The sequence below is a fragment of the Phoxinus phoxinus genome (genome assembly GCF_949152265.1).
Source record: "Phoxinus phoxinus genome assembly, chromosome: 20".
In the NCBI taxonomy this organism is placed as follows: Eukaryota; Metazoa; Chordata; class Actinopteri; order Cypriniformes; family Leuciscidae; genus Phoxinus; species Phoxinus phoxinus.
The window spans coordinates 4669580-4784969 of record NC_136895.1 but is presented as its reverse complement, the minus strand read 5'-3'; the positions used below and the strand labels follow the sequence as shown (position 1 = coordinate 4784969).

At 39.5% G+C, this 115390-nt stretch overlaps 3 protein-coding genes across 9 annotated transcripts; 1 reads left to right on the top strand and 2 right to left on the bottom strand.

The window, feature by feature from the left end:
- Window positions 1–2564: 2564 nt before the first annotated feature.
- On the bottom strand, window positions 2565–53399 carry rcor3 (REST corepressor 3). Of its 6 annotated transcripts, none has more exons than XM_079594070.1 (21): window positions 48581–48815; window positions 48424–48480; window positions 47487–47564; window positions 47310–47362; window positions 44696–44857; window positions 43461–43585; window positions 43297–43375; window positions 39401–39619; window positions 37945–38022; window positions 33396–33453; window positions 33073–33314; window positions 21915–22132; window positions 19897–19954; window positions 19703–19804; window positions 18495–18659; window positions 18337–18414; window positions 13855–13929; window positions 13520–13612; window positions 13131–13250; window positions 12595–12763; window positions 2565–2712 (listed from the first exon to the last, which is right to left on the bottom strand). In XM_079594070.1, exons 1-21 carry the CDS (start codon window positions 48702–48704, stop codon window positions 2696–2698), a joined length of 2370 nt encoding a protein of 789 aa, XP_079450196.1. In that variant the 5' UTR covers window positions 48705–48815; the 3' UTR covers window positions 2565–2695. The 6 variants fall into 6 exon arrangements, with proteins under 6 accessions (XP_079450196.1, XP_079450195.1, XP_079450197.1 ...); XM_079594069.1 differs by lacking the exon at window positions 2565–2712 and adding an exon at window positions 8469–10256; XM_079594071.1 differs by lacking the exons at window positions 2565–2712; window positions 47310–47362; window positions 47487–47564; window positions 48424–48480; window positions 48581–48815 and adding an exon at window positions 8469–10256 and having other exon boundaries at window positions 43461–43605; window positions 44696–44817.
- LOC306988748 (uncharacterized protein) lies at window positions 26168–28708 on the bottom strand (the record flags this gene model as incomplete). Its single annotated transcript, XM_079593897.1, has 3 exons — window positions 26168–27083; window positions 27523–28558; window positions 28688–28708. 3 exons carry the CDS (start codon window positions 28706–28708, stop codon window positions 27073–27075), a joined length of 1068 nt encoding a protein of 355 aa, XP_079450023.1. The 3' UTR covers window positions 26168–27072.
- On the top strand, window positions 51851–109284 carry elavl2 (ELAV like neuron-specific RNA binding protein 2). Of its 2 annotated transcripts, none has more exons than XM_079594077.1 (8): window positions 51851–52154; window positions 80364–80453; window positions 83891–84134; window positions 87019–87122; window positions 87224–87377; window positions 95626–95851; window positions 95939–95977; window positions 108259–109284. In XM_079594077.1, exons 2-8 carry the CDS (start codon window positions 80382–80384, stop codon window positions 108587–108589), a joined length of 1170 nt encoding a protein of 389 aa, XP_079450203.1. In that variant the 5' UTR covers window positions 51851–52154; window positions 80364–80381; the 3' UTR covers window positions 108590–109284. The 2 variants fall into 2 exon arrangements, with proteins under 2 accessions (XP_079450203.1, XP_079450204.1); XM_079594078.1 differs by having other exon boundaries at window positions 52004–52154; window positions 108262–109179.
- Window positions 109285–115390: the final 6106 nt, after the last annotated feature.

Sequence of the window (115390 nt, the reverse complement as noted above, 5' to 3'; positions counted from 1 at the left end):
TTAAACTGTTTTAAAAGCGTACCCGTTTGTTATCTTATAATCCAACAGTGTACAAAACAATATTCACAAAATGGCAGCAGCTGCGTTTGTGTAAAAGAGAGAGTGAGTCCACGATACTGGATGGCATAATTAAATAAATGTGCATGAACGTATTAACTAATTGTTCCGCATTTGTAATTTAGATATATATTTTTAAGATAGAAAAATGCGGGTTTACAGATACTAGACACACGTGACTTTCAAATGAAAGATTGGTATCAAAGAGCACACCCAGGTTCCTAACCGACGACGTAGACTTAACAGAGCAGCCATCAAGTGTTAGACAGTACTCTAGGTTATTACGTGGACGTTTTTTGTCCAATAATTAGAATCTCTGTTTTTTCTGAATTTAGTAGTAGGAAATTACTAGTCATCCAGTTTTTTTATATTAGCTATGCATTCTGTGAATTTTGTGAATTGGTAAGTTTTGTCAGGGCGTGAAAAAATATAGAGCTGAGTATGATCAGCATAACAGTGAAAACTAATGCCATGCTTCCTAATGATATCTCCTAATGGTAGCATGTACAGAGTGAACAGCAGCGGTCCTAGTACTGAGCCTTGTGGTACGCCATACTGAACTTTTGATTGATAAGATCAATTATTTACTGCTACAGTAACCCGGATGAGCCTGTGTTATCAGTTTTTAGCGGTTATTATCTAGGAATAACACACCACTGGATGGCGCGATTGATCAATCAGAATCAAGCATTCCACAGAGCTGTGTAATAAATTAGCATAAAGCATATCTAAGTTAGGGGTGTCCGAACCTGCTCCTGAGGGCCACTGTCCTGCAGTTTAGCTCCAACTTGCCTCAACACACCTGCCCGGGAGTATCTAGTATGCCGAGTAAGACTTTGATTAGCTGCTTCAGGTGTGTTTGATTGGGAATAGAGCTAAACTCTGCAGGACAGTGACCCTCCAGGAGCAGGATTGGACACACCCAGTAGACCCATGATCATGTTTTAAACGGCAGTACCTGTTTTGGCCAGTGTGAGGAGCTGTCTGCGCTCGCCTCTGCTACAGTGTGTAGGGAAGGAGTAATCCTCTATGCTGCGACTCACAGTCACCTCACAACTCAAAGCATATGCCTGGTCAAAGTCATCACCTCCCTACACACATAAACACAGACTTTACTCTTCCACAGCATGCGGACTCTACAGATTCAGCGCTATCTCTCATATATAAGTATAATCACAAAATATACCCTGAGAGGAAAGATTCTTAATGGAGAAGCTTTTCCTAAAACTATGTAAAATGTAAGCAAGATTACTGGCACAGCTAGTATGGAGCATAGCAGAGTTTATATCTGACTTATCATTGCACTTTGACATGGTTGAGATCTCTGAAAATCTTTTTCTCAGGTAAAACATCAGGATCCTTTAGCAAAAGTGTCCATTTGGTCTCCATTTAATCTCACTGTTGAGACATTAAAGAGATGTTACTAGATATTCTTTTCTTCGTACCTTCAGGTTGTCATAATTGAAGTCGCTCTCTTGCACAGTGTCGGTGGTGACCTTGTAGCCGTGGTAAGACTCAATAATACGGTCAAAAAAGTCACAGAACAGGATATATGATTGAGCATCTCCAGCTAAACAGCCGACTGCTTTTGGTCCTATGGACTGCCCTGTCAGACAAAGTCACACAAGATCTAAAATATAACATAAAAGGACAGGGTATACAAATGCAAAGCATGATTCATATTTGTCAATTATTCTTATTCGATTTTTTATTCAGAGAGAAAGGTGTGACTCTAGACTAAAGGTTCAGGTAACCATCGAAAAGTGAATTCACGACTGTGTTTTGCGTTCTCAGTGGTAGGACATGTATGGCATGACTTAAAAATATTGTCAACCTTTTCCCTCACAGGGACCCCAAACAATAATAATATTTTTTAAAAGTCCACATAATTTAAACACCAAACAATGAAGTACCTTCATGAAACCACAGGGGTCCACAGATATATGTACCAGGACCTGATATTCACTCGACTCGCTTCAGTACTTATTACTCTTTCTGTAATAAGTAATCTTTTTAAAAGTATTCTTAAGTGTACTTCTTTTTCACAAGGGTTCCCATGAGAAAAAGGTCTAAATAAATATATTAATGATGCCTTCAGATGTAAAAGTACTAAAAGAAAAACGTTTCTGTGAGGATAATGGCAAACATGTAATGTAAACACAATAGAAATCAATGGAAAAATAAATAATGCATTATTACATGTTTAAAGTCTTAACCACGTGATTTAGTGGATCATGTGTCATCTGTGTATTTGCACATCTGTTTTATTCTCATAGCTCGAATCATTCATTCAGAGAAGTGTTTGTTGAGCTTCTGGTTTCGTTTGTCTGCAGTCTGCAAGCCTGCTAACCGTACAGTGGAGATCATGACTCATTATATGAATTGACGGTTTGTGTGAAATGTGCAAAAACTGTATTTCTGAAAATACATCCAGTAAATGTCAGAGAATAACTCACCCGAATCCTCGAGTCCAGGGCGTATGATATCATCAAAAATGACCCCGCTTTCCGTTGCCCGGTTGAACTGTCGCGTGTACATGTGCAGGTCGAGGATCCGGCCCATGAGGGTGCAGTTTCTGTCCAGGTTTGGGAACTCATCTTTAGGGGAACTTCTCTTCAGATTGAACTTGCTCATAGGGTCACGGGGGAGTAAACTCTGGGCAAAACACAACATCAGATATTGCAATTAACATATTTTCATTTATTCATGCATGCACTGATATAATTTCTACTGAAGCAGGATGGGTGACACTTAATTTTCTGTTTTCTGCATTTTTAATCTGTAAACCGCATTCTTCCATCTTAAAAATATATCTAAATTCCGCCATATGCTCTCAATGACAAATGCGGAACAATTAGTTAATGCGTTCATGACCTCAAGGCTAGATTATTGTAATGCTCTACTGGGTGGTTGCCCTGCACGCTTAATAAACAAACTACAGCTAGTTCAAAACACAGCAGCTCGAGTTCTTACCAGAACCAGGAAGTATGACCATATTAGCCCCGTTCTGTCAACACTGCATTGGCTGCTTATTAAACATCGTATACATTTTTAAATATTGCTGATTACTTATAAAGCACTAAATGGTTTAGCTCCGCAGTACTTGAGCGAGCTCTTAACGCATTATAGTCCTTCACGTCTATTGCGATCTCAAAATTCCGGCCAGTTAATAATACCTAGAATATCAAAATCGACTGCCGGCGGTAGATCCTTTTCCTATTTAGCACCAAAACTCTGGAACAGTCTTCCTACCATTGTCCGGGAAGCAGACACACTCTGTCAGTTCAAATCTAGACTAAAAACACATCTCTTTAACCTGGCATACACAAGTATACATTCCTATTATATAAATCAGTTAAATGATTATTAGGCTGCATAAATTAGGTCAGCCATAACCGGGAACACTTCCTATAACACCCGATGTACTCGTAACATCATAAGTCAAGTCAAGTCACCTTCATTTATACAGCGCTTTTAACAATATAGACTGTTTCAAAGCAGCTTTACAGTGATAATAGGAAATTAAAGTTACAGAGATTGTTTTGGCTTTACAGCAGTTCTAGAATAAAGATATTTTCCAGCTAAAGATTCCAGCTATTGATTCACTTCCGTCGCAAAGATCATTAGTTATTAACTTAGGGGCCGCTAACACGACACCGGTCGAACAGAAAACCCTTAATGCGATCCGGCCACTCATTTGCACAAAACAGTGCCTGGTGTCTCGAGAACGCAAACCTAAGTTGTTAAACCTGAAATAAGTTCCAAGGTACAAGCCTTGAAAAATGTATAATACAGAAGAAAAAAAATTTGCTTCCGCATAGCCACGTGAACCGGAATTATCCCGAAGCGGCGCTAAAACGTTTAGTGCTTTGTAGGTAATCAGCAATATTTTAAATTTTGTATGATATTTAATAGGGAGCCAATGCAGTGTTGACAGAACCGGGCTAATATAGTTATAACGGGCTATAAGAAGAATGGCATCTATGATAATAATAATCTTTTCGTTTATTCTGAAGTTTACTGTAGTCAGTCGGATCCGGGCCGTATCCAGATCAGATGGAGGACCTGCGCCTGGACACGTCCACAACACATCCCTGAATTGTCAACAGAGACTGTATCAACTAGACTCTCCCCCGTGAAAGCCTCTTCAGCCTCCTCCCCTTCCCTTTCCCTCTGAAACATTATCCAAATTGTTCCCATTCATATGGATCTGTGGAAACTTGTAATTTGGCAATGTCACGTTATAAAGAAACTATGCGCCTGCGCACATACGCATTCAAAAGTGCATACCTATAGACTAAACACTTAATACGCATATGCATGCCGTCACTGTTCTCACAGATTCACGTTTTTGAAGTTTACACGGAGATGATAATGGTATCGGTTTCAAACCTTGTTTCAAAGTTATTTAAAAAAACCTATTGCAAAGTTTGTGTTTTCAGGCCACTAAACATCATTGATGTGTAAATGAACGGCCAGAATGCATTAAAAGTTTTCTGTTTTCAGTTGAAAACGGTGTTGTCTAAGCGGCCCCTGAGTGAATAACTAATGATTTTCTACACAGAAATGAATCAATCAAAAACGTACTTAAGCTGGACTATAGCTTTCTTCTAGAGCTGCTGTAAAGCCAAAACAATCTCCATTTCATTCATTTCCTATCATCACTGTATAAAGATGCTTTGAAACAATCTATATTGTAAAAAGCGCTGTATAAATGAAGGTGACTTGACTTGACTATAAGTATCTTTGCAACTACATGTCAACTAACTATCATTAGAGTATGAGACTGTCTGCTTAATGTCTGCTAACTCTTTACTTTGATGCTTTATATGGTTTCTTAATTTTATTTCAGCTTTAGTTATTGTACTATCAAGATATAACTACTACTATAAATACTAACTAAATGAAAATGACAAATGTTGCCTTGACAACTAGAGTCATAAAAATATATATTTTATTTTACTTCAGTTAACAGTTGTTTTATTTCACGTAACACATTTTTTTGGGTAACAATCTACTTAAAGCCTTTATTCATAATGCATTATTTAAGTATTTATTTTTAATGCATTAATTACGCCTTGTAATGCACCTTTTAATGCATTGTATTATTTAATTAATAATTGTAGCTAAAACATTATAATACTTGTCTATTCATTATTACGCTTTTAGAAAGTTTAATGCATTAAAAAAACACGGGAAACAACCAATTTTAGACGCAACAAGGAATCTGCATATATTATAATGCATTTCAACTTTGGTTACAATTTTTCATGTACAGATATATTGTATTATAACATTCTTTATGAATTCCATTATAATGCATTATACATAAAGGCTTTAAGTAAAGTGTTACTGTTTTTTTAATGATTGTATTTTGAGTTCTAAACGCTGAAATAACGCTGATAGCAACAGTTCACAGTGCATTAGAAATGAACATTGCTTTGTTGTGAACTAAACTGCATCCCAAACCTGCCAAAAATGGTCAAGGTTGTGCAGAGAGAGGACGTGGTTGTGGCGATCCATTCAAGATCACTGAACAATGCAACTCCCTGGCAGCACTGTTTTTTTTTTTCTCATCCGCAAACAGACAAGAGTACGGGACTTTCCACGAGCTGGGTGTAAATGGGTTTGGTGTGTTTGTGAAGGGGAATACCTCCAGCACAGGCCTGTATTTCGACTCCTTTGGGTGCTCAGTAGGTGCTGAAACACAAATCACACATGAAACATCAAGTCTCAAATACCTCCACACAACGATTCTGTTTGTGTCTCTTTTTTTAAAATCTAAAATTAGTGGTTAAGGACTAATGTTCACTTTATCTCCACCACAAGCTATGGCACTCCATGCATCCAAAATGTGACACTTACGCTTAATCATCCACATTTTTTCTCTGAAAACGCTTGCACACGTACAGATAGACTCCAGCCGACAACAGCTAGACGTAGCTGTAGACAATATCTATGAATAGCTAGCTCATCGTCATATGAGCGGCTATTGTCCCGTCACCACCACACAAAGCACGAGCACCCGTGCCAGTGTCATGTTGCCTGCCTGTAATAATGTACCTATTTATATGCTTGTGTCAGTATCATACTTCACATTGAAGCTTGAGGGTTGGGTACAAACACTTTCAATGTATTTCTGTACATTATGGGGACAAGTGGAGAAGAAATGTGTGTGATATAACAGATATGAAGATTGCATGCTCTGAGAACAGATACACACAATATGTGCACATGTGATCTAGGTGTGAATTCTGGACTTTCAAAATGCGCTTGCTCTTTATTACAAAATATATTTCGTAATTTGATCACAACAACTGCAACATATAACAGGGATTACTTTACTAATAAACATAAATGTAAGGCTACACTTTATTTCAGTAGTTTACTTTAGACATTCTTCTAACTATACGTAACTTTGTGACTTAATGTCAACAAACTCATTAATATGCAACTAGGGGTTGGGTTAGTAGAGTATTAGTAGACTGTTAGGTTAGGGGTTGGGTTAGTAGAGTATTAGTAGACTGTTAGGTTAGGGGTTGGGTTAGTAGAGTATTAGTAGACTGTTAGGTTAGGGGTTGGGTTAGTAGAGTATTAGTAGACTGTTAGGTTAGGGGTTGGGTTAGTAGAGTATTAGTAGACTGTTAGGTTAGGGGTTGGGTTAGTAGAGTATTAGTAGACTGTTAGGTTAGGGGTTGGGTTAGTAGAGTATTAGTAGACTGTTAGGTTAGGGGTTGGGTTGGGTTAGTAGAGTATTAGTAGACTCTGTTAGGTTAGGGGTTGGGTTAGTAGAGTATTAGTAGACTGTTAGGTTAGGGATTGGGTTAGTAGAGTATTAGTAGACTGTTAGGTTAGGGGTTGGGTTAGTAGAGTATTCGTAGACTGTTAGGTTAGGGGTTGGGTTGGGTTAGTAGAGTATTAGTAGACTGTTAGGTTAGGGGTTGGGTTAGTAGAGTATTAGTAGACTGTTAGGTTAGGGGTTGGGTTAGTAGAGTATTAGTAGACAGTTAGGTTAGGGGTTGGGTTAGTAGAGTATTAGTAGACTCTGTTAGGTTAGGGGTTGGGTTAGTAGAGTATTAGTAGACTGTTAGGTTAGGGGTTGGGTTAGTAGAGAATTCGTAGACTGTTAGGTTAGGGGTTGGGTTGGGTTAGTAGAGTATTAGTAGACTGTTAGGTTAGGGGTTGGGTTAGTAGAGTATTAGTAGACTGTTAGGTTAGGGGTTGGGTTAGTAGAGTATTAGTAGACAGTTAGGTTAGGGGTTGGGTTAGTAGAGTATTAGTAGACTCTGTTAGGTTAGGGGTTGGGTTAGTAGAGTATTAGTAGACTGTTAGGTTAGGGGTTGGGTTAGTAGAGAATTCGTAGACTGTTAGGTTAGGGGTTGGGTTGGGTTAGTAGAGTATTAGTAGACTGTTAGGTTAGGGGTTGGGTTGGGTTAGTAGAGTATTAGTAGACTGTTAGGTTAGGGGTTGGATTAGTAGAGTATTAGTAGACTGTTAGGTTAGGGGTTGGGTTAGTAGAGTATTAGTAGACTATGTTAGGTTAGGGGTTGGGTTAGTAGAATAAGTTGACATGTAGTTGCAAAGTTACTAATATAGTTAGTTGAATGTCTGTTTAAGGAGAATCAAAATAAAGAGTTAGCAGATATTAGCAGTCTACTAATACTCTAATGAGTTAGTGACACACAGTTTCAAAGTTACTTATAGAATGTGACCATCAAAATAAAGTGTTAACGAATGCAAAATAAAATAAAAATATATAAAAAAATATATATATATAAAAAAAGAAGTGCACAACAACAACAACCATCATCCATCTTGGAATCAAAATAGTGAAGAGGTCCATGTTTTTGTCCACTAGAGGTAAAGTAACACTTGTTTGCAAATAGACGTTTATATGAAGTGTTCTTACAAAAGTCATTGCATGATGTCAGTTGTCCAACGATTACCAAAAGTCAATTGTCTAATGATTTGAATGAAAGATCTATCCATTAAGTTGAAAAATAGTTGCCATGAAAACTTATTTCTTAATTTGATTCAAAATGACCTTGCATATGTGTTTAGTGCACAGGCCCACACAGCACATTTACAATTAACATGGCAAAGTGAGTCAGGGACTGGTTGGTAGAAAGGACTACCTATTTGGCAAGAAATGCTCCATAAGAATTCACTTCGCTTCTGATTCTTGTCTCCTTTGTAAAGTTAAGCAAATGTTTTTAGCTATGTTATACACTGGGATGCCTTATTAAACCAGCAAGCAATTCAGACAGCTAGCTATAAATATTGTCAGCTGAACTAACTTTAACTTGAAAACAATAACAGCCATGACCAGAAGCTTAAAACTGCTGTCCCTTTTCCACAACAAATGCTGTAAGGATAGCATCCAGCAGGCATCAAGAACCAATGTTTGAAGAGTCCAGATTTTCTTTATTAACTCAAGTGGTAAGTCAAAAACAATAATTTACAGCACTGCTGTCTTCAGGACACAAAATAGGGGAGAAAAAATGCAAGTAAAAAAGATGCAAATTCAACCTGTGTTATTGACCTTATTGAATGATTCATCAATGTATGTTGTAGAGACAGAGAAACAGGGGAGAGAGATTGGGATAGGAGATCAAGACATGACCCAGGTATGAATCAAACCCGGGTCTCCAAACGTGTTGCGGGCCAGTGCGCTACGATCTGCACCAATCACTATGACAAGATGACCAGTAACCGTCATAACTCCATAAACAATTATACTTTGGGTCTTTTGGAAACACTTCATACTCTTCTCATGTGCAGAATTTCATTCATGCACATGCAAACTGATATTTTTATAAATATGGCACATATGAGCAGTACATTCAGAACCTTCAGTTGATTTGAAATGATTCAGACATTCAGATTCAAATCTGTGCATGTAAACATGACCAGTGTTACTACAACAAATGTCTTCACCCGAATATTATGTGACACTATAGGGAATCCTCAAATCCGGTCCTGGAGGGCCACTGTCCTGCAGAGTTTAGATCCAACCCTAATCAAAAGCCACGTTTCCACCAAAATTACCCGGAACGATTTGTCCAAGGAACTTTTTTCACAGTAACTTTTTCCCCCAGACCTGTTGCTGTTGCGTTTCCATCGCGGTCTAAAGTACCGTGAAGATTAGGAAAATTGATCTGGTGACATAGGACTGCGTGCGACTGCTCATCCCAGTCGTGTTTTTTAAGCTCCCTTGTTTTGATTCCAATAGCAAACAACTCTCACTGAACGCACCGCAACAGACTTTTAAAAATGGTGGTTGATATAAAATGCTGCGTGGACTCAACCAATCAGCATGTTCAGCACCCAATCCCACCCCCGAAAGTTGCTGAACTTTGAAAAAGTACTACCTCGTGAGCAGGGACTTTCTGAGGGGGAAATATTTACCCGGATCATCATTTAGATCCTGGTTCCTGCGGTCGAAACACACAGAGTCCCACCACAAAGTCCCTAGTTCCTGAGGGAAGCTCCTGCAGTGGAAACACAGTTAAAGACACCTGAACAAGCTCTTCAGAGTTACAGGTGAGTGAGTTTTATCCGGGTTTGAGCTGAACTCAGCAGGGCAGGATTTGAGGAATCCTGCTATAGTGACTCCAGGACACTGTTTTGGGAGCGCTACAAGTCCTCTAATCCAGTTGTGTCCACTTTCACTTTGATGAACAGTGTGTCGTCTCTCACATAAACAGCGTTGCGAGCGACTTCCAGATCACTGTGGGATATGAATCGTGGGAATCCTGTGGCCACATTAGCATCAGATGTTGGCCGACGAAAGCTATCGCTGGAATCAGGGGTGAAAGTACTGCTCAAGTGGTTCCTAGTGCCGCTTTGATCCAGCAATGTTAACGTTGTCTTCTGACGAAACGGCCATGGTAAGAGGGAGTCGAAGTCTCCGCGCATTATTGTGACATAGAGCGACATGTGTGTGCCTCTCCCTGAGTTGTCCCCGCCAAGGTAAGCCCGCAGGCTAAGCTTGTAGCCGCTACGACTGGTGTAGAAGGGGGTCGAGTTGAGGGCGATGCCAGCTTCTTTCCGGTGCCAGTAGTCACGCACTTTCCAGATGAGCTTCCCATCAAAGGAGGTGGACTCAAGCTGGCGGAAACGCTGCTCGTTACACTGCAGCTGTTCCACGTGGATGTCTAACAAACGTGTGTGACGCTGACACGCCTGCTCTAACGCACCTGAGGGACACAAACACATACACAGCTACTGTTACAGCTCTATAAAGAGGATACATCTGGATATTATTGTTTTGTGTGAGGCTGGTAATAAGTCTATAGCCCTATTCGGACGGGATTAGTTTAGCATGGAGAGGTGGGGTAAAGTTATTATTACGAGTGATTTTAGTCATGTTCAAATGTGCCATCTCAGTAATCATTACAAACAATGTCAGTAAAGATTAAGGCGACTTTTACCTTCTGTAAAAAGGTCCGGAAAAAGGATCTCATGTAATGCTAATCCCGTGCGAATAGACCCGCTGTAAATATGTACGTAAATATTCCGTCATTTCATGTTTAAAAGTAGTTTTCTGCGGGTTTTTTTTAGTATGGATGTGCTTGAAGAAGCATTCAGTTGCGTTCTAGACGCTGGGACAAATCTGTGCCAATACTCAAGTGCTTTCCACATACCATTCAGATCAAAGAGAAGGTCGAAAGCACTTGTTAGAGGCACGACACTTTTAGCGTTAGCTAAATGTTAGCTATGTTAGCCTATTACCAATATAAACCAGTCTAAATTTAATTAATACATCGTTTGACTGGACCTAACTGTTTTATTTATATAAGGTTGTTTGCGCACATGATATCAGTAAGCAACGTAATACGCACATAACGACAGTAGGGTGGCGGTGGTGTGCAAATTGAGTAACCCATTACGCTACTTTTACTGAGATTTCTTATCCCGTGCAAATTGGCCATTAATATTACAGACGTCCTGTGGTAAAATTGTATTATTCCATCTACCCTTGTTAAACTAATCCCGTCCGAATAGGGCTTCAGACTAGAAACAAACTCTGTAATTTACTCATCTTATTGTTCTGAATCTGTATATGCTGTGACACACCAAGCCAATGGTTGGCTGTTGGACAGCTGTCATTAAAGGTTTAGTTTTTGTTCTGCACCGTTAACACTAGTTGGACACTCAATAGTGGCTTTTCGGCCAATTAAGATCATTCTGATTAGCTGTTTGGCATAGTGAACCAGTGCAAAAGCAAGTAAATGTTGAAGTCATGAGGGCACACAGATTTTTCATCTTCATATCATCTTTGATTATTTCCGCCTGTGGTGAGTGAGATTGGTGTAAAAATTATTTGTATATCCGAAGTCCTAGCTTTCCAGTTCCCTTTTTTGATGGGTGAATACAGACTACCGGTTTGGAGAGTTTATTTAGAGCATACAGGCTAGTTGGACATTGAATGTAGTTTTTGCTGGTTTCAAGCGCAAACTTTTGGTCCAGACTCAGGTGACATGAGGCAACACGAGTCAGCTTTCAAAACCACTGGTTCTTTGATGTTGGTTTGGTGTGTCAGTGTTTCATGTAAACTTTATATTCGGATTCATCAATTCAGTCCAATTGAAACAAAAGGTGTGCTTGTAAACATAGCCAGTGTCACAAGATCAATTGAATGGATTAGCCAAAATATCAATTGAGCACCAAATCTGTCGCAAATTGGATTACTCCAAGATAATTGAAGAGTTTGCAGCAGCTAAAGCAAGAAACGTCGTCTTTTAAATGGTGAGTCAACTGTATTAATTCATTACACGTGTCTTAAGTCAACAGTAGGGGTCAATATGTGATTAATTGGCCTTTTTTCTCTTAAAAATTTGAACGTAGAGGGCGGCATATTCCTATTTTGCCCAGAGCGCCAGATTATCTTCCCCCAGCCATGACTGTGACAACAGCAAACCTCAAAAGGGCAAAATAGTAGCCTTCAAATGTCTAAACCAGGAAAAACTACATGAGCTGACCTTTGGCCTAAAGGTAAAGCTGGCTATAGTGGACAATTTGTGCTACCAACCTGCAGAACTTACTTCCAACCCTAATCAAACAAAAAAGTGTTCAGTATTGCTTGGTAACAACAGCCAGGTGTTTTGGAACTAAAGTCTGCAGGAAGGTAGTCCTCTATGAGCTGGGTTAGCCATCCCTGGTTTACTCTAATGCCCACTATATCTCTCCTCGTATCCATTTCCCAAACTGCTTGTCCTATGTTGAGTCATGGGGTTGTTGGATCCTGTTCTAACATCACAGGGGTTACTCACATCTATGGGCAATTTAGAGTCAGGAACAGCCTTCTTAGTGTTCGGGAGCCAGACACAATCTCTTAGTCAAGTCCCATCTCTTTGAACCACCGTGAAGGTCATGCACATTTTGAACACAATGTGTGAAACTGAACTTGTGAAGCCAAAAACCTTTGCATTCACAAACGTAGAAGAGTGCGTTTCAAGTTTCACCCATCTTGTTCAGTAGCTCTCTACAAGTAAACAGTGTCAGCATTCATTTGGCCAATCAGACTTGACTCACCCAGATGTTCCCTGAGGCTTTCTGTGACGGCCACCTGCTGTCTGAGCGAGTCCAGTGATGCCCGAAGGCTCGGGAGCTCTTCGCTTAATTCAGACCCCAGAACGCCCCGCAAATCCCGCAGTTCACGCTGCACACTGCAGATCCGCAGCCTCTGCTCCTCCACAGACCTCTGCCACACACACACAGATCATACAGCAAACTCTGACCATATGCCAAAATATCTCCCTCCACAGGTATGCATGTTCAGCATTTGAATTTAAATATTGGAGCTAGTCAAGCTCTTAATCACCACTATGACCAAATACAGTAAATAGTGGCAATAATGAATTAACGTATGGTGAATGGTGATTACTTGATTTCCTAAATAACAACCATAATTTACACTTTTACACAAAATTATTGTTGCTATATGTTTAGATAACAGGTCAACTTGGGGAGTGGGGTTGGTCGGTGAGCTGTTCCTTTAACTTGCTTGATTCTAAAATTACAGGACAATCAGCTGTTTTTCTACTTAGTAGCTTGACTGAACTCTTTACCTGTAAGGTAGTAAGTGTGCTGTCACACATGGTGACATCCCTGTCCAGACTGCTGACCACAAGACTTTTGTCCTTCAGCGCCCCCTGTTGGACTATCATATCCTGCTGCAACTGTTCCACCTACAACCAGGACCATTGTTATATTATATTGAAGATTTGTAATTAAGCAATAAGCTACAAGAGACAAACTTGAAGTAATTCTTTGCATTCTCGATGTGTTTCAGCATCTCTTAAGTAATGAAATTACAAAGAACACACATTTTCATTCATTTGTTTCTATCCCTTTTATAATGACATTTGATGAGATGTACTTAGAGATAATGTTTGATAAACCAGAATTTCTCTTTTTCATTTTGTATTTTGCATTGACATGCATTGAGCTTTCATACCTGTTTCTCAAGTTTGGTGTTACTTTCCAGGACAAGCCGAACATGAGAACTGAACTCTGTGTTTTCATGAATTTGCACTTTCCCTCTTTTATCCTGGAGGAAAGACAGAGTTCAAAGGCTGAGATCTCCAAAGCCTATGTATTTAACCACCAGGGCAGCATTTCCCAAAAGCATCGTAAGCCTAAGTAGATCGTAAAACCACTGCCACCAATGGACTCTACAATCAACTTAGCTCATGATGCTTTTGAGAAATGCAGCCTAGTTCATTAAACAGGACAACACTGATAAAAAGACACTTTCACTTGTTTGAGTGTTGAATTTGAATGTGTTCTTACTCTGACTGTGCAGCCATAGTTTTTATAAATGCAGTCCGTCTCCACTTCAGGACACTCATCAGCATGCGCTTGCAGCTGCGATGGGATCAAAAAGCAGGAATGAGCAAATTAAAAAATATCTAAAGTCTGATAATCAGCTTTATACACAGCCCCAAAGGGGACATGGTGATGGAAAAATATGAGTTGGGAGGAAATATAACATTCACGAGTTCACATTGAAATCAGATAATAGTATAAAATATGCATATTTGGTGTGCTATCCGAGGAAAGGGCTCTGAGCTCTGAATTTGGCCCGAACACAGATAACTCCTAGTATAGGAATAGTTGAGACTGAGGAGTTGTGCTGGAGAAACTGTTGTGGAACAGAGGTAAGTCGGCTCTATCCACCTTATTTTGCAACGCGGAAGTAAATATGATTATGTATTTCCTTTTAATGTGTTAGACTTCCTTTTTCGCTAGCCGGTAGGTAAGAAGCCATGTTAAGGGAGCACGCCCAAAACACTATTAAACACCGTAATGGTTAATATTTATCACACCCGGTGGGGGGATGAAATGAAGAAGTGCCCTGACATTATATGAGAACATTTTCAGTAGATGAGAAAAGTAGAACAGTAGATGGGTCTTCGATGCAGCTCGTTTAACAAATGCTATCTCCGCTTATGCTGAGAGTTTGGGTTGCTTATGACGTTCATATGGGAACGCAATCTGCGCCATTTCACCAGATTGGTAACATACATAATATATAAACCCACGCCAACACAGAAGAATATATCAATGTGTTTCTAAATATGTGTACAATGTGTTTCTAAATATGCAAACTGTACATTCATCGCGACTTCAAAATAAAAGTTTAAACCCTCATGAGTGTGCGTCCGTCCACATGTTATTGTTCAAGAAATTAGCTTAACTTTGTAAGCAATGATTCTCGGGGGAACGCAAAGGTTTGGTGAGGGAACGCAAAGGTTCTCGGGGGAACACAAAGGTTCTCGGGGGAACGCAAAGGTTTGGTGAGGGAACACAAAGGTTCTCGGGGGAATGCAAAGGTTTGGTGAGGGAACACAAAGGTTCTCGGGGGAATGCAAAGGTTTGGTGAGGGAACACAAAGGTTCTCGGGGGAATGCAATAGTTTGGTGAGGGAACACAAAGGTTCTCGGGGGAATGCAAAGGTTTGGTGAGGGAACACAAAGGTTCTCGGGGGAATGCAATAGTTTGGTGAGGGAACACAAAGGTTCTCGGGGGAATGCAATAGTTTGGTGAGGGAACACAAAGGTTCTCGGGGGAATGCAATGGTTTGGCGAGGGAACACAAAGGTTCTCGGGGGAATGCAATAGTTTGGCGAGGGAACACAAAGGTTCTCGGGGGAATGCAAAGGTTTGGTGAGGGAACACAAAGGTTCTCGGGGGAATGCAAAGGTTTGGTGAGGGAACACAAAGGTTCTCGGGGGAATGCAAAGGTTTGGTGAGGGAACACAAAGGTTCTCGGGGGAATGCAATAGTTTGGTGAGGGAACACAAAGGTTCTCGGGGGAATGCAATGGTTTGGTGAGGGAACACAAAGGTTCTCGGGGGAATGCAATGGTTTGGTGAGGGAATGCAAAGGTTCTCGGGGGAACGCAATAGTTTGGCGAGGGAACGCAAAGGTTCTCGGGGGAACGCAATAGTTTGGTGAGGGAACGCAAAGGTTCTCGGGGGAACGCAATAGTTTGGCGAGGGAACACAAAGGTTCTCGGGGGAATGCAATGGTTTGGTGAGGGAACGCAAAGGTTCTCGGGGGAATGCAATAGTTTGGCGAGGGAACACAAAGGTTCTCGGGGGAATGCAATGGTTTGGCGAGGGAACGCAAAGGTTCTCGGGGGAACGCAATAGTTTGGCGAGGGAACACAAAGGTTCTCGGGGGAATGCAATGGTTTGGTGAGGGAACACAAAGGTTCTCGGGGGAATGCAATGGTTTGGCGAGGGAACGCAAAGGTTCTCGGGGGAACGCAAAGGTTTGGTGAGGGAACACAAAGGTTCTCGGGGGAACGCAAAGGTTTGGTGAGGGAACACAAAGGTTCTCGGGGGAACGCAATAGTTTGGTGAGGGAACACAAAGGTTCTCGGGGGAACACAAAGGTTCTCGGGGGAACGCAAAAGTTTGGTGAGGGAACACAAAGGTTCTCGGGGGAACGCAAAGGGAACACAAAGGTTCTCGGGGGAACGCAAATGTTTGGTGAGGGAACACAAAGGTTCTCGGGGAACGCAATAGTTTGGTGAGGGAACGCAAAGGTTCTCGGGGGAACGCAATGGTTTGGTGAGGGAACACAAAGGTTCTCGGGGAACGCAATAGTTTGGTTAGGGAACGCAAAGGTTCTCGGGGGAACGCAATAGTTTGGTGAGGGAACGCAAAGGTTCTCGGGGGAACACAAAGGTTCTCGGGGGATCGCAAAGGTTTGGTGAGGGAACACAAAGGTTCTCGGGGGAACGCAAAGGTTTGGTGAGGGAACACAAAGGTTCTCGGGGGAACGCAATGGTTTGGTGAGGGAACACAAAGGTTCTCGGGGAACGCAATAGTTTGGTGAGGGAACGCAAAGGTTCTCAGGGGAACGCAATGGTTTGGTGAGGGAACACAAAGGTTCTCGGGGGAACGCAAAGGTTCTCGGGGGAACGCAATAGTTTGGTGAGGGAACGCAAAGGTTCTCGGGGGAATGCAATGGTTTGGTGAGGGAACACAAAGTTCTCGGGGGAACACAAAGGTTCTCGGGGGAACGCAATGGTTTGGCGAGGGAACGCAAAGGTTCTCGGGGGAACGCAATAGTTTGGCGAGGGAACACAAAGGTTCTCGGGGGAACGCAATAGTTTGGTGAGGGAACGCAAAGGTTCTCGGGGGAACGCAATGGTTTGGTGAGGGAACGCAAAGGTTCTCGGGGGAATGCAATGGTTTGGTGAGGGAACACAAAGGTTCTCGGGGGAATGCAATGGTTTGGTGAGGGAACACAAAGGTTCTCGGGGGAACGCAATAGTTTGGTGAGGGAACACAAAGGTTCTCGGGGGAACGCAATAGTTTGGTGAGGGAACGCAAAGGTTCTCGGGGGAACGCAATAGTTTGGTGAGGGAAGACAAAGGTTCTCGGGGGAACGCAAAGGTTCTCGGGGGAACGCAATAGTTTGGTGAGGGAATGCAAAGGTTCTCGGGGGAACGCAATAGTTTGGTGAGGGAACACAAAGGTTCTCGGGGGAATGCAATAGTTTGGTGAGGGAACACAAAGGTTCTCGGGGGAATGCAATGGTTTGGTGAGGGAACACAAAGTTCTCGGGGGAACACAAAGGTTCTTGGGGGAATGCAATGGTTTGGCGAGGGAACACAAAGGTTCTCGGGGGAATGCAATAGTTTGGCGAGGGAACACAAAGGTTCTCGGGGGAATGCAAAGGTTTGGTGAGGGAACACAAAGGTTCTCGGGGGAATGCAATAGTTTGGCGAGGGAACACAAAGGTTCTCGGGGGAACGCAAAGGTTTGGCGAGGGAACACAAAGGTTCTCGGGGGAACGCAATAGTTTGGTGAGGGAACGCAAAGGTTCTCGGGGGAATGCAAAGGTTTGGCGAGGGAACACAAAGGTTCTCGGGGGAACGCAATAGTTTGGTGAGGGAACGCAAAGGTTCTCGGGGGAACGCAATGGTTTGGTGAGGGAACACAAAGGTTCTCGGGGAACGCAAAGGTTCTCGGGGGAACGCAATAGTTTGGTGAGGGAATGCAAAGGTTCTCGGGGGAACGCAATGGTTTGGTGAGGGAACACAAAGGTTCTCGGGGAACGCAAAGGTTCTCGGGGGAACGCAATAGTTTGGTGAGGGAACACAAAGGTTCTCGGGGAATGCAATAGTTTGGTGAGGGAACACAAAGGTTCTCGGGGAACGCAAAGGTTCTCGGGGGAACGCAATAGTTTGGTGAGGGAATGCAAAGGTTCTCGGGGGAACGCAATAGTTTGGTGAGGGAACACAAAGGTTCTCGGGGGAACGCAATAGTTTGGTGAGGGAACACAAAGGTTCTCGGGGGAACGCAATGGTTTGGTGAGGGAACACAAAGGTTCTCGGGGAACGCAATAGTTTGGTGAGGGAATGCAAAGGTTCTCGGGGGAACGCAATAGTTTGGTGAGGGAACGCAAAGGTTCTCGGGGGAATGCAATAGTTTGGTGAGGGAACGCAAAGGTTTCTCTAGGAGGTTGTCTTGGAAAAACATGCAAAGATAGGAACTGGTATTCCGTAGAATATAATAGAAATGTAAGCTACACTCAGATAAGTGCAGATAAATATGTATTTAAAGCCACTGAGCCCCTAAGGGAACATGTTAATGGAAAAAATACGAGATCACTGTGTCCCCTTAGAGGCTCCATATTAATCTGAAGAGAGCAATAAAAATGTTTTTTGCAAAAGGGCACTATGTGCACGTTCATCACAATAAGAACTTTCTAAAAGTGGTGCTCTCGTGGAGTAAAGTATCTGACTGAGTCACACCTTATGTCTTTTGATCATCTGCAGACACTTGTTGGAACAGGCGACTTCAACTTCCGGGCATGAAGTCTTCTGATGGGCCTGGCATAGTTTAGAGGCAAGATTAGAAACAAACACACCTAAGATGACTATGCACTTGTGAGACGCGGAAACATTCTGACCAGCAGTTGGGATACGGGAAAAGACTGCCTGCAGTGGTGGCAGGAATCCAGGCGGAAGGAACAGACGTTCTTCTGATGGTCCATTAGGTGTTTGCGTAACACAGTGTCGGTGCACCCTGAGTGGGAACATCTTATGCGCTCATACTGGCAAGCTTTTAGATGATCCTGAGAAAGAGAGGTAGCACTGATATCACTCAGCTCTGAATGATGGAAACAAAAAATGTACAGCATATTAAAGGAGAACTCCGGGCAATTTTTAAGTTAATCTTGATCGTTATACCTTTGTGAGTTCTGTCTATAGAAAAAAAAACTAACCGGATTGGTGCTTGCAACACGGAGCTGCTATCGCTAATGCCCAGAGCTCACTCAGCTAACGGCAGTTATGGGGCATATTCATAAAGAGTGTTTTTGTGCCTCTTAACAGACACAACATGCAATTAAAATGTCTGTCCAACATGAACAGGGTCCTTACATCACAACAAGATGCGTTTAGCAACTTAGCCATTGTTTAAATTCACCTAAATAGTGTTTGAGACGGCTAGCTGTAGTCTCGCGCTGAAGTCCCGTGGGAACTCCCGTTGTAGCCGGGAAAAGTTAAATAGAAGTGTGTGCAGGAGGAGGAGCGTCGTGTGTGTGAAGAGTGATGATCGGAGTTGTTTACAAATGAAGAAGAAATGGTTCGTAACGTAACTATGGAGAATATAGAAGATTTTGAACACATGGAAGAGGCTTTTGAGTTTGATGGTCGTCCTTATTCATTCGAACCCGAGTATACAGTCGAAGAACTAGCCTCACACTCTTCACACACACGACGCTCCTCCACCTGCACACTTCTATTTACTTTTTTCCGGCTACAACTTCAGCGCGAGACTACAGCTAGCCTTCTAAAGCACTACTTAGGTGAATTTAAACAATGGCTAAGTTGCTAAACGCATCTTGTTGTCATGTAAGGACCCTGTTCATGTTGGACAGACATTTTAATTGCATGTTGTGTCTGTTAAGAGGCACAAAAACACTCTTTATGAATATGCCTCATAACTGCCGTTTAGCTGAGTGAGCTCTGGGCATTAGCGGTAGCAGCTCCGTGTTGCAAGCACCAATCCGGTTCGTTTTTTTTTTTCTATAGACAGTTCTCACAAAGGTGTAACGATCAAGATTAACTTAAAAATTGCCCGGAGTTCTCCTTTAAGTTGCGGTTTGCCCTTTACCTGCAGGTTACATAAAGTAACCCTCTGCTTACAGTCTGGGGCATTGGTGCAGTAGACGTCTAAGTTGAGCAGTTCCCTTTTACAGCAGTTGTCTTGAAAAACCTGCAAGTATTCAGTAGAAAGTAACGGAAAATTAAGCTGCACTCATGATACGTGCGGATAAATACTTATTTAAAAAAGTTATATTATCTCACCTCCTCAGGTTTTATAGGACTGCTGTCTAAAGGACATTTCGAACTTCCCCCATTTTCACTGGAAAGAAGAAAGTTTACACATTCCCAAATCATTTTGGATGCTGAAAGTAATGTCGGCTCAAAGTTAGGGCTGGGCAAAAAAAAATTTTTTTTCGATTAATCGATTTTTTAAATGTGGTCGATTCAAAATCGATTCTCAAAGGCCAAAAATCAATTTTTTCCCATATTTATTTATAGCTATCACCCAAAAGCCAGTATTAGTTTTCCTACAGTGTTCATAGGGTTGCAGCCTCCATGTTACAGATAATGCTGTGAGATTTTAAGTTAGTTTTCTCTTAAATATAAAATAACCTGATCGGTCAAGGCATGCGACTGTTCTGACTCGTCTAAGTTTCAGCATCAATTTTTCATCTTGCATTAAAATCCTGTCTATTCATTGTATGCATTTGAAGGTGGGTTTTATTGTACCCAAGAGTACCTAAAATAAAAAGAGTTTAAAGGGGTCATGACATGTTTTTTTTTATTTTATTATTATGTTTCCTTAGGTGCAATTATAGTATTACTATAGTTTTTTTTACAAAAAACTTTTAAAATGTAGTGATTTATGACCTTTTCCCACCCTGTTTCTCATCCTCTGATTCAAACAGTCTGTTTTGGGGGTGTTTCCCCTTTAAGAGTTCAGTGTTAACGCCCACTGTTATGATTGGCTAACGTCAGTGCCTGTGCATCAATTATTAACGCCCCCAGCCAGAACGTTTGGGGATTCGGCGCAACTGTTTAATAGCGGGTGATGCATGCGAAGCGATGGCTCTTGCAATGATAAAACCTTATTATGTTTGAGCCAGAATCAGAGGAAAATGAACCATCACCACAACAACGAAGACTGGATCAGCCCGTGTCCACATGGAAAGTGAAACTATTTTGAATTAATAAAAAAAAAATTAACCCGAGACACTTGAAAACGGATTATTGTTGCATAATTATCCTATAGCTTAATTTGCTAACAGTTTAACATTATTTAACTAATCACATGTAGGCCTACTAGAAAGGCGACATATTTTCAAGATTCTCTTATACAAATGTGTTTATATTAGCCATGGTAAAAAGTAAGTTTGCGTCGTCGTTGTTGAGCCCAGAATAGTCGGCACGGACTTACCTTTGAGCAACAGTTTTCTGGCAAAGCCAAGCATCATATTGGGATTTTTTCCTCAAAACAGTCATCCTTAAATGTATAGAACAAACGCTTAAACTAACACTGCCGTGACTGAGACGTCCGCAAAAAATAAAGTGCATCCATTTTTCCTTGACGACTGGATCTTTCGCAGTGTATTCACAGATGTTGTTTGTCCACAGCCAGGAACAGCACATCTGCGGCATCGTAATTTCCCTGTACACAGACCCACTCGCTGTCCGTCGACTGAACACTTGTGAGGCGCGGGCGCGACGATGATACGAAATGAGCGTAGTTGCCTTGCGCTTAAAGCGTAGTTGTCTTTTGCCGGAGGCGGTCTATATGCAAACGCTGGTACGTCACTTCGTACCGTGACGTCACTTCTTACCATGGATCCAGAACGAGCTGTATTTAGAGCTTGATTAAATAAATGATTCGTTTATAATGGGGAGGACGTCTTAAGCTATGAAACTTGCAGGACGTTTTAATGGTACAAAGACCTCTTATATACCAAAAGATCAAGGCAAATTTGGTTTCTCATGTCATGACCCCTTTAATATACAGGTTTGTGGCTCTTTTTCTTTTGATTAATTAACCACTCGTAAACTTATGTTCACCGTTTAAAAAATAAATATAGGATTTGTATTAAATCTATATTCATTGAGTCGAATCGGGAATCGAAATCGAATTTAGAATAGAAATCGAATCGAATTAAGAGCTTGCGAATCGAAATCGAATCGAATTGGAACATCTGAATCGATACCCAGCCCTACTCAAAGTCATGTTTATCTTTGCTGATAATATACAACAAATTGTTGAATTAATTGAACTAAGTTATTGATCTTACATGTATGCCTTTACGCACTGAGCACAGAAAATGTGCCCACAGCCCGTCTGGTGAGGGTTCAGGACGATCCCACCGCAGGACGGGCACACGAACTGTTGCTCTAGCCTCAACACGAAGCGCAGCGTGCGATTGGTCAGAACGGATTCCAGCTCCCATGACCTCATGCACTCAGAGTTCGAGAACCCAGGAAGCTCGTTCTCCTCTGTGGCCATGGAAACCTGGTGACGTCACCAAAAGGTAACGTTAGGTCTGACACGACAGAAGAAGACTTAAAATCATTTATAATTGTTAAATACAATTCTGTTTAATGCTTCTTTTGTGTTTAGCAACTCTAAAGTTGATCTTTACATCAAAGTAATTTACAGGTTAAACTCGAAAAAAATTTATATCGTGCAAAAGTTCATTTATTTCAGTAATTCAACTTAAAAGGTGAAACTTAATATATTATAGACTCATTACATGCAAAGTGAGATATTTCAAGACTTTATTTGTTATAATTTTGATGATTATGGCTTACAGATTATGAAACCCCAAATTCAAAATTAGAATATTGTGAAAAAGTTTTCATAAGCTGTAAGCCATAATCATCAAAATCATAACAAATAAAGGCTTGAAATATCTCACTTTGCATGTAATGAGTCTGTATGTAAGGGATAATCCATGGCTAGCTGTGCATTAAATGAAAGAACAGCTAGCCATGGATTATGTGTGTGTGTGTGTGTGTGTGTGTGTGTGTGTGTGTGTGTGTGTGTGTGTGTGTGTGTGATTAATGTAGAATGCGGATTAAACTGACTTGGAATTACCTGTTCATGAATGGTTGTATTTTACACCTTCCAGCCAATCAGAATCAAGTATTCAGACACACATGGTATAAATATATTTTCACATTTCACAATTTAAAATATTTCTGGCTAGATGGATATAAATCTAACCGGGTACCAGAAAGTTCAGTTTTCTATCAAAATATTTAATATAATACTACTAAATTAATAATATATTACAATAATTGTTTTATTCACAGTGTCATCCTGTTAGTGTTTTATAATTTGCTTTAAAAAGAAAAGATGTTACATGCAAGATGATATATTTCATATAAAAGGTCCATATATGTTTTATAATTGTATTGGCTGTACAATTTAGTTTAACTTGAACTAAAGACTAACTTTCCTGTTTAGCTCTCACAGTAAAGGATTTTTATTATGTTTAGATTGTCACAAACATTCAACTCTTGTTTGAGTAAATTACAAATGACAAATTGTCGATCCTGTTCATTTTCTAGCCATTAAGCAATGAATTGATATATATATTTATATTAGGGCTGTCAAAAGATTAATCGCGATTAATCGCATCCAAAATAAAAGTTTGTGTTTGCATAATATATGTGTGTGTACTGTGTATAATTATTTATATATATAAAAACACACACAATCATGTATATTTAAGAAAAATTGGTTATATTTATATATAAAATATTTATATATAATATAAATTATATAAATGTATATACAATATATAAATGCAAATATTTCTTAAATATATACATGAATGTGTATAATAATTATACACAGTACAATAGACACATATATTATGTAAACACAAACTTTTATTTTGGATGCGATTAATCGCGATTAATCTTTTGACAGCCCTAATATATATATATATACATTTTTTTTTTTGTCACAATGAGATTTTAGCAATGCAATCTAATTTCTTAACTTGGGACATAATTAAGCAAGTGAGAAGTTTACAGCGTTTTTTTTTTTTTTTTTTTTACTTTTCTTATGTTGCTTCTTAGAAGTGCGAAGGTGCTACAAATATCAATTCACCACCTCACCCAAACATGAGATAAACTGATTAAAATCATTGCAGTGTTCACACAGGATGATGCCGTTTTTATGGCCAAGTTTTTTGAGCGTTCATTATTTTCAAAAGCGTTACTACTTTTACATAATGCAGCTTTTAAAGCAACGCAGTCCGTTCCTGAGAGAGAGAGAGAGAGAGAGAGAGAGAGAGAGAGAGAGAGAGAGAGAGAGAGAGAGAGAGAGAGAGAGAGAGAGAGAGAGAGAGAGAGAGAGACATATGGGGAATCCCCAGTGCAAGAACATGACACTATGTATCTATGTATGAATCTAAACTAAAGCAAAAAGCATTTGCTCTCACATGTCTTTATAAAGCGAGTGAATTGGTCCGGCTTCGCGTGGTTATCGTGTAAACACAACACAGTCAATAACTCAATGCATTTCACATTGAAACATTTACTTTCGCTTTACACTACCAGCAATATTATTCGCAGTATTTATTTTAAAATGCATGGGGATACATACCTGGGGGTTGACGGCTTTAATAGCTCATTTTGACTAATGTGGTTGAGCGTTCACTGGATATAATCCTGAGAAATACGGTTTGACAGTTACTCTGCTCAGCGCGCAGTGCCGATGCACCGGAGTGTACGTCACGCTTATTTCGGGCGCGCTGCCACGAGATTAAAAGGAACGGAAAACGCATTGACCAATCCTACTACGGCACAGGCCAGGCTCATGAATATTAATCAGGAACCGTCACAGGATGTTTACCTCGTAAGGTCACATAAATTAAGTCTTGGCGATAGTAGGTTTCGTAAATCTTTTTTTTTATTTTGTTTATTGTGACTTGTTATTTGTTTAAAGATACGTGATATCTGTCATCCTGAAGCAATATTGTTGTAAGATGATGATTAGGCTACTGTATAATTTGAATTCTTTGTTAAAAATAATACTAATAAATAAAAAAATAAAAAGATAGTAGATTTCGTAAATGTGTGGACGGAAAGTAAATTGCAGGAAGTTTCTATTAACGAAATTATTACAGAAATATATGCCGAGACGCATATTAACGCATCTTTAAACTGAAATATTAGAGAGACGTCATCATGGCACTGAATTAAACGAAAATGAAACTTGTCTGTTCAATGTTTTAATATTTCCATATGACAGATTATAACACTTCACATATGAACATGCGCTGGGCACACATTTAAGGGGACTTCTCGTTATTTTGCATATAATGCCACAACACTCTGAGCTGCCTAACCCGTTTTTAAATAATTTTTCAAAATGAAGGGTTTATAAAAGAAAAGCAGAGATACTAAGGAATATATCGACATTTGTCAATACGCAGCCAACTGCATACAGTATCAAACCAATACCAAAAAACAAACAAATATTTTAAAAACTTGATTTCCACACTCACAAATATCATAACTGATTCGTTTTTTTTTTTATAATAATAAAAAATCAGGTTATAACAGCACAAATATTTTTAGGAACTATTCAGAAAAGAGAAATTATGAACGATTTAATAACCAGGAGAAAATGGTACACAAGTGGAAAAAAGGTTTACACAGTGAGTGACTGCTTCCATGCACAAGAATATTCCCATATTAATTCTGATGATGTAAATGTCATCTTGAAGCGTTTACCTGACTGCCATTACCAGTTCAACATTTCAGTTTCTGAAAATCTGAACAAGACAGTTTCAAATCTGTTGCATGTCTCCTTTAACCCGTAATTTAATGCGGGTCACATAAATACATATTTTCAGAATATTTACCGTGACTTAATATCCGATTATCCAAACATCTGCAATACTGGGTTATACAGTCGTCGTGTAAAGTCAATCTATTTATTAGAATAAAATTACTGGAGCAAAAAATACTTTCTTCACTAATATTCTTCAAACATAATAATAAATAAAAAAACTCAACTTGTTTTTCTCATCACAATGAAAATTATTTGTTTAAAGTCCCCCTGTAGTCAATAATTGTATCCCTTAAAACTCATCTTTGATCACCAAAATTACACATTTAAATGTTTTTCCTGTAGGAAAAAAATCCCCATGCCTTAAAATAGCTCGAATGTAACTCGACACCCTTGCCTCATTTAGTATGCGCTGTTCTATGAATATGCAAATGAGCCACGCCTCCACTCGCTCACTCTGATCCACTGGTTGACGATCACACGTTGATCTGATTGGTTACAAGGTAGTGTGTGCCGTCAGAAACACCAGCGATTTTACACCGTGTTTTTGAGACCGTCTTTCTGCAGTTTTAAGCAGAAAATATGAATTATGTCGACTTATGAATTTACATATTATTTGCATATTAAAAACACCACATATAAACATTAAAAGCTGGATTTTCATCACAGGGGGACTTTAAATAGATCAAATAAATGGCAGGAGAATCACCATTGTTTCCAGAAGAGAATAAACAGGGAAAGAATGCACATTGGTTTATTCGGATAATGCTCATTACATGTACACACAGTAACATCTAGAGCCGTGGAGTGTGTGAACATCTTTTCAGAAGAAAGGTTTAACTTTAACCAGTATAAAGACCTTAATTTGAAAATGATGTGCACGTAACCACGGCCCACTGATCCACAATCCGAAGTTCATCCCAATCCCACAGGGAACACAGGGCAGCGCTACATGCTCTGGTCAACCAACAGCACACCACTAATGAAGCACAGCTTAACGTCTGCTGGGGAAGTGTGGATCCTTTACACAGTTATGCGAGTCAAACAGGTTTATAAAGAAACCTAAAGTAATGCTAATTACCAAAAATAAAGAGTTGATGTTGAAATTAAGTGTTTTATACTCAAGGGACTAAGAAAGTTTTTGGTCATCTATAAAATAAAATAAAAACTCATGAAAAAGTGACAGTAAGATTCTTCTATGATTTTCATTAGTGATTCATTATATTTTCTTACTTGTTAAGAGCACTTTGATGGCAAGAGAATCTGGAAAAGAATCAGGACAGGTGATCTTATGTCATCCTGTAGCACCAAATATTAAAATATGAAACAAGATGACATGACAATCACAAACACAGAAGAACAACAAGATGCCAAGCGGACCGCATGTTTAAAGAGGTTCGCCGGTACACCGTAGATACAACAAGGAGAAGTGCCGAGACAGAACACAATATCTTAAAGACTTGAGTTTCGATAGTTCACCCAAAAATAATGAAAATCCGCCCATGATTTACTCACCCTGAAGCCATCCTAGGTGCATATGACTTTCTTCCTTCAGACGAACACAATCAGTCATATTAACAAATGTCCTGGCTCTTCCAAGCTTTATAATGGGAGTGAATATGTATAAATATTTTATATGTCCATCAAAGTGCATCTATTCATGATAAAAGTGCTTCGCTTCAGAAGGCCTTTATTGTATAAGGAAAATATCTATATTTAAAACTTAATCGACTAAAATAACACACAGCGCTGGGCAACAAACTCAAGCTCCGCCCACATTTATCTTTAAAAATTGTTGTTAAATAACAGGCCTTTATTAATCCTGGAGTCATATGGAGCACTGTTATCATGAATAGATGCACTTTTATCATGGATAGATGCACTTTTATCATGAATAGATGCACTTTTATCATGGACAGATGCACTTTTATCATGGATAGACGCACTTTTATCATGAATAGATGCACTTTTATCATGGATAGATGCACTTTTATCATGGATAGATGCACTTTTATCATGGATAGATGCACTTTTATCATGGATAGATGCACTTTTATCATGGATAGATGCACTTTTATCATGAATAGATGCACTTTTATCATGGTTAGATGCACTTTTATCATGGATAGATGCACTTTTATGATGGACAGATGCACTTTTATGATGTATAGGTGCACTTTTATGATGGACAGATGCACTTTTATGATGAATAGATGCACTTTTATCATGAATAGATGCACTTTTATCATGGTTAGATGCACTTTTATCATGGATAGATGCACTTTTATCATGGACAGATGCACTTTTATCATGGACAGATGCACTTTTATCATGGACAGATGCACTTTTATCATGGATAGATGCACTTTTATCATGGATAGATGCACTTTTATCATGGATAGATGCACTTTTATCATGGACAGATGCACTTTTATCATGAATAGATGCACTTTTATCATGGATAGACGCACTTTTATCATGGATAGATGCACTTTTATCATGAATAGATGCACTTTTATCATGGATAGATGCACTTTTATCATGGACAGATGCACTTTTATCATGGACAGATGCACTTTTATCACGGACAGATGCACTTTTATCATGAATAGATGCACTTTTATCATGGATAGATGCACTTTTATCATGGATAGATGCACTTTTATCATGGATAGATGCACTTTTATCATGAATAGATGCACTTTTATCATGGATAGATGCACTTTTATCATGAATAGATGCACTTTTATCATGGATAGATGCACTTTTATCATGGATAGATGCACTTTTATCATGGATAGATGCACTTTTATCATGGATAGATGCACTTTTATCATGGACAGATGCACTTTTATCATGAATAGATGCACTTTTATGATGGATAGATGCACTTTTATCATGAATAGATGCACTTTTATCATGGACAGATGCACTTTTATCATGGACAGATGCACTTTTATCATGGACAGATGCACTTTTATCATGGATCGATACACTTTTATCATGGACAGATGCACTTTTATCATGGATAGATGCACTTTTATCATGGATAGACGCACTTTTATCAGGGATAGATGCACTTTGATGGACTTCCCAAAAAATATACAGCCGATCACTGCCATTATAAAGCTATGAAGAGCCAGGACATTTTTTAACATAACTCCGATTGTATTTGTCTGAAGGAAGAAAGTCATATACACCCAGGATGACTTCAGGGTGAGTAAATCATGGGCTAATTTTCATTATTTTTGGGTGAACTATCCCTTTAAAGTACAACATGATTACAAAACCTAAAATCAAAAAGAAAATCAGTTCAAATAAATAGACAGTTACATAACTAATATATACATTTTAAAACAATCCTCTTTTTCTAGTATTCACAATGAGCACGGCTAGCTAATGCTTAGCTTGCGCAGCACTGCCACAGGCGTGTGACCCGGTCAGTGCAGCGAGGAGGAGGGGGGCGTCTCCAGCAGAGAGGGCGGCGGCGGCACGGGCGGCGGGACGGACACGGGCGCGGCCGGCCGGGGGTTGAGACGGGGGGGCAGGGGCGCGGAGGGCCGGATGAGGGGCGGGGGCTGGTGCAGGGCGGGCCGGGGCTGCAGGAAGCGGGCCTGTTGCTGCAGGGGCGGAGGCTGGCGGTGTAGCGCCGGGGTGGCGGGGAGAGAGGGGCGCAGGAGAGGCGGAGGCTGGTGGAGCGAGGCCGGCAGAGATGAAGATGAAGATGATGATGCGGCTACAGGAGACGGGCCCGAGGCCGGGGTCACCTGACCCTAATCGTGAGAGAAGGTTGAAGAGAAGACAAGGTTTTACGTAGAGCACAACTACAAAAGAACAGTTTAAACAAAAACATCTCATCTTGGTTATTAAAGGAGTCGTTCAGGCAAACATGTGACATTCGGTAACACTCCACAATAAGGTTCATTAGTTAACATGAACTGCACTTGTACAGCACGTTGTTAATGTTAATTTCAACATTTACTAATACTCATTTAAGTAAGGGTTAATGCCCGACGAGGTGTCCATTGTCAGGTTTTAATGGACGACGGCGAGGGGTGAACCGGCCGACGCGCAGCGGAGGGCATTAACCCGCTTATACCATGGTCACTTGCCAAATAAAACATTTTTAAAACATTAGTTTATATTTTAATTAGGCTAAATCTAGTTTTTACAAATAATAACTTGCCTTACGGTTTATTTAGCAACCGGAGATATTGATAGTCCGCTCGGCTTGTAGAACCCTTCAGGTTCAAAAATGCATTTTTTTTCCCCATGAAACACAAAGGTAGGCATAGTTATTTTTTTATTACACATAAAACAATTACATCAGCGGTGTAATTTTCAAAGCTGGAGTCCATTTCTTTTTGAACAATAAAGTCTCTGAGTGTATTTAGCCTACTGCCCATTTCTTTTTTTTTTTTTTTCAATTCTCCCGGTGTTATCTCTTTGTGTCGTTTCTCCGTTTTATTTAAATTTTTTTCTTTCTTCAGCAGCATCCCAGTCATCAAAGTTGTCATATTCTCCATAAATGTTAAAGGAAATAACGAAGTCGCTCATTGTTGTAATAGTAGGCTATGTAATATCTAACTAACTTAGATATTACAAATTGTTAACGGATACTTTGACTGCCTGTTGCTATGGTTCCTCACAGCTGTTGTAGGCAGCGCATTTATTTATTAATTTCGAATGGTAAACAGGCAGTTTCACCAGAACTACTTTACTAGGTGTCCTACATCACTTTTTAACGGACACCCTGCAGCCAATCAGAATCGAGTATTCCCCCAGACCATGGTATAACATAAGTTAATGCACAGTGAACTAACATAATAAAAATACAGTCATTCATTGTTTGTTCACCTAACGTCAACAAAGATGAATAAATACTGTAACAAATGTAGTGCTCATTATTAGTTAATACATTAACTAATGTTAACTAATGAACCTTATTGTAAAGTGTTAACTGACATTTTAAAGCTCACTGTACATTTGATACACAATTTCTAAGGCTTCTAAAGCAAAATGATCAAAACTTTGCATGTAAAACCGGTCACACACAATCTCCTACGTGCCTCCTGTCCTCTGACAGATAGTTTAGACTTTTTAACAAGTGAAAGGCCTATTAGCATAAAGCCTTGTGCACATGGGACGATTATCACGCGCGCTTATTGCCAGCGTTTTTCGACACGTCTTCGTGTTCAAGCGATTTCCACTGGCGATGCGCAGAGTGAACGTGTGTGTGTGATTCTTAAAAGCCACGAATCAATTTTTTGCGTATTTATTTCCGTAAGCGTTGAACATAATATTTGATTGAAGTAATCTTTATTACTAGTCTTCTCCACTAGACGTCATGGATCCTCTTATTTACCTAGTGCTATGTTACAACAGGGACTTATGAAGTTATGGACCGGTGGAGGAGCTGTCAGTGTCCCGATCGGGCCATCGCTGCATGGTTACGAAAGTTTAGCATTTGCACATGTTTTAAGCATTGTAACTGAACTGACGCTTGACCTGACAAATTCACACAGATTTATCTCAAAATAGTATCCTAGTAAATATAGTCAGTTATAGCTTAAATGAACATAAACAGTAGAGAAAGATCCATGCGGCACTTAAAGTGACAGTCTGTGATTTTAATGTTAATTAAACCACAAAAGAAAGAAATCCCTCCCTGCTCTTCACTGAATAACTTTTTTGTAAGTTTAATAAGGCCTGTCAATAATCAATACTATATGTTGCGCAATATATTGTCCCTGAAATAATAGTGATAAACTATATTATTGTCAATAATCATTTTAATTCTTAAGAATATTTAGATACTGGAAATGCGGTCAAAAAAATGTATATCCTAAATAAATAAAAAAGCTTGAAAAAATAAAAATAAACGACCATTTAACAAAAAGTGCAGAGGTAGAAAAAAAACAGCTGCAAATGCACAGAAAGGACTTATATGGAGTTTTTCCTTCCACAGATTGTTCTTGTCTCTGTAAAGTAAGGGTGCACACTATTGCTGAAAAACACAAACCCTACTTAGTAGTCAGATGTTCATATGAGCAAGGTCACAGATGCCTCAACAGGCCACATAAAACTGCTGATAAAACTGTTTTTCTAGAGGCGTGTTTAAATTATTATGGTTTACTTCTAATAACTTGACACCGCATGATTACGACGCCGTTACGCACGAGATGCTGCAAAAGACGTCGGTCAAACATGTGCGTTTACATAGAACAACAATGGAAAAACCGCGCAGTGGAACGCAAAAAATCCGCAATATATCGCGTCAACAAAAAATATCTAGGTCACATTCATATATCGTGAGATCAGTTGATGTATTCGCGGCAGGTTTAAGTTGAATAAGGATGAACCTTTATTTAATTTGTACAGTGAAGATTATATGCAGCATTTTTGATTCCTTTATTCCATTTCTGTACCTGAAAAACCTTTAAAAGCGGTTTATTTCATTTCTATCTTTGCTCTATTGCATTTATTTATTACAATAAAGGACTCATGGGTCCAAAAAACAAACAAACACATTTTGTATTTATTTTAGGGCTGTTAAACGATTAAAATATTTAATCGCGATTACTCGCATTAATGTCAGTGTTAACTCGTGATTAATCGCACATTTTTATCTATTCTAAATGTCTCTTGATTTCTTTTTGTCCCATTATTTTTTTCTCATTTTAATGTTCTTATTAACATGGAAAAGTGGATCGTCTTGCTTAGTGCAAATGTTTTTTATTGAAAACAACATATACCGTGTTCAATTTCACACTAACATTCTCACTTGGAGTAAATAATCTCTCACACAATGTAACACTGTCCATCAATAAAAGGGTGAAAGAAATACTGACGAGGAAACGTTACTGATATTGACGAGTGGGCGTAGAAACGCATCATCTGTGTGTGTGTGTGTGTGTGTGTGCTTGACCATCGAGTGGTGTTTCAGACTGGACGATGATAGCTCAGTTCACAACGACACAACACACAGATCACTTTGGTCTTGTCAATTGAACCATTTGGCAACTTTTTAAAAGTAAACTTTCCATTCAGAATCCTATTGGCCTCCATTTCGGAGTCTCGCGCTCATTATTCATCCGCTCAAAACGTAACGTTAAAGGGGGTCGCAGTCGCACACCGGACGAGAAGTGCAGCGCCTCTTATTTAAAATTCGAACACATTATTCTCTCTGAGTGTACACACACACCGGCGTTTTTATTGCTGGCCATAAACTGAGAAAGCGCGCGTCCGATGTGCGATACGAGTTGTAGACGCGGTTCTGCGCTGCGCTTCTCGTCCACTCTTTGGCCGGTTCGCAAGCCAAACAAGTGTGTGCGGCGTGCTGTTGTTTTGTTTCTGCTCTAGCTAGATCCGGTGTGGTGTTGTAGTTTTAATAACGTTACTAGTTGTTGTAAAAGCATGTGAAAAAAATGGCAAAGTTTGCTAGGCGGTAATCTCGCGATAAAAATTTACGCCGTTAAAATGGGTTTGCGTTAACGCCGTTAATAACGCGTTTAACGGACAGCCCTAATTTATTTATAACTTTTTTTGTGGTGGGGCCAGTGACAGCTTAATCATTGAGTTAATTGAATACAAAACAAATAATAATCGAGAACCGAACCGGGACATGTGTATGAGTACCGTACCTCTTCCTCTTCCTCATCTGTGCTCTTCCCGGAGGAGGTGTTGCTGTGTTTCCCATCCTCAGCAGAAGTGGCTCCATCTCCGTTGGGCGTACGGGTTCCCTGCTCCGCCTCCCACTCCTGAAGCACCTCGTCCAAGTTAAACCGCCGCCGATAGTTCACAAAGAAATTCTTTACCTGTCCCACGGTTTTATTCCCAATGACGTCAGCAATAGCCTGGAAGTCCTTCCCATATTTGCGTACTCCTGGTTGAATGGTGCAAAAAAAGGATGTAGTGAATGACGTTCTGCATACGAACAGTTGTGAAACGGACACGGTTTATATACCTTGTACTGCCAAGAGCTGCTCGTCTGTGGTCCAGCGGGCGTTGATCTTTTGGGTGCACTGGAACAAAGACAATACTGTTGTTAAACCGTTAGGGACACTTAATATTCAACAATATTATTGATCCGCCTGCACTGACGCGGTTATACGAGAACTGAACTGAGCTGGACGACGCTTTATAGATTAAATGTGACCATATTAGCCCCGTTCTGTCAGCACTGCATTGGCTGCCTATTAAACATCGTATAAATTTTAAAATATTGCTGATCACTTACAAAGCACTAAATGGTTTAGCTCCGCAGTACTTGAGCGAGCTCTTAACGCATTATAGTCCTTCACGTCTACTGCGATCTCCAAATTCCAGCCAGTTAATAATACCTAGAATATCAAAATCGACTGCTGGCGGTAGATCCTTTTCCTATTTAGCACCAAAACTTTGGAACAGTCTTCCTACCATTGTCCGGGAAGCAGACACACTCTGTCAGTTCAAGTCTAGACTAAAAACACATCTCTTCGGCCTAGCATTCACATAACACATTATAGACTTCTATAACTCAATGTTAGGCTGCATAGATTAGGTCAGCCGGAACTGGGAACACTTCCCTTAAATCCTGATGTACTCGTTACATCATAAGAAGAATGGCATCTACGCTAATATTAGTGTCTTTGTTTATCCCGAGGTTTTCCCGCAGCCTGCCGGATCCAGATCTGAGGAAGGACCTTCGCCTGGACCCGACGACAACGCAGCGCTGAAGTGCCAACTAGCCTCTCCCTATGGAGGATCCCTGTACCACTCTACAGATGAAGCATTGTGGGAAATTCAGTTTGCGTATCTCCCCCGTAGTGATAAAATAAAATTCTGTATCAATATATATATACAAGTAGTTTGTATAGGCTTGGTTTGAAGGGAATTACAAACATGCGCACATATATTCAAACGCACATAACTATAGAATTAATTCTTGATGCGCTCGTGAACGCCATCAGCGTTTCTCACAGGTTCAGTTTAAAGTCTGTGTAGAGAGAACGGCGTCGTCTTAGCGGCCCCTAATTTAAAGGTCCCGTTCTTCGTGATCCCATTTTTTTAACTTAAGCTAGTGTGTAATGTTGCTGCTAGAGCATAAATAATACCTGTAAAATTATAAAGCTCAAAGTTCAATGCCAAGCGAGATATATAAGTCCCCTTTCGAAGCCTACAGCGAACGGCCGGTTCGGACTACATCCTCTACTTCCTGCTTTAATGACGTCGCTAGAACAGTTTTTTGACTAAGCTCCGCCCACAGAAATACACATAAAAGGGGGCGTGGTCTTGTTGCGCTCCTACAGAGAAGAGGAAGAGTTGCGTTTGTAGAGTGTGTGTCGCCATGTCGTCGAGACGCTGTTATTTTCATCCCGGAGTCAGATCACCTTTACAATAACACTGAGCGCATGCGTCTCCACGTTATGGTAAGAGGCGTGACCTTTCTGGGCAACGTGCGCTAATCTGCTGTCCAATCACAACACAGGAACCGCTGGCACAATCAGAACTCGTTACGTATTTCTGAAGGAGGGACTTCATAGAACAAGGAAGTCATCAGCCTGTTTTTAGCACAGTGAAAACAGCGGTGTACAGATAAGTACAGTTTGTGAAAAATACTGGGTTTTTTTTACACGCGAAACATGAACATGTTATATTGCACACTGTACACACAATCAACGCTTCAAAAACACAGGAAAAACGGGACCTTTAATAACTAATGATCGTTGCGACGGAAGTGAATCAATCAAAACTAACTTTAGCTGGAAAATATCTTTATTCAAGAACCGCTATAAAGCCAAAACAATCTCTTAATTCTCTTAAAGTCCTTAAATTAAACTTTACTACTGTAAAGCCGCTTTGAAAACAATCTACATTGTTAAAAGCGCTATATAAATGAAGATGAAAAAAATTATTAAAAAAATGAACCAATTTAATAATTTATGCTCTTTACAACTGAACCGAATCAACACTGAACTAACTTCAGCTGAAATACATCAGTTTCCTGTTATCACTGTAAAGCTGCTTTGAAAGTCAAGTCACCTTCATCTATACAACGCTTTCAACAATATAGAGTGTTTCAAAGCAGCTTTACAGTGATAATAGGAGATTACAGTAACAGGGATTGTTTTGGCTTTACAGCAGCTCTAGAATAAAGTTATTTTCCAGCTAAATTTAGTTTTGATTGATTCACTTCCGTTGCAAAGATCATTAGTTCATTAGTAAAACAATCTGTATTGTATAAAGCGCTATAGAAAATAAAGTTAACTCATCGTCACTTTAATGATATTAACATGCAAGTGAAGAATAATACATTTTAAGAATCTATTTCAGATTTGCTTCCTTACATAAACGTCACGATGAAGAATATTTTAGCAAGAGATTCCTGATTAAGTTTCCAGCAGTAGATTCCTGCAAGACCTGTAAATGAGTCAGATCATTGAGACTCTCACCTTTTGTTCTGCAAATGGCTTTCGAAGCCCTAGCTCAGACCATAGACTGTAAAAAAATATGGACGTAGTGTCCGTGACGTCACCCGTAGGTTTCTGAAGAGCATTTTTGAAGCCTAAAGTGGGCGGAGCCGGCCGTCGCCATCTTGGCCTCGCGTCACCGCTCGTCACTCCCGGATAACAGAATATGGGCAAAGAGGCGGAGCTGAGGAGCATGGCTATCTGAAGCCACGCCCACCTAGCGCGACGTTATGGAGTTAGCTCCATGGTTAGCGCAGGCTTGGGAGCTAATGCTATATGCTACTGACAGTACCAAGTCTGCGACTGCACAGGGGCTCGCGCTAAAGTGACAGTTGATGATTAAAATCAGAATGCCAATTAAAAGGTCCTGTTTTTGCCCTTCGAAATATTATAATAGTTAAAAGACATAGCTACAAGTGAGACTGTGTATCGTGATTCTGTACAGCTATTCAGCTAGTTGAAAATGTATTATGCAGTAACTTTACAATATTACTCTGAGAGTGTGTGTGTGTGTGTGTGTGTGTGTGTGTGTGTGACCGTGATTATGTGCATGTCAGTCACTCTTTTATTACAGTCTCTGGTCCGTCAGCGCGGCATTGCTCGTCAAGTTTGTAGAGAGCTTTATTATTCAGTTCATTTTAACTTCTGATTTTGGCCGCATCTCAATTCTCAAATGGGTCAAAACATAGATATATTACCTGTGAAGTTCAAGTAACGTCAAATGCGCTAGAAATCCGCGCTCATTCAAGGATGTGCATTTAGTGCATGGACGGAGAAACACAGACACCTGCAGGATTTCATCTGACGGTACATAAGCATGTTATAATCTGGTCCAGAGCAATGGCACCGCAGAACGAGTGTAGCCTTTACATCTATAGACGCTTTTAAATCTGAAAACTCCAAAAAGCAACGAAATTGTCAGACATCCATTAGTGCATGTTCACAGAGGAGAACAACTGGAATACAGCGCTGGTTGTTCTCTCGAACGACACTCGACGATAACGGCGGAATCCAAAGGCGTGGGCGAGGTAATGGGTGTATTAAATTAACGTTATATGAAATAATCCCGAATAAAAGCACAAACACGGCAGAGATGGCAAGAGTTCAGCAGCTGGAATTTGCTGAGGTGAAGTGACGGCTAACCGGCTAGCATTTACATCAGCGGGAATCCACCCGTCACTCAAAAGTGGACACACCCTTAATTTTGCAGAACTTTAAATATTAATCAACTAAACGGGTGAGTTATAAAAAAATGCACCCCCCTCACAGTTGTTATGAAGGGCAAAATTAGCTGTATAGACCAAAGCCACAGAGAGAACCAGGCTGTACACATGTTGTTCTGCTGTAAAGTTGGGGATTTTAACATGGGGGAGATACAGATTTGACTCGCTTCTGCAGCCAGCCTCAAGCGGCCAGTCGATGAATTGCCGTTTAATTCACTTCCGTGTTGGTTTCAAGAGAGAGACAGGGAGGTTGCCGCTTGGCTCAGACGTTGAAGCATTATGCTGATTAGATTAGCAATACAATAGAGTGAATATGCTGATTGGCTCTGTTTCTCTTGAGCAATCTAAATCAGTGGTTCTCAAACATGTCCTGAAGGACCCCCAACACTGCATGTTTTCTTTGTCTCCCTAATCAAACACACCTATCACATGGGTTAATGAGCTGATGAGTTGAATCAGGTGTGTTTGATTAGGGAGACAAAGAAAACAAGCAGTGTTGGGGGGTCCTTCAGGACAGGTTTGAGAACCACTGATCTAGATAACCTGCCAAACTGGTTTTTGCTTGATAGAATCAACTCCTCCCTACTTTCATATGATTTGTTTGAATTTGTCTCCACCCCCAGAAGTCCCTCCTCCTAAAATGCCTACAAAAATACCAGGTATATACTGTTTAGAGCAGACCGTTTGGACGAACCTGCCGCTACGCTCAATAAGGAATAACTTCTGCTTGAACGCGATTCCAACGTCCGCTGGTCTTTGCTTAGAAGAAGGAAAAGTTTACAACACAAGCAAAACCGGGCATATTTCAGATTGCGGTGCGCATAAGTAAAGGTCCGAGTACCTCAGGCAGTCTGAGCTCATCAATCCCCTCTTCAATCTTCTGCTTGAGTCCGCTGTTTAACTGCTTGGCATTCTGGACCTGAAGAAAACCAGGAGGCAAGAAGACATCAAAAAAATCTCTTTCAAAGGCTTTGACTGTCATTTACTAATTACAATAAGGTTCATTATATTAGTTAAACTAATAATGAACTGCACTAATACAGTATTTATTCATCTTTGTTAATGTTAATTTCAACATTTACTAATACTTTATTAAAATCTTGTTAAAGGGATAGTTCACTTTAAAATGAAAAAAAGCTGTTCATTGTTTGTTCATGTTAGTTGACAGTGCATTAACTAATTTTAAAGGGATAGTTCACTTTAAAATGAAAATTCTGTCATCATATACTCACCCTCAAGTTGTTTCAAACCTGTATGAATTTCTTTCTTCTGCTGAACACAAAGGAAGATATTTTGAAGAATGTCAGTAACCAGACAGTAGTCTGTACCCATTGACTTCCATAGTAGGAAAAAAAAAAATACTATGAAAGTCAATGGGTACAGACTACTGTTTGGTTACTGACATTCTTCAAAATATCTTCCTTTGTGTTCAGCAGAAGAAAGAAATTCATACAGGTTTGAAACAACTTGAGGGCGAGTAAATGATGACAGAATTTTCATTTTAAAGTGAACTATCCCTTTAAAATTAGTTAATGCACTGTCAACTAACATGAACAGCTTTATTTAACATTATCAAAGATTAACAAATGTTTAGCTCATGGTTAGTTCATACATTAACTACCGTATTTTCCAGACTATAAGTCACACTTTTTTTCATAGTTTGGCTGGTCCTGCCACTTATAGTCAGGTGCGACTTATACATCAAAATTCATACTGACTGAGATGAACCAAGAGGAAACATTACCGTCTACAGCCGCGAGAGGGCGCTCTAGTTAGCGGAGTTGTTCAGAAGCGACACCGAGGAAGAACTCAATGTATTCAGTGTTGAGGAGTGAGATCGGGAGCTTGGTGAACTTGCTGACCGGTAACTTGTTGGACTCGCTGGCTAATGTTAGTTTAGCCTATTCAGCCTCAGGTATATGTTCTGTGTGCTGTTGTGGAGCTGAATAACTGTTAATGTGTTACGCTAACACACCAGACACTATTCAGCTGTTGTTCTGTGTGCTGTTGTGCAGCTGAATAACTGTTAATGTGTTACGCTAACACACCAGACACTATTCAGCTGTTGTTCTGTGTGCTGTTGTGCAGCTGAATAACTTGCCTTTCCAGATTAAATGTCTGTTCTTGGTCTTGGATTTTGTGAAATAAATTTCTAAATAAGTGCGACTTATATATGTTTTTTCCTCTTCATGACGCATTTTTTGACTGATGCGACTTATACTCCGAAGCGACTTATACTCCGGAAAGTATGGTCATGAACCGTATTGTACAGTGTTAGCAGTAATTGTAAGATTTACCTGTCGTTTGAGGGACACGAGCTCGGTGTCGAGCTGCCGCAGGACGGAGCTGGCCGCGCTGGAGCTGCAGGAGATCGCCACCACGTCCTCCTGCGTCAGGAACATGCCTTTGGGCGGCCGGCACTTGGACCGCTGGCTGTGGTGCCGGTGCTGCAGCGTCTGGTGCTCTCGCCGGCCCAAACCCATTTTGGAGCTCAGTGTCTGAGGCTCTGGTTGACTCTATCAGGGGGGGGACATATTACTAGCGGTGTATCGGTGCCCTCATGTCATGATTCGATACTTATCACGATACTGAACTCACAATACGATATGAGTGCGATACTCCAGGACATCGGGTAAAAGGGTAACAAAAAATGTACTGTTGATTCAAATGCTAAATTTGGTATTACATAGTGTGTGTAAATGAATAGTGTTGGACTTGGTGCTGAAACCCAAAGCACAGGACAACAGAGACGCCAGAATAACAATATTCATGATTCTGGAGCTGAACATACAGGATTATTTTAGACGAATATATTTGCACTCCGTCACTGACTAGATATATTTAAAATAATGTAAGCTACTTTTTACTGGTAACATCAGACATTTGTCATTATCAGGCCCACAAATATTCCCGCATTGCATCATTATACATTATATTCAACATTATATAGTAGTTTAATGTAGTACTGACACTAAAACCCTAAAACGTGACTTTTTTTCCCCCTTACATGCAAAGTGAGGACTCCCTGACGAAGGCTTGAATGCCGAAACGCGTCGGAGTGTTTTAAAGGTTATAAATGACCAAGCCATAACAATAAAGGCTTTTTAATTTCTCTAAAGAGAGTGCCTTGGAGTTTCTTGAATTTTTGTTACATACGTGTATCCAATCCAAAGAGCACCTCAAGTAGGGCTGTAAACGATTAATCGCGACTAATCGAATCCAAAATAAAAGTTTGTGTTTACATAATATATGTGTGTGTATTGTGTATAATTATTTTGTATATATGAATACACACACACATGCATGTATATATATATTCGAGAAATATTTGCATTTATATACTGCATATATATTGTTATATGATTTATATTATATATAAATAACACATTTTTCTTATATATGTACATGTTATTATGATTAATCGTTTACAGCCCTAACCTCAAGCAAACATTTTGAGTCCTGGAAGTGCTCCTTTACAGACATTTGGTTAATCTGGTTCCGTGTTTGCTATGGGCCAGTCCTGCAGAGTTCCTCTGAACTCCTCCCCCTCCCCCTGCCTAGATCGGACACAGGATTTATGCATGTCTAGTAGGGGTGGAGCCGAACCCGAATACGGTATTCGGAAAGGCACAAATAATATGTTTTTTACAAATACTTATTTCGAACAAATACTTTAAAAAAATATTTGTATTCGGGAACTAGAAAAACTTTATATAAAAAAGCTGCATTTCCTCATGAGACCGCAGTGCGTGCCCGGATGAGTGAGAGAGTGACGGACACAGGCTGCTCCACAGCAACAGAGAGCGAAAAAACACTTAACTCATGCTCTCAAAGAGTCCAAATTACACAATTCCCCATCGTCCAAATTAAACAGTTCCCCATCGTAAGTACACACTGATGGCCTAAGACACGAAACGAGCGGTTTGTGTGAGAAAACGAACGGTATTTATATAGTTTTTACCTCTTGTAACACAGCCAGGTCCAAGTGATCTGAGGGCGCGGGCGCTTCCTTCTGTGACGTGTGCGCAGACTGGTGCATAGATGTATACACTAGATGTCGCCTTGGCTACGGCAGTTCATTGGAACGAATGTCTTTAATGCGACATCTAATGTGTATACATCTATGCACCAGTCTGCGCACACGTCACACAGAAGGAAGCGCCCGCGCCCTCAGATCACTTGGACCTGGCTGTGTTACAAGAAGTAAAAACGATATAAATACCGTTCGTTTTCTCACACAAACCGCTCGTTTCGTGTCTTAGGCCATCAGTGTGCACTTACGATGGGGGATTGTTGAATTTGGACGATGGGGAATTGTTTTAATTTGGACTCTCTGCATCCTCTTTGAGACAGTGACCATAGACCTGCATGATATGACTGTCAGACAAAAACGATTTGACCTAAAAAATATCAAAATTGAAACTACTGCGGAGACAAAGACACCTACATCTTGGATGCACTTCAGGTAAGATAAAACATACCAACATTTAATTTCAAAGTGAACTATCCCTTTAATAAATGGAACAATATTGTAAAGTGTTACCGATTTGTTATACACCGATTCAGGCGTCTCATGAGTTCAGCGTTGGAAAGATCAGTTGTTTTAACCATTCATTGAAGTGAATCGGTTCAAATGAGTCATTAGTTGGCGAATCGGACGTGTACGTGTGATTATCCCGGCAGTTAGGACTTAGACATCGCACAAAATTTGTCAACAAATAGTTTTTTTCGTTTACAGAAAGTGTGGTTTAGCTATGTCAGCTGAATGTGGGGAACGCTTTTCAGACAAGATAAGGCAACTTTTCACACCCAGCGGTAATTCAAGAAATAAATCTCCGAATGCGCCACGTGAAACTTCGGTCTTCCGACGTTTTACCATCAATTGATTTTGATTAATATGAGGGAGAGAGAGCAAGAGTGTCTTTGGGGCGGCCGGGGCTCTCTCTGCTCGTTCTCTCAGTTAACATGCATGCACCCTGTCACAAGCGCACAGCAGTCATCTACATTAGGCTACTCACCGATCAAATAAGGCTTTGGCGGGACAAAAATACCCTTTGGCGGCCGCCAAAAAAATTCAAAGCAGGAAAACCCTGATGTCTCTTAAGACGAGACACGGCAGGCAAAAACATCGTTTTTTTTTCACTGGTCAATTTTGAGATTTTGGGCTATTTGTCTTCAATAACATGTTTTCTTTCAGACGTGTGGTGAAAAAAAGTCCGAAATACACATTTAGGTCTTTATTTTACTACACTTTGTCTATTTGCGTCTGTAGATTTCTCCTAAATTCATCAAAAGTTGGCGTTATAAATCATCATGATCCGCGATCTCTGTCTGCACTGTCATCACACACATCGCTGGACATCTCTCTCTCTCTCCTGTACTATGCTGTCGATCCAAATATGGTTATTTCCTTTTTATCAGCAACCAATCGTGAAAGTACAATGGGCATTTAACTCTTAACTCTTGTGTCAGTAAATAGTTGTTTCCACTAAAAAAGTATGATTTTTTACATTACAAATCTTTAAATGCCTTTTTCTCAAAATGAGTTTGTCATTCTCCAGTAGAAACATCTCAGCCGATGTAGCGCCGATGTACACCAAACTCTCCAGTTATACACTTAGCAGTATTCTGAAGATATGTTCAGAGGGATTTGTTAATAAATCATTCCTAGCCTGATTTATGTAACATTTTAATCAACTAAAATATGTCGAAAATCTATTTTTTAAGGCTATGGACAGTATATTTAGATTTCCTAGGTCATGAAAGCATATATCCTGAAATCCCTCTGAACATCTTCTTTCATCTTGTGTGTAATCAAAATGAAAAAATAATTTTTGCACCTGGCTTTATCATATGTTCAGATCGATCTACCGAAAATATATGCAAAATTGCGCATATTTAATGAGATAATGCCTAATTTGCATAATTAAACATACAAATTAAAAAAACTTGTAATAATTTTTTTTTATAAACTTGTGCAAGTAATCAACTGAGGAAGTTTCATGGTGATATCTATTTTAAAATTGTACTCTAATGTGCCCTTAATTTAATTTACAACCTCTTACAACCTCGCGGACACCCTGATTTATGCAGCAGCATATCTTAGATCTAGTCCACCGAGACCAAATACATTAACATTAAAACTATTTCGAGTTGTCATGACTGAAATGTTGTTATTATATAAAGACATTACCTCCTTCTTTGCTTCTTTCGTGGGGTCATAATCACTGTCATTGGCTTCAATGGGGTTGGCCTCTTCCATCTCTTCCTCACTAATACATCAAATACAAAAATAAGTGAGTCCCTGAAACATTAGAAAGACTAAAAACTAATTACGGAGCTCGAAGAATGAATGACCTTTCATCTTGATTATTCCGGTTCGCCAGCTTTCGCGCTTGCCGGTCCATTAGACTTGTGCGGGACCGCGTTTTTTTCCACGAATAGTAGTACTTCACGAGACTGGATATGGATTTGTCCGGCAACTACAATCAAGTATCAAATTCTAGAATTAATGATAAAAAAAAAAAAAAGGCAAATAATGATGGTTGCCACTTCCTATGAAGTGACACATCTCATGACTTAAATAGGTAAATCTCACAAAAATGTTATCCCAAAATAAAACAAATCATAAAAATACATTTTATTTTGCAGTAATAAGTTATACATTTTCACAAGTATAAATTACATTAATAATTAAGCACATGACCTCTTGATGCAAAAATAAGACATTTTCGGTTTCAGCAAAAAATTCCATTTAAAAAAATCTGATTGCGAGATATTTAAACAATGGCAGTAATTATTGTATTGCCTTCTAAATTATGCTAATTTAAACTAAACGGTTAATGTATTTCAGTAACCTAATAAAATAAAATATTACTCTTTCAATATTAAAGGTTGGGTAGGTCAGAATTGTCTAAAAAGACTTTTATTCAAATTTGTTTAAACAGTCTTTATATATCAATACATAATTAAAATGCAAGTACTCTGAAATGGAGAGTATAAAAACTGAGTGACTCTAGTGTATTTAATCTTCAATAAACACAGCTCATTAATTCCATTCACTCACACCTAAAGACGGGTGCACGCACGTGGGCGGAGCCAGTAATAGTGGCGGTAGTCATGGCGACGGAGAGTGACAGTCGCGCAAGCCAATCACTTGTTTCGTCCCGAATGGAATTAATGAGTTGTGTTTTTTGAAGATTAAATACACTATAGAGTCACTCAATTTTTATACTCTCTTTTTCAAAGTACTTACATTTTAATTATGTATTGGTATATAAAGACAGTTTAAACAAATTTGGAAAAAAAGTTCTTTAGACAATTTTGACCTACCCAACCTTTAAGAACATAAGGAGAATAATTTAAACCTGGATGAATTTACATTTGATTTGAAAATTTGTTATAAAATATATCAATGCAAAAAGTCCAGCGATCCTAAAAAAGGTTTTGTTTTCTTTATCCAAATTGTAATTTATAATCTCTCTCTGTTTGCTTTTGAGATTAAATGTGGTCTAGACACGTTAGTAATGAGATTAACCCTCTTAGTTTGAAGACACGTCCCTGTTCCCGCAGGAACACGGGCAGAGACTCACCATCTGCTGGATCCGGTGGAAGCTCTTCCCGTGGAAACTGAACGCCTGTTCAAACAGCACCTTGTCCTCCACCGTCCACTCATCAGGGAAGGGGGTGAAGTTGGGGAGGTCAGCGAGAGATTTCTCAATGTTGTGTTTATGCCAGAAGAGCATGCCGAGAGCCTGCGGAGCACAGAAGAGGAGCATCCACACGTCAGCCATCCTGGACAACAGGAGCCGCGTTTCCATTACCCTTCAAATTGCGAGTTGAAAATACGGCCGATGGAAAAACGTCAATTTCGCTAAAACTCCCATTTATCGCAAAAAAGGTTTTACGCTGTAAACGATTAATCGAATCCAAAATAAAAGGTTGTGTTTACATAATATATGTGTGTGTATTGTGTATAATTATTTTGTATATATAAAATACACACACCTATATTTGAGAAATATTTGCATTTATATACTGCATATATATTTCTATATGATTTATATTATACATAAATATAACTTTTATTTATAAATAACAAATTTTTCTTAAATATATACATGCATGTGTCTGTATACATTAGATATACAAAATATTATACACACATATATTATGTAAACACAAACTTTTATTTTGGATTCGATCAGCCCTAGCTTGCATGACAAGGTTTTTAATGCAATTTGAAAAATAAATATTTCGAAAAACTGCAATGGAAACAGTTTTTGCGCATTTACAGGTCGCCTGACATAGATGACGTGGTGTGTTTGGACAGAATACGAGACAGATTTATTTATTAAATTCATAAAAGACCAAAGAATTACAGGAATACTGGATTCTGAACCTCAAAGAAATCCCACAATCAAGACCTCGAAGTAGAAATGAGGAAGAAACTCCTCATATGTGCCGCTCTCAGTATACGGGTCTTTCCTCTCCATTAATGATTGGATAACACACACACACACACACACACACTTCGAATCATAATAATAATGGCCAGTGCGGTGGCTGGGAGATACATAAACCTACCAACCAGTGGCGGCTTGTCCATAGGGGGCGCTGGGGCGCCGCCCCCATCAACATTTCAGAAATTAACATGTGTAAAAACATTATATTAAAATGTAATAATAAAAAATTAAAAAATAGTTTACTCATGTGCCGGCTGGTAGTAAGAGCCTCAGAATTGAATAAAAACTGTCTTTAATCGATTAACTATTTACTATTTTCAATACGTTTCATGGGCGAGGGACGCCGGACACATGGGTGTCTATGTGAGTACACAAATTCTCGGGCAGCATGTGACCTGAAGCTGGTCTCTGATTGGTTTCTTAAAGATCCTCCTCGGGGCGCAAGTCGTTGCGTCCCTGGCCAATCATAATTGGATACATGTTATTTTATTCAATCTGATTGGTTCTCGTCACCTGCCATTCAACTGTACGCGGCGAGAAATAACCTTGCTTGCTACTAGGCTGATCACTTTTTATTACGCAATGGCAGCAGTTAATCCAAATTCTGTTATTTATTTACAAAAAAAACCTTTCTCAAGACTTTCGCTTGAAGAAAAAAATAAAAAAGATTAAGGATCTCGGACCGGAACAACCAGATGTACACATCCAGCAGCAGGCAAGTGACAGAGGACGACAATATCATTACAAACGGAGCTTTACGCGCGCTTGTTACGAGAAACGGAGCTGGCTGACTGGATGTGATGTTAGCAATGGCCTGTTCTGTTTTCCCTGTCTTCTTTTTCAAAGTGTGATTGTGGCTTACAGCTTATGAAACCCACAAAATCTAAATGTCATAAACCTTTTCTGCTGAAGGAAGCATGAAGTGCTCTAATGTCCTGGAAGTCCAGTGTCAATGCAGCCGTCTACCAGGACATTTAGAGCACTTCATGCTTCCTTCAGCAGAAAAGCTTTATGAAGATGAAGATGATTTTCAGCAGGATTTTCACCTGCCCACACTGCCAAAATAACCAAAACCTGGTTCAATGACCACGTGATTACTGTGTCACTACTACAGTGTGATTTCATGTAATATTCTAATTAAATTTTTTTTATTTCGTGGGTTCCATAAGCTGTAAGTCATTATGTAAGCCATAATCATCAAAATTATAACAAATCAAGGCTTAAAATATCTCACTTTGCAAGCAATGAGCCTTTTTTTTAATAAAATTAGTTTCACATTTTAAGTTGAATTCCTAAAATAATTTAACTTTTCCATGATATTCTAATTTTTGGAAAGGGTCTGTGTATATAAAGGAGAGCAACATTATGTTCAAGTAGGAAACATGCTTTTTGTTACTACTTTGTTGGTCTGAAATAATAAAATAATAAAAAGAGATCAAAATAGCTTTTTTGTTTCTGCTTTGTATCCCCCCCCCCAATAAAAAATGCGCCCCCCCAAAAATAATTATCACCAGCCGCCACTGCTACCAACGTCCGTCGCCATGATGTTTGGAATGACTTATCGCCAGAGGAAAAAAATAACGTTTTAGTCACATAACATCGGTTAATGGAAGCGCCGCATTTCGCAATAGTTTTTTGTCAACATTTAGAAAAAGAAGAAAAAAAACGCAAACGTTTTGCACAAATCTGTAATGGAAACGCGCCTACAGATATCGGTGACCCCAGTGTTCTCGCAGCTCACCTGCTCAACGTTGTATCCATGCTTTTCTTTCGCGATTGCAATGTACTCGTCCACTGTGGGGGGATCAGTTTACAGTTATACACAATCTTATATACATTATACAAAATATAAACATGAAAGTCACAGTTTTTGTCATTGAAATACATTTTCAATGAGGAAAAAGTTGCAAAAACTTACATTTAGAGTCAACTATTGTGTGATATGGAGACCAAACCAACATGCCGCCATTGTCTTTATCACTGTATTTTGTGGAACCTACAAAATACCGACACAAAAAGTATGCATTACATGACAAAAATTATCATTCTAATATTATTAAATTATTATTTATTTATTTTTACTTCAAACTGAATGTACCATTAAAAACAACACATGCAATGTTTGCATTTGATTATTCATTAATAAAATGTTTGCATTTCATTATATATTCAGCATATTGTAGTAGTCATTTATAAACATCCTGGCAATTAAGAAACCAAGGACTACAACTAAGTCAATAAATGTATCACTAAAACAACAACAACTTTTTGTGTGTGAAATTCAGCTCGTGATTTCTGTCCTGTCAAAACTGCTAATGCGAGTTTAGTTTCACCAGTATTTTTTTTAAAAAGATAGTGTTGCGTGTTACTGCAAGTGTTTGAGAGTTAAATTCGCCCCCGTTTCCAATTCTGCGTCCTATTTGCTAGATTCAGGAATTAAATATAGCAATTTAATAGGATTCTCGTTCAGTTCTGAATGGCACACAACATTGCTACTTTACCAACTTTTATGTTATTGAACTTATTTCCCGATTTGGTTTTGATGTGGTTTATAAATTAACAAATAGCAACATAAACCCGTGACTAAAATTTAATCATATGTCAAAGTTACTGGGTATATTAGCTAATACGTGGCTAAGCGAGGAAGCTAACGTCATTTCACAAAAAGCTTTTCACGAGTACAAAATCATAGAATAACATCAAAAAACGATTTGAAAGATTATTATTGACCATTCGATGCTTAAAAACACCCTAAGCGACTTTTTGTACATTAATTATACCAAATTATTAAAGGTGTACCGAGGCTACCACAGTCCGTCAGGTTCTTAAAGGCGGAACGCAAAGTTTATTCCTACCTGGATCAAATTCAGGAATATTAGCTTGATAATCTGATCCCACACGCATGCCCACATCTGAAAACAAGAAGCATTGTGTGAGGTTTCGAATTCATCAAAGTGCTTGTATTATGTCAATATGCATAAACAACCTCCGCAGGGGTGTTTGAGGCTATACCGTGCTCGTCGTCGCTGCCGCTCTCGTCGGAAAAATGTCCGTTCGAGGCGTTAGACGGGCTTTTCGTCCCGTTCGAGCGACCCTTCCCCAGATACTCCGAGCCTTTGTCCATCATCCCCGGCATAGTCGCGATGCGTGAGATTATTTAGAGCAGAAATGAAATATGTCAACACTCCAGCATTTATTCTCGCTCTCCGTGTGTCCTGCGCGTCTCTGCGCAGCTGCGCCGCTGTGCGCGCCTCTATGTATCCCTCCGCTCGATCGCTCGCGTGTTCCCTCAGCTTCACTGCATATCGCTAAACCGCTAACAGCTCTTCTGGGGTTTCATCAAATGTTCAAAGTTAATGTACAGGCTTGCGTGATTTTAGTTCTTTGTTCATCGATAAATTAAGTGTCCGGGTCTAATTTTCCACGCGGAAGGAAGTGTTACGCATGTAAACAAAGGCGAAACGCGGCTCGTGTGCGCACCACTGTTGCATCAGTTATTTTTTTATTGTAAGCATGTTTCCATTTTCTTTTCAAATGTGTCCAAATATTTGTCTTTTTGCATTTCATTGATTTATACACGGCGTAGGAAATGTTTATATCTCGTAATGAATATTAGCCGTTTTTATTTGCAACGAAAATGAATGGCAATTCATGGTGTTCGCTATTAATAAACGCTTCTGTTTTAAAGTGTAAATCAATGTCTTCATGTTTTGTAGTTACACGAGACAATAGGCATGTACTCAACCGTTTGTAATTACGGATTAGGATTTAGTCCTACCTTTCATTTCAGAAGGTGATTTATAATCAGATGAGTACGAAAATTAACCATGGTTTTACTACAAAACATTGGATGTCGGATAGACAGACGTGCAGATCATGTCTATATTGGGTCCGTCGGTCCATGACCAATTCTGGACATCTATTCAACGTCCAAACTAGGTCCACATTTTGGACGTCCAACCATGACCCAACTTGGACGTCATATTGACATTCAACATTTGACCTGTGAAATGGGTCATTTTTTGGACGTCTATGACAGATGCAGGAAATTTACATGATTAATATATAATATTTTTTATTTACAAATATCAACATTGTTGTTATCAACATAATTAATACATATGAATACAGATTATTAATAATGATTAAACTGGAGACACAGTTTAATATAGTTTTCCTGCATCGGTGCTTGCAACGCAAGATCATGGGTTCGATTCCCAGGGAAAGCAAGAACTGATAGAAATATAAATGTGTAAAGCAATGTAAGTCACTTTGGATAAAAAGCATCTGCCAAATGCATAAATGTAAATACAATGGTACAGAAAACATGTCCTCCACCCTTTTGAAACATGGGACTGCAGTTATAGAAGTTGTATAAAAACAACGTAAAATTTGATGAATTTTGTAGTAACCCACATTGCGCTGTGGGTTACTACAAAAAAAAAAAAAAAAAAAAGGTTATTATAGTTAAACCATGGCAAACACAAATTAACCATGACATTATAGTTAAACTGTGGTTATACAAATGATAATCAATGCCAAAAAACATATTTACTTACTATAGCCTAATAAAACCATGGTTAATTTTCGTAATGATTGCCTAGATTAGTGGCATAACTAGACTACTCTGATTTAGTCCACTGTGAATTCATTTCAAACTGAGATGTTTTTAAAGTTTATAGGTATAAAAGCAAATGCAGCGTGTTTTATGCATATTAAAGGTGTTTTTTTATTTTTTAAAAACAAGCAAAATATTTCTGACATTTTTTTTTTTTTTTTTTTAGCCAAAACATTAAACATTAAATTCTCTCTGTCTGGTAATCATTGGGCTGGTCTTTGGAGGAAGGGTTTTTGGAGGCGAGATCCATAGAGCCGTACATGATAGCGAACTCAAACTGGAAATCGTGTTTGCGCACAACAACCAATCACACACGACTCTTGAGCTCATGAATGCAATGGCCAATCAGAGGTGTACGATCAGTAATCGCTGAAACGTTTTGTTCAGTGCGCAAACTGTGAACTCTCTCCTCATAAACATCAACAGATTTGGTGCTCTTGAGAGCGTCGAAAGTAATATAAATATGCGTTTCTATTTACAACTGATTTTAGCAGCCAATCACAAACATATCTGATGATTTCTTGGCCAATCAGACGTGTTTAAGTTAGACTCCCCTCAACAGTGCCGAGATCTGCACACTCAAATCCTCTCGGTATAATTTAACTTGTAACAAAAAAAAAGTGCGTAGACATTATGTTGGCTAAGTAAGATATACATTGCTTTGGAATATTCCTGATCAAAGTATAACAAAATAAAATATTGTGATATATGAATGAGGAGAATTTATTCATGTGTAATAACTGTCGCTTTTGCGTAGTTTGAGCTGTTTAATAATCATTTGTAACTTTGCAAACTGCCAGCTCCTGTAGTAATGAAAACATTTATCTTGTCATGAAACCTAATTAAACAATTTAATAACCAATTAAAAAGGATTTTATACCTGTATGATATTACGCTGTACCCACATTGGACCAGCGGTTTGTTTAAATGTATGGAGGATGGCGCCATCTTCTGGTCAGACGTGGGAATTCCTTCTGCACGCGACTCTCAAAGTGCATTATGGGTATTCTCTTAATTGGTAGTACACTCGTTATTGCGGTGCATTGTGGGATTTAATGAGTGAACTTTGATAATGGTTTCGGATAATAACACTACAAATGGCTGTTCCCTCAAATAGTGGTCACTATAGGGGACGATTTCAGACATAAATATTGCACATTGTGTAATAAAAAAAGTTAGTAAGTTAATTATCTGCTAACCAAGCCCTCCATAAATCTCACAAAACATGACATAATTAATAAAAGAAAACAATTAAATAAATAAATAAAGACATTGTACAGACAATTCATATTTAATGATGTATATTTGATGATTCGTAGATTAACCTATATTTAATAGATGGCACCTTTAAATAAAACATTTGCAATTGGTTTTAAAAAGAGACTATGCTGCATTTACAAATTTTTGACCTACAGGTCTTCGAAAACTAAATAATTCCGATTAGATTCGAGATTTAGAAGAAAACAAATCGTTTATTTGTTACAGCCATGTAAAGATCGCGCGCGCGCGCGCGCACACGAACACTGAACCATCTCGACAGCGTTTAACTTTTACTATCATGAAATAGGCTAATTGTTATGATTAATTATTAATGACAATGCTAAAAATGTAAATATTATACAAAAAAATACTGTACAAAAATACTTTGGTAGATTTTGGACAGAGGGGAGGCTGACTAGTATGCAGTGCGCGAGCTCTAGTACGCGAGCTCTAGTACGCTTCCCAGCACGTGCGCGCGCGCTCATCACTACACCTTGATCAGCAGCACCTGTGGGTGCACGAAGGTCCCGGTCCTTTTGTTTTACCCATCTCTCATTGTTCAATAGCGTTTGAGGGAATCGTCACGATGCTCCCTGATTGGATCATTCACATGGCAGTTTATTTAGAGTCGCCGTTTCCCGCCATCGCCCCCCTTAACGTGTGAACGCGCGCATCAGCATACGCCGCTAATTTATAAACCGAATTAAGGTAAGAAAGACGCTTTATTTCATTCCTTTTAATATGAAGCGGTTTCTTCTTCAGATGTTATGCGTTTGTTTTAGCGTTAAATGAATACGCGTGAGTTTTATGCTTTCATTAGATGCATTTTTGTAATATTTAAAGTGTTAATTTTCGTTAATGCTTCTGTTCTTTTGCTCTAAGGCCTAACGTTACGGGGTGTTGTTTCTGTGTTGTTGTATTAGTTTTGTCAGCAGATTAATTTAACGTCGATAATATGTTTATCCCTCATTTACCGACCTACACCTGAACCTTGTTGTATTTACAGTGTGTAGTGCTTTATATGCCTCGGTTTATTTACGTTTACTAGCTTTTACACGGAGTGTATTGCATTTACCCGAGTGTTTGTAACTGCTTAACTCCGTTTAGTTGTCTTTAATTAGTCTACGTTAACCTGGGATAAGTTTCCATTGATCTGTTTAACTTTTTTACCTGCTGATGCTTGTTTAGCTGATTGATTCGTACAGTGACCTTTGACCTCGCCGAACTGAATCTAGTGAGGATGGACGCTTTGAAACCTTTTTCTTGCTTCAAACTGCCAAAGTCACGTGATTTGATTAAACGAGGCTTTGTTGCCTCATTTCTGTGTACCCAATTATGATTTTACCTGGTCTCGGTTCAATTTTATGGATTTCTAGACATTTAATTAAACATTTAAAGGCAGTGTTATTGTTAAAACAACCCCTACAATTTAATAAAATAACTCGTAATTATGTTATACACCTCATATTTGAAGATATTCTATAATTTGTTAATTGTTTATAATAGATCACACTATAAATAAAATATTAGCAATTGGTTTGTAAAAGATATTTGTGTTTTTGCTGCATTACACGCTTCTGACCAGCAGGGGTCACCAGATCGTTTCGAGACTCGGGACACAGTGAAGCATTTTGCGGGTTCCGAAGAGCTTAGTTTCTCCCTCCATCACTAACTGAAGCAATCAGTCGTTTAAACAGACTAGGTGTTTAGTGTCCGTCAAAGTGAATGAGATTTGACACGTTTGTGTGCTAAAATGACCATTCACGATCTGAAAATGTAGCCTTTATCTGACTATCTGTGTTATGAGGACAGTGTGTTGTACATAATCAATCAAAGATCGATGTGTAAAATCAGTTTCACTTACCTTGGCCTTGTCTGAGGGACGGGGAACTATTCATCTGAATGCTTGCATGAGTGATTTAGTGTGTGTGTGCAGTCAGGTGTTCATGCGTCAAACCTCCTCCAAAACTTCAAATGTTTATAAATCTGGGGCCTGTACCATGAAGCCGGATTAGGGGGCTAGCCAGCTATGTTTTAGTTTAGTTTAGTTTGCGCCAACCCTGTGTTTTAGGCACCATGAAAGTGGTTTGGCTTTTAGCAGTGTTCATCGTAGGGCTGTAAACGATTAATCGCGATTAATCGAATCCAAAATAAAAGTTTGTTTACATAATATATGTGTGTGTGTATTGTGTATAATTATTTTGTATATATAAATACACACACATGCATGTATATATTCAAGAAAAATGTGTTATTTATATATAAAATGGTTCTATTTATATATAATATAAATCATATAAAAATATATGCAGTATATAAATGCAAATATTTCTCAAATATATACATGCATGTGTGTGGATTTATATATACAAAATAATTATACACAATACACACACATATATTATGTAAACAAACTTTTGTTTTGGATTCGATTAATCGCGATTAATCGTTTACAGCCCTAGTTCATCGACATAGTAACTTAAAGCTACACTGTGTGATTTTTACCCCCATCCAGCGAATATTAGTTTCTGTTCCTCTCAATTCCGATTTCGTTTTAACTCCTACGGTGGCCAATGTAGTCCAAGATTAAGATGGCTTCCAGTTCGACCTCGTCCATGAGTATTCCTTCAAATGATGAGGTTACTTTAGAAAACTATTATAATTTGCAGTAATTTAATTTGTCGGTTAACATATAGGTTATGACATCTATGTAAAATGAATAATAGTTTTATGTTTTCGTTATTTTTTTACCATTTCATTGCTAACATCAGCTATCAGTCCCAGACGAATGCAAGCTAATCTTAGTAATGTAACTTTTATCAGTGCTATCGTTACTCTGTATATTGTACGACATCACTAGCGTAAGGCAACGTTTACATTGTAGGCTATATCATTTTCTCCGTGAGCAGAGATCAGCTGATGTGACGGAGGGAGAGGGAGAGGGAGAGGGAGAGGGAGAGGGAGAGGTAGAGGTAGAGGGAGAGGGAGAGGGAGAGGGAGAGGGAGAGGGAGAGGGAGAGGGAGAGGGAGAGGGAGAGGGAGAGGGAGAGGTAGAGGTAGAGGGAGAGAGAGAGGGAGAGGGAGAGGGAAAGGAAAAAATAAAAACAGGGCCGGTGCCAGTGAATTGCGGAGACGCGAAAGGCGAAGCGTGAATTAACGGGTATGTCCCTCTTTGGCTAATGTACTTTCAAGATGGAGGGGCAACATGGCAACCGACATTCGAACCCCTCACCCGTATGTTTTTTCAATGGCATATACACTCACGAGAATACTTTATTACTTGAACGAAGTAAATATACATTAATGAGCAAATATATTTTTGAAAGAACTAAGTGTTTTTAGCTAAGAATAAACTAAAAAAGTTACACAGTGTAGCTTTAAGCTCCACGGCTAACCTGGTCCGGGTCAGGTCATGTTCCAGAGGGTTGTTCCATAAAAGCTGCTTAGAAAAGCGGGGATTAAAGTCCAAAACCCGACGTGAATGAACCTAACAAATAAGTTTGGGCTAAAGCGGTTTCATAAAAGGTCATTCAAGTTCACGCAATCCCACTAATTTGATCCAGGTTTATCTAGTCTAGATAACTGCGTGTGCACGCGTTTCTTAAGCAGCCCTGGAGGTCGATCATAGATCAAATCGATCAATCATCTAACTGCATATATTTTGTGCCGTTTTATGCGTTTGAGACATGGTGTTTGATAAACTTACATTTCACAGGAATATTCTCCATCTGTAAATCTTAGAAAGTCGAGCAAATATTTCCACTTTGCTGCTAAACTTCACATTGAACGAGCGCTGCTGCGCGCATGCGCGCCAAATAGGAGCGCAATAATTCTGACTAATATACATTTAGAAAAGAGAAAATCAAAGAATATTCCATAAAATAAAGGATCACATAGCCTACATTAACTGTAAATAACCTTCCCTCTCTTTCTAGTTGCAGATTAGTTTATTTATTTACTTATTTAATAGTGAATATTTAAAATGTAAATAATATTACTTGAATAACTTATTAGGAATAATGTGTCATTATAAGAGTTTGATAAAAAATATTTGAATGTTTAATTTTTTCCCTTTTTTTTTTGTAAGTGTCTAAGTATGTACTTATTGGTTATTGTTCTAATTATGTGTTTTTTAGGCTATGTGTTTGTTGGTGGGTATTATCACAAAAGAAAAAAAGTAGAAGGAAAAATAAATTGGGGGGTATTAAAATGTATTAAAGTTTATTAAAATTAACTGTCCATAATTGTGTTAAATATGTTTGAATTGAAAGACATAAGTACATTAAAAAAAAATATATATATGATACAATATTTGTTGTTGGATTATATATTTGCCTTATTTATAATTTTAAATTAAGTGTACTTTTATGATAGAAATAACTGTAAAGGGACTATTGTAATGGGGTAAATCGAGTAGTTCAATTACTAGCTCAGATTCATCTTACCAGTTAAAATGTATGTCTGTGCTTTTGTAATTATTTAATTTAAATTTTGGGATTTTAACTTCTGCTTTAATAAGCTTTTTTATATTATTTTAGATTGTAATGTTCTTCTAATAACCATACCGTACTACAGCTGCCAAACTAAATCAGAGAGAAATGTATTCGTAAATATTTAAAACTATCAAATTAAATCTTGGGCACAAAACATTCAGCCAGTAAGAAAAGAAAACATGTAGGATATATACATATTGTGTGTGTGTGTGTGTGTGTGTGTGTGTGTGTGTGTGTATATATATATATATACACACATATAGGCTACAATGATAAATGAGACACAATAGACCTACAAACATCTTAAATTATAATTTATACTATCAATAATTTATATATATATAGGCCTATACGTTAACATAAACATTTCATATACAATTTAACACGTTTGTTGGTCTATATTGTCTCATTTATCATTGTAACCTTATTTAAGTTGATTTTCTTTACTGTATATTTATTTTTGGACTGATAGTGGCTAGGGCTGTGCGATATTGAAGAAAAGTGCGATATGCGATAACTCCTTAAATAATGCGATATTCGATATGCGATACGATAATGCTTAAAGTGTGTAAAATAAACTTAAATTATCTTTAAAATATATTTAAAATGATATAACCTACATGTGTTTCACATTCTTTTTATGACAAGAAAACATCCTTATAACTTCTGAAAGTGAACATCAGTGTTTTACTGTAGCGTAAGAAGTGTTATTTTAACATCAGTGTAAACCTCAGGGCTTCAGGTTATCCTACATTAGGTTTATTTAATAAAAGATACTGAATCATAAAATATAAAAATAAAACATTGCTTAGTTTTCACTGTATGAATTAAATATATCCTGATACTTATTAAAGCTAAAAAAACCTGTCTTTTGTTCATGACCCCATTTATTGCAAGCTGTTGCGATATATACATTTGCGATATTTCGATAAATTTGATATATTGTGCAGCCCTAATAGTGGTTAATAAAGTAAAATAATGGTATGAGAGAGTGTCAGTCGTTGTGTTCCTATTGGTCAGTGTTAGAGGATCTGTGTAACTGAGGCTTAGCCTGACAGTTAGCCAGGCTAGTAGTTTCCCAGCATAAAGCATAATAATAGCCTAAATAAGCCTGGCTTGTATTCTAATCTTGATTTATGGAACAACCCCCTGGTAAGAGATCTCAAACTGAACTTGGACCAATCAGCTGTGAGCAAAAGATAAAGTCACTCCGCCTGTTTCTACTCCCAATTAAAGGTCTACAAATAGATTAGCAAATTACTTTTAACCCCTTATCAAGCGCCCCCTTTTTTTAATAGACATGAAAATGCACGTGCCGAACTTAATGGTTGTAATTCAAGAGTGCTTTGGAATATAGATGTAAGATTGGTTTGTAGAAGTGAAATAAATTAAGACAGTTAAACAGAAAAGTAAGAAGTTTGAGTTTATGAAAAGTTAAAATTTTACGTTAAAAATTTAATTATACATATTTTATATAAAATATATATTTTCAAAATCTGATGGACTCTAAAAATGCAAAAATCAAAAATCTGAGCAAGTTGTGTTTCAAATGTTAGGTTGATATCTCTTGAAATGAGCGTTCAGTGAGATTTAGTTTGGGCGCAGTACCACACTTCTCCACTAGTGGACATCACTGCCCATATAAGGGCGCCTCCATCTCCATATGTTGTTTGAGTCTGAACCATTATTTTTACAACTTTCATACAATTAATGAAGTAGACATCCTATTCAGAAGTAGTGTTGGAAGTTTAGCAGATTTAGAAATGAACTCATCCTCTAAGAAACACAGAAGATCACGCATGTGCATTATAGCTCGCTGCACATCACTAATGACGAATCTATTATTGTTTTCTTTATATTCAAAACATTTTCAGACCTTTTTTTCTAAAATAATTGAATGGATGCTATCTTCTGAACTCTTGGCATGAAAACAAACTGAGGTTTCTACCATTCTTTCATGATTTTTCATGTTCATCACTATTTCAAAATAAAGGTCTGAACACGCCTTAGGAGTATGAACATATTCTTGTTGCAAATTGATAAATTACGACTTCTCTGTAATGTATTTTGAAAATCAGTCACCAACATTTTTGATTGTAAGCTTTCAAATGCTATATAGTTTGTCAAGATTAGTTTAGGTTTAGTATCGGATATTACTGTTTTAAATATATAATGGCTGTGCCAATATAAGGGGTTAAAGACAAAATCGTCTGGCTTAATATTAGTAACACTTATTTAGAATAATAATTTTGTATGATTTAGATATGTAATTATTAATCGATCACATGTACAATTTTAGTTTATCAATTATTTTTACACAGTTTTAAATGAATATATAAAGGTAATATTAAAAATGCACTTAGAATCAACAGATAAAGCTATGAAATGACTACATGTGTGAGCTTAAAGGATTAGTTCACTTTAAAAACACTTTTGCTGATAATTTACTCACCCCGATGTCATCCAAGATGTCCGTGTCTTTCTTTCTTCAGTCGAAATGAAATGAAGGTTTTTGATGAACACATTTCTCCATATAATGGACGTCAATGGGCCCCAAACGGGTCAAGGTCCAGATGACAGTGTCAGTGCCGCTTCAAAGGGCTTTAAACGACACCAGACGATGAATACGGGTCTTATCTAGCGAAACCATCGTCATTTCACAAATAAATAAACAAGTGTAAGTTTTATAAGCACAAACGCTCGCCTTGCTCTGTTCTGTGATGCGCGTTCGTGACGTCACGTAATACGCAGTTACGTTGTAAAGGTCACGCTTCTGTGAAAAGTCAAACATTTCTGTCCTGACGAAAATGTTCTTTTAGGCTTTTAATATTACAACACCAGGATACGCACACGAGATGGGCATTTTAAACGATAAACTGACACAAAGACATTTGAATATGTGTGTATGGTCCTCCTTCCGCACATTTGTAAACACTGACTCGTCAAGCGTGACCTTTTCAACGTAACTGCGTATCACGTGACGTCACGAACGCGCGTCACAGAACAGAGCAAGGCGAGCGCTTGTGCTTATAAAACTTAAACTTTTTTATTTATTTTTGAAATGACGATGGTTTCGCTAGATAAGACCCGTATTCATCGTCTGGTGTCGTTTAAAGCCCGTTGAAGCGGCGCTGACACTGTCATCTGGACCTTGACCCGTTTGGGGCCCATTGACGTCCATTATATGGAGAAATGTGTTCATCAAAAACCTTAATTTCTTTTCCACTGAAGAAAGAAAGACATGGACATCTTGGATGACATCGGGGTGAGTAAATTATCAGCAAAAGTTTTTTTTAAAGTGAACTAATCCTTCTTTTTTTTTATCCTATTTTTTAAAATCTGGTTCTAATATTCTGCAGAAGAGAGAAGTGAGTCGCAGTGTCACTGTTTCTCAGCCTGTGATTGGCCGTTCGCTACTGATGTCACTCCTAATCTCAGTATAAAGCCGGAGGTGGCAGAGAAAGTTGATGATCAGCATCATGTAGGGCTGGGCGATAAAACAATAACGATAATTATCACGATATAAATGTTCTCGATAAAACGATATGAAGAGTTCGATAATGTTTTTTGCGCCAAAAGCGGAACAAAACTCATTTGAACCGCGCGCCTCACAGACCATTTATCCGCTCGGCTCAAGTCCAAACGGCAGCGCAGCGCTGAATTGTATTATATACTGAATACTGAATTGTATTATATTATTAATGTAGACAATGTATTAAAGGACTAATGGAATATAATTACAGTATTTAATGCTGTAGGCTATGCCCGGTTTTATCTGTGGTTATCATGATCTAAATGCATGATACTGAATGACCAATGGTTAATTTTAATAAAACTCAAACAGTCATATTACATTTTACCAAATAAAAATACTTTTTAAAAATTTTTTATAGCCTATGTTACTGTTTTTGTTAATTAACATAAATTTAACATATTAAATCTGCATCCTAACTCAAGCTAATACTACTGTCAAATATGTCAAGACTTTAAACAATATCCCTCATTAGCACATGCAGAAACTAAGAAATTAATTTTCCAATAAAGATATTTATTTTGTCAAGGAAAAATGACAAATGTTTGAATGTTCTACCTCAGATTTGTGGATGTTCTCCTGTTTGGGCAAGTGTTTGTCATGATTAAAAACACAAATTAATACTCAAACTAATACTCTGGCAGCAAAAATCTGCCTTTAAACGTGAAAAAAAATAAAGATTTGACATTTATCGTGATAATTATCGATATCGACTGATATAAAACAAATTATCGTGATAATTTTTTTTGGCCATATCGCCCAGCCCTAGCATCATGGTACCAACAAAGGATTGGTTTGGTTTTGTCAACTCAACTAATCCTGTAAATCAAGATTGGTTTGGTTTTACTATTTTGCAAGTGACTTGAGCATCACGGCCAAACTAATGTACCTACGGTATTTAAAAAAAACAAAGTCTTGGGTTGCAAAATAAAAAAAAATGGCAGACATTTCGGCCAAAGTGGCGAAGATAAAAAAATCTTTGTCATTATTTTCTTTGCTTTCAAAAAAAGATACACATTACACAACATAATATACAAATAAATAAACAGTGATTTATTTTTTCAGCTACAGGTGTATTGAACCGTAGCATTCAAGAAAGAAATTAAATTAACAAATATAAAAATAAGCTTCACTGTGTAAATTATACATTGATTAAAGCTACTTATTAAAGTTTTTCTCTGTGTTTTGTTGTTTTGTGACCACTTATTCATACAAATGCTTTTAATTTAAACCATGTGCAACAAGACAAAAAAAAAGTAAGCTGCCTGTGAATCCTGACTGACACACACACACACACACACACACACACACACACACACACACACACACACAGACTTGCGCTAGTATCGTGCGTGTGCACAAGACGGCACGTAATTTAATTTTTATCCAGACATCAATGGCTTATTGATCATTGTAGGTTTTATTAATCATTTAGTTGCTGTTGCTAGTTTGAGAGTTGATAAATACACATCTCAACATATCACTAATCTGTGTGTGCGTTTTCCTTGTGCATTCAATAATCGCAATATGAAATTTTCCACACATTTAAGCGTCTGATGTTCATGTGTACATTAACACCACTGACCTCTCAAACTTATCTAACTATCTTCGGCGAGCATCCGTTATAAACCCAGAGCATTATGACACCTACGCAGAGATTTTGAACTGTGTCCATGCAGAAATACGATGTTATAGCGATCAGTGAGCCGAGAGCGCACACACACGGCTGATTTGCGCGTCAGTAATAATGGCCTTGCGTGCCTAATGTTCAACTCATGAATGTCACTGTAATCGTCTTTACCTTCATTACAATCATCATCCATCAAAGCTTTATTAGTGCAGGGCTCCAGACTAACTTTTTTCCCTAGGAGCACAGTGGCCCCTAACTGAATATTTTAGGAGCACAACCAGGAAATTTAGGAGCACACACCGTAAATCAACATACTAACCAAATATTCACATTTCTACTAATTTCCAGTGTATTACTAATAAATACTTTGATAATAGATGCAGAAATTACAATGCCTTTGCGCTCTGATTTAACGTTACAGCCTCTTGTCTTCTAAAAGCAACCGGCAGTTGATTTATTAACACCGCATACTCTACGCTTGAGGCCAAGATTGTGTTTAAATAGAGTATTGTGTTTAAACCGTGAAGTGCCTGCACTGTCGGCAAACTTCGTGTTCCCCGCAGTTATGGGGTAGCGACTGCAACATTCGCAGTTCATGGAGTTCGTCTCCTTACAGTACTACCTCAACCAGCTGAATTCTCACCGCCAGTCTTCCCGAAAATGGTGGGTTCGGCCTTTTTCATCACCACTAAAACCTCTCACTCTGAATCATCATCCGACTGTTACACTGTACTAGGGCTGCAACACTTCATATAGCTCACGGTTCAGATTGTATCACGGTTTTAGGTTCACGGTTTCGGTATGATTCGGTATGTGTTATGTTCAGCGGAAACTAAAATTAAACTAAATACAATAGAGCAAAGATAGCCTAGCCTACTAATAAAATAAACTATGCTTTTCAGGTAGGTCTAACATTAGTTTTCAGGTACATAAATTGAATAAAATAATCAAATGTAAAATAACATTGCATATTTGACTGTATAAATTAAAGATGAATCCTTAATTTTAAGTTACAAAAGCTATTTAATTCAGAGCTGATTCAGTAGGCCTACACCAATACTGTGAGTGTCTTTCTTCATACATGTTCACTTAAGGCATAACAGAGACTATGTCTGCTAGGAGACTCATCAAGACGGACATGTTGACATACTTTTTGTGTGAATTTGTCCATTCAAGAGCAAGACTGAAAGATAACTTGAAAGATAATATTTGCGCGCTGTCCGAGATGAGTAACCTACGCATACACACAGACGCGCGCGCGCACACACACTCCACACACACACACACACTCCACACACACACACACACGCGCACAAATCTAGACGCGAGTTCTCTTTCGCGTCTTGCTCCTGAATGTTTGCATTGGAAAAATAAATGCGTTTAGTTTAAACACGATGGTAACGTCTGCAGTTCAGGTCTCGCCTGCGCTCGTGCGCTATCAACTCCCGGGTGATGACGGCGTAAATGACAGGTCGTGTTCGAGCATTTGGCACTCACATTGAACAATGTACAAAGAGTAATCGTTTTCTTCACGTTTTTTTATTATTATCGCTGTTGTAATGTTTTATTTGAGAAGCCAGCAAGTGGATTTAACTGGCATACTAGCCGCAGGTCGGAAGAACGAGTCAATAGTTTGCTTGCTCGTTGCTCAGACGCACATAAGCAGGTTGTGATATTTGTCTCCGTCTCCTTCCTACAGACGTTTAAACGCGTGCTCGATTATCTCTAGGACCCTCCCCCCTCCACACATTAGCCACTTACTAGGGGTGTAACGGTACGCAAAAATCACGGTTCGGTACGTACCTCGGTTTTAAAGTCACGGTTCGGTTCATTTTCGGTACAGTAAGGGAAAGAAATGCAAAACATTAAACTGCTGGTTGTTTACTATAAACTTTTTTTTAACAATTTGTTTACACTTTTTTTAAACACTTTTTAATAAAATATAATTAATAAAAAATATATAAAAAATAAAAAAAGAATAAGAAATAAAATACTGCTGCAAAGTTCTCCACTAAATAAAATACTCTTAAACCAATATTGGCCATGACGCTAGCTATCATGGTGATCGGGCCGAATTTTAGGCAGTAGATTTTAGACAGCAGTAACCGAACCCGACCCAAGCCCGACAGGCATAAAGATATGTCCGAGCCCGACCCGAGAGTTAAAATCCCATTTTTTTTTCTCATACTAATGACACATGCACGTTTGTTTGTGTGGAAAGCCCGCTTTTATTAAGCAACTGAAAGGCATTTGGAAATGTCCACAGATGAGCACATCAGCGCGCATGGAGCAACAAGCGCTCTTAACACAGGCGCGCTTGCACGCGTTTCGTTGTCACAGCAACATAAACAAATTTCCGCACACAGGAAGACAGATGTTATGGTAATATTGTACATGTATTTGAATCACTAAAACGATTAATCAGATTTAATCAGTGCAACGCGGAGACTTCCGACACTTAATATGTTCGTGTGGAAACTCGGAATTGACGCATGTTCCGCACACAAAACTAGCCTAACTTACGTGAAAGATTGCATTCGGTGCACATGTGCACCGTACCGAAAGTCCTGTACCGAAGCGGTCCGGTACGAATACATGTACCGTTACACCCCTACCACTTACAGTGGCCATTCCCTATTCTTCTCGCACTGCCTAGTTTGTGTATCCGGTGTTCATGAAGCGTTCATGTGTTTTGAGCCGCCGTTCAAGGGATAGTTCACTCAAAAAGAAAATAAGCCCATGATTTACTCACCCTGAAGTAGGGATGCAAACGATTAATCGACGATCGATTAATTGTCGATAATACATTAATCCATCAAACTTATCGATCATCGATTAAGCAGGTTCATGCGCATGCGTGCTGCTCAACCGCGAAACACAAGCGACGGAGTTATGTTTGGGACTATTTTACACCTTCATAATGACTAAGTTTTCGCAAATGTTTTTGTTTTGTGCAAATGTAAGTTGTAATAGTTTATTATGTGTACGCTTATCTATATCTGATTTATCTCATATTGGATGCATTTGGTTAAGAATTGTTGAAGCGTGATCTTTAGCGCGCGCAGCTCAAACGGCAATGCACGGCTAATAATGACTATTGGGACTGTCATATTACATAACATTATAAAGAGAACAATAGTGTAATAAAACATTGTGAAGTATTTGGGTTTAGTTGCCGTGTCGCGTTGTTCCAGGAAGAGCGCGTCCACAACATGAGTCATTCTGAATGGCACGTAACTCAAGTTCACTTGTGCATTCACGTCATTTTGTGCAGATATAATTTGTAATATAATGTTTATTTTGTATATATCTGACTAATCTCATATAGGTTGCGCTTCTTTGAGTTAAATAACGCGCTGGCAAAGTGCTCAACGGTTATTCATTCAGCGCGCGCCGCTCAAGCAGCAATGCACGACTAATAATAACGATGATTAATTTGGGACTGTCATATTACATAACATCAGAACACTATTATTAAATCGTTGTGAATTCATTGGGTTTAGTTGGTGTTTTCAGTGCGTTTCAGTGCACGTCTAACGTTACAACACACTGCAAGCACGCATCTGAGGCGGCGTTGGTGACACGTTGTATTATGAGTCGTTATATTTGATTATTAAATAATTTAATTATCATTCACATCGAAACATTTTACAATCCTACTAGCCCTTTATTTGGATTAAAAGCCATTCTCATTCATTTGGTGAGTAACATAGCGTTTTTAACAAACCCTGTCATGCTGTTGGCCATATGCACTGCAGCAGACGCATAATTGATCGTTAATTTAAATTACGATCGATCATGGGAATTTGTGAAAATTGACATCCCTTCAGTTCTATATTTGAAGTTTCCAGGTCTAGTAATCTTACTGTTACCTTTCTCAGACCAAGCATCAATAAGTGCTGCTAATGTTTCAAGTTTTTCAAGTAGTTTACCAGATAGATTATAATATGTAGACTTAATATAGTTTAGGCTAAGCCTACCCATATAGATTTTTATTTAACATTTATTTTATGTTGCTTAATGTTTGCAACAGGTGAGCCAGTGCACAATTATTTTTTATGTATTTTAATTTTCTGTGCATAATTTATTTTGTTAAACTACATAAATGCCATTCTGTACCGTATCCAAACTGTTACAATAAAACATCATTTGAGCAATATAACATGCATTTTTGTTCAGTATATAAGCAATATTTTGCTTTTTATGTTGCTTAAAGTTGATACCGTGAGAAATGTACATTCTCAGGAAAATAGCCGCTTATCAGTTAATCGTTAATCGTTCGATAAGGTCAATCAATTAATGATTAATGAATTAATCGATAATTTGCATCCCTACCCTGAAGCCATCCTAGGTGTATAAAGCCCTATTCGCACGGGATTAGCATTACCAGATTACCTCTCTAGTAGGGCTGCACGATTATGACCAAAATGATAATCACGGTTATTTTGATCAATATTGAGATCACGATTAGGGCTGAACGATACATCGAATTTTCATCGTCATCGCGATATGAACTCCCGCGATGAACACATCGCAACAGACAGCCTGACACAATGCCTGGTTCAGATTAGCACTACACATTTTTGACTCCTAAAATCTTGTCGTGGACAAGAAACATGTCAGACTACACGTTGCTTTCCGACCAGTCATCGTGTGCTCGCACGCACAGACACACACTCACTGTCCCTCACTCGCTCACTCACGCACACACACACACACACACGCTCACACGCTCACTGGCGCACACACACACTCACTGTTGCACTCACTCACGTCTCGCCTTGCTCACATGTTCAACCCGTCGTGGAGGACCGTTAAAGAATTAAACATGCTATAGTTTTTCTGTCGTGAAGCATCGCAGACGCGACGTAGGTTGTCGCCCACTATGACACACTATACGAGATGAAACGATCGAATCTTGCGTCCCGACGCCCGTTGTCGTTATTACGAATCTCCACGACACGCATACGTCAAACGGATCGTGCCAAAATCGCGTATTCTGAACCAGGCAGGTAATAAACGTTTGACCTATCACGCAAAGAACCTATTAAAGCACTAAGACATGGGAACAGTATAGTTAACAATCACATTTATCGCAAGTCATATCGTCATCGCAATATTAAACAATGTTATCGCACATCGCAGCTTTTCCTCATATCGTGCAGCCCTAATCACGATTAATTATCACGATTATTTGTTGATTTGAACCAAAACACATGTTATTGTCACATAGGCTATTATAACTGCTTTCACATCCATATTGTGCTACATTTCCTGCTAATGTACAAGTTCACCAAAATTCAGTGCATCTGTTTAAGAATAAATTATTTATTGTTTTTTTATATTGTATTTATATTTTATATACACTGTAGTGTTTCACACCTGAGAAAGACAAAGAGCCTCCCATAATGGCCCTATTAGGAGCTCTCAGGCACTATCATTATGAGGAACCTTGCACAAAGAATGACTGCATTTAAAAAATAATGGCTTTTTGGGATTTATTCACAACACAACATAGTCCAAATATACACACAAGGTCAAAAAAGCACATTATTTAACACACTGATCAGTGATCACACCTTTGTGCCATTCCTGAAACATAGGTGTCATACATACCTGTCATTTCCATGTTGTTTGATTTTTCATTTTACCATGTAGGCCTACATGTACAGAGAATCATGTAAATGTTTAAGTCAGCAGGACTCCATCAGTGGTCTCTCATCTGGGGCCTCATTTATAAACGTTGCGTACGCACAAAAGAAGGTGTACGCCGCTCTCTACGCAATAATTGGTATTTATAAAAAGCAAACTTCACGGGAAAATGTGCGGTCCTTCACGCAAGCTCTGACCCAGGCGTACGCACAAAACCGGGTGAAATGAGAAATGGCGACACCGTCGGCAGATGGAAGAAACACGTGAAAGTGTGTGAAACAGACCGTTGTGTAAAAGAAATGGCAATACTGCCTCTCATAAATAACATGAAGACTTCACAAAACAAGTCTTACAATTAACAGCTACACGAACACCCGTTCGATCGATCGATCTGCAGTGTAAAACAAACAAAATCAAACGAAAATTACAACAGAAATGCAAATTAACACATATTTGCAAAAAGAAAAGTGAAATATGTTCTGCAATAATATTGGCATGTTATGCAAATCATCCTCATAAAGAATATGGTAAACAGAACGAAATAATGTACAAAACTGATATTCTCGTCAATGTGTCCGTCTGGCGGAGCAGATCTAGATGCAATTAGACAGATATATAGATAGATAATTAGGGAGGTAGTATAGATAGATATATAGATAAATAGATAGATAGATGTATTAATTGTCCACTGGGGAAAGTTGTTTTCATAGTATTTCTTCATCAGCTACGGAATCATGGTATTCATGCATATGCCTTTAGTTTGTTTTATTTTTGATAAACGTATACGTATGTCTCAACCATTCAGAAAGCTGCAAGAAATTACATTTGCACTGAATTATTTCCCATTTCTACGTAGATTATAACCGACATCTGTAGCTTGTCAGATGCAATTAAATGGATGGAAATAAAATGCCCCATCTCAATGCGTAATGACGCACAATGGCTGATCTTGTCCGAACATTTCTTTCTTATTTCGGCCACGGTCCGAGGTTGTGAGGCTACAGCATTAACGGCGTCTGCAACCTTTTGCCACTCAAGTGTCTTTTTGGCGTTAGTAATGCCCACACTGTGCCCTCCAAACAACATCTCCTCTTTTCCACCTCGCCAACGATAACTTATACTGCACATTGAGTGAAGTTACGTTTTTTGGATTTCCTCTCTGTGTTTGCCATGATTTCGCAATCGATGAATATTAACTTGTGGGCGTTTCACGACTATTTATGGGCAACTATGGGCGTGACATGAAGCCGCAAAAGCTGCGCTACATTTAGAATTGATTGTGATTTATTAAGGGAAAGCTGCGTAGGATGTGCGTGCGCACGGTTTTATAAATCCGAATATTTCTGTGCGTACGCACGTCCTATGTTTCATCCGTACGCCACTTTTGACGCAAATCCTACGCAAAGTTTTATAAATGAGGCCCCTGGTCCCTGTAAAAAACAAAAAACGAAACTGTGAACATGGTGATATCAAGATAAACTATAGGGCTGCACAATTCTGGGAATAAATTTTTAGATTTTTAAAATTGGGTTAAAATTGCGATAAAAAAAAAAATGTAATTAACACCTTGTTGTGTCTTGTAGGCATACATGTGCAGTGCTGCATACAATAATAATAACAAGCCTATAGCAGCTAGGCAGCCTATAAATCGTTAAACACTTCAGTAACACTACACTAGAGTAAAAATATAATTGATTATCATGCTACTTCAAATGTTTACAATTGTTATGACGTTATGAAATGAGATTGGAGTAAAAACTTTGCTGTTTTGCTTTTCAAACAGACAGCGCTACTGACTCAAACTCACAGCGCGTGCAGAGGACTAAAGCGATGGAGTCGCTGAATGTGAAGTTTATGCAACAATAACACTAATATAATTCAGAATTATTTCTTACCTTAAAATCTTTGTCTTCAAATCGCGTTCTTCTTCTTCTGATATAAATCCAATAAGCTTGCGTGCGTCTTCCAAACTCGACGACAGCAGAGGACTGATGAAGTTAGGTGCATTGTTTTTGAGGTAATGAGCGCGATTTGCATGGTATATGTTTTGCGAGTGTGGGTGTGGTCACATTAAAACTAATGAGCAAGGGTTTGAGAAACTGGATATCTTGTTGGTTTTATACAAATTACTTAAACAGAGAATATTTGTTTTCTTTTTGAATCAGATCATTTAAAACTACACACTTAGGCTAAATGTTTATAAAGATATAGTGATGCTCCGATTGATTGGCCGATATTGGCAAAAAATAGCTTGATCGGCGAATCCCTAAAGCGGCGATCAAAAAAAGCTGATCACGTGACGTAAATTACTTGCGCGACTTTTTTCCACCTGCATGCGCGGCGCACGATCACACAACAGCAACAGCCAGTGGCAACATGACTTCTCCTTCTCCCGTCTGGAAGTTTTTTAAAGTGTCAGACAAAAATTAGCCATTTGCAATGTATGTCGTGCTGAAATCCCTCGAGGTGGAAGCCACCAACGGCATTTTAACACCACTGATGATTAGGCATGTTCGAACGGATTTTCATCCGAGGTCTTACATTTACAGTATTTTCCGGACTATAAGTCGCACCTTTTTTCCATTGTTTTGCTGGTCCTGCGACTTATAGTCAGGTGCGACTTATATATCATTGCTGCATTGGATCAGTTTCCTTTCTAGAACAGCCAGGAGCTTTCTAGCCTCGCAGCAGCGCTTGCATCGCACATAGACCTTAAACAATCAGCGAATAACTTTTTGTAACTTAACTTTGTGTTAGCCTACGTCGCCATACACATCAGCATAAATGCTCCTGATAAATTGTTATTAAAGCAAAAACCATTAACATTCACAATCCACTGTTAATTTAACATATAAGCAAGCATGGTTTGCCATGACTGCGGGCAAATGCGCGCTCTCTTAATAATTCTTAAAAAGCTGACATCAGTTCATCGCGATCTCATACATTTCTGTTATTATCAATGAAGCTGACTGCATAATGAATCTTTCATAATATATTTTATAATCCGAGGATTTGCCAGCATGCAGAATTCAGCACTGAACAAAAAGTCCGTTTGAGCCGTGAAGGGATTCTATCTTAAATGCTTCTGATTGGCCATTGCGTTCCAGAAATCAACACATATGTCTGTGATTGGCTACATCGCTCAACGCTGCAAACATGTTACAAATAGAAACTCTGGCCTGTAAATCGCTTCTATTTTGTTTTAGTTGTTCTTGTTGCTTTTCTGCAACAGATTAATAACAATTTATTAGTTTTTATGTTTTATTCATATATATTTCTATTTAATCGTTTTATTCTCACGCAGCCGCACACACATAGTGAGTGCATTAGGCTACCGCCCGTGCTCGCACTCGGCAATCACATCTAGTCCCGCGCCAAACGTCTCTAGATCACGGCGGAGAATCTGAGCTCTAAACAGGACAGAGTAACACCGCGGACATCGCTTATATACATTTTTTGACGACGTAGTTAAGGCGGCCGCCTTAGTTCCAAAGTGCTGCGGGAAACCCTGTGTTACGCTAACACACCGGACACTATTCAGCTGTTGTTCTGTGTGCTATTGTGCCGCTGAATAACTGTTAATGTGTTACGCTAACACACCGGACACTATTCAGCTGTTGTTCTGTGTGCTATTGTGCCCCTGAATAACTGTTAATGTGTTACGCTAACACACCGGACACTATTCAGCTGTTGTTCTGTGTGCTATTGTGGAGCTGAATAACGTGCCTTTCCAGATTAAATGTCTGTTCTTGGTCTTGGACTTTTGTGAAATAAATTTCTAAATAAATGTGACTTCTAGTCCAGTGCGACTTATATATGTTTTTTTCCTCTTCATGACGCATTTTTTGACTGATGCGACATACTCCGGAGCGACTTATAGTCCGGAAAATACTGTAAGTCAGGTCTAAAAAAGGTTTTACCCTTGTTCATTTCCAGAAACGCTGGCCGCAGAAAGTCATTACAAAGTAGCAAAAGGTAGTCGTAGCCTACAAAGCGGAGCGGTTGAGCAGGGGTCTCCAACACGGCGCTCGCGAGCTGCCAGTTGCTTGTGGCCTGACTGGAGGTAGCTTGCCAAGGGGCCGTTCACATATCACGTCTTTTGCGCGCTCAAGTTCGTTATTTCAAATGTAGGCGTGCGGCAAGCGCGCTCATTATAGAAGCGATGCGGCCGTGTTTTCAACGCGCAGCGAGATGAAGAATTATCAACTTCAGAATTCCGCAAAAGCTACTAAAACTTCTTTGTCGTTGTGGAGAGCGCAGTGCATGGTTGCATAGCAACGACAGACGCCACGGGAAAATTGGACCGAATTTTACTATTAATAATAAAAGATAAGCTAATGTGCATTGTAAATGTCAGTAATTTATCTTTTTTTGACTCATTCTTTTTATATAAAAAAATATTTAAAGGCTGAAATATGAGGTTTATCTTTTTATAAAACCTTTTTTGTCAACTTTATTTGCACTTGTAGCTTACATGTTAGTAGATAACATGTTGCAAGACACTCTTTTAAAATCTAGCCATAATTTGTTATTATTTTAATGCTTATGTAAACCTGTTGATGCTAATTTTATTTGTTATTTTGCTGGTTAATGCGTCGTGTAGGTCTTACATTTCAATCTTTATGATCTTAAAATGTCTTAAAATGGTCTTAAATTTGACTTAAAAAAAAAGTTATTTCATGAATTTTTGTCTGATAAACAACCTGCTGGTTTTGGGGTGTTTTTCATAATTTGTTGTTCCAGGAAAAAAATTGTTCTTGCCACCTCATAGTTACCGGTAGTTTCATTTCTACAAATGGTGCAAACTCTGCTAGATTATAGATAAAATATTCCCATTCCTCTGCCATTCTGTGATCGACAATCGGCAGATCATGATTTTGGTGATCGGTAATCGGTGATCGGCCCCAATAATGCTGATCGGAGCATCTCTATAAAGATATATAGCTCATAAATGTGTGACAAGTATTCGCTGAGTTTTGTTTATGTTTTGAGACGTGCTCAAGAAAAAAAAGTTCACGAGACGGAGAGGCAGAAAGCACACCCTGTTTTTTTTCTCTTTATTTTACAAAAGCACAACGTTTTGTTTTGATTGTAAATGGACACAAAAGTAGACATCTCACAGATTCTTTTTTCATATTTCTTAAGTCTGTATGACCATAATTGAAGGAGTATTTTAAGTCTATGTTGCTGCTATGTAAAAAAAAAAAAAACAGCCAAACGCACCCGCGCGTTTGCCAACCCCAGAGGGTTAAACAGTCTTTTTGCGGTTTACAGACACTAATCCATATTAGAGCAAAGCACTGAGGTCAATTCCCGAGTATGACTATTACGATAATATTATTTCATCAAGGTGATGTGGGCGTTGACACGTGTATTGCCTCAGATCATTTGCGTTTGAATAGCGCGCGCTCTCCGTGGGCGTGGTCTCATTAGCACTTAATGAGATGAAATGAGCACGACTGAAATCTCTCACTTTTCATACAGATTACATAAAGTGAGAATAGTTTAAAAAAATATATATATAAATTACTTCAAGCTTTATGCCTGTGTCGATATTTCGCATGTTTATTTTACTTTATTTGGAAAAAAGCACAACACTTTGTTTTTATTGCGAATATACACAAAAAATAGACGCTTAACAGGATCGAATGATGTATAAATCAACAGAGTATTTTGAGTCTCTTTTGCACTGATAAGAAAAAAAGTGAGCTGGTCACGCCGGCGTGATCGCCGACCCAAAGGGGTTTAAGCAAGAACCAATGAAGTTAATTCGAGCATAATTTAAGCTTTCGCAAGAACCAATGAGGTTCATTCTCGTGTTACGCAGCACGTTTGAGCTTCTCAAGAACCAATGAGGTTCATTCTCGTGTTACGCATCACGTTTGAGCTTCAGCAAGAACCAATGAGGTTCATTCTCGTGTTACGCATCACGTTTGAGCTTCAGCAAGAACCAATGAGGTTCATTCTCGTGTTACGCAGCACGTTTGAGCTTCTGCAAGAACCAATGAGGTTCATTCTCGTGTTACGCAGCACGTTTGAGCTTCTCAAGAACCAATGAGGTTCATTCCCGTGTTACGCATCACGTTTGAGCTTCAGCAAGAACCAATGAGGTTCATTCTCGTGTTACGCATCACGTTTTAGCTTCAGCAAGAACCAATGAGGTTCATTCCCGTGTTACGCAGCACGTTTGAGCTTCTGCAAGAACCAATGAGGTTCATTCCCGTGTTACGCAGCACGTTTGAGCTTCTCAAGAACCAATGAGGTTCATTCTCGTGTTACGCATCACGTTTGAGCTTCTGCAAGAACCAATGAGGTTCATTCTCGTGTTACGCATCACGTTTGAGCTTCAGCAAGAACCAATGAGGTTCATTCTCGTGTTACGCATCACGTTTGAGCTTCAGCAAGAACCAATGAGGTTCATTCTCGTGTTACGCATCACGTTTGAGCTTCTGCAAGAACCAATGAGGTTCATTCTCGTGTTACGCATCACGTTTGAGCTTCAGCGAGAACCAATGAGGTTCATTCTCGTGTTACGCAGGACGTTTGAGCTTCTCAAGAACCAATGAGGTTCATTCTCGTGTTACGCAGCACGTTTGAGCTTCTCAAGAACCAATGAGGTTCATTCCCGTGTTACGCATCACGTTTGAGCTTCAGCAAGAACCAATGAGGTTCATTCTCGTGTTACGCATCACGTTTGAGCTTCAGCAAGAACCAATGAGGTTCATTCTCGTGTTACGCAGCACGTTTGAGCTTCTGCAAGAACCAATGAGGTTCATTCTCGTGTTACGCAGCACGTTTGGGCTTCTCAAGAACCAATGAGGTTCATTCCCGTGTTACGCATCACGTTTGAGCTTCAGCAAGAACCAATGAGGTTCATTCTCGTGTTACGCATCACGTTTGAGCTTCAGCAAGAACCAATGAGGTTCATTCTCGTGTTACGCAGCACGTTTGAGCTTCTGCAAGAACCAATGAGGTTCATTCTCGTGTTACGCAGCACGTTTGGGCTTCTCAAGAACCAATGAGGTTCATTCCCGTGTTACGCATCACGTTTGAGCTTCAGCAAGAACCAATGAGGTTCATTCTCGTGTTACGCAGCACGTTTGAGCTTCTGCAAGAACCAATGAGGTTCATTCTCGTGTTACGCAGCACGTTTGAGCTTCTCAAGAACCAATGAGGTTCATTCCCGTGTTACGCATCACGTTTGAGCTTCAGCAAGAACCAATGAGGTTCATTCTCGTGTTACGCATCACGTTTTAGCTTCAGCAAGAACCAATGAGGTTCATTCCCGTGTTACGCAGCACGTTTGAGCTTCTGCAAGAACCAATGAGGTTCATTCCCGTGTTACGCAGCACGTTTGAGCTTCTCAAGAACCAATGAGGTTCATTCTCGTGTTACGCATCACGTTTGAGCTTCTGCAAGAACCAATGACGTTCATTCTCGTGTTACGCAGCACGTTTGAGCTTCAGCAAGAACCAATGAGGTTCATTCTCGTGTTACGCATCACGTTTGAGCTTCAGCAAGAACCAATGACGTTCATTCTCGTGTTACGCATCACGTTTGAGCTTCAGCAAGAACCAATGAGGTTCATTCTCGTGTTACGCATCACGTTTGAGCTTCTGCAAGAACCAATGAGGTTCATTCTCGTGTTACGCATCACGTTTGAGCTTCAGCGAGAACCAATGAGGTTTATTCCCGTGTTACGCATCACGTTTGAGCTTCTCAAGAACCAATGAGGTTCATTCTCGTGTTACGCATCACGTTTGAGCTTCAGCGAGAACCAATGAGGTTTATTCTCGTGTTAAGCATCACGTTTGAGGTTCTCAAGAACCAATGAGGTTCATTCTCGTGTTACGCATCACGTTTGAGCTTCTGCAAGAACCAATGAGGTTCATTCCCGTGTTACGCAGCACGTTTGAGCTTCAGCAAGAACCAATGACGTTCATTCTCGTGTTACGCATCACGTTTGAGCTTCAGCAAGAACCAATGACGTTCATTCTCGTGTTACGCAGCACGTTTGAGCTTCAGCAAGAACCAATGACGTTCATTCTCGTGTTACGCATCACGTTTGAGCTTCAGCAAGAACCAATGAGGTTCATTCTCGTGTTACGCATCACGTTTGAGCTTCTGCAAGAACCAATGAGGTTCATTCTTGTGTTACGCATCACGTTTGAGCTTCAGCGAGAACCAATGAGGTTTATTCCCGTGTTACGCATCACGTTTGAGCTTCTCAAGAACCAATGAGGTTCATTCTCGTGTTACGCATCACGTTTGAGCTTCAGCGAGAACCAATGAGGTTTATTCTCGTGTTACGCATCACGTTTGAGCTTCTCAAGAACCAATGAGGTTCATTCTCGTGTTACGCATCACGTTTGAGCTTCTGCAAGAACCAATGAGGTTCATTCCCGTGTTACGCATCACGTTTGAGCTTCTCAAGAACCAATGAGGTTCATTCTCGTGTTACGCATCACGTTTGAGCTTCAGCGAGAACCAATGAGGTTTATTCTCGTGTTACGCATCACGTTTGAGCTTCTCAAGAACCAATGAGGTTCATTCTCGTGTTACGCATCACGTTTGAGCTTCTGCAAGAACCAATGAGGTTCATTCCCGTGTTACGCAGCACGTTTGAGCTTCAGCAAGAACCAATGACGTTCATTCTCGTGTTACGCATCACGTTTGAGCTTCTCAAGAACCAATGAGGTTCATTCTCGTGTTACGCATCACGTTTGAGCTTCAGCGAGAACCAATGAGGTTTATTCCCGTGTTACGCATCACGTTTGAGCTTCTCAAGAACCAATGAGGTTCATTCTCGTGTTACGCATCACGTTTGAGCTTCAGCGAGAACCAATGAGGTTTATTCACGTGTTACGCATCACGTTTGAGGTTCTCAAGAACCAATGAGGTTCATTCTCGTGTTACGCATCACGTTTGAGCTTCTGCAAGAACCAATGAGGTTCATTCCCGTGTTACGCAGCACGTTTGAGCTTCAGCAAGAACCAATGACGTTCATTCTCGTGTTACGCATCACGTTTGAGCTTCAGCAAGAACCAATGACGTTCATTCTCGTGTTACGCAGCACGTTTGAGCTTCAGCAAGAACCAATGACGTTCATTCTCGTGTTACGCATCACGTTTGAGCTTCAGCAAGAACCAATGAGGTTCATTCTCGTGTTACGCATCACGTTTGAGCTTCTGCAAGAACCAATGAGGTTCATTCTTGTGTTACGCATCACGTTTGAGCTTCAGCGAGAACCAATGAGGTTTATTCCCGTGTTACGCATCACGTTTGAGCTTCTCAAGAACCAATGAGGTTCATTCTCGTGTTACGCATCACGTTTGAGCTTCAGCGAGAACCAATGAGGTTTATTCTCGTGTTACGCATCACGTTTGAGCTTCTCAAGAACCAATGAGGTTCATTCTCGTGTTACGCATCACGTTTGAGCTTCTGCAAGAACCAATGAGGTTCATTCCCGTGTTACGCATCACGTTTGAGCTTCTCAAGAACCAATGAGGTTCATTCTCGTGTTACGCATCACGTTTGAGCTTCAGCGAGAACCAATGAGGTTTATTCTCGTGTTACGCATCACGTTTGAGCTTCTCAAGAACCAATGAGGTTCATTCTCGTGTTACGCATCACGTTTGAGCTTCTGCAAGAACCAATGAGGTTCATTCCCGTGTTACGCAGCACGTTTGAGCTTCAGCAAGAACCAATGACGTTCATTCTCGTGTTACGCATCACGTTTGAGCTTCTCAAGAACCAATGAGGTTCATTCTCGTGTTACGCATCACGTTTGAGCTTCGCAAGAACCAATGAGGTTCATTCCCGTGTTACGCAGCACGTTTGAGCTTCAGCAAGAACCAATGAGGTTCATTCTCGTGTTACGCATCACGTTTGAGCTTCTGCCAGAACCAATGACGTTCATTCCCGTGTTACGCAGCACGTTTGAGCTTCAGCAAGAACCAATGAGGTTCATTCTCGTGTTACGCATCACGTTTGAGCTTCTGCAAGAACCAATGAGGTTCATTCTCGTGTTACGCATCACGTTTGAGCTTCAGCAAGAACCAATGAGGTTCATTCTCGTGTTACGCATCACGTTTGAGCTTCAGCAAGAACCAATGAGGTTCATTCTCGTGTTACGCATCACGTTTGAGCTTCAGCAAGAACCAATGAGGTTCATTCTCGTGTTACGCAGCACGTTTGAGCTTCTGCAAGAACCAATGAGGTTCATTCTCGTGTTACGCAGCACGTTTGAGCTTCTCAAGAACCAATGAGGTTCATTCTCGTGTTACGCAGGACGTTTGAGCTTCTCAAGAACCAATGAGGTTCATTCTCGTGTTACGCAGCACGTTTGAGCTTCTCAAGAACCAATGAGGTTCATTCCCGTGTTACGCATCACGTTTGAGCTTCAGCAAGAACCAATGAGGTTCATTCTCGTGTTACGCATCACGTTTGAGCTTCAGCAAGAACCAATGAGGTTCATTCTCGTGTTACGCAGCACGTTTGAGCTTCTGCAAGAACCAATGAGGTTTATTCTCGTGTTACGCATCACGTTTGAGGTTCTCAAGAACCAATGAGGTTCATTCTCGTGTTACGCATCACGTTTGAGCTTCTGCAAGAACCAATGAGGTTCATTCCCGTGTTACGCAGCACGTTTGAGCTTCAGCAAGAACCAATGACGTTCATTCTCGTGTTACGCATCACGTTTGAGCTTCTCAAGAACCAATGAGGTTCATTCTCGTGTTACGCAGCACGTTTGAGCTTCTCAAGAACCAATGAGGTTCATTCCCGTGTTACGCATCACGTTTGAGCTTCAGCAAGAACCAATGAGGTTCATTCTCGTGTTACGCATCACGTTTGAGCTTCTGCAAGAACCAATGAGGTTCATTCTTGTTACGCATCACGTTTGAGCTTCAGCGAGAACCAATGAGGTTTATTCCCGTGTTACGCATCACGTTTGAGCTTCTCAAGAACCAATGAGGTTCATTCTCGTGTTACGCATCACGTTTGAGCTTCAGCGAGAACCAATGAGGTTTATTCTCGTGTTACGCATCACGTTTGAGCTTTTCAAGAACCAATGAGGTTCATTCTCGTGTTACGCATCACGTTTGAGCTTCTGCAAGAACCAATGAGGTTCATTCCCGTGTTACGCAGCACGTTTGAGCTTCAGCAAGAACCAATGACGTTCATTCTCGTGTTACGCATCACGTTTGAGCTTCTCAAGAACCAATGAGGTTCATTCTCGTGTTACGCATCACGTTTGAGCTTCGCAAGAACCAATGAGGTTCATTCCCGTGTTACGCAGCACGTTTGAGCTTCAGCAAGAACCAATGAGGTTCATTCTCGTGTTACGCATCACGTTTGAGCTTCTGCAAGAACCAATGACGTTCATTCCCGTGTTACGCAGCACGTTTGAGCTTCAGCAAGAACCAATGAGGTTCATTCTCGTGTTACGCATCACGTTTGAGCTTCTGCAAGAACCAATGAGGTTCATTCTCGTGTTACGCATCACGTTTGAGCTTCAGCGAGAACCAATGAGGTTCATTCTCGTGTTACGCATCACGTTTGAGCTTCAGCAAGAACCAATGAGGTTCATTCTCGTGTTACGCATCACGTTTGAGCTTCTGCAAGAACCAATGAGGTTCATTCTCGTGTTACGCATCACGTTTGAGCTTCAGCGAGAACCAATGAGGTTTATTCCCGTGTTACGCATCACGTTTGAGCTTCTCAAGAACTAATGAGGTTCATTCTCGTGTTACGCATCACGTTTGAGCTTCAGCGAGAACCAATGAGGTTTATTCCCGTGTTACGCATCACGTTTGAGCTTCTGCAAGAACCAATGAGGTTCATTCTCGTGTTACGCATCACGTTTGAGCTTCTGCAAGAACCAATGAGGTTCATTCTCGTGTTACGCATCACGTTTGAGCTTCAGCGAGAACCAATGAGGTTCATTCTCGTGTTACGCATCACGTTTGAGCTTCAGCAAGAACCAATGAGGTTCATTCTCGTTACGCATCACGTTTGAGCTTCTGCAAGAACCAATGAGGTTCATTCTCGTGTTACGCATCACGTTTGAGCTTCAGCGAGAACCAATGAGGTTTATTCCCGTGTTACGCATCACGTTTGAGCTTCTCAAGAACCAATGAGGTTCATTCTCGTGTTACGCATCACGTTTGAGCTTCAGCGAGAACCAATGAGGTTCATTCCCGTGTTGCGCATCACGTTTGAGCTTCTGCAAGAACCAATGAGGTTCATTCTCGTGTTACGCATCACGTTTGAGCTTCAGCGAGAACCAATGAGGTTTATTCCCGTGTTACGCATCACGTTTGAGCTTCTCAAGAACCAATGAGGTTCATTCTCGTGTTACGCATCACGTTTGAGCTTCAGCGAGAACCAATGAGGTTTATTCTCGTGTTACGCATCACGTTTGAGCTTCAGCAAGAACCAATGACGTTCATTCCCGTGTTACGCATCACGTTTGAGCTTCAGCAAGAACCAATGAGGTTCATTCTCGTGTTACGCATCACGTTTGAGCTTCAGCGAGAACCAATGAGGTTTATTCTCGTGTTACGCAGCACGTTTGAGCTTCAGCGAGAACCAATGACGTTCATTCCCGTGTTACGCATCACGTTTGAGCTTCTCAAGAACCAATGAGGTTCATTCTTGTGTTACATAGCACGTTTGAGCTTCTGCAAGAACCAATGACGTTCATTCCCGTGTTACGCATCACGTTTGAGCTTCTCAAGAACCAATGAGGTTCATTCTTGTGTTACATAGCACGTTTGAGCTTCAGCAAGAACCAATGAGGTTCATTCTCGTGTTACGCATCACGTTTGAGCTTCAGCGAGAACCAATGAGGTTTATTCTCGTGTTACGCAGCACGTTTGAGCTTCAGCGAGAACCAATGACGTTCATTCCCGTGTTACGCAGCACGTTTGAGCTTCAGCGAGAACCAATGAGGTTCATTCTCGTGTTACGCATCACGTTTGAGCTTCAGCGAGAACCAATGAGGTTCATTCCCGTGTTACGCATCACGTTTGAGCTTCAGCGAGAACCAATGAGGTTCATTCTCGTGTTACGCATCACGTTTGAGCTTCTGCAAGAACCAATGAGGTTCATTCCCGTGTTACGCAGCACGTTTAAGCGTAACAGTATCTTGACAGAAATGTAGTGGAGTAAAAAGTACAATATTTGTCTTTCAAATGTAGAGAAGTTAAAGTAAAAAGCTTCCAGAAAAAGTTATACTCAAGTAAAGTACAGATACTCAAAAAGTGTACTTGAGAACAGTACTCAAGTAAATGTACTTTGTTACTGTCCACCTCTGATCTTTAATAGGCTATGTCCTACTAAAAATGTGTGTACGCCCCTAATGCAGATGGTAATATCATGATGCCTTTGCCATAATAGGATTAATTATGGCCTGATTTGTGCACGCTTCATGTCTTAATGAAAATCAGTTTTCAGTGGCTGCTTATGCTCATAATGATGTATTGTGACACTAACATTACTAAACATTTTTGTGCTGAAGCATTGCAGGTACAAAGTGAGCAAAGTAGGGAGCTAATGTTGCAGTGTGCATGTGTACGTGACTGACTCTGATGTGCTCTTGTTTGCAGACGTCCTCTCCCGCCATCATGGCAGTCAGGCTGTGTGATGTGGCTTCTCTTCTGAGAAGTGGCTCGTGGGCAGCCGAGCCGTGGACTGGGGTTGGTGGGACTTTTTTCTTTTTTCTTTCATCACTGTCAGTCCAGTGTTATTGTGGGCTGTGCTGATTTTTGGCTGTTTATCTTTGGACAACTGCATCTAAAATCATTTGATTGTGTTCAAAGAAGTCATTTTTGTTTGTAGGGTGTAGTGTCTTATTTCTTTTAGGTTGTAGAACGTGATTCTGATCTGCATGAATTCTTTCCTTTCGTTTGTTTGTGTTTTTTTGCCACTTTTCCACAAATAGGGTACTAAATAGGGATGCGACAATGGAAACTTGTTAACCACACTTAAAGGGATAGTTCGGCCAAAAATGATATTTAACCCATGCATTACTCACCCTCAAGCCGTTCGAGATGCATATGCAGTGTTGGGGAAAGTTACTTTGAAAAGTAATGCATTACAATATTGCGTTACTCCCTTAAAAAGTAACTAATTGCATTACTTAGTTACTTTTTTAGAAAAGTAATGCGTTACGTTACGTTACTTTTGCGTTACTTTTTTCCCACCTGGGCTGGGCTTGTTTTTTTATAACACAAAAGTTATATTTTTGGGCAAATGTAAAGACCCTTTCACACTAAAAGTGAATTAATAATAATCCTCAGGCCGAAGGACATGTGTACAGTAGAGGAAAGCAAACCTATCTATCTAAAGTCATGTTTGCTTAACTGCATCATCGAAGGTCAGAAGCAAGTACATTGGTCAATAAAGTGAGATTAAATGCATAAAAATTATGTTTTATTCAACACATTAAGTTATTGGAGGTTTGCATAGTATTCTGATTCTGCATTTCACTGATTTTATTCATTTTGAGGAATATTGAATATTTTTTTGTGCAAGCGAGATGAGTAAATGCTCACTTTTAGTCTAGAACTACAATAAACATCATGTACACACACACACACACACACACACACACACACACACGCCTCTGCACTTTGATTTGTCTCAACATGAGGACAGGAGAGCTGTCAGTCAATAAATGGGAAAACAAAGTAACTTGTGTTACTTATTTGAAAAAGTAACTCAGATATTTTGTTGTAAATTTTAAAAGTAATGCGTTACTTTACTAGTTACTTGAAAAAGTAATCTGATTATGTAACTCAAGTTACTTGTAATGCATTTCCCCAACACTCTGCATATGTCAATCTTTTTTTAGACGAACACATTTTCAGTTATTTTAGAAAATTTCTTAGACCTTTCAGTGGATATAATGTGAAGCTATGGGGTCCACCTCCTTCAAGTCCCACAAATGTGCATACATCCTTCACAAAAGTAATCCATCCGGCTCCAGGGGGATAAACGAAGGCCTTCTGAGGGTAATCCGTGCGGTTTTGTCGTAAAAATATACATATTTAAAACTTTATAAATGAAATTATCTGGCTTCCGGCAACGGTCGACGCGCGTTCACGGGTGATGGAAGTCGGCGTAGGACGTAGCGTAGGAACCGTTTGTTTTGCTCTGCTCTCTGGCTGCGCTGGCACGTTCGTTCTACGTCACGGCGGTTCCTACGCTACGTCCTACGTCAATCGCCGACTTCCATCACCTGTGAACGCGCGTCGACCGTTGCCGGAAGCCAGATAATTTAATTTATAAAGTTTTAAAATATGTATGTTTTTACGACAAAACCACACGGATTACCCTCAGAAGGAGTCTCTGGCGGGATAAAAAATAGCTTTGGCGGCCGCCCAAAAACGCAATATGTGGTAGGGGTGCACGATATATCGAATCAATATCATTATCGCGATATCACGTTGCGCGATATTATATCGAAAATCTCACGATCATTTTGCGATATTTTGTTTATGATGCGTCTGACATGCACCTCTCGAAAAATACACGTCGCTTGGTAGCGTTGCATTTCCCCCGACTCATTTCCCGGTTCCCCTTCTCCATAAACAACATGCAATCAAGGAGAGGGCTAACTTTTCATGCTACAGATTTCCCACAGTGGTCAGAAAGAAGACACTTTGTATCTCTCAATATGACTCTAGTCGCTACTCGCTCCAAAGCTAATCGCCGTCACTCTCTCACTTCTCCCTCGCTCTACCACACAGTCCCCACACACACACACTTGCCGGCTCGACACACACACCAGCGCACAAGTATAAACATCAGGCCGCTTCATGTGTTTTCTCAGATCGGATAGCTCTCTGATTTATCAAAACGATTCCATGTACACCTGGTCACATAAATGTGTTTTTGCAAAACGGATATAAATCATATCTTCAATTCCCGCGCTATATGCAGATTTAATGTCCACGTCACCGAAAGCAACAGTTATGAGCTGCTGTTTATTTATCGTCAGCTAAAATGTTGAAATCAAAGACCGCAATAAGAGAGAACGGCAACAGCCCTGGTAAGATCATTTAATTTCTTTACTTTTAATGAAGATGATGTAAGGGTTAATGCCCGACGAGGTGTCCATTGTCAGGTTTTAATGGACGACTTGCGAGGAGTGAACCGGCCGACGCGCAGCGGAGTCTCCGCCGAAGTCCATTAAAACCTGACAATGGACACCTCGAAGGGCATTAACCCGCTTATACCATGGCCACTTGCCAAATAACACATTTTTAAAACATTAGTTTATATTTTAATTAGTTTTACAATCGAAATCTAAAGTTACAAGTTACAAACAATAACTTGGTTTCCTTGGTTACGCCTGACAGTTTATTTAGGTGTCCTCTATCACTTTTTAACGGACACCCTCCAGCCAATCAGAATCGAGTATTCACCCAGACCATGGTATAATAAACAATGAACGAAACCTTTGTATAATGTGTTAAGCGTCTGCGACTTACTTTCACTTTGATTTGCGATAGTTTGCACGTTGGCTTGATGAATCGATGCTCAGCTTCGGTTATAGTTCTATAACACGACATATAGCCTATAACACGCTCTCACACAGTACATTTTTAGCATTTTTGTTTGGAGTAAAATGTACATGTGGTTTCATCAACCAGATGCATTTACACTCGTCCAGTTTCGTCTGGAATGCGGCCCAGACCTCCTCCAGAAGTGGTTTGAGTGATCGGAATTGAAATATCGAAATTAATATCGATATCGCAATATTCATTATCGATATCGCAATATCACATTTTGTCAATATCGTGCATCCCTAATATGTGGCGGCCGGTGTTGATTCTGTGGCGCACCGCCACAAAAATTAGTCTGTGTGGCCGTGGGAAAAACTGCAGGCTAAACTGCCAAGAGTGATCGATCCCCAAAAGTCACGTGACATGCTCTCCTATATTCAAATATGACAAATGAAGATGGCATGATGCCAGGTCTGATGTCCATGACACCAAACACAATTTATGCATTTTGTAACAAAACATGGTTTGACAGCTATTGCAAGTGACAAGTTACCCTAAACAGCCTCTCATTTGTAATTTTCCTGTTTTCTTCACTCACTCAGTGTGTGTTTGCGCCTCTATAGCAGGTGATTGCAGCCATGGAGACTCAGCTGTCCAATGGGCCGAGCTGTCCCACCAGCAACGGCCCCAACAGTGTCTCCAACAACTGCACGGCACCTGTGGAGATGCCCAACGACACCGAGGACAGTAAAACCAATCTGATTGTGAACTACCTCCCGCAGAACATGACACAGGAAGAGCTCAAGAGTCTGTTCGGCAGCATCGGGGAGATCGAGTCGTGCAAACTTGTGCGAGACAAAATCACTGGTACTTGCGGCTATCTCTAATAATTTTCTGATTTTTCAACTGGATATAGCACAGCGTAGTTTATAATCAAGGATTTAAAGTTCTAATTCGCATGGATGGACAATCAGAGAGTACTAGTTGTGTTAGGCAGGCTACAAATGCACACTTTAATCTAATCTAACTGGAATCACTAAAGTTTGTGAGGTTCATGGAATTAAATATCTATCAGATGTTCAAAGACTTGAAAATGTAAACGATAGATGCGCATTTACTAGGGCTGTAAACGATTAATCGCGATTAATCGAATCCAAAATAAAAGTTTGTGTTTTCATAATACAGGGTCCCCGCGGATCCTTAAAAAGTCGTAAATTCGATTTTTAAAATTTAAGGCCATAAAAAAGTCTTAGTCTTATTTTTACTTATGAAAGGTCTTATTTTTACCTATGAAAGGTCTTAAAAAAAATTTCTCTCATGCTTTCACTGTGTGATGTGTCAGTGCAGTTATAGGTATGTCCCCAAATGAGTTTTTGTCTTATTATATTTATATCATATTATGTTGTTATATTAGAATATCACGAGCAAGAGTGCTTTTTTCCTGTGCACAATTGCAAATGTGGTATTTATTTTATACAACAGTTAAATTAACAATAAAGTTAACATTGTGTTACACTTTTTATATTGTCAATATTGTTTGTTTCCCCCTTTATTTCGCCGACGAGAATTTCATAATGAAACTGTAGTCCAACAGACAGCTTTTTTTTTTCTTTTTCTTTTTTTTTTTTACTGAAATCCGTGTTTTGAACAAATAATTTGATTCAATTAATGAATCGGCCGTTTGAACAAATCGGTTGAATAAAACTCCAACAACTCGCTTATTAAGACAGTGACTTACTGCCACCTACTGGCGGGTTTAGTTTCATATTTAAAGTACCCTTTAATTAAAATGTTAAAATTATAAATCATTTCATATTTAAATATTGAATAGCTTTATTTATGCAATTGCAAATTAAGTGTAAATATAGTAATGCCAGTTCGGATGCCGCTTCTGTGTCACCTCTGCACTGCAAGGATGGATTTTAATTTAATTATTTAATTTGACAGTGGTGCTGTGTTATTCTAATAGAATTTAATTTGAATGTTAGAATTTGACATAAAAGGTGATGCATACCTCTAAATACGTTTATAAATAATTTCCATATTTAGGTGAAAATGCCCCTGGAAATCAATTTAAAGCTGCAGTCCGGCACTTTTTTGGGTTTAAAAATATAAAAAAAGACATTTTTGAAAAAAAAAACTTAACCAGCCAGTGTTCAAAACGATCTGCTTGCCTTACCTCGATTCAAAACGGTAAGCTTGTAATAATTAAATTAATTCCAGTGGTACTGGTGGATTTCCGCGGGAATTTCGAGCATGTCTTTGCGTCATTACGTCACTTCTGTACACATAGAGAATGAGTCCCGGCTAGCGTGTGTGGATGATGGAGGTGGAGATTTAGCTTAGCACTTGGTATGGCGGATCCCGAAAGTTTAAAGCGACAATCACCAGTGACAACTGGAGATTCACCAGTTGTAAAACCCAAAGACTTCGGACTTCAGAGTGGCTACAGAAAATATATATTTTTCACGTTTTGACGTGATATAAGCAATCGTTAGATTTAATCAGCATGATATAGCTACTGCAATGCTTCCCCCCACCCCCCGAATTTGGTCAGAACAAAAGTGAATGTTACTTGTTCAGATGACATTTACCGATGAAAATTCTAATGTTGACACTTTCAAAAGGTATACTCTGACATTGCTGATGACAGTACAGTATCCACAGCGACGCGGCAGCGACAGGTTCTCCTCAATACATTGTGTTCATCCGCGCTGTTTCATGCCGATTTACTACCCACGCACAGTTAATAATTCCGCGAATAACTGCAATTGCAGATTTCGAACAGAGATGGCGACAAAGAGGAAAAACGACGGACTGCAGCTTTAAGGTGGCAAATAATACAAAACTTTGAAAATATTGAGATATATTTTTGTTAATATTGCACACCCCTAATGTACGGTATTCATTTTGATTTCTTCAGGTCTTAAAAAGGTATTAAAAAGCCTTAAATTTGACTTTAAAAAAATGTGCAGGTACCCTGTAATATATGCAGATACCCTGTAATATATGTGTGTATATTGTGTATAATTATTTTGTATATATAAATACTTTATTTGATATATAAATAACAAATTTTTCTTAAATATATACATGCGTGTGTGTATTTATATATACAAAATAATTATACACACATATATTATGTAAACACAAACTTTTATTTTGGATTCGATTAATCACGATTAATCGTTTACAGCCCTAGCATTTACTGAATGTTGATGATATATGACTATTTGCATTGACTTTCTTCAGGATTTGTTTATATTTTTAGATGTAATTGTTAACCAGACAATAAACTAATGAAAGCAAAACATTGGAGTTCCTTTGAGTCTCTGCACATGTTCCGACTGTCAAAATAAGTCTCCCTTCCAACATTTATTGGCCAAACTGAAATCCAAAAAAAAATGGCCAAAAAAAAATGTCAGACCACTAATCATCTGTATTTTTAAACAAATCTTTTGTGAGTGAATCATTTAAATTCCCATCATAATTTTAGACTAATTTGTTGCCGAAAACGTCTCTGAACATGTAAATGAAGACTTTAAAGGATTCGAAAGATTTGAGTCACTGGGATGAATTGGTTGGGTCTTCTCTTATTTGGTTTTATTTTGAAAGATTTGATTTTCATATGGAGGCTTTACAGCTCACCTCACACAGTGCATATTACAGCATACTTCCTGTGTGTTAGATTCTGTGACAGATCCATAACACACTGCAATTCTTATAAATCCTCACCTCGGTGTGTGTGTAGGTCAGAGTCTGGGTTACGGCTTTGTGAACTATGTGGAGCCCAAAGATGCAGAGAAAGCCATCAATACTTTAAATGGACTCCGACTGCAGACCAAGACCATCAAGGTTAGTTCAGTCTGATATGAGGCTGCTGTCATAGATATACTGCTCATGTGTGTTGGTGTGTGCCCGTCACACGACTCTACACTAAGTTTGTTTGTGTCCAGGTGTCGTATGCTCGACCGAGCTCTGCGTCCATCCGTGATGCTAACCTGTACGTGAGCGGTCTTCCTAAAACTATGACCCAGAAAGAGCTAGAGCAGCTGTTCTCGCAGTATGGCCGCATCATTACTTCCAGGATCCTCGTGGACCAGGTCACAGGTAAGATTTGACCGACCTTGTCACGCTGGGGTCATGCACTCGTCTGTGTGCTGTGTTTGGCCAAATAAAAAGCACATTTAAAATATGGTTGCAATCGCAAGAGTGTCATATTGCTATCAAAATTCAGAGATGCTCACAAGTCTCTGAGCTAGAGTCCAAGTCAAGTCTCAAGTCTTTGAGCTAGATCCAAGTCAAGTCTCAAGTCTTTGAGCTAGAGTCCGAGTCAAGTCTCAAGTCTTTGAGCTAGAGTCCGAGTCAAGTCTCAAGTCTTTGAGCTAGAGTCCGAGTCAAGTCTCAAGTCTTTGAGCTAGAGTCCGAGTCAAGTCTCAAGTCTTTGAGCTAGAGTCCGAGTCAAGTCTCAAGTCTTTGAGCTAGAGTCCGTCTCAAGTCTCTTGTGGTTAAATAAGTGTTGCATCACGTGCAGTGTCCCATCCAGACTGCTTAGAACACTGCATAGCTATATATAAGGATCAAAGTAATATGCAGTGTTGGGAGTAAGGCATTACAAAAGTAATGCATTACAGTAACATTACTTTTTGCTGTAACGCAGTAGGCTAGTGTAAGCCGGCATTACTAATACATTTTCAGTCATATTTTACTCGGTAGGCTACATGTTCAGTAACGCACCTAAAAGCTGTCAAAGAACCAGCAAAAGCAATGGTTATGAATATGTCAAATATAGCAATGAGACATTTTAATTGTTTATTAATAAAGATGAAGTTGACGATGCTGATTTGCGATCTTCGCAGTAGTGAATGCGCCAGAGAGAAATGCACATTTCATAGGCTATATGGATAAGCAGAGAGCAGTCTGTTTTCTTTCGTTTTGAATTGTTCTGTTTAAAAGTAGACATTTGATTTGAATATAGATATATTTTTCAGGTCTGTGAAGTAGACTAGCCTACCTTATATGCTGAGTTTCGGTTAATTTATGAGATGCGCTCCAGTTCACGCGCAGGCGCCTCAGTGTCGTGATTATATTGTCTGCTATATTTACTTCTTAAAGGGATAGTTCACTTTGAAATTAAATTTAACGGTTTGACCTAAAAATATCAAAATTAAAACTACTGCGGAAAAAAAGACACCTACATCTTGGATGCCCTTGAGGTAAGCTAAAACATACCAAAATTTAATTTCAAAGTGAACTATCCCTTTATTCTTTTTTATTAAATCCAGGCAATTGGTTGATGAAACATTGATTAAATTAATTAATACAAAACGAAATTCACTTTAAAGAAAGGCTTTGTGCCTTCTGTTTGAGGTGAAAGTTTTAAAGCAGTCTTTTAGTCGACATGTTTGTTGTCCACATGTGTGGGCGCACGCAGCAGATACTTATTTAGTATGTGTTACGTAGGCAGGTTATAGATAACGGAAGGAGGGGAATAACAGCGAGCTCATCAGATGTTTCCTAAAAATAAACATTGATCACGAGTCCCGCAGCTCGAGTCTGAGTCGAGTCTGAAGTCTTTCGAGGACGAGTCTCAAGTCACTGTGGGTGCAACTTAAGTCCGAGTCTCAAACTCGAGTCCCCATCTCTGATGTATATACACCATTGTGCCAAAACATTATGACCACCTGCCTAATATGCTGTTGGTCCTCCGCATGCTGTCAAACAGCGCCGACCCGCCAAGGCATGGACTCTACAAGAGCCCTTGAATGTGTCTTCTGGTATCTGGCACTAAGACGTTAGCGTAGCAGCAGATCCAAATCCTATATGTTGTGAGATGAAGACGCAGTGGATCAAACTAGTTGGTTCAGCACATCCCACGGATGCTCAATTGGATTAAGATCTGGGGTATTTTGAGACCAGGGCAATCTCAAACCATCCCTGAACATTGTGCGCATTATCCTGCTGAAAGACGTAGGTGGCACGTATCAAATTAACATCCACATGAATAGCCGGAACATTGCCCAGAGCATCACACTCCATACAAAGGCTTGGCGTCGTCCCACAGTGCATCCTGGTTAGGCCTGGGACAGTTACCGCAATACCGCGGTCACGTGACTCCTACCGCAGTCTGAGCTTGTCACCGTCATCACCGCAAAACCCCCCCCAAAAAAACATTGGCCTGCACGTGTGCACGTTGTGTCTAATGACACTGATTCTGGTGACATGGATTATGTCGAATGTGTCTTTCATGGATTCAAGGTTTCCTAAACAAACCTTATCAAACGATGGAGAAAATCTGACCTTTCGCGAGTTGGGGAACGCTATGTTTCATAACGCATAATATAGATTCCATTCTAGAGATGCGCGGATGGGCTATTATTTCATCCACAACCGCATCACAAAACTCATCATCCGTTCACCATCCATCCGCACCAACGTTTTTTGATGCAAGGCGCTGCTGCCGCGAGTTAAAGCGGTTTACCGCTATACAGCAGGAATTTCTTGCTTTTCAACCACGGTAAGAAAAAATCCATACCGTCCCAGCCCTAATCCTGGTGCAGTCACTTCCCCCAGGTAAACGGCACACACACGTACAGTGGGGAGAACAAGTATTTGATACACTGCCGATTTTGCAGGTTTTCCTACTTGCAAAGCATGTAGAGGTCTGTAATTTTTATCATAGGTACACTTCGACTGTGAGAGACAGAACTGTTTATTGCATGACATAAGTATTTGATCACCTACCAAGCAGTAAGAATTCCGGCTCTCACAAACCTGTTAGTTTTTCTTTAAGAAACCCTCCTGTTCTCCACTCATTACCTGTATTAACTGCACCTGTTTGAACTCGTTACCTGTATAAGAGACACCTCTCCACACACTCAATCAAACAGACTCCAACCTCTCCACAATGGCCAAGACCAGAGAGCTGTGTAAGGACATCAGGGATAAAATTGTAGCCCAGAACTACACGGCAGGACCTGGTCAATGACCTGAAGAGAGCTGCGACCACAGTCTCAAAGAAAACCATTAGTAACACACTAAGCCGTCTTGGATTAAAATCCTGCAGCGGTCTAAACTCCACTCGCCGTGTTTGGAGGAAGAAGGATGAGTACAACCCCAAGAACACCATCCCGACCGTGAAGCATGGAGGTGGAAACATCATTCTTTGGGTATGCTCTTCTGCAAAGGGGACAGGACGACTGCACCGTATTGAGGGGAGGATGGATGGGGCCAGGTATCGCAAGATCTTGGCCAACAACCTCCTTCCCTCAGTAAGAGCATTGAAGATGGGTCGTGGCTGGGTCTTCCAGCATGACAACGACCCGAAACACACAGCCAGGGCAACTAAGGAGTGGCTCCGTAAGAAGCATCTCAAGGTCCTGGAGTGGCCTAGCCAGTCTCCAGACCTGAACCCAATAGAAGATCTTTGGAGGAGCTGAAAGTCCGTATTGCCCAGCGACAGCCCGGAACCTGAAGGATCTGGAGAAGGTCTGTATGGAGGAGTGGGCCAAAATCCCTGCTGCAGTGTGTGCAAACCTGGTCAAGAACTACAGGAAACGTATGATCTCTATAATTGCAAACAAAGGTTTCTGTACCAAATATTAAGTCCTGCTTTTCTAATGTATCAAATACTTATGTCATGCAATAAAATGCAAATTAATTACTCATACAATGTGATTTTCTGGATTTTTGTTTTAGATTCCGTTACTCACAGTTGAAGAGTACCTAGTTGAAGAGTAGCAGCGTATCAAATACTTGTTCTCCCCACTGTACATGGCCGTCAACGTGATGTAAAAGAATTGCGCTAGAACTAGACATTGAACTAGACATACTTCTTCCACTGAACCAAGGTCTAGTTCTAACGCTTGTGTGCCCATTGTAAGGGCTTTTGATGGTGGACAAAGGACATCATAGGCGCTCTGATTGGTCTGCGGCTCTGCAGCCTCATATGCAGCAGAATGCGATGCACTGTGTTGTCTCATTCCTCCCATACCCTTCATTAAAGTCTGCGTGAACCAGAGGTCGCAAATTACTTTTCTCCAGTGTTGTGACGTATTTCCAAGTGAAACGGAATATTGAACAAAGGGCAGAGTTTTACTTTAGCGCCCCTCCTCTCCATCTCTGCTCATAGCAGACTAACGGTTTGAGGGGAGTGGTGGTTAAGCGTGTTCAACCCAAGCCGTCAAACCTAGGTCATCAGAAAAGGAACGCCATTCCAGACAGGAAGTAACTTTTCAGACTTTGATTAAAGATTCCCAAGGCAAACAATTTTTGTCTTTAACTTGCACGGATTAATTGTTCACCACAAGACTAGTAATATGCGCTAACAAAGTAAATTGGGTCAATTTTGATTTCATGTCGACTTTAAAATTGTGCCACAGTAGACGCAATACTGGGAGCAACCCACAAGCGTTACAGTTTCAAAGATACTCTGACCCAGTCGCCTTGCCATAACAATTTTCTCCTCGTCAAAAGTCGCTCACATCTTTATTCCTGCCTATTTCTCTTGCATTCAACACGATTACGATAACTGATAGTTTTGATTACCATCTGATCTACCCAGTCCTTAATATGTGACTTTGTTAGGAGATGATCAACGTTAATCCTTTCACCTGTGATTGGTCATAATGTTTTAGCTCTTCAGTGTATGTATTTGGATTGTAGTTGTCCAATGTTTACCAAATGTTTAGTTTTTTTTACTGAATTAGCGAAAGCAAAATTAAAGTTTGTTTTCTGTATGTCACTTTCAATGTTGTCACTTTCAACACTAGGGGTCGCCCCAAACACCTCTGACATATTCAGATTAATTTCGCATTCTGGGCTCAAGAGGAAGATAGTGTCACTCACAGCATCGGAGGGTGGGCTTATGCCTTCCGACGCTGATGACTCGTCTGTGCGGCTGCCTTTAAGCATGATGTTGCAGTCTTAGGCACCCTGTCCCGAGCTTTCGCGGCTGAATGATTGGTACCTGGGGTCGGAGCGTGACGTTGCGCAACACAGTTCCTTTTTTTTACTGAAGTGCATGAGGAGACCTCAAAGTCATGGAAGGCACCTTTCTCTGCCAGAACATGCTTCGCAGGCTCCTCCGTCCTCACTACCCTTGATGGTGGGGCAGCACGGGGGTACTCGTACGTTCCCCAGGTGGAGTGCTATTGCTGTGTATTTATGCCCGCAAAAAACACTGTCACCTGGTGGAATCGGCTAAGGCTCCCCTCCGAGGCATGCAAGTTTACCTAGTCTCTCACTGCAAGGGCTTGCAATGCTGCTGCCCAGGTCGCCTCACATGCTATGGCCATCCTGCAAGACTATCAGGCCAAAGCACTGAAAGATCTGCACGAGGATAGTCCGGAGTTTATGTAGGAACTGCGTTCGGTCACTAATTATGCCCTTCGTGCTTCAAAAGTGCTTGTGTAGGGCCTGGGTCGGGCGATGTTCCCGTTAGTGGTCCAGGAGCGTGCCTGCTATGGCTCAACCTTGTGGAGGACTTCCAGCAGCAGATCTTGGCAGTGAAGAAGACTGAGGAAAAAAACACATCTTGCCTTGGCACAGGTTCCTATACCCCTGAGAGCCAAAGCTCCGCCTGGAGCGTCAGCCAGACTTCAGAGGTCTAGTTGCTGGAAGCTAGCACTGCCTGCCCATCGACAGGATACTAAGAACCACTGCAAGATGTTGAAGCGTTCCTGAGACAGACGACCCAGGGAAGCAGAGGCTGTGGACTAATTCGCCTTGATCAGGGTGAGCCTCACTCCCATTGGAAGGGGTAGTGAATTCTACATGGTCATTAAGAGAGCTATTTTCTCTTTCCCTGGGTCACATACACGTTCATGGCCCTCGTCTTCGCGGTGGTCAGACATCGAACACAATCCTACCAGAACCTCGGTGGACGCAGGCATGCCGGGTCCAGCCTCCTTGACCATCACCAACCGCCTTTACAGTGGACCTTGGAAGCAAGGTTTGTTCCGTTGGTGCCTCTTGTACAGAGTCTGGATGCATGGCTAGCGTTGCCCAGCCCATCGTGCTGACCCATCAGACCAATCTGGTTCGGCTACGTGATCAAATTCTTCAGTTTCCTGCCCAGGTGCGGTGGAGTACTGTCCGCCTCAGTATGAGTATCCTGTCCTTCGAGTGGTAATCACTGTCCTTATGGCGAAGGATGCGATAGATCCTGTTCCTCTGGCCGAGATGAAGTGGTTTTACAGCTCCTACTTCATCATACCATTGAAATGAGGTGGGTTGAAACCAATCTTAGATCTGGAAGGTTTGAATCAAGCCCTGTACAAGCTTCTGTTCAAAATGCTCACACAAACACATGTGTTCAACAGGGGAGGTTGGTTTGCGACATGTGATTTCATGTTTTGATCCCTTCACGGCACAGACTTTTGCTAGGGTTTGCCTTTGAAGGTCGAGCATATCAGTACAAGTTCCTTCCATTTGGGCTGTCCCTGTCTCCTCGCATCTTCACGAAGGTCGCAGAGGCTGACCTTGCCCTGTTAAGGAAGGTGGGCATTCGCATACTCCAGTACGTCGATGACTGGCTAATCCTAGCTCACTTGCAAGAGTTGCTGTTTGCACACAGGGACCTGGTCCTTGAGCACCTAGCCAGATTGGGACTTCGGGTCAACTGGGAACAGAGCAAGCCCTCCTCCATGTAGAGCATTCTCGGTGTGGAGTTGGACTCGGTTTACATGACCACAGTGAACAGAAAACAGTGGTGCCAAGTATTTTCAGAGGCTCCTGGGACATATGGCTTCCTCCTGCGGTCATGCTGCTGGGGTTGATGCATATGAGACCGCTTCAGCATTGACGTCAGGCTTGAGTCCCGAGATGGCCATGACGGAACACGTAGCTTGGCAATCACGCCGATCTGTCGACCTTGCATTTCTATGGGCAGGAGTTCCCCTAGAACGAGTGTCCAGGCATGGTGTTGTTACTACAGACACCTCAGAGACATGCTGGGGCGCTGTATGCAACGGGCACACAGCCTCAGGAACCCTGGACAGGACTCCGACAGCACTGGCACATCATTTGCCTCGAGTTGTTGGCCGTGCTACTAGCCATAAGGAGTATTATTTTGACTATTGATTCAGGGGGCAAGCACATGTTTGTTCGGATGGACAACACAGTGGCAGTGGCGTATATAAATTGCCAGGGAAGCATTATTTTGGTACTTTTATTTTGAAGGCAAAATCACTAAAGAGGAAGTGATTGTGACTAACTGTTGCTGTCATGACAGATCTATTTCAGAACCAGCCGCTATCAAAATAATCTGGCAGCGGGCGCGTCTGTTGCCGACCCCTGCCCTAGGCCACCCTTCTCCATCATTCAGCACTATTGCAGTAGATGAGTCTGGTAGAGGAACTCACTACCAGGCCCATTACTTGTGGTATGCCCCTTTTTAGGTGAACCATTGTAATCTGGCTAGTGCTCCGTATGTAGCACACGATCCTTAACAGTGACCCCATACGATGTATTATTTTACTGTTTAGTTTAGTTTCTCTCTCTGTGAACCCAGTGCCCTCCCCCTGGATGGAGCTAGCTCTGTCAATAGTCGCTGTGAAGCTGGTAATCCCCCTCGTCAGGGGTAGCCCACCACAGGGACTCTTCCCTATGGTCCATAGATGTGGTCTCCGTAGTGTTCCTTTCTCAGTGAGAACGAAAACGCTTCCTAACGTTAACAGCCAGGTTTACTCTGCCATAAAATAAAAAACAGTCAGAAAAGGCCTACGACTTGAGTGACCTTCCTCTAGCGGTTGAGGAGGTCCCCTAGATAGTCCCCACTGCGCTGGGCTAGTTAGTGTTGCTACACTTGCTGTTGGCATGCAGAGGACCTCTATTCTGTATTTTGATGAAACTTCGAAAGTGATCGACAGAAATGGAACTTCTCGACGAAACCCTCGTTCCCTGATAAAGGAAACAGATGTTGTCCCTCCTGATACAACCTGAACTGCCACTGAGGGGTTGAGATGCCGTCTCGTGTCATCAGAACAACCCCGAAATATACACCAGTAACCGAGAAACTTGTACAGTGTTATTTTTTTTTAACAACCATTTAATGTTCATTTAGGTTTGTCATGCTATATCTAGAAGTAAAGAGGAAGAGTCTATCAGTTCATGTGCGTCATCAAAGCAGTGCTAATTAAACACCACCTGAATTATGTTATTATGTTTTTAGTTGTCGAAATCAGTGAATCGCTAAGTTGCAATGTTTCATGGTGTGTCGGTTTCCTTGCCCTGTTAATCAAATTCTCTTTGTTCAGTCAATGGTACAGCAATTATAATTGACCAATTGACCAAATTTGTTTGTCACAGGACAGGTCCTAGTCTAATCCGATTTACAGTACTTTTTTGTGGTGTTCAGGCGTTTCCAGAGGTGTGGGCTTCATCCGATTTGACCGGCGCGTTGAGGCGGAGGAGGCCATTAAAGGTCTGAATGGACAGAAACCACCAGGTGCCACCGAGCCAATCACAGTGAAATTTGCCAACAACCCCAGTCAGAAAAGTAGCCAGGCGCTGCTGTCTCACCTGTACCAGTCGCCCAACAGACGATACCCAGGACCACTGGCGCAGCAGGCTCAGAGATTCAGGTACCCGCACACTGGTTCAGGTTCACTGCACTGGTGCTGACTTTAACTTGAGCGTGATTTCATTTGATGTGTGTGCATGTGTTTCAGGCTGGATAATCTGCTCAACATGGCATATGGAGTCAAGAGGTATGTTACTTTGTGCTGCTGCTTGTGGGAAATCTATTAAAGCAATGTTTTAGTGATTTTACTGTGGCAGGGACTTTTCAGTCTACTTTTATAGTATCATATTTGTAGATCATGATAACCACAGGTTATACCATGGCAAAAAGTAACTATGGTTTCTAACTTTTTTTTTCTGGAAAGTTGCTTTAAGAGAAACAAATCAAAAGTTGCATTGCTGTATGTCACATTTTATTATTTCTGGATATAATAATGTAAAATACCAGTGAAAACAATATCTTTATAAATACTGTAAACATGTATTTAGCCTATATAAAGAGTTTGTAAAAACATGGTTTTAATCAAGGTGCGATTTGCCAGGGGGGACAGGGATTTCCTTCTGGTCTAAACATCCCTGCTTCTGCTGAAATATTTTAATTCCCCCTCCCTCCACAGTAATCAATGCTATAAATTACTTCACCAATAGACCATTTAAAATTTATAAAATAAAGATATGCCACAGGCACGTTTAAACGACAAACAATAAAATCAGAACCAGTTTCAGTTACGTTCATGGTTCCAGCATGCACCGCTTTTCAAAATGTCACAAAGCGTTTTGAGGTTATTTTGAATGAAATATTGAAGTTTATAATCAAGAATTTTGGCACACCTATCCATTGTTCTAAAGTCGGGTTTTATTCTGGCATGTTGAATTAGTGTTCGGCAGACGCGGCGGCGCGTTCATTTGGATTTATTTTTCTCATAACAGACAGCTAAAATAACTTAGGCCCTAATAGGCTACTCCGTAGTTGTTTAGTAATACAGATCAGAGTAGAGTAGCCTACATCGTTCAAAACTGTAAACTTTTATTTATATTAGGCTAACAACAGTGTATCTGTCGTCTCTGTCTCCGGGAACTGCGCGTCACAAAAATGAACCGAAAGCCCACTTGCCTCCGCTCAGTCACGATAAGAAATCGGCTATGTCTAAAGCCTTTAAATGTCTAAATATTTAATAAATGTTATCTGATTAGGTAATCCGTATGAAACCGAGAGGTGCAGAGGATCATCTCAAACATGTTTAGCTATCATGTGAGCGCTTCCCAATGAGGAACGGACAAGGGTGAAAATCTCGCTATAATTAAATGTAGTCTAGGCTAAATCGCCCTGAATTAAATTGTAAAAACAGTTCAGATAATTTATTTGTCGAAATATTGCAATATTGTTTCATTTAAGTTCATAATTATTCTATAAATGTTATTTAGTTTAGCAGCAGCACCACGAAACACTGTGGTTCGAGATTTATATAAACAAAATAATAATAATTCACAAATCGCATGCACCCTGGTTGTAAGGATCTAAAGATCCCCGTGGAATTTAACATTGAGTTGAACATTTTGTTCATGACAACAAATGAACATGCGTTTGAAGATTGTATTTAGTTTTGCTTGAAAAAAGCTGGCCCAAACCGAGGCGTTTTATTTCTTCAATTATTGAAATAATTAAATGTTCAGTAATAAACTTTTATGACAGAAATATTACTACATGTAGCCTAAATAATTAAATTCCTTCATTATCAACACTTTACTAGCCTAATGCTAATGTCTAGAATTAAGTGTTAATTGCGACTTCTCTTTGTTTTGAGTCGGTCTCAAACTCAGATCGCCTGTGGGGGGTTGGGGGTTCAGGAGGTGTTAATGTTCTGTCTTTCATATATCGAGAGTGAGCCTGATGACCAGGCAAAGGCAAAATACTTTTAAGGATAACTCTCTCAATGTGTCCAAATGTAGGCCCTATATCCTATTAAATTATAAATATTGTAGTTTTATGTATTGTATTTAAAGGGGTTTCACACACAATTTCAGTTGAAGTGTTCAATCCATTTGTTTCAACTGGTTTTGTAGAGTTTTAACATGTTTGAGCAGTGTGTTTGTCAACAATCTGGCATTATCTAAACATGAACTATTGACGAAACGCTTTCTTGCATTTCTAAACGAATGCGATGAGCAGCAGATACAGAGCTATTTTATTCGTGATCCACCTCGTTTTATTGTACGGTGAATTCAACAAGGCATTCTGTGTCTTTGAAGCAAGGCTAAATTATTTGTTACGTTTTTTTTGTCGTTATTTGTATGGATGACACAAAGCGACATACTACAGTATTATCAGCTGTATGATGGGTTTCAACCCTGAAATTTTTTGTTTAATTTCGAGAGAGTGCAGGGCAGGGAGACTAAATAAACTAAAATAAAAGAGATCCAGCACGAGAGAGAGGCAAAGACAAACGCATGATCTTAATTTATGTTGCTTCGTTTTGTAGGCTACGGTTTTAATTGTTTATTTAGCTGCAATTTCTTTGTCAATACAAATTTAAAATGTCGCAAGAATAAGATTGTGTTTCTTACTTAGGTAATTAACTCTATGCAACCCTGTTTTAAATAAATAAACTGCCCCCGACACTTTATTTAAACCTTAAAATGTTACATGGGGTTTCAAACTGAATTTTAGTGTTCTTTTACATTTTCATTTGGTTTTTATATTGAAAGCAATAGCCTATTATTTAGTTAGTCTGTTATTTTGTGTAGCCAAGTCAACAAAATCAGTCTTTGTCTGATTTGTTCAATCAATGCTCTGTTTTTAAAAAAATCTTCCTTTGCTATTGCGGGTATCAATGTCAGTCATCTCCAATTTCGTGAATGATTCACAAAACAATAATTTAGCAGATTAAAGACTATCTTCATCCTTTTCATTTTCTGACGCGATCGGCTGATAATCTTCCTTCATCAGTTTTGTCGTCTGTGCAGCGGCTCTACTGGAATGCAGCACATTTATGTTGTAATGTGCCATTGATAATTAAACAAAACGCTTGACTTTAATAAACAGTTACCTATCTAAGCATCAAGAATGGTAAAACATAAACTCTGTCAGCTGGCTACAATGAGATTTGATCTCTGATCGCTTGAAGTTCCGTGAAGCTCATGCTGTTGCGTTGACCACAGAGCTATCGTCGGACCGCTGTCAATATTACGTCTTATGCTCTCACAAAGCCTCATTGATGTAGCCTAATATTTTTCTATTGCAATGTTTTGTTGAAATGTTTTCATTATTTATTAAATTTAATTTCAGTATTATGATTATGAATTCGTTTCACTTGAATATATCTGCTAGCCCACCACATTTCAATCACTCTCAATGAGCCGCGGCGCGGCGGCAGATTACGCAATAAAGAGAATAAACTGACACTTTTCAAAGTCTGCGATTGTAGCGCCTCTTAGCGGTCAAAGGCAGCAAATACACACCCGCAATTTTACCGCTGCGGGAACGGCGGCGGTAAAAATACTTTTCTGGTTAATAATTGACCAACTAGGTATTTCAATTTTCACAAATTCCCATGATCGATCGTCGTTTAAATTAACGATCAATTCATCGATTAATCGTTAGGGTTAAAGGGATAGTTCACTTTGAAATTAAATTTTGGTATGTTTTAGCTTACCTGAAGTGCCTCCAAGAAGTGGGTGTCTTTGTCTCCGCAGTAGTTTCAATTTTGATATTTTTAGGTCAAACCGTTCTTGTCTGTCAGTCATATAATGCAGGTATATAGGCACTGTCTCCAAAAGCATGCAGAGAAAAGTCCAAATTTAAAGATTCCCCATCGTAAGTGCACATTGATGGCCTAAGCTCGCGCAAACTCATCCGGGAGTGTTGAGTTTTCACTTATTCCCAATTTGTAAGCCTTCTATCTTGACGCACTACTCGCTTCATTGTCCAGGTCAATCAAAGGCATACGTTGAGCCGTACAGCCAATCACACGCGTTTCTGCTGAGTTTAAAAATGCAACGTCCAATCGAAGGCGGTTAGATTAGTTTCCGGGGAAGAAATCCGGTGTAAACAGATCACTTGGACGTCGTTGTGTAAAAGAGATAAAAACTATATAAATACTGTTCGTTTTATCACACAATCCACTTGTTTCGTGTCTTATGCCATCAATGTGCACTTACGATGGGGAATTTTTAAATTTGGACTTTTCTATGCATGCTATTAGAGACAGTGCCTATAGACCTGCATTATATGACTGACAGATAAGAGCGGTTTGACCTAAAAATATCAAAATTGAAACTACTGCTGAGACAAAGACACCTACATCTTGGATGCACTTCAAGTAAGCTAAAAACATACCAGAATTTAATTTCAAAGTGAACTATCACTTTAATACTGCGATATGCGTCTGCTGCAGTGGCATGGCCAACAGCGTGACAGGGTCAGCAAATCCTGCTCAAAACGCGATGTTCCTCACCAAATGAATGAGAATGTTTTTTTAATCTAAATAAAGGGCTAGTAGGATTGTAAAATGTTTCGATTAATTATTTAATAATCAAATATAATTACTACCTACTACCAATACAACGCGTCACCAACGCTGCCTCAAATGCGTGCAGAATATGTGACTGTGGACGTCCTCTCCCTGAACATCGCACTGAAGACGGCAACTAAACCCAATGCACTCACAACGGTTTAATACAATAATGTTCTCATGTTATGTAATATGTCAGTCCCAAATCATTCGTCGTTATTATTAGTCGTGCATTTCTGTTTGAGCTGCGCGCGCTGAATGAATGGCTACCGTTAAACTGGAGCACCCTAGCGCGTTATTTAACCCTCTGGAGTCTAAGGTGTTTTTGGGGTCCTTGAGATGTTTTGACATGACCTGATATTTGTATTTTTTTCAGTTGCTTATAAACATATTAATGGCAAAGGTGTAATTACACTCTATTTAGCACGAACATGTCTATCATAATATGTGAGCAACATGTATGTACATGTTTGCATTTTTGAGAGAATATTATTTATGCATGGTTATTCAAAAAACTAAAACTTAAATTGTCTGATATAAGACCACAAACGACCAACTTCACATATTCCCACAATACTTTTGACTAATGGGTGCTGTCGGCTAAAGTGTTTACTTTAAAATGATCTGAAAATCATCCGGGCTAATCGTTCACATTAAACAATAGATTGATTTAAATTTTGTAAGACACTTTTTGTTTGGAAAGGCAATATGCAGGTGGGCGTGAATGATCCAACAAGGTCATGAATAATGTCCTCATTCCCACCTGGAGAAGACAAAGAGCTGCTAATGCTGCATACTAATGAGCAATTCATAGGTGTCACTGAGCCACAAGATGCAAAGACAACACACACACACACACACACATATACACACACATATATATATATATATATATACATACACACACACACACACACACATATATATATATATATATATATATATACACACACACACACACACACACACATACACATATATATATATATATATATATATATATATATATATATAACTACAGAATTGGTTCAGAGTTGGAAACATCTTAAAAAAAGTGTATTTTTCCACAAACTGTGTATGCTTGCAAATTGTATAATATCCAAGGTAAACATTTCTAGTAATTGTGCAGTTAATTCTCATTCGTATTTTCAGAAAGTTTTGGATGTAGGCTATCCTCTCCCCAAATTTGTCACTAATAAAACACAAAAATAATTTAAAGAGAAGGCTTATATTGATATTTTAAGATTTTGTTTGCACCTTGTAAATTAGGTTTTGATGTGGCAGTAAAAACTTTATAATATATCCAAAACGAAATGTTGTCTTTCATATTTAGTCTGTAACATATTGTCTTTTATAGGCTAATATATATTAGGGCATAAATGTTAATTTGCAGTTTAATATGTTGCTTATCCAAAGACATTTTATTTCAACGTATTCAGTCGATTTTTACTCATCTCAGTAGGCAATATAGATAGTTTCAGTCACACACAGACAGGCGCGAGCTGTAGCAGCTAAACAACAACATGCGTCTGTGCCGTTCATTCATTCAAACACAGAAACGCGATTCAAATTTAAACAGTCTTTTGCGGTTTACAGACACCATTTTATATCGCGATTAGAACAAAGCACTTACTGATGATCTGCAGCTGGACCCGTTGTTAGGCTACTCCAGCACGTTTGAGGTAAAATTTCCAGGATTATCACGATATTATTATTCCTCACAGCGAGTGTGTTGTCCAGCTGTTGTGGGCGTTGACTGGTTTGCATGTGTTGCCTCAGATTATCTGCGTTTGAATAGCGGCGCGCTCTCGATGGGCGTGTCACATTAGCAGAGTAATGAGCTGCCAGAACGATAATGAGACCGGCTGATCTCTCGCTCTTTATATATAGATTACATAAACAGAGAATATTTATTTTAGTTTTGAATTAGATAATTTAAAACTACACACTTAAATGATTACAGAGATATATAGCTCATGTCTGAGTGAATAGTATTCGCTGAGTTTTGTTTGAGTTTAGAGAAGTGCTTCAGAAAAAAAGTTCACGGAGAAGGAGAGGCAGAAAGCACACCCTGTTTACTTTCTTTATTTTACAAAAGCACAATGTTTTATTTCGATTGTAAGTGGACACATAAAAAAGTAGACATTTAACAGCTTATTTTTTCATATTTCTTAAGGCTGTATGACCAAAACTGACGGAGTATTTTAGGTCTATTTTGCTGCTATGTAAAAAAAACGAGCAAAACGCGCCCACGCGTTTGCCGACCTCAGGGGGTTAACTCAAAGAAACGCATCCTATATGAGATTCATCAGATATATTCAAAATAAACATATTACAAATTATTTCTGCAGAAAATGACGTAAATTCACAAGTGAACTTGAACTAAGTTACGTGCCATTCATTCAGAATGATCATGTTGTGGACGCGCTCTTCCTGGAGCGACACGGCAACTAAACTCAAATAATGCTCAATGTTTTATTACAATATTGTTCTCTTTATAATGTTATGTAATATGACAGTCCTCCCAATAGTCATTATTAGTCGTGCAGTGCCGTTTGAGCTGCGCGCGCTGAAGCTGATCACGCGCACTACAGCGTTCATTCAAGGGATGCATCCAATATAAGATAAATCAGATATAGATAGGCATACACAAAATAAACACAATATTACAACTTATATTTGCACAAAACAAAAGGCTGCGAATGAACACACAAACTTATAGACATAATGAAGGTGTAAAATGGTCCCAAACAAAACGCGCTCGCTTTGTTTCGCGGTTGAGCAGCAGTGCATGAACCGGCTTAATCGATGATCGAGAAGTTGCATCGATTAAATTTATTATCGACAATTAATCGATCGTCGATTAATCGTTGACATCCCTAGTACCAACTGTATCTGTACATAGAATGAACATAGGCAGGACGAGATGGGACAAAACACACACCCCAAACAAGCAGATATACCACCAAGACACATGAATTAGATTTTTTTTTTCTCTCTTTTGAGAGCCATGAGACCGAATGTTTTAATATCTATTTGTTTCTATGCTACCTTGCAGAACGGCTTAACACTAGTGGCCTATGATTATGTGTGCCTGGGCTACCATGCCGAATGGCTTAGCTCTAGAAATGCGCACTGTGTTCTCATTAACAATAGGTTGCAAGCCAATCGAGATAAAAACCCAGCAACCACCGGAGCAAGTATCATAATTAAATAAATGTATGTATCATTGACATAACCTTATACTTTTATTGATAAGTGAATACAGGGTACAAGTCTAAAATTCTGAACTTTAACCCTCTGGGGTCTGAGGGGTTTTCTGGGTCCTGGAGGTGTTCTGACATGCTCTAACATTTGTGCTTATTTCTGTTACTTGTGACATTTTTATGGCTAAAGTCTTATTACACTGTATTCAGCACAAAGTATGCTACAATAATATGTCAGCAGCATGTATGTACAATTTTGTAGTTTTGAGATAATAACATTTATGCGTGGTTTGTGAAAAGTCACTGAAATAAGGTCATGAAACCCAAACTGATTATTTCTTCACAAGACTTTTGAAAATTGGATCACGTAGCCTAGAATATTTGCTCCAAAACTATGTGAAAATCACCCTGACTACTCATTCAGATTAGACAATATATTGATTTAAAATTTGTAAGACATGTCTTATGTAAGAAAGCTTTATGCGAGTAGGCGTTAACCACCATGAATATTGAGTGTTTAACACCTGAGAGAGACAATGACCCTCCCATAATGGCCCTATTAGGAGCTTTCAGGGCCTATGAGGAACCTTGAACAAAGAATGAGGAGATTTTAAAAAGAATGGCTTTTTGATTGTTTGGATGTATTTACAACCCAACATAATCCAAAGATACACAACAAATGGCAAAAAAGCACATTACACTGAACTAAAGACAGAGACTTAACCAGTCACACACCTTTGTGCCATTCCTGAAACATAGTGCATACCTGTCATTTCCAAGATGTTTGATTTTTCACTTTTCCTCCTCATGCTCATGTTGAAGTCAGCAGGACGGGTAGCTAAAAAAATTAAATAAAATAAAAGCTGTGAACATGCTGATATCAAGAGAAACTAGGGCCGCACGATTTTGGGAATACATTTTAGATTTGTTCTGGTTAAAATGTACAAAATACACACACACATATATATATATATATATATATATATATATATATATATATATATATACACCAGGTTTGTTGTGCCTTGTAGGCATATACGTGCAGGGCTGAATAAAATAATAATAACAATAGTATAGCAGGCATCGTTAAAAAAGGAACACTTCAGTAACACTACACTAGAGAAAAACATATTGATTATCATATGTTACTTCAAATGTTTACAATCGATATGACGTTATGAAATGAGATTGGAGTAAAAACATGATGCGTTTTGCTTTTCAAACGCACGTCGCGCGACTGACTCAAACTCACAGCGCGTGCAGAGAACATTTACTGAGGCATCGAAGAACAGTTCAATGGCAATGTGAAGTTTATGCAACAATAACACTAACTAATATAATTCAGAATTATTTCTTACCTTAAAATCTTTCTTGTCTTCAAATCGCGTTCTTCTTCTGATGTAAATCCAATAATCTCACAGCGTGTCTTCCAAACTCGACGACAGCAGAGGACTGATGAGGTTAGGTGCATTGTTTTTGAGGTAATGAGCATGTTTGCGCGACTCATGGACGATTTGCATCTCTATATATTTTGCGAGTGTGGGTGTGGTCACATTAAAACGAATGAGCAAGCGTTAGAGAAACTGGATATCTTGTTGGTTTTATACAAATTAGTTAAATAGAGAATATTTGTTTTCCTTTTGAATCAGATCATTTAAAACAAAACACTTAAATGTTTATAAAGATATAGAGTTCATAAATGTGTGACAAGTATTCGCTGAGTTTTGTTTGTTTCGAGACGTGCTCAAGAAAAAAAAAGTTCACGAGACGGAGAGGCAGAAAGCACACCCTGTTTAATTTCTTTATTTTAAAAATCACAACGTTTTGTTTTGATTGTAAGTGGACAGATACAAAAGTAGACATCTCACAGATTCTTTTTTCATATTTATTAAGTCTGTATGACCATAAATGACGGAGTATTTTAAGTCTATTCAGCTGCTATGTGAAAAAAATCGCACCAATCACGCCGGCGTTATTGCCGACCCCAGAGGGTTAAATTTAAGGCCTTAAAACGGCCAGATTTTAATCCGAGGTCTTAAATTTAATTTAGTCAGGTCTAAAAAAGGTTTTACTCTCGTTCATTTCCAGAAACGCTGGCCGCAGAAAGTTATTACAAAGTACAGTAGCAAAAAAGTATCGAGTCGTAGCCTACAAAGCGGAGCTCTAGAGCAGGGGTCTCCAACACGACGCTCGCCAAGAGGCCGTTCACATATCGCGAATATAGGCATGCAGCAAGCGCGCTCATAATAGAAGCGATGCGGCAGGAATTTATTTACTTTTTCCTTTTTCCTAAATTTATTCCAGAATTTTTTTTATATAAAAAAAAATCGCAACCAGAATGCCGCAAGCGCACCGCAGGTCATGTGGCAAGAACCAAACAATCAGCTTTACCCTTTCCGTAACAACATTGAAAGCTCAGTCAACATGAAGGACCCAAATACTACGGGTGTTTTTCTCTTCTCCGTAAATAAATCTTGTAGCAGAGCTACAGCAAGCGCTTCTCGTGGTGGAAATCCATTAGCTACTAAAACCTCTTTGTCGTTGTGGAGAGCGCAGTGCACGGTTGCATAGCAACGACAGACGCCACGGGAAAATCGGACCGAATTTTACTATTAATAAAAGACAGGCTAATGTACATTGTAAATGTCAGTCATTTATATATTTTTTTACTCATTCTTTTTATAAAAAAATCTTTTTATAAAACCTTTTTTGTCAAAACTTTATTTGAACTTGTACATGTTAGTAGATAACATGTTGAAAGACACTGGCCATCATTTTTTATGTTATTATTTTAATGTTTATGTAAACAAAAAGTTCATATTAATGCTAATTGTATTTGTTATTTGCTGGTTAATGCGTCGTGTAGGTCTTGCGTTTCAATCTTTATGGTCTTAAAATGTCTTAAAAAGGTCTTAAATATGACTTTCTGAAACCTGCAAGAACCCTGTGAAAAGCTGTTGAGAGTAAGATGATAAAGAAAGACAGAGTGTGATCTGATGCGATGCTGTGTGCAGCTGAAGTCAACCATTCACATGTGTCTTAGATGTGGATTCCCGAAGCTTTCTGAAAGCCCGCTGCAGAATGCTAACAGCAACACCACCAGTATTTCAATGTTTAGCCGCACCTCATTGGCCGCTGATGCAACAGCAACCTATCAGCTGCACTATGTGGATGACAATGCGATTGCTACCAAATTGAGTTAAGGACCTATCAGCCTGTGCCATCTGGAATTTCATGCCAGAACTTGGTATTTATGAAAAAACAGCCTTAACACATTTAGTATAAAAACAAATACCAAAAAAAAATCTGGTAAAGCTGCATAACAAAAAATATTCAATTAATACATTTAACACAACACACATGACTATGTTAATAGTATACCATGGTCTGTCTGAATACTTTATTCTGATTGGCTGGAAGGTGTGCAATAAACCCATTTAATGAACAGGTAATTCCAAGTCAGTTTAACCACCGTTCTATATTAATGCGCTGTTTTCATTAAAGCGCACACACACACACGTCACTTTGAGATTGTGCTGCGCACACAGAAACATTCTGACTGCAGTAGATGTGGAAGATATTAATAAAAATTATGTTATTTCAGCCAGCGCAAATACCTGTATTTAGTTCCTGTTTTCGGTTGAAGTCCAAAGTAGTCGATTGTCGAGTTCACGCGCGTGATCATAGGTAACTAAGCAACAGTGGAGACTCAGACTGTCAGCTGTCAGCCGAAGACGGTGCTGTGTGGTGTTTGAGAATATCAGCTCTGATGGATATTTGTAAGAAAAAAATAAATAAATCTTAGTTACCTATGATCACGCGCGTGAACTCGACAATCGACTACTGTGGACTTCGACCGAAAACAGGAAGTAAATACAGGTATGTGCGCTTGTTGAATTAACATTGTTATTCATATCTTTCACATCTACTGCAGTCAGATTCACCGTGTTCACTCTGAAGGAATCACTCGACATGGCTGGGCACTTGTATGACACATCAAGGATGATAAGAGGATAAAAGCAGGTTTAAAACTTGCCCCATTCAAGTCAACAGGGTGCAAATTTTAAAAAGAGGATAACACGGTGTAGGCAACACCGATTTTTGTCGTTGTTCTCTGTATTGACAGCACTCCAAATTTACTAAAAATTGAGCTCAATGTTAAAATTGACCGGAGTTCTCCTTTAACCTTCTGGTCATATTGTGCTGCAAACATCAAATAACAGCTTTAAGTTGTCAATGCTGGCAAATGATCATGGTATAAGCGGTATAATCCAAAGCTAACTGTGCATTAAACTATTTGAATGAATGAATGTACCACATATCTCACGAAATACCATGGTGTTGCATTTAGTGGTACTTCAGTAAGTCCACGCTGGAGATTTATGGATTGAAAAGCCTAATAAACAAATGGTTTCTCTTGTTTTCAGCATCACTTCTGCTGAGAATGTCAACACTGTTTAATCTGGCTAAAGTAGTTTGTTCAGAGACATTTGTGGTTTATAACAAAATGATTAAACTATCCAAATTGTACATAAATAATGCATTAATGCTCCTTTTATAATCACTAAATCTGAGCTTGCTGAGGACTCATAAATGATCCTCTGTGCATTAAAACTTATTTAAATTGTCTGCATCTTAGAAAGGATCATGTTGCCCATTACTGAACTGTACAGCTTCTTGGCAGCGTACTACTGTACCACAGAAAATGATCTTTATTTTAGCTGAAATACTGTTTTTGTTTGTTTTTGGCAGTAGATTCTCACCCATGTCCATTGATGGGGTCACCAGCCTGGCGGGCATCAATCTTCCGGGTCATGCTGGTACGGGCTGGTGCATTTTTGTGTATAATCTGGCGCCAGACGCCGACGAGAACGTCCTCTGGCAGATGTTTGGCCCATTTGGCGCTGTGACTAACGTAAAGGTCATACGAGACTTCAACACAAACAAGTGCAAAGGATTTGGCTTTGTGACCATGACAAATTACGACGAGGCTGCTGTTGCAATCGCCAGTTTGAATGGGTACCGGCTTGGGGACCGAGTTTTACAGGTCTCGTTCAAGACAAACAAAACACACAAGGCCTGACTGAGTGAAGACGTGCAACGTCATGCAAACATGACTCTACTTTAATGACAGGAAATATTTCATGTATTTTTTCTTTTCTTAAAAGTTTACTTTTTAAAACATACGTTTAAAATATACGTTTAAAGATTTAATTAGAATAACAGCTGACTGTTAAGTGTGTTTGTTTTGGTGTATAATGTGGATGGTGACCTCCATGACACTGAGATGGAGAGCGTTCCCATGTTGGTGTTCCCATCTCTCCTCATGAGCTTCTGCGGTGCAATCCACTGTATAATGTACATGCATGAATCTTTAGTTTGACCATTTCAGTTTTCTTTGTGCTAATGACTATCTTTATGTTAAATATTTAAATGACTATCTTTATGTTAAATATTTAAATAAGTATAAAACAAGATGTACATGTTCTTTTGTGTTTAAAATAATTTGGGATTTTTGTTTTTATTGTTCAGTACATCAATAAATGCGTTAAAGGGAAGACATTCTGTATTTTGTTTAATGCAACTTATGTTCATTTTATTGTACCTATTAGGGCTGCACAATTTGGGGGGAAATCCAATTGTGTTTAATTAAAAAATTGTGATTACAATTTTAAAAGGTGTTTTTTTTTATATATATATATCAATATTATTATTTTTGTTATTACTAAATACAAATATTACTATTGTAATTCACTGTCAAATAAAAAACGAGTATTTAAAAAAAAAGATCCAACAGTACAACTTTAAAATGACAATAGTATTTTTTTTCAATGGTTAAACCATCAAGCTTTTATTTTGGTCGAAAACTGCAGGGAGCCCTTAAAGCTGCTTCCAATTTTTTTTCTGACCACAATCAAGTCAGCTAGTGTGATGTTTAACGTTTAATATTAACGTTAAAGAGGTGTGTGAACTCGCAAGTACGATGTCAAGGACTGTAATTTGCTCTGGCCCCCTTCTTGTTCGGAGGAGTGATGAGATAGTTAGCAGATTGTCATCACTCAATGGCTGGCTGTCTAAGTGGTGTCCGCAAAATAATGTATAATTCATAGACAATTGGAAAAGTTTTTGGGGCAAACCTGACCTGTTGAAAAGAGATGGTATTCATCCCTCCTGGGACAGTGCTGCTCTTCTCTCTAGTAATATGGCTCATAGTCTTAGAGCTCAACCATGACAATCTGGGGCTCAGGTCAGGAAGCAGACAGACTGGCTAAACCGACCGTCTGCTAGCGGCCTCACGTCACCCAGGTCAGATAAATCCCATCACATAGAGCCTCTTTCACCTAGATATCATCACATAGAGACTCTTTCACCTAGATATCATCACATAGAGACTCTTTCACCTAGATATCATCACATAGAGACTCTTTCACCTAGATATCATCACATAGAGACTCTTTCACCTAGATATCATCACATAGAGACTCTTTCACCTAGATATCATCATATAGAGACAGTGTCTGTTTCCTGAATTTGGAAATGCAAAAAACGTCCAAACCCATCTACAGTTAAAAATGTAATTGATGTTTAACAAATAAAAAACAGATATAATACAAATGAGCAAATGATAAAGCTCGGGTTGCTGAATATTCGATCTCTCTCTTCAAAAGCGCTAATAGTTAATGATATGATTACAGATTATAACCTAGATGTGCTGTGTTTAACAGAAACCTGGCTAAAACCAAACAATTACATTGCTTTAAATGAGTCCACCCCACAAGATTATAAACATGAACCTCGTCTGAAACGCAAAGGAGGAGGTGTTGCTGTAATTTATAGTAATATTTTCAAAACCACTAAGAAATCTAGTTTTAGATATACTTCTTTTGAAGTGTTGGTGCTTAATGTAAAAATATCTAGTGTAAACGATAAATCATGTTTGAAAATTCTGCTGGCTACTGTATACAGGCCACCAGGGCACCATACAGACTTTATCAAAGAATTTGCTGACTTTCTATCAGAATTAGTATTGGCTGCAGATAAAGTACTAATTGTTGGTGATTTTAATATACACATAGATAATGAAAAACATGCATTGGGATTGGCATATAAAGACATTATGAACTCTATTGGAGTTAGACAACACGTATCAGGACCCACTCAATGTCGTAATCATACTCTAGATCTAATACTATCACATGGAATAGATGTGATGCCGTTGAAATTCAGAACGATGACATCACAGATCATTATCTGGTCTCGTGTAAACTTCATTTAGCCAAGGCTGCAAAGCCGACTCCGTGTTATAAATATGTTAGACCGATCACTTCTGCCACTAAAGATTGCTTTATCAATAATCTTCCTGATCAGTTTCATCATCTCAGCAACCCAGATAGCTTAGAAGAACTCGATATTGCAACAGAAACTTTGACTCACTCTTTTCCAGCACTTTAGACACAGTTGCTCCGTTGCGCTTAAAGAAGATTAAAGAACATAGTCCAACGTCGTGGCCCTTAAAGGAGAACTCCGGTCACGCGCGTGAACTCGACAATCGACTACTTTGGACTTTGACCGAAAACAGGATGTAAATACAGGTATTTGCACTGGCTGAAATAAAATTTTTATTCATATCTTTCACATCTAATGCAGTCAGATTCACTCGTGTTTACTCTGAAGGAATCACTCAGCATGGCTGGGCACTTGTATGACACATCAAGGATCTTAAGAGGCTAAAAGCAGGTTTAAAACTTGCCCCAATCAAGTCAACAGGGTGCAAATTTTAAAAAGAGGATAACACGGTGTAGGCAACACCGATTTTTGACGTTGTTCTCTGTATTGACAGCACTCCAAATTTACAAAAAAATTAGCTCAATGTTAAAATTGACCGGAGTTCTCCTTTAAGAGAGCAGCCAGAAAAATGGAGCGCAACTGGAAGAAAATAAAATAGAGGTATTTCGGATTTCATGGAAGGAGAGCTCGATTGCTTACAGAGAGGCTTTAAAAGCTGCTAGATCTGCTTATTTTTCAACCCTATTAGAAGAAAATAAACACAATCCTAGGTATTTATTTGAAACAGTGGCTAAACTAACGAAAAAGAAAGCTTCAAGCCCAGAAGTTTCCAAGCAACACAGCAGTAATGACTTTATGAACTTCTTCACTTATAAGATCGATAATATCAGGGACAAAATTATAACTATGCAACCGTCCAATACAGTATCGTATCAGGAAGTGCATTGTAGTCTCCCTGAGGAAAAATTTGATTCATTTGTTGCTATAGGAGAGGAAGAATTTTGCAAACTCGTTAAATCAAACTCTCTGCTGCGTTTCACACTGTAGACCATCATATTCTCCTGCACCGACTTCAACACTACATAGGTCTCTCTGGTATTGCCCTGAAATGGTTTGACTCCTATCTTACTGATAGAACCGAGTATGTAGCTCTGGGGGATGTAAAATCCAGACCCCACACTGTCATCTGTGGGGTCCCCCAGGGCTCCGTACCCGGTCCAACCCTCTTCACCATTTACATGCTCCCCTTGGGTTGTGTCGTCAGCAGGCATGGACTTAATTTCCATTTCTATGCTGACGACACACAACTCTACCTTCAAGTCACTCCCTCTAGTTCCCCCTCTGCCACGGCTGCACGCCTTAACTCCTGACTGGAGGAGATAAGAGGCGTGGATGAGCCAAAATTTCCTGGAGCTGAATGGCTCCAAAACAGAGGCCATTCAAACTGGAACCGTTCATCAACTCCGCTCCTCTCCAATCACCACTGTTTCACTTTTTGGACACACCACTCCCCTCTCTTCCTCTGTTACTAACCTAGGGGTAAAATTTGACCCCCACCTTTCCTTTGACAGTCATGTCACCTCCATCTGCAAAACTGCATTCTTTCACCTACGCAATATTTCCAAACTGCGCCCTTCCCTTTCCCTTTCTGCTGCAGAGAAGCTCGTCCATGCTTTTGTCTCCTCCAGGCTGGACTACTGTAATGCACTCCTCATCGGGATTCCTGGCAGGAGGCTTCAAAAGCTCCAGTATGTTCAGAACAGCGCTGCCAGGGTCCTGATGGGGGTGCGAAAACATGAGCACATCACCCCCATCCTCCGTTCACTGCACTGGCTACCCATTCAGTCCCGTATAGAATATAAGGTCTTCCTTCAGACACATCACTGTCTGCACGGTGCGGCCCCCACTTATCTCACGGAGTTGCTCACTCCAAATTCATCAACCAGAACCCGGTCAGGCCAACAGCACCGCTTGGTCATGCCCAGGACACGGCTCAAAACAATGGGCGACAGGGCCTTTCAAGTCGCTGCTCCCTGTCTGTGGAACGCCCTCCCAGACCACCTCAGGGCCCCGCAAACAGCGGACACATTCAAAAAAGGACTAAAAACCCATCTTTTTACACAGGCTTATTTTAACAGCTAATGCTTGTTTTTAGCCCTGCCATTTAACATGTTGTGTTTTTATTGTATACTGTATTGATTTTTAATTATGTTTTACTGTACCACTTTGAGATTTGGTGTCAAATGTAAATTATTATTATTAATCATCTAAATCGACAACTTGTATGTTAGACCCTATACCGACTAAGCTACTGAAAGAGATGCTTCCAGATGTCATAGATCCTCTTCTTAATATCATTAATTCATCTTTGTCTCTAGGATACGTACCAAAAATGTCTATGGCCGAGTGCGAGCGCGGGCGGTAATGCACTCACTCTGTGTGCGGGCTACGGGAGAATAAAACGATTAAATAGACATATCTATGAATAACACATATAAAAACTAATGAATTGTTATTCATCTGTTGCAGAAAAGAAACAAGAACAACTAAAACAAAATGGAAACAATTTACAGGCCAGAGTTTCTATTTGTAACATGTTTGCAGCGTTGAGCGATGTAGCCAATCACAGACATGTGTTGATTTCTTGAACGCAATGGCCAATCAGAAGCATTTAAGATAGAAACTCCTCACCGCTCAAAACGGACATTATGCAGTCAGCTTCATTGATAACAACGGAGATGTATGAGATTGCGAAGAAACGGAGGTCAGTTTTTTACACTTTAACTAACACATTTTATGCAGGAAACCCTACACAATAGCATAAAGAACATATACCTGAGGCTGAATAGGCTAAACTAACATTAGCCAGCGAGTCCAACAAGTTACCGGTCAGCAAGTTCACCAAGCTCCCGATCTCATTCCACAACACTGAATACATTGAGTTCTTCCTCGGTGTCGCTTCTGAACAACTCCGCTAACTAGAGCGCCCTCTCACGGCTGTAGACGGTAATGTTTCCTCTTGGTTCATCTCAGTCCAGTAGTATATTCCTGCACAACCGGAGGCTGCAGTTTTAGGACCCCAGTTTTAGGACCGCAGTTTTAGGACCCTAGTTTTTTGTGACAGCGCCACCTACCGAACTGGATGATATAGCGGCGGCTGCTGTTTCAGGACCGCAGTTCTAGGATCCAGGTGGTTTAGTTTGTACATAGTATCAAGATCCACCTTGATCCTAAGTCTCATTAGAAAATATATATATATTTTAACAAATAAGATTATGGAATAGAAAAGCTCCTGCAGCAGGTGGATTAGAGCAAGTAGCATCAAGCTACACGATACAATTTAAAAGATTAATATTAAACTTTTACTTAAAGCTCACTTTAAACCACCATCGAGTAAGATATTTGTACCATATTCCGGTCGCGGTTTAAAATGGTTTTAAGTATAATAAAGCAATTTATATGCAGCTAATGGCTACACCTTGCTTGGCAATACTGTAAACATTCTTAATTCATATGAAAATACCCAAAATTGCACGAAAATCACACACAAACCACATAAGTTATACTCGAAATGGTGCATTTATTAGCTTCTTGTTTCAGGTGAAGAGATGTGTCTTAGCTTTGTTATCACGGATAACAGGACCGCGTCATGCAGAAGGGCAGGATTATTGTCACGTTGAACCATGTGAGATGATTGACAGCTGTACAGCGAATGAGACTTGCGTACATTACTGACGCAAATCAGGAAGAGGAGACCCAGATCTCTCTGTGTTCGCTGTTTGAGTTTTATCATAAACACTATCGAGTCTTAAATCTTTCTAATGATGCTCAGTTTGTCCAGATAAAATAAGTAAGAGTGTGATGTTTTAACGAGTAATGAATGTTGAACAACAATCTGTTGTGATTAACAATGTGATCTGTTATCTTTGCCGCGAAAGGGGTTAAATTTGTGTTTTTGGTAATCCAGTTCTGTAGGTGGCGCTGTCACAATAAACTAGAGTCCTAAAACTGGGGTCCTGAAACTGCAGCCTCCCGTTGTGCAGGAATACCCTTCTCTCTCAGTCAGTATGAATTAATTTTGATATATAAGCCGCACCTGACTATAAGTCGCAGGACCAGCAAAACTATGAAACTTATAGTTTGGAAAATACGGTAGTAGTTTTTTTTTAATCAAATTTTTCTTTATTTTTTCATTTAGGGAAAAACATACAGACATGCTTCACAGAAATAGAATATAAATGTATATATACATCCATTTACATACATGTCTATACATAAGCATATATAATGAAGCATAATTAACATAAAAAAAAAAAAAATAATAATAATAATAATTTAAATAAAAAAATATATATATACATATATATAAATAAATAAAATCCCATGTGGAACCCACCCGCCCCTTGGATCCAGATCCCCATATCTCACTCGCAGATTAAATCTAAAGCCCACGGAGAGTGGTCCGCAAAGAGTGCCAAGCCTCTATTGCTGACTCTTTGGCACCGTGGACTCTAGCTATTGACAACTCCAAGTAAACAATATCCAAATACATTAAAACCCAAGCTCGAAAGCAGAGTGAGTGTGGAGGTTTCCAGTG

Excerpts from the sequence above, each read along its gene's own strand:
- rcor3 (XM_079594069.1), bottom strand. The coding sequence starts at position 48,704 with ATGCCGGGGATGATGGACAAAGGCTCGGAGTATCTGGGGAAGGGTCGC. Across the intron at positions 47,565-48,423 it reads TATTCCTGAATTTGATCCAG|GTTCCACAAAATACAGTGAT; the intron begins GTAGGAATAAAC and ends GGTATTTTGTAG. Across the intron at positions 13,930-18,336 it reads AGATGATCAAAAGACATAAG|CTGCAAGCGCATGCTGATGA; the intron begins GTGTGACTCAGT and ends ATCCCATCGCAG.
- elavl2 (XM_079594077.1), top strand. The coding sequence starts at position 80,382 with ATGGCAGTCAGGCTGTGTGATGTGGCTTCTCTTCTGAGAAGTGGCTCG. Across the intron at positions 80,454-83,890 it reads CAGCCGAGCCGTGGACTGGG|CAGGTGATTGCAGCCATGGA; the intron begins GTTGGTGGGACT and ends GCGCCTCTATAG. Across the intron at positions 95,852-95,938 it reads CAGCAGGCTCAGAGATTCAG|GCTGGATAATCTGCTCAACA; the intron begins GTACCCGCACAC and ends CATGTGTTTCAG.